The sequence below is a fragment of the Eublepharis macularius genome, chromosome 18 (assembly GCF_028583425.1).
Source record: "Eublepharis macularius isolate TG4126 chromosome 18, MPM_Emac_v1.0, whole genome shotgun sequence".
NCBI lineage: Eukaryota > Metazoa > Chordata > Lepidosauria > Squamata > Eublepharidae > Eublepharis > Eublepharis macularius.
The window spans coordinates 13667642-13810081 of NC_072807.1; the positions used below are offsets into that span (position 1 = coordinate 13667642).

Here is a 142440-nt window from a genome sequence, read left to right on the forward strand (position 1 = left end):
ATCCCTGGCAACGAATTCCACATTTTAATTACTCATTGTGTAAAGAAGTATATCCTTTTGTTTTGCCTGAATCTACTGCCCATCGGCTTTGTGGGATGCCCTCCAATTCTAGTATATAGGCAGAGGAAGAAAATTTTCTCTCTGGGCATTTCCGAACTCTCAATTTATTCCTGATTTTCTTAGCAGTCAGTCTCCAAGCACTGGAATTGATTTAGGCAGTTTTATGGTGGGGGAGAATGCCCTCAAGTCATCGCTGACTTATGGCAACCCCTGGTGGGGTTTTCATGGCAAGAGACTAACAGAGGCGGTTTGCCATTGTGTGCCTCTACAACTCTGGTCTTTGCTGGAGGTCTCCCATCCAATTACTAACCAAGGCCGGCAGACGTGCGCGGCACCTTGAGTGCTGCCGGGCCATGGAGAACGGCAATAAGCAGATTTAAGGTGAAAGCCTGTAAGTAAGCGAATCCCTTCTGATTCTTAAGCGTATGCGAAGGATTGGTGGGAGCTGAAGCTAAGAAGGCGCGGATTTCTTCCCCCTTTACCAAGTTTCGGAACTCAGTTGGCGTCCCCCCCCCCCAAGATGGCGACGAAAAAGCAGAGCCCAGCAATGAGTAAATCGGTGATGGCGACGTTACAGGGGAAGGGGGAAACTTTGGAAGAGTTGGTGAGATGAGCAGTTTTCGATGCTGTGCAGCCCTTTGTAGCGAAACTGAATGAAATGGGGCAAAAGCTTGATTCAGTGGAGAGCGAGGTGAAAGCCGTTAAAGAAACAGCGACCGGAGCAGAGCAGTCTGCGCACGAGAACGCAGTACTCATGAAAGCAACAAGTAAGGAAGTGAAGCTTTTGGAGAATCAATTAATAGGATTGCAAGTGGACCGTGCCCAAACGGTACTGCGTCTTCAGAATGTAAAAGAGAAGGAAAATGAAAATTTAAAAGATGTGGTGTCTGGACTTTTGGCGACATTCGCAGAGGCAACTAAAGAAGAGTTAAAAAGCGACATCTTGGTGGTCCGGCGGACATCTTCAAAGTATGTAATGAAGCGGCAGCTGCCTCGCGAGATTATTATTGACTTTTCATCTAGGAAGACTCGGGACACCATCTTATATAATTCGTAAAATGTGGACTTGGATTATTTGGGCAACAAGGTTAAAATTTTGAAGGATGTTCCATTTTTGGCTCGTAAAAGAAGATTCAAGTATAAAGGACTTGCGGCTTTCTTGAGGAAATGCGATGTGAAATATAAATGGTTGTTTCCAGAAGGCGTTTTGTTTAGTTATAAGGATCAAACTTATAAGATTACATCGGAAGCCCAGCTGACAGATTTTTTGTTCAACCATCAGGAGTTCCATCAAGATGAACGTTTAAAGTCTGAAGGGGAAAGTGGGGGGGAGGAGAGAGCGGGCACAGCTGCTCCAGCTGCACAGAGAGAATTGAGACCGAGATGCAAGGGGGGGGGGGCGGAAGAAGATCTGATCCTGAATATGGCTTGTACTGTATAAGATCTACTAATCTGATCGCATGTTAGAAAGTTAACTTTTAAGAAAATTTGCAGCATGAAGGGAATACAAGAGATGTAGTGTAGTGTTTATTGTTTGTATGCTGCTTTTCCCTTCTTCCCAGTCCCCCTCCCCTTTCCCCCCCCTTCTTTCCCCTGTAATTTTGTAGTTTTTTGTAGTTTTCTATGTTAGATATTAAAAATAAAAAAATTTCAAAAAAAAAATTACAAACCAAGGCCGACTCTGCTTAGCTTCTGAGATCTGACGGTATCGGGCTCACCTGGGTTATCCAGAGTAAGTTTATTTTCTTCTGCGCATGTCTTAAATAATCAGGATTTTCAAGTTGAGGGTGTTGTCATCCGAGGCATCATTGGTGACGTTGCAGGACACCCTCCCCCCTCTATTTTTTATGCATGCTTATATCCAGGGCTTTTTTTCTGGGAAAAGAGGTGGTGGAACTCAGGACTGCACAATAACGTCACTTTGGGTCAGCTGGAACAAGGGGGGAGTTTTTTAAAGTTTAAATCACCCTTGCCGAAAATGGTCACATGGCCGGTGGCCCCGCCCCCTGATCTCCAGACAGAGGGGAGTTTAGATTGCCCTCCGCACAGCTCGGCGGCGCAGAGGGCAATCTAAATTTCCCTCTATCTGGAGATCAGGGGGCGGGGCCACCGGCCATGTGACTATTTTCTAGAGGTGCCGGAACTCCGTTCCACTGCGTTCCAGCTGAAAAAAAGCTCTGCTTATATCAGTAGATAAATAGATGGATATAAAGGCTGAATTTTTTTTTAGAAGATTGAAAACAAACACATGGAGACGTTTTTGCATGGGAAAACCTAAAAAGAGAGTAGCTTTACCACTCATGCCTAAGTTTCCCCTGTCCAAACCAGACAGCCCTGCCTGGGCTGACCCAGAGCCAGGAGGCAGAGTCTGGCACCAGCGGGGCAAACCAACCTCTGTTGGGACGGAGCCCAGAGCAGCGACAGCTATGTGCTTTTCAAACCATGCTGCTTTTTCTGGCACGGTAAGTGGCCACTCCCCTCCCCTGGGCCACCAGGGCTTTCGCAATTTTTAAAAAACAAATGATCAGTTTTGTATCGATAGACAACCTAATATTGTAATAAAAGATGTCGTGGGTTCTCTTAATGTAGCACAGATCGGAGCCTAAGAGGGTGTTGCTTGGCTAGCACCCCCCTCGGAGATGAGATTGGAACCCAGAGCTCTACATTTTCTTAGTAGCGATAACAGTAACAGCTGACACCAATTATGTGCTTTAAAAAAATTAGCCTTTTTCTTTGCTGAGATATAAGGGAAAAAACTCAGAAGGGGCTAGAGTTTCTTGTATTCTTAAATGAAAGCCACAAATCCAGAGATCCTGCTGCATCTTTGATTACAAAATTAGGTCAATCTATAGATATGAAATTGATGGTTAAAAAAGATTAAAACAAATCCAGGAAGAGGAGGAAGGAAGGTGGGGGGAGGAGTTGCTGGACAATGAACATCCAGTCATCAAAAATTGGGTTAGAGGTGGGGAAGGGGAATGGGTAGGACGAACAAAAGTAAAAGAAATGATCTGCGTGACGAAAAAAATCAACTCAAAATTGGCTTCCAGAAAAAGATGAAATAAAAGAACCAGAAAAAAAAAACCCCAGGGGAAAACTAAAGAACTCAAAGTAAAAACTAAAGGGGGGAATATATAGAACTCAGGGGATAAATCAAAGCAGTATGGGGCCAGAACCAGTGGGGAAAAAACCATGCAGAAAACCTCCCTGTCCAGTCTTTCTACCCCACGCATAATTTTATAAACCTGTATCCTGCCCCCTTACTCTTTTCTAAACCGAAAAGACCAAGACTCTTCAGCCGTTCCTCGTAGGAATCATGTGCCAAACCCCAAATCATCTTGCTTGCCTTCTGTACTTTTTCCAGCTCCACAATGTCCTTTTTCTGAGACAGTGACCAGAACAGCACACAATATTGCAAATGAGGCCACGCTATAGATCTGCAGGGCTTTTTTTCTGGGAAAAGAGGTGGCGGAACTCAGTGGTGGAACTCAGGACTGCACAATGACGTCACTTCGGGTCAGCTGGAACAAGGGGGGAGTTTTTTAAAGTTTAAATCGCCCCGGGGGGGGGGAAGGTCACATGGCCAGTGGCCCCGCCCCCTGATCTCCAGACTGAGGGGAGTTGAGATTGCCCTCCACGCAGCAGCGTGGAGGGCAATCTAAACTCCCCTCTGTCTGGAGATCAGGGGGTGGGGCCACCGGCCATGTGGCCATTTTCAAGAGGTGCCGGAACTCCGTTCCACCGCATTCCCGTTGAAAAAAAGCCCTGGATCTATACAGGGACATTGTAATATTGGCTGTTTTGTTTTCAGTCCCTTTCCAAATAATTCCCAGCAGGGAGTTTGCCTTTTCCACTGGTGTGCTACACTGGGTTGACCCTTCCATTACACTATCTGTCTCACTTACATACAGTGCTGTCCTAAGAAGAGTTATTCCAGTCTAAGCCAACTGAAATCAATGGGCTTAGATTGGAGTAACTCTGTTTAGGATTGCACTGATAGTCTCCCAGAAGGGCACATTGAAACTTGGGGTCTGCAATCTCTACTTGTGGGCTGGGCTGGGGTCAGGCATTCAAACATGCATGAAAACGTCAAGGCAATGTGGGAGAGCTGTTCAGTTTTTTGCAGAGTCTCCAGAGCTTATCTGTACACTGCAGTCAGTTGTCAGCTACGCCCAGATGAGATCATGCGCCTTTCTCCACACCACTGTGAAATGTAACACAGGGCTCCACTGTTTACCAGGAACATTTATGTCACTGGTTTGACATGAGCCTCGCCAGATAGCCATCTGCAGGCCGCAAATGATGTGTTTGGCCTTGAGCATGCTTTGCATGGGAGCCTTCCGTGCGCCAGTGAGCTTCCCGCACATGATCGGTGTCAGCTGTTACGGTTATTGCTGCTAAGAAAATGTCCTGGGAGTGCTGGGTTCCAGTCTGGTCTCTGTGGGTGGGGCTAGCTAAGCCACACCCTCTTAGGCTCCCTGCATAGAAGGCATAATACAAGGGTTATAGGAAGGCTCCTTACCCACAGGGAGCACATGGGCAAAATGCTTGAGGCCTGGATGATGTGCGTGGTTGGCAGAACACAGGAAGCTGACTGTGGCCAGTGGAGGCTGCCAAATCTGGTTCGAGACACATGTGGGAAGATGCCTTTGAACTTTCTCCTCCACGTAGTTAAGCTACTTCTGCTGAGCATGGTGTTGGTTCCCTACAAGCTGAAACCAGTTTGTTATTTTTGTGGTTAACCCCAAATAAATGCTGGGAACTGTCATTGTGCAAGAAGGGCTAGTCATTTCTAACCAGGAGAGGTTGAAATGTGTGTTAAAGCAGTGTGTGTGTGTGGCGGGTTAGGGTGGCTGCCTTGTTTCAGACCGGTAGAGTTTAAATCATTTTGATGCGGCGCTAATAAAGACGTCAGAATTTTGTAAGACAAACGCACCTCAGGCAGAACTATATTTGAAACGTTTGCCTTGCATTAAAATATATATATATCAGCCCCCCAGACTAAGGTTGCCAGTCTCCAGGTGAGGGCTGGAGTTCTCCTGGAATTACAAATGATTTCCTGATGACAGAGATCAGTTTTCTTCTGGAGTTTCAGAGGACAGGATGTATGGTATACCATAGAGTCTAGGAGAAACAGAAGTCCCTCCCCGGATATTTCTCCCAAATTTCCAAGAATTTCCCAAGCCAGAGTTGGCAAGCTACCACCACTCCACCCTAGGACAAACTGCAGGTCCTGTGACATGGTGAAGAGTCCAGAAAATGATGACAGTTCTTCTGTGCCTTGTAGAAGGTTGAATTTTAGAGCTGCTGCTACAAGAAAGTCTGGGGACTGGAAATAATTTTTAAGAGGGTTGAATTATTGGAAAGAGGTTCACTTCCTATGGGTATACACACATTTCCTTATATATTACTAGTGCATCTATTTAAGCATGTTTCATAGGGGTTTGTCTGTGTGTGTGTATGATATGCGCGGTCATGTTGCCTCCAACCTATGGCGACCCTATGAAGGAAAGACCGAGAAGACAAGATTCTCTGGAAAAGTCAATAATACTAGGAAAAGTGGAAGGCAGTAGGAAAACAGGGAGACCTCAAATGAGATGGCTTGACTTAGTCAAAGAAGCCACATCCTCCAGTTTGCAGGATCTGAGCACATCTGTTAACGATAGGACAGGTTTTCGAAAGAGTACAAAAACCTGTGAAACCTGTTTGACCAAAGATGGAAGTGGAATGAGTGTAGAAAGCAAGAGCCACAATCTGTCACTACAACCATCTTCGGCTCCCTGAAAAAATTACTGTTTGACTCCTGCCTGCCTCCAGCCTCACCGTGTCCCTCCCAGGTCACCAACCACCTTTGAGCAATGTTAAAAAAAAGAAAAAAGAACTGGGTCAATTGATTTTGGGTCCTCACATTCCAATGAGCCACATATCAGCCTCCTTTTCAACACCTCATGTCTCCAGCTTGCCCTTCCATTTTCCTATTATGCAGGGCTTTTTTTCAGGGAAAAGAGGTGGTGGAACTCAGTGGGTTGCCAGCACAGGGGGCAACTCTTGGTGGGAGGTAGTGCCCCTGGTACCACATGTGTGCGCGCAAAGTGTGCGCATGCTCCCAGGACCGCACAATGACATCACTTTGGGTCAGCTGGAACAAGGGGGGAGTTTTTTTTAAAGTTTAAATCACCCTCGGCGAAAATGGTCACATGGCTGGTGGCCCCGCCCCCTGATCTCCAGACAGAGGGGAGTTTAGATTGCCCTCTGCCCGGCGTGGAGGGCAATCTAAACTCCCCTCTGTCTGGAGATCAGGGGGCGGGGCCACCAGCCATGTGACCATTTTCAAGAGGTGCCGGAACTCCGTTCCACTGCATTCCAGCTGGAAAAAAGCCCTGCTATTATGTGAGGAGGGGAAAGAAATGATCTAATCAATCAGGCACTCAGAGATTCAGGAGACGGAGGTGATTATACTCTTATGAGGAAGCAAATGGCTATGGATCCAGTTAGAGAGCAGCCCAGGAAAACCATCAGGCTTTCCCTTCAGAAATCATCTGGCTTTATATATATTTTCAGCTGCGCAAGAAACCAGTGAGCTGCTCCTCAGAGTGTCAAATTCGCTTTTTTTTTTTTTTGTTTGGGACGGGAAAGTGGATGAAATAGCTTGGCAAGGCCTCAGTATCGCTTTGCAGGGTCAGACCACAAATCCATCCATTGGGCTGGAACACTGTCCAGTGCCTCTGGGGAGTTCACAGCCATCAACTTAGAAAATGTCTGTGGTGCCTCTGCAGAGACAGGGTTGAACAGCACAATACTTTGGCATTATGGGTTTAAATTTAGAATACCTTATTATTATGGACTGGAGCAAGATGTGCTCTTCTGTACGAGTAATGAGGTCAAATGCTCCAGGAATGTCCTAGTCCATGTTTAAGGGCGTCTGAGCTTTCTTAAAACCTTGTGGCTGGGAGTTCCAGAATCTAAATGCATTGTATGCTTGCTCAGGACCTAGCGCTTGTGGCTTTCACCAGATGACCCTGAGAGAGAGCAAGAGACAGAAATTCCTTTCTTTTTGTCCATGCGCCATAGTCCACAACTTCCTAAACATCTTACAAATCTCCCTTAAGTCTTCCCCTAAGGAAAAAAGTATCCTACCTCCATTCACTTTAGTTGTCCTTTCCTTTAAGTGCATACCTGCCTACATTTTGCTTGGCCGATAGCCATTGGTTTTGCTTTCCCCACATTCCAAAAACTGTGATTGGTGACTTTTTGTGCCTGCTTAATGGTGCAGGAAACACACTCTGCATGTGCTTTGCCCGTTCCAAAACTGACTACTGTTTCAACGGCTGAATCCTTGTGGATCTTCATGTAATCTAATCAAGAGAAGTAGATTACAACAGCCCTGCCACCCCTCTTCTTCCCCTGGCAGGCTCTTATTTTTAAGAAACCCTTCCGTCAAAATATAGTGGTGTTTGTAACAGCCTTGCTCCAACCCTTTGGGAGCCTGTGGTTTTTGCCGTAAAGCCTCCATTTGATTGTGGGATTCTAATTAGTGACTTCCATCCCATAATTATATACTATTTAGATTTTGGCCTTTCATTTCCAGGAGCCAGAGCACTGGGTTTGTGCTCAGGATCACAAGGCGAGGGAGGGGCATTTTTTGGAGATTCCAACCTCCGCCTTGTAGAAGAAAAATAGTAAAGAGTCGAGTAGCACCTTTAAGACGGACCAAATTTATTGTAGCATAAGCTTTAGAGAGCCACAGCTCTCTTTGTCAGGTGCATCAATGCATCAGACGAAGAGAGCTGTGGTTCTCAAAAGCTTATGCTAAAATAAAGTTGGTTAGTCTTAAAGGTGCTACTCAACTCTTTACTATTTTGCAACTATAGACTAACATGGCTAACTCCTCTGGATCTTGTAGAAGAAACTTATCCTGTCTGTAAGAGTCCAGAACCTGCTTCTCCTATCCTGAAGGGCTAGGCTGGGAAAAATGGACCCCCTGGAAACGGCTTCCAAATTTTATCCTGGCGGACCCCCCTAGTAACTGGCTAGTATCCCCTGGGTTTTCCATATGGGACGTCCTGAAAGGGAAAGGTGAGGCGATGGGGCTCCTTCCAGAACTGAACGAAGTGGGTTTCAAATCTACACTGTTGACTTTTGGAGCCTGGTGCACAGGTTGATATAAAATTATACCAAAATAATGATATTCAATTGCCAATTAAAAACCAATACAAAAAGCCATTGCCCAGGGAAAGTGGCTGATATGTGGGCAGGAAAATCTAAATTTTCCCACCCACACGACAGCTATCCAAGTTTCACTGTGATCTTTGTCAAAACTTTGTAGCAAAGCAAGTTTGAGAAAGATCAGAGAAAAGCCAGGAAATCCTGGTAACATGCCTGCACCACAATCCTGTGCGGAACTGGGAAGAAAATATACTTCCCAATAGTGTAAAACCTGGGGCAGGTAACCCCTGTAGTGGTCTCTTCCCCTCTTTCCCCTCTCCACGCTGAGATCTGGATACACATTTTCTCATTGGTCCCTTTGGAAAGGATGGTTAATTACAGTCTTAACACCGTGTTGTGTTAAAGAATATACTGTGACCTTATCCATTCTCATCTTCAGCAGGAATTCAAGAGTGACTCCCAGCCTGGAAGCCCCTTTATTTCTTAGGTTCTCTCGTCTGCACACTAGGAATTGCGGAGGACCAAAACTCTATGACCACTCCATGGGATGGGGGCTGCTCACCCACTTCACCTCACCTCCAGGCTGTCTTTCACTATACCAGGAGCGAAGGGGTGCTCTCCCGGTCACCATTGACATCCCCCAGGCCTGTGCATTCTCATTAAATAAGCTGGTATTTGCCATAGCTCATTATTCTGCCCTAATGAAATGGTGAGTAATTGAGAAATTCTGCTGTGGGTCTCGCCAGCCCTAAAAGGTTGAGCTGACCCACAAGGAATGCACTTGCGTTTCTTTGTCTTGCTTGAGGTACGTTGCATTGATTTAATGAGACTCCCGGGAACAGAGCCGAGTTTTCTAATTATATCTTGTAGAGGAAAAGAATCAGATACGCATATAAATTGACATATTGTCTGCTCAAGATAACATGATAGTCGATTTTCATACTGTTTGGCCTAGAAAGAGCTGAGCACCAAGAAAGATCATATTTAGGCCAATCTTTGAGTGGTTCTTTTACAAGTTTTATTCATCAGGAAAGCTCCCATTCTCTTGGCTCCCACAAACTATGCAAAACTGAGTTATTCAGGAGGGCTTTGGGCTCTGGAAATTGGTCTATCCTGTAAGAAATGGATCGAACAGATCTCTTGGTTAAAGAGACAGGGCCTGCAGACTACTGCTAGGTATTATATGTTCTGCGTCATTTAATAAGTTCATGTAAAATTGCTTAAGTTTTGTTTCTGCAGTGTTTCATATCTGTGGCCATTTCCACACACTTTAAAAGGGACGGCACACAAATTGAACGCTAGTGACAGCTCCGTTTGCAAAATGGATGTGGGTCATTTGGCTTCTGTTTTTTTGGTGCCTTTTCTGGGACCACAGAAAGTGCATTCCCAAAAAAGGTGCCAAAAGAACGGAAGCCAAATGGCCCCCAACTATTTTGCAAATGGAGACATCTGGATTCATCAGGAAAAGCCGCTAGTGTTCGATGAGTGGGCTGTCCCTCTAAGGGCATGTGAAAACGGCCTGTATTTGTTTCTGTGCTTGTTTTTGAATATCTGCAATCTACGCCCCTTTGTATTGTTCATTGGCTGTCCTAGACGTTGATTGTATTGACTTGTACTGTGTAATCTGCCTTGTGTCACAGCCAGAAAGACAGTCTACAAATAAATAAATAATAAATATCACCACGCTGCCAAACCGAGGTTTTGAAATTCCACCATATGCCCCACTCCCTTCCTGGACTGGATTATTCAAGTCAAACAAACAAACACCACCTCCCAACATAGGGATTATATACCCAGCTCAGGGTATATAATCCCTACTAGGGTTGCCAGCTCCAAGTTGGGAAATTCCTGGAGATTTGGGGGGGGTGAAACCTGGAGAAAGTGGGATTTGGGGAGGGAAAGGACCTTGGCATGGCATAATTCCATAGAGTCCACCCCCCAAAATAGCCATTTTCTCCAGGTGAACTGAACTCTGTGGCCTGGAGACCAGTTGTAATTCCGGGAGATCTCCAGCCACTATCTGGAGGCTGGCAACCCTAATCCCTACATATATTCTCAAAACAAAATGCTGGCTTTCGGTTACACAGCTCAGGTCTAGCCAAGTTTACAGCCGCTTGCAAGACAGTTCTGGTTTTGCCAGAGTGCTCTAAGCCTAGCAAAACTTATCTGGGGGAGGGAAAGAGAGCTCCATGGAGTGGTAGGTGGAAGCATTAGGAGGGCTGGCCTAGTAAACATTGTTGGCCTAGCAAACATGGTTTCTGCTTTCATTCTATTCCCCCCCTCCCCTGCAGGGCCCACCGCGACTTGAACTCCACTAAAGACCATATTGATCAGGTTGGCTGTCTTCCTTGAAATGCTTGAAAATAACTAGGCACCCGAGAACAGCTCTGTTGAGGTGGGCCGCTCAATAAATATTATGAGAAAACGGAAAGATAATTATGACCTCAATTACAGGATGCGTATTTCATCAGGGGCCCTTTGCCTGGAGATGGAAGCACTTAAGCCTTAATGGTTAGGGATGATGTTGAAGATTCAGAGGCCCGGCACCTGTCTCCTGCAAGAGGGCCGGCTATCCATTTGATCACAAAGTGCATTTCTTAATGGCACCTTGATGGCCTCTTCTCTGGCAGGTGGGATGGAACTCTTGTGCGGATTCAGGGAGTGATTAATGTACAAGGGAATGTAGACCAGGAAGCTCGGGTTATTAGATGGGCAGGACGCACAGGTTGCCCAAGCGCAATTCCATCTGGCGCGCAGCCCTAATATCCATCCAGAGTCGGGGAGGAATGCTTGGCTGCTTCCCCACATATATTTCACTTGCTGCCTGGTGGGAGAACTTCTCCTTAAACAAAGGCGTCGTCTGCACTATGGGAAGAGCGTGTTTCACAAACACAGCAAGGCACTTGGGGCTCAAACCCCTTGAGTGCCGGACCTTGGACAGGTGCATCGTTTGGACTTTGGACGTGAGAAGTCCAGATTCAGTTCCTGGTGGTAGAACAAGCACATGCAGAAGGACAAAGAAACCGTGCCTAGCAGACCCTTCCAAAGGCAGAGAACAGGACTTGGCTCACTTCCGTGCAACCGTTGCCCCCAGTCTTCTTTTCTCTAAGCATGGACACTTCCTTCGATCTTTGTTTTCCCAGACCCCCAACCATCTTTGTTCACTTCCTCAGAACCTGTTCCAATTTGTCTACATCTTTCTTAAAGTACGGTGCCCAGAACTGGCCACAGATGAGGCCTGGCTAGCATGAAGTAGAAAGAACAACAACCTCTTGTGACTTACCATGCTTCTCTTAACATAGCCTAAAATCACATTAGCCCTTTTTGCAGCTGCATCACAATGCTGGCTCACATTCATCTCACCACTTGTGAGGTCCTTTGCACACGTACGGCTGTCAAGGTAGGTATCCCCCACCATCCACTTGTGCATTTGAATCCTTTTCCCGAAATGTGAACTTGGCAGTCTCTGATGAATTTCATTTTGCTATATGTCTTTATTTTACTTCATTTATATTCCACCTTTCTCCGCAGTGGGGACCCAAGGAGACTTACATCGTTCTCCTGTCCTCCATTTTCCCCTCACAACAACTTTGTGAGGTAGGTCCAGGGCTGGATCGAGCGGGGGACAGAGGGGTAGTCTGCCCCCGGCGCCACTAAGGAGGGGGTGCCAGGCGCAGCTGCCAGCCACCGGGAGTGCGTGGGCGGCCTCCCAGCGTGGGGGGCTGGGAGGCTGCCTGTGCCATTTGTCTGCCCCACAGGACAGAGGGCAGCGAATGGCGCAGGCAGCTTCTGAGCCCAGCCTCGCGCTGCCTCCACCAACTTGTGGTGTGCCGGGGCTCCCGGCTTGCTGCACAGGTGGCACACTCCTCCCTGCATGATGACATCACGGAAGTGACATCATCATGCAGCGCCGGGAGTACGTGCACGCTATGCGTGCGCATGAGGGGCCAGTCTTGGGTTGCCCTGGGCGTCGGCAACCCTAGATCTAGCCCCTGGGTAGGTCAGGCTGAGTGGGACAGGCTTAAGGTCACCTTGCAAGCTTCCATAGCAGAGCGGGGGTTCAAATCGAGTCTCCCAGATCCAGCACTCTAACCACTACACAAGACTGCCTGCTTCCCACACTGGCCGTTTCACCCCACTTTCTAAGCTGTTACATACCCTGGAAATCTAGTTGGTCTTTAAGATGCTACTGGACTTGCCTCTTGCTCTTGAACTGCAGACCAACATGGCTACCCGCCGGAAACTCCTCTAAGACATTTGCCATCCTTCCATTCCTGATACTTTTTATCAGACACTGATGAAGCCTCCAGCGCCCCACAAAAGACTTCGCTCCAGGCTGGTGAAGTGCCGTTCGTAAGCACTCTTCTCTCCAGTCAGTCCTGAATCCACCTAATTGTACCTAACCTTGTATTTTGTCAGCATGGAGATTTCCACATAGGGACTCACTTGTGTTTCCCTGTTGCTGCTGCAGCTGCCAACACAGCGCAATGGCAAAGATGCTTCAACATGGCAGAATAGCAAAGAGTCCAGTAGCCCCTTTAAGACTGTCCAATTTTATTGTAGTATAAGCTTTCGAGAGCCACAGCTCTTTGTCAGATGCAACTTTATTGTAGCATAAGCTTTCGAGAGCCACAGCTCTCTTTGTCAGATGCAACTTTATTGTAGCATAAGCTTTCGAGAGCCACAGCTCTCTTTGTCAGATGCAACTTTATTGTTGCATAAGCTTTCGAGAGCCACTGCTCTCTTTGTCAGATGCAACTTTATTGTAGCATAAGCTTTCGAGAGCCACAGCTCTCTTTGTCAGATGCAACTTTATTGTAGCATAAGCTTTCGAGAGCCACAGCTCTCTTTGTCAGATGCAACTTTATTGTTGCATAAGCTTTCGAGAGCCACTGCTCTCTTTGTCAGATGCAACTTTATTGTAGCATAAGCTTTCGAGAGCCACAGCTCTCTTTGTCAGATGCAACTTTATTGTAGCATAAGCTTTCGAGAGCCGCAACTCTCTTTGTCAGATGCAACTTTATTGTAGCATAAGCTTTCGAGAGCCACAGCTCTCTTTGTCAGATGCAACTTTATTGTAGCATAAATTTTCGAGAACCACAGCTCTCTTTGTCAGATGCAACTTTATTGTAGCATAAGCTTTCGAGAGCCACAGCTCTCTTTGTCAGATGCAACTTTATTGTAGCATAAGCTTTCGAGAGCCACAGCTCTCTTTGTCAGATGCAACTTTATTGTTGCATAAGCTTTCGAGAGCCACAGCTCTCTTTGTCAGATGCAACTTTATTGTAGCATAAGCTTTCGAGAGCCACAGCTCTCTTTGTCAGATGCAATTTTATTGTAGCATAAGCTTTCGAGAGCCACAGCTCTCTTTGTCAGATGCAACTTTATTGTAGCATAAGCTTTCGAGAGCCACAGCTCTCTTTGTCAGATGCAACTTTATTGTAGCATAAGCTTTCGAGAGCCACAGCTCTCTTTGTCAGATGCAACTTTATTGTAGCATAAGCTTTCGAGAGCCACAGCTCTCTTTGTCAGATGCAACTTTATTGTAGCATAAGCTTTCGAGAGCCACAGCTCTCTTTGTCAGATGCAACTTTATTGTAGCATAAGCTTTCGAGAGCCACTGCTCTCTTTGTCAGATGCAACTTTATTGTAGCATAAGCTTTCGAGAACCACAACTCTTTTCATCAGATGCATCTGACGAAAAGAGCTGTGGTTCTCGAAAGCTTTGTCTAGAACAGCGAATAGTTAGTTAATTGAGTGCGCCTGGTGTTTGTGCTCGATTAGGCGGCTCCTCCTCCTGGCTTGAATAAAAGGATGGGGTAGACTGTTGGAGGAGGAAGCTGAACCACAGGAGCGCCTAGGTTAAGGAATTATCTGTCTAGTGAGTTTTGTTTTCGCTAAGATTAGACTAAGCTTTTTTTTATTATTGCCATTGCTTCTGCCTCGAGAGTGGGCACTGTTATCTTCTAACCACTCTCTTGATTTAATAAATAATTACCTTGCCTGTGTCTCAAGTATCTGACTGCTGTGCGCAAAGTCCTCCAGACTAGGAACCCAGAGACCAGTGAGTCTCACATAAAACAAGCGGGGCACACTCCTCTTAGAAGGCTTCTGGGACACTCTGTGGCTGTTAGCAGCACCAGAACCAGGCCCAGAGGGTTTGCCTACTCTTTACAAGTTTATGCTACAATAAAGTTGCATCTGACAAAGAAAGCTGTGGTTCTCAAAAGCTTATGTTACAATAAAGTTGGTTAGCCTTAAAGGTGTTACAGGACTCTTTACTATTTTGCTGCTATAAACATGGCTAACTTCTCTGGATCTACATCCCTGAAGTCCTCTGCCCCAGTCCCCCAGTACCGGCCGCCTAAATTGGCAACTGTTATTTGGTTATAATGACATAACAGTCTCAGTCTCAGGCTCTCTCAATTCCCAGTTTTCATTTTTTTAAAAAAGTTTCTAGCCCCTTTTGTTGCAAAGGGAAAAAAGCAAGTCTCTCTAGCTCCTTTTGTCTCTAGCCTGTTTTCTAATCTCTTTCCCCTTATAGCTCCATAACAAAAGGGGAGACTTGCTTTTTTTAAAAAAATGAAAGCTAGGAATTCAGAGAATGTGGTACACAAATTGTGATATCATTATAACGATATTACCAGCCTATGTTGAGCTTTCCATTTGATCAAGAATCCCAGTGTTATGTGGTTATTTCCACCCCAAATTCTCAGTACATTAGTGAAGTTAAAGATACTCATCCGCCATCCCTTTCAGCACCTCCTGAAAGAAGAAGTCTTATGCAAGGCATGTTGGGTATTTTGCAGAGTTTGCCTCCCAACAGAAATCAGGGTAGCTGAAATATCCCATTATTACTAATTCTTACTTCTTTGAAACATCTGGAATTTGTTTCCAGAAAAGCGTCATCCAACGTTCACTCTGCAGTTGATTCCAGACGCAATGTTGCTTCCATTTCTTTCACAGGTTCAGTCTCCACTGTCTCCAGTTAAAAGGAGAACCTTGGAAGCAGATGCTGACGAAGACCGTTCTCTGCTTGAGGCCATGGAAGATGACTCTGAGCTAAAAGGACACGTATTCTGACATGGTATAAGGCAGCTTCCAATATGCAATGCTCCATCAGATTGCAAGTAAGAGATGATGGGCTCAAATGTATTCCTATACAAGCAAATAAAACCCACAGCCCCTGATACAGCACGCTTTAGAAAAGAGGCCTTGCCCCCTCCTTGACACAGAATCACCAAATCATAGAATCATTGGACTGGAAGGAACTCCAAGGGTCATCTAGTCCAACCCCTTGCACAAGGCCGGAAATTCACAGCCACTTTCCACCCCCCCCCAGTGACCCCTGCCCAAAACCTCCAGGAGCCCTGCTTAATCTGGCCTGGGGGCAAATTCCTTCCTGATCCCAAAGTGGCGACATGGCCCAGGGCACAAAAGAAAGGGCCACAATAGCTGAACACTGGCTCATCCCTCCCTGCCCTCCCTCTCGTGACATGGTAGCTGTCTATGCACAAAGAAATGAGGATTTCTTTTATTTTTGAAAGCATTAAAATATGTCATCCTTCCCCCTCGCTCTGGATTGCACCACGGTTATCTGGGGATTTTAAGTATGTTGTTGGGCACTTGAATTCTGCTGGTGTTATAACTGGTGTTTTCATCTGAAAAGGATCGATATGGATGAGCTGAGATGAAGAAAAAACATCACCCCCTCCCACCCCTGCAAATGGAAGTTATATTTTCCTCACTTCCTTCTTGGGTCCTGGTGATCAGACGTGTGCTGTACTCCGAACTCAGTTCCAGGACCATGGGGTCTAGGGTTGCCAGCTCCAGGTTGGGAAATTCCTGGAGATTTGGGAGCTGGAGCCTGGAGAGGATGGGGTATGAGGAGGAGAGGGACCTCGGAGAGGTATAATGCCATAGAGTCCACCCTCCAAACCAGCCATTTTTTCCAGGGGAACTGATCTCTGTCACCTGGCGATCAGTTGAAATTTCAGGAGATCTCCAGCCCCCACCTGGAGGCTGCAAATAATGAGGGAAAGGTCTGTAATATATGATCCAAAAAGAAGGGGACAACCAGTCCAAACAGACCACAACTGTGTTCACCAAAACCGATTTATATGATAGAATATTTCCACAGGCAAAGCTCAATATGTTCAATCAAAATCAATGTACACTCAAAGAATCCAAGCCAACTTTCTTATCTCTTTCAGGCTATAATTCAGGAAATTTCAAACCCGCAAAAATTATGTGCGGTAAAGCTGTCTTGCCCTGCCGTGCTACCCCGAGGGGAGCTCCCGGCAGGAGGTTGGCAATGGGTATGCTGGCCTTGGTATTTTCCTGTTTCGCTGTAACCCGCTTCTTCACAGCCTGTTACCATGTGCCATGGGTTGCTCTCAAAAAGCTTGGAAATCTTGTTGGTTAAAGCTCCCTTTGTCAGATAATGGGAGGGTGAATATTTTCATGTGGAAATATTCTATCATATAAATCGGTTTCGGTGAACACAGTTGTGGTCTGTTTGGACTGGTTCCCACCTGGAGGCTGGCAGCCCTAGTGGGGTCCAATTAGGATCAGGCCCATGGTGCAGATCAGGCCCATAGTGTGTGGCAGAGGGTCTTTAGCCTTCTGCCTGCACCCTTTCCCCAACCTGAAATGGTCCCAGGAGGGTGCTATTTGCCCCATGGGAGAAACGTACGTGCCACCCGCAAGTACTTGTGGGTTCCCTGACTGGGCAAATCGTGCCCCCCTTGGCTGTTTAGAGTAGGGAAAATGGTGGGGGAGAGGCTGAAGCCCCGTCTCCCTGCATGCCAAGGTTCTGATCCGCACGGGGCTCCCATTTCTAGGAAATGAGTTCTGAGCAGAGAACTCACAGCACACATCTGATTGGCAGGACCTGGGGAGGATGCAAGGGAAATGTAACATGCTGTGAGGCCCTCGGCAGATCCGCCGGAACAAGTTCGGCACTTCAGGATGAAGCCTGAGATCAGTCCAAGTCAGATGACAGTAAATGCTGTTCCCAGATCCTTCCACTTCCACTAGTCGGCATTCGGTTGCCCATATGTTCCCTTCAAGATGGCAAGACCCCCCCCTCGCTAAGCATACAAGCCCCTCCCACCCTGCTATAAATAGATGCTCCAGACCTGCTTTGCGCCTGCCAGCAATCTGTCTGCACTGTAATGCTCACATAATTACCACTGAGAGTCTAAAAGCACATTTGGGGGTTGCGGAAAAAGGGTGAGAGGGGAATGAATAATCCCCCTCCCCATCTGCTTCCCCTCTCCCTTCCAATGAACCCATTTGTAAGCAGCATAATCCTTGGAATTTGTAAACTTTGGAGGCATTTCTTAGAGGCTATAATTGCTTGAGTCCCCCCCCCCCCCGCCAACAATTGCAAAGGAAACAAGGGCGGTGCCTGAAACTCATCCCCGGAGCAGGCGCATTCTACAGACCGAAATGACAGCTGTCAGGCAAGCTGTGTGCAGATTCTTTCTCTCTTTCCTCTTTTTTTGTTTGCAGATGTTTGGGTAGGGTTGAGTTGCAACTGGGTGATGCCAGAAGCAAAACTCTCTGCAGGGTTCTCTGACATCTCAAGAGCACCTTCTCTGACAACTTTATCTGATAGATCCGAGTGTTAAGGGGATACTCTGATGTGCAGCACAGATTCCTTTTGTGATCCTTCCAGAGTTGTCAGGAGTAGAAGTGGGAAGGGATGGAAAACCAGCAATGGCAGTTATTCATTTGTCAGAACGCGGGAGGTGATTGACATTAAAAGACAATGATTCATATCCGAAGAAAACACACTTGACTCACTGCTCCATCTAACTTGCTCAATGAGGGCCAAGCTAGAAGTGACTAATGACACTTGAACGGCAAGTGAACAGGCTCACATGTAATCCTCCCTGTTCACTTGCGCTCCACTTGATCACGTAGTGGACCACTCGCGCTCGAGTGGAGCGCAAGTGAACAGGGAGGATTACATGTGAGCCTGTTCACTTGCCGTTCAAGTGTCATTAGTCACTTCTAGCTTGGCCCTGAGTTTCAACAGAAGATAAAGGGGACTACACTAAGGAACCCAAGACCCTGAGAAGACCTGAGGGGGAAACATCCAGCAGTTTCCAGATAGTAAATATTTTTCAGGACCTGGGAGAGCTCCAGAGGAAGTTTCATGTTGTCTCCAGACAGTGGTGGTTAACATCCAGTTTTATGTAACTTCACTTCAGCTTCTTTTAAAAACAAAATGCAATCCTACGAGGCCGCAGTCTGGTACAGAGCACGGGCCGATGCGGGAGAGGTGGCTGAACTCTTCCCCCTCAGGCTGTTTCTTTTCTCAGAGCCAAACTACAAGTGACGTCTTACACAGGTTGGACACTAGTCGGCTTCCCTCAAGTTTTGATGGGAAATGTAGGCATCCTGGTCTTGCAGCTGTAATGGAGAGCCAAGCTGTAAAACCAGGGCGCCTACATTTCCCATCAAAACTTGAGGGAAGCTGACAAGTGTCCAACCTGTGTAAGGCGTCACTTGTAGTTTGGCTCTCAGATCTGCCCTTCTTTTCTCAGATGCTTGGCCTCCCCATATTGTTCTTGGGGTGTTTGTTTAGAAAGTAACTAATCCACAAATAGGCCATTTTTTTTCTGGCAGTGCTGTGATATCTGATGCTACACCCTGCTTTCAGATTTCATTTCCCTGTGCTGTCTTGAAGTTTCTTTTACCTCCAGGGTGTCAAAGGCAGGAGAGAGTGATTTACTACAGCTTTCCCCAACCTGTAGGTCCACACCCCAAAGTGGGTTATGATATGAAACCTGTGAAAGGGGAGCCTAAGCTTTGGTGCATTACTGTTTTTTAAAATGGGCCACCACACCCAGTAAATTTGGACTAAAGGGTCACTGTACCAAAGAGGCTGGAAACCACTGACTTAGTAGATATGTGCCTGTCCAGCATGCCTTCCAAACAGAATGCTTAGTCTACATTTATACCTCACAATGTTCTCCTTGATTGCTTTTCTTTGCATAATATAGGGTACTTTGAGTCCTCATTGGGTAGAAAGACAGGTTAGAAATTGAACGAATGAACAAACGAACAAATGAATGAATGAACGAACAAACAAACAAACGAAGGAATGAACAAACAAACAAACGAATGGTGTTTCTTCCATTCACATTGCTGGATCACAGACTTTGGAGTTCTCCATCAATACAAGCAGAAGTGCTGCGTTTAGTGCCTTTTGCCTCTTTTGTTTTAAAATGTCCTCCTCGCCATCCTCTCTCCTGGTAGCAGGATGGTCAGAGGGGGAAAAAATCTTCAGCACAAATCCACAGGCCCACTCTTAAGGTCGTCAGGACCGGGAGCTTGATCTCATCAGATCTCAGAAGCTAAGCAGGGTCAGCCTTGGTTAGTAATTGGATGGGAGACCTTCAGCGAAGACCAAGGTTGTAGAGGCAGGCCGTGGCAAACCACCTCTGTTAGTCTCTTGCCATGAAAACTCCACCAGGGGTCCCCATAAGTCAGCTATGACTTGAGGGCACTCTCCACCACTCTTAAGGTCAAATGTTAACAACCTGTAAAACAGGGAAACATTTACCTTTTTGTCAGCAGCTTGGCAGGAAGGATCCATTGGGTGAGGACTGCAATCCCTGAGGAGTTCAGCAACTGGAGTGGAGGTTACAGATGGCAATTGCCTTCCCTCTGAAACAAATCTCAGTTCTGGCCAGACTCTGGTGCCACCCTTTCCCTCTCCACTCTGAAGACTTCCCTGGTGCTCTTCTCACCGCCAGGTTCTTTCCTGTGCCCAGCGCCTCATAAATGGGGCAGAACCCTCATGCTCCCTGCCTGAACCCAACCTGGAAACTGGAAAGCCCGCTCTGGCCTTTTGCCAGGATGCCAAGACTCTCCTCCGTCTGGCCTCACTTTCTTCCCTGTGTGATTCGGTTTGTGTCCTCATTTTCTATTCCACAGATGAACATCATAATTAAAATCTGATTTGTGGCACACGCAATAAAAACGCAGCGTGATGAGCCAGCTAATGAGCTCGAGCAGAGCTTACTTGAGTTGGGATCACAGCTCCTGCAGAGGCTTCGCTTCCTGCTAGGAAACCGGCCCTTATGATACTTGTGCACACACCCTGCAGCTGGAAAGACACAAGAGCCCTGCCAGGAAGGAAAGTAGCAGCTCCCAAAAAGAACTCCCGCTTGCCACTTGCAAAAGAAAACTTTGTTTCCGGTCCTAGCACGCCTGCTGAATGGAAAAAAAACGGAGGAGACAAACAGGGGACTCCACTGAAGGCAATAACAGGTCTTCCTGTTTCCCTACAGACCCTGCCTCTGGGGAGGCAGCATTTCAAGGTAGTTTCCATCTCCTCAGCACCAAGGTACGGCTCACAAACATGACAACATGCCCCAGTGGGATGTTGCAGCCAAACAAGATTCTTGCTACTCTCTGGGAAGCAGCTTTTGCTCAAACCAGCCCAAGCCTCTTTGGAGCTCCCTGCCTTTCCTGTGGGCAGCCTTTGCCGTTGGCCCATTTCAACGATAACAGTGATAACAGCTGACCGCACATCATTAGTGGAACAGTTGAGTCTTTCTGAAGGCTGTTATTAGGCAACCAATATATTTTGGCATGGAGAACCAGAACAACATTGTGGTAAGAGAGTCAGACTAGGATCTGGTAGACTGTCGATGCTTGCCCTAGGCCCACCTGCACACGGGTGAAGACTCCTCAGAATTCTCCTCAGAAAAGGGTAAAGAGTCCAGTAGCACCTTTAAGACTAACCAACTTTATTGTAGCGTAAGCTTTTGAGAACCACACCTCTCTTCGTCAGATGCATGAGATGAAAAGAGCTGTGGTTCTTGAAAGCTTATGCTACAATAAAATTGGGTAGTCTTAAAGGGCTCCTGGACTCTTTACTAGTTTGCAACTGCAGATGAACACGGCTAACTCCTCTGGATCTCAGAAAAGGGGCCTCTCAGGCTTTACGCCATGCGTGCACCCCAGAAGTGCCCGGGGGAGACCCCCTGCTTCCTCTCCAACAGCAGCCTCCTTTTCAAGTTCCCTTAGAACTAGCAGACCAGAAATCCCTAAGTAGACCTGGCCACCTCCTGTACCTCCATTCCTTCCCCCTTGGAACGGAGAAGGCAGAGGCCAGAGCTAAATCCTGCATCAGGTGGAGGAATACAGGCTTGGCAACTTGGGTCTCCCACACACTAGCTTCTCATAGGAGAAAGATGTAACTCTTTAGATTTTTGCAGGACCAGGGACCTAGCCCAGGCTACAGGAAAGGGCGGGGCTCTCAGTTCCCTACACTATCCTCCAGGTAAGCGCCAACCTCGGCTGGTTCAACGCCTCTTTTTAACCAGCTTGTGCTTTAGGCCAGAGAGTAACTAATTGCTGAGCTGTAGCTTTCTAGGGCCTGCATGCCTTTTGAGGAGTTCTCTAGTCTCCAACTTCCGCTGTTGCCTTGATCTGCAGAACCTGCCATGCTTGTTTCCTGCCTACGGTTCTTGAACCTCGCTGCCAACTGGCCAGAACAGTACAGAGAGCCAGGTTTGAATCCCGCCATAGATGGAGGCTTGCTGGGTGACTGTGACAGGCAGCTCCTAGTTCCGCCCTCCAGACCTCACAGCAAAGCCTAGCCTGTTGGGTGAGTATGCAAATACTCAGCAGCATCAGCCAATGAGAGGCTGTGGAACCTCCAGGTGCGAGTGAGAAGGAGGGAAAGTTGGCTTTCATCTCAGATAAGACTTAGGAACGGATAGCCCAGGTGAGCCTGATTTTGTCAGATCTCAGAAGCTAAGCAGGGTCGGCCTTGGTTAGTAATTGGATGGGAGATCTCCAGCAAAGACCAGGGTTGCAGAGGCAGGCAAGGGCAAACCTTCTGTGTTCATCTCTTGCCATGAAAACCCCACTAGGGGTCGCCATAAATCAGCTTTGACTTGAGGGCTCTGTCCACCACCAAGGCTTGGGAAAGCAAGGGAGAAAAAGGGGAAACTGCCAGAAGGTTAGTGAGGGAGTTAAGCTTTGCCCAGGGAAGGAAAAGCACTCAGACATCTATAATATAGGTGCATATAGGTACCGACTGTATAGGTACTAGGGCTCAGGGGCTGGAGAGGCAGGAACAGGCCTGGCGTGTACATGGAGGTGGTGCCGGCAGCTGCCTTGAGTGCTTAACTCTAGAGGAGGTGCTGTGCTGGCCCCCAATGACCCCCCCCAACCCGGAAGCTGGCTGTGTCCCAGCTCGCCTCTCTGTCCCTTTGCCCCTGCTGCCCGCCTCGGCTCCCAGCAAGCCGGGAGCCCAGGTGGCGCGGCAGCAAGCAGGGACGCAGGCCACCTCCCTGCCCCTTCACCGCTGCTGCCTGCCTCAGGTGAGGGGGCCACTCCTGCACGATGATGTCAGAAGTGATGTCATTGCGCAGGGCTGGAGCGAGTGCGCGCTTTGTGCGTGTGCATGGGACAAGAGGCACAAGTAGCTATCTCGCCACAGGCACCAGAAACCCTGGCGCCCGCCCTAGGCAGGAATAAGCATGTATCCCTTGTTAACATTAGGGACTTGTAAGGGAACTGAGTGAAATATCCCAAGAGACAGACTAACTCTATTTCAGTATGCTGAGATCCTTGAGTCTACTAAGCAGTTCTCAGTGAAATCATTCTCTCTGTCTCTCTCTGTCTCTCTCTCTCTCTCTGGCAGGAATGGCCTGTCAGTTCAGTGAAACTGTTGGTGTGGGAAATTGCAACTGTTCGAAAGCAGAGATTAGGCTATATATTGCCATAAATAACTAATAACGTGTTACATTCTTTGCCTTGCTTACCAAACCACTACGAAATAAACCCTTCTAAGCACTTACTCCTTTTGTTGTGAAACTAAAGTGTTGGTGTGAATCGCTCTGAGGGGAGGGACGAGGGGGAAATAGTGAAAACTATCCCAAACTCTTATTCTACCATCCCAGCTTCCTCTATGATAGCAGCACACAACCCCACACAGTTATTTTTAAAGATTACCTCACTGACCACTCACAACCCAGGCTGTTATACAATCAACTTGGTCACTGCTATTGGAAGGTGTAATGGTAGAGGGTAGTGCCGTGTGGAGTAAGTGCCCAGCTGTCACAGAAACCTTGGGCCATCGCTCTCTTTTTCTGCCTAACCTACCTTACAGGGTTGTTGTGAGTAAAAAAATGGAGGAGAGGAGAATTATGCAAGCCATTTTGGGCCCCCATTAGGGACAAAGGTGAAGTATAAATTTAAAAAAATAGGATGGATGGAGGGCATTATTTCACACACTTTTTGGGTCCTCAAATCTTGGGTGGAAATAATCTACCAAACGTATTGATCTGTTCATTTCTAGAGAAAGCAAATCCCTAATAGTAGCAGGGTGTGATTCTGGCGCAGCCAGGGCCCCATCTGCATTTCCTTTGAAAGGTTCTTCAGAGAGAATCCAATGACTTTCGGTGATACTTTCTCCTCTGTTAATGGCGGCTTTAGCCATTACGTTTAATTGTTAATTTAAACCTCCTGGAAGGAGGCAGGCAGGAAGGCTCCGCAAGCTACAATTGCTATTCAGTGGAACGAAACAGTTCTGTCTGGATCTTTGCCAGTTTTATTTTGCTGACTGGCTGGGATTCTGGCATTGACAAGGGAGTCCCCTCTGGAAGCTCTGTGCTTCACCGCCTGAGGCCAACCCTCTCGTAGACCTTCTTTCCTTCTGCTGAGGCTGGAGTGAACTGCACTGGCCCTGACCCACTTTTACTGAGTTGCAAGCAGTTCTCTCGCTCCTCTGAAATCTCTGTTAGGTGTATATCAAATGTAAGCAGGGCTTTTTTTCAGCAGGAACGCGGTGGAATGGAGTTCCGGCACCTCTTGAAAATGGTCACATGGCCGGTGGCCCCGCCCCCTGATCTCCAGACAGAGGGGAGTTGAGATTGCCCTCCGTGCTGCTGAGGCAACCCACTGAGTTCCACCACCTCTTTTCCCTGAAAAAAAACCCCTGAATGTAAGCGTCCTGTTTGTAGCGTCCTTCTGGGTTTGCCATGGAACAAAAACCTGAGCAATCCTCATGGTTGACAACTCCAAAGGTAGGAACTGTGAACAGCTCAAGCTCAAGACGCTATTGGTGTTTCACCAATTGGACTGGGAAAGATGGCCCTCTTTTTAGGAGGGCCTGCAGGATATACAAGTTCTAAGCGGGGAGTTTGAGCTATTGAGTGCAGTTTGACTCTAAAAACAGCGCCTGCTGGTTTTTGAAATGCTGTGTTTTCTTGATGCTGGTGAGTGTTTCTTGTATTTGGACGCTGGAAAAAAAACCCTAAAAAAACCCTAAAAACCCTGCTGCTTTTTAGATGGTTGTCATCTTTGTTATTCTGTTTTCAGGTATGCGGTTGAGAGTTTTTCCAGGAGTATAGAACTCTGGCTGAAAGCGATGTGAGGATATGAGCCTTTCCCACTGAGCTGCAAAAGGAAGCAAGACTACAGCTATTTATTATTTATTTTATTTATATCATTTATAGTCCACCTTTCCCCCTGAGACTCAAGGCGGATTACACAGTGTGAGATTAGTACAGTCAATATCAAGGACATTTCCATAAACAATGCCATAGGGTAAGTAAATACAAGTTTACAAAGACATAACATTAGCAAGAATCCAATGCAGAGTTGAAGAAATGCTGAAACAGAGCATAAGCAATTCTAGGACTGACATTAGTCAACATGAAGCACAGGTAGCTCACAGGAGCACATATATAAACCAACAGATAGTATGTAAGGTAACATAGTAATGAAATCTATGGTCCCTAAGTCCAGGGCTGGATCTAGGGTTGCCAGCACCCAGGGCAACCCAAGTTTGGCATTCCCCTGCGCATGTGTAGCGCGCGCGTGCTCCTGGCACAGCGTGATGATATCACTTCTATGATGTCATCACTCAGGGCCCCCGGAGGCGTGCTGCCCATGCGGCAAGCCAGCCACCCCGGCACATGGTGCATCGTGGAGCTGGCGGCTGCAGCGCAGGTGGCTGAGCGTAGGGCTGGGAGGCTGCCCACGTTGTTCGCCTGCCCCTCTGACAGGCGGCTGGCGTGCCATGCGCTCCCTGTCCTGCAAGCATGACAAGCCAGCTGCCCCGTCGCTGGGGCAGGCGAACTGCGCGGGCGCCCTCCCAGCCCTCCACTCAGCCGCCTGTGCTGCTGCCACCAGCTCCGGTGCGCTCCTGGCTGGCAGCCGCGCATTGCTCCCCCTCTTTGGCAGCGCCGAGGGCAGGGTACCCCCCTGCCCCCCATCAATCCAGCCCTGCCTAAGTCATTAGTGAAGCATCTGAGACCCCCCTCCCTAGAATACAGCCCTCCTTCAAAACGTGTACAGTCGCTGCATCTGAAGTCCTTGCCTCTATGGCTCAGAAGTACGAGCGTGTCATATATGAAGGCATGGAAGCATCTTCTCTCACAGGATAGTGGTTTTTAAAGTTTCCAAGCTCCCAGGGAAATTGTTGCAGATGGGTTTGATTTCAATATAAGGCTTGGTGTGTTTTAGGTTATTTTAAACTTTTTATGCTCTTACTGAGCTTTTAATAGTTTATCAATTGTTACAACTTTTTTAGTGTTTATGTTCTTATTATGTAAGCCACATAATAAGCATGCTGAATGATAGGTGGTATAGAAATAGTCTCATATGTATGTATGTATGTATATGTACATAAAAGGCAAACTGTATTGGCGACGACTCACTTTTTATCCTGGTGCAGGCGTATTGCTGACAACTCTGGCCTCAAGGCTGCTATGACACACCTGCTTTCTGCTGGGAGGAGTGCTCAGACCGTCCACTGGGCCCCCTCACAGCAGCAAGTGGGTGCTTTGCAGTGGCCCCCAAGCGAGGGAGGCAGGACACTGAGGGGAAGAAGATCAGAATACAAATTAATCTTCACGCGGGTGCATTGCAGGGAGGGGGTCTGCAGAACTGATGGCCTAAACACTCCTCCCCACGCCTCCCCTCAGCGCCCTCCTGTTCTGGCCTCCAGGCCGCTGCAAAGCACCCACTTGCTGCTGGGAGGGGGCCCACCAAATCAGTTTTCTTTTTCTTTTGTTTAAGAAAACACCCCAAAGGTGGGAGGTCGGCCTCCCACCTTTGGGGTGGGGAAGGTTCTCCCCACCACTGCACCTTGTTAATTTGTTTTATTATTTGTATATTGATTTTAGTTTTTGTTTTTATCAATTTTAACTGTTCACCGCCCAGAGCCCCTGGGATGGGCGGTATATAAATTGAATAAATAAAATAAAATAAAAAATAATAGCTTTTTATTAGTTTTCTCATATAGGAATAGGGGAGGACAAGGGAAAAAGTAGAGAGGGAATATCAAATATATATCATAGAGTCTGCTCGAGTTAGAATTCTACTTATCTATGTCCTTTCAACATAACATTTCATCAAACATTTAACTGTGATTATTGATAATACATTACAGTAGTGTCTTCATATAGTTACTACATTCAAGTCAGTATACTTATTTTTATCCATTCATAGAATGGTGTCCATGGGGCTGCAAAATCTTCTTCTATTTGTCCTTCCGTTAATGAAGTTAGTTTGTCCATTTCTGCATTTCCCATTATCTTCGCTATCAATTCTTCTTCTCGGGGTATTATTGCTCTTTTCCGGAAGGATGCCAATAGAGTTCTTGTTGCTGTTACTCCATGGATTATAAAATATTTCTGATCTTTTCCAATTTCTTCTGGTACACAATTTAACAACAACATCTCAGGTTTAAAAGGGATTGTACATTGTAAAAATTGTTGTAACAGGTTATGCACCATTATCCAGAATTTGAGGACTTCTTTACATGTCCACCACATATGATAAAATGTTCCTGTGTGTTTCACACATTTCCAACACTTGTTTGACATATTTTTATACATTTTAGCTAGCCTATCTGGTGCCAAATCAGTTTTCTAGAGCCGGTTGTATTTTTTCACGCAACGAGCGTTGTTGCTAGTTATATATAAAGCTCAGAGTAGGTCCCCACACCCTAATGTGTGGCTCTGGGGGGGGGGGAGCAGTTGCAGTGGAAGATATCCAGGCTCCTGCCTCTGGAATTATTAAGTAGGAAAAGGCATGTGCAGCTAGGTCAGTGCGCCCTCTCTGTTCTTTCCTCATCCCACTTATTAAGTGAACAAGATGATCTCACTAAGTTTCCAGTTTGCTGACTGAGACAATTAACTAGACGTGGGGGGAGTGCTTATGACGGGTAGATCCGCAGGAAAAGTCTAACCCACAAGAAACAGTTGAGAGAGTCAGCCGTCTGTCTGACCGCCAACGTTTGCAAGACTAGCAGCAGGATGGGTGCGATTAGACGGACTCAAATTGTATTCTTAATAGACACGCGAAGAGAGATGAGAAATACCTTTTCAAGCTATGCAACCAGCTCATTGCATACTGGCAGGTGTGTGAGCACCTTGGAGTCAACCGCCCATGCGATGATGTGCTTTAAACGTATTCCAATTACTGTCTAATATTTTCATAATACATTTTTCACGCCTTGTGAGAATAATGGAAGAGAACTAATCTTTCCTGCCTGACTCATGGAGAAAAACATGATGGGCCGCGCGGTGGCTTTGTTGGGTGAGAATGCCTGGGGAGCCAGCGGCCCCACGAATGCAAGAGAGCCACCTACCTTTGACGCTCTTTGTAAAGCAACTGTTCTTGCTGCAATATACTGTGGTGGGCCATGTGCCGAGGGGTAATTTGCCACAGTGTCAATGTAGCCCCTTGGGAGGAAAGCAGGCATTGGTAATGGTCCACCACAAAGTGGGAGAAGAATTCAGCCGCTCCCATTCTTCCATGGGTTTCTGGCTGGGAGCAGACGTAAGGTGCGCGCTGACAAGAGTTCTGTCCCACGGTTCCATTCCCGTCCTTTTCCAGCATGACTCAGACTGCTTAATAGAATGTATTTATTTATGTGCTTTATTTATAGCCCGCCTTTTTCCACTGAGGCTGAAGGCAGGGTTACCAATCAGAATGAAACAATGTACTTATACAGCAAAGACATCCAATGAATATTGCAATAGATCAGAACTCAAAGACAATGCAAACATCAAACTGCCTAAGGCAAAGAATGCTATAGGTGCCCCTACGTGCTACCTACAGTCATAGATCCAGAGGAGTTAGCCGTGTTAGTCTGCAGTGGCAAAATAGTAAAGAGTCCAGTAGCACCCTTAAGACTAACTAACTTTATTGTAGCAAAAGCTTTTGAGAACCTCGGCTCTCTTCACTGGATGCATCTAACAAAGAGAGCTGTGGTTCTCAAAAGCTTTTTGCTACAATAAAGTTGGTTAGTCTTAAAGGCGCTACTGGACTCTTTACTATGTGCGACCTGTGCTTCATGTTGTCTAATGTCAGTCCCAAAATTGTTTATGTTCTGTTTCAGTCTTTTTAAACTCTGTATCGGGTTCTTACTAATGCTATGTCTTATATTTATTTATCCAAAGGCATTGTGTATGGAAATGTCCTTGATATTAACTGAACTAATCTCCCAATGTGTAATCCACCTTGAGTCTCAGTGAGAAAGGTGGATTATAAATGACATAAATAAATAACAAATCATGTAGTAAGTGGAATTACAAAGGTGGAAGACAATGCAGAAAAAGCAAGGTGGTACGCCCACAAGTTAAACACGAAGGCAGCATTCTTTCCCCATTGCTTCTGTCCAGCCTCAAGCATTCCAAGGTGTTCTATCACTGATCATGGCTAATAGCTACACAGCTTGCTCCTGGGAGCACCCAACCTGGATGGAGACGCAGTATGCAGACAACCTCTGTGCAAGGTGAGCGAATCCACCCCAAGCAAGCTCAGCTATTTCCTCACTGATTGTTACGGAAGATTCCTTGTTCTTAATTATCTCATTAGCTTTCGGTGTGCTGAAGTAGGGAAGGATTTGCAATTAGGCCTCGCGGTTGTGACGCACATTTAGCTGCTTTGCTAGCATACAGCAGAGTTGGTGGCAGAATGGAATCTGTTGGTTTTTGGAGAAGAGGGATGATGCGGTGAGAGCTGTATATCCAGTGAATATGACAGATGGAACTGATAGTAATGTCAAAGAAGAACGGGTTGGGCTGGCCGCAGGCAAAGGACTGACGTGCATGTTCAGATGATAAGATACCCCAGAGCTTCTGAAGGCACAGGATACTCGACAACTTCTAAGAGACACCTGAAGAAGAGAGCCGTGATTCTCGAAAGCTTATGCTACAGTAAAGTTGGTTAGTGTTAAAGGTGCTACTGGACTCTTTCCTATTTTGCTACTACAGACTAACACGGCTAACTCCTCTGGATCTAAGAGGCAGTGATTCTCAACTGGAAGGCTTAAGAAAAAAGTGACAAACAATTTGAAGAAAGAGGGATTTTTCTTCTCTCATTCTATTAAAATGTGGGGCTTACTGGCAGCCTCTTCAGGACCGAGCAAAGAAATAACCCATCGTGCATATGGCATTTAGTGTCACACACGATACAGCAGCAGCCACAAGTCTGGGTGGAGTTTTTAAGAGGAGTGAAAGCAAAAAGGACCCTCTGTGGACAGCGGCACTAAACGTCCACAGGAGACTTGCCCCATTTCCTCTGTTATTGATTCCAAACCCCAGTTCTGCCAGACAGCTCTGCAGGGCTTGGCCATCCATTAGGCACACCTATGCGATGGCCTGCCAGATGCAGACAGCTGCCAAAAACAGCTCTGTCGCCAACCCGCCTATCTGCCCACTGTGTTGAGAAAGTGCCACCCAGCCCCAACGGGCAGCCTGGGGTAAACATACTTCTTCCCTCCTTCACTCAGTGGGGCGGGCCTCTGTCTTCTTCCCTCTCTTGCAAGGAGCAGGGCTGTGGGCAGACCGGGGTACTTTTCCAGGCTGTTTTTTATCTCCCAACCTGCCTCTGTTTGAGTCATGGTGCCACAGGCCTGGCCCTGGTGAAAGTGGCATAGGTTGGGGTGACCTTCCCACAGTACAGGGGGATGAAGCAGATGGCAGTAGCTTTCCTGATGGGCTTGCCAACTGCAGCTTTGGAAACTCCAGGAGATTTGGGGGTGGTGGTTCATGTTGGGATGGCAGAGCTCGGCAGAGATGCAACATCTTAGAGCCAACCTACAAGTGACGCCTGACACAGGTTGGACACTTGTCAGCTTCCCTCACGTTTTGATGGGAAATGTAGGCATCCTAGTCTTGCAGATTGGCTCTCCAACTGCTGTCCAATGGACTTTTCAACTGTCACTTGTCCTACATTCCGCCAAGCGGCCTACATTTCCCGCCAAAACTTGAGGGAAGCTGACAAGTGTCCAACCTGTGTCAGGCGTCACTTGTAGTTTGGCTCTTAGATTCTACCCTCAGAAGCTGCCTCATTTATCCATGGGGAACTCATCTCTGTAGTCTAGAGATCAGTTGTAATTTGGGGAGAACTCCAGGTTCCACCTGGTGTTTGGCTTCATCATTTCCCATGGTGTGGCAGGCAGGGTGGTGGGTGGCAGTTCCCCACAGCATGGGGGGATGGCGAGGTCATTTGCCTAGGACACCAAAAATCCTTAAATCAGCCCTGTACCTCTGCCAGTCTTCAACACACTTCTCTTTGTCAGAGTCCAATGGGTTATTTCGTAGAAAAAGAGCTGGAGGAACTCATTAGCATAACTCATTAGCATATGCCACACCCCTTGCCATCACCGGAAGTGTGTCATTAGCATAACTGGTTTGCATATGCCACACCCCCTGACATCACCTGTCCTGGCTGCTTTGAACCCAATCTTGGCCATTCAGACCCGAAATTGGGACCAAAATGGCAGAAAGGGGCTGAAAATGGCCGAAAAGGGGCCCAAAATGGTCAGGATCGGGACCCTGCCAAGTGGGAGAGTGATCCACCACCCGTCAGAGGCCCGATCTAGGCCATTTCGGCCCCAATCCAGGCTGAAACAGGCCCAAAATGGCCAAGAGTCAGGTGGGCGGGGCCACCTGACATGTGACCTCTTTGGGGAACTGCCGGAACTGTGTTCCGGCGCGTTCTTCCTCAAAATGAGCCCTGGTTATTTGGATTCCACCCAGTAATAATTCACAAGAGAAGACAGCTGCAAAACCCAATGGGTGACCCATGCATAATTTTCATTTTAGGTACCTGGCACTGATCTGCTCCTTTTTGCAAACACCAATTAGTTCTTTCATCTACACCCTCTTAGGCCAAGTGGATAAATATTCTCCTGCTGCGTGGGTGCTACTAACTGGATGATAGGTTCAGTTAATGGCTACAGGACAGCAGGGTCCTTTTTTGTTTATTTAGGATTGCACCATGCAACTGGGCCATAGAGGAGGAGTTGGCAGGAGGGAATAGAGGAAAGGGGGACAATGGTGGGTGGGAGAAACATGATGGGGGAGGGAAATTAGATGAGCCAGGAAAATGAGATGCCTCCAGAAATCCTTGTGTGTCCCCACTTGTCTGTACTAATATCGTCCCTGGTACTGAAGTCAGAACGACTGGTCTGTTGTTTTCTGGATTCTCCTTTTTGAAGATTGGGATGTTTGCCCTTCTCCAGCCTCTAAGATGGCACCACACCAGTCTGCCAGCATGGTTAAGAGTCCGGGTGACCTTGGGTCAGTCAGAGCTTCTAGGAGCTCTCTCAGCCCCACCCACCTCACAGGGTGTTTTGTTGTGGGGATAATAATAACACTTTGTAAACCGCTCTGAGTGGGCGTTAAGTTGTCCTGAAGGGCAGTATATAAATCAAATGTTCTTGTTGTTATTCAAATTTCACACAACACAATCAATAACAAATAAAGATCACATGTTATCATTGATTGGCCTTGCTGATACAAGTTTCCACCAGAGACCTAAGTATCAGCCAGGTATCAGTGTAAAATGTACGCTGATCCAAGTAACGCCGTCTTTTGCAGTTCTGTAGGTGTTATACCAGAAATCTGCAGTTTTCCCATATAAGTTGCAAAGCTTTTCGAAATAGTTTTGAATCGTTTTTCGAAATAGTCCCGGTGACAATGGGGACTACTGTTGCATTCTTCTTCCACAGTCGGGTGGTTTCTATTGCCACATATTTAATTGCCACATATTAAATATCATATTTAAATGATATTTAATCATTTTTTCTTGTTCTTTTTCTTCGACTCTGGCATCCTCTGGAATTGCAATGTCAATTATCCAAAGTTTTCGATTTTTTTCCACAACTGTTATGTCTGGTGTATTATGTTCAAGGTGCTATTGCTATTGCTATTGCTATTCCTTCAGTGCCAGAAGACTCAGGCTTAGTTAAGGGGATCACTTATCAGCACCTTCTAAACTTCCCATTTGCTCTACTTTTCTGGTGGTGGCATAATTCCCTTTTTGGGGAGGAGATGGAGATCTGACCATTCTAGCATTCTCTTTGCCACCTGCTCCTCACCGAGCAATGGGCATATTCGGTTCCCTGCCTCTTCCTTTGAACACACCTGGAAAAGCCCTCTTTGCTGTTCTCGGCGTCCCCTACCAGCCTCTGTCATTTCGAGCTTGACCTTTCCCAATCTAAAGCTACCTAGCATTTCTCTTATTTAAAGTTTTTGAAGTTAAAAGCATTATTCGTCTGGCTATGTTCACCTTTGGCTTTCCACAAGATCAAGAATTCCACAATTAGGCATGCTATTTTTATCTCTTCAGAGGCATCCACGCTTAGTGAAAATTATCTCCCGACAGACACTGGCAGTTCTAGCTGTGCTTGACAGTCTCAGCCATTCCCACGTGGATGTTCAGGGAGGGATAATGATCAGAGGTCTGGACGGGAATCAGCAGGCTATCGGTTACATTCTCGATTCATGCAGTGAAGATGGAGTGCGCTTCACAAGCACGTCGCTGTCTCTGTACTGCTGTCACTAGAAAGTCACCAACCACCACAGTCATGCACCTTCTTTTCCTGCAAGGTGCTGAGAGTCTTCTGTCTCGTGCACCACAGGCTCCCCCATCCCCCATGCCCTCAAGTCATAGCTGACTTATGGCGACCCCTGGTGGGGTTTTCACGACAGAAGACTAACAGAGGTGGTTTGCCACTGCCTGCCTCTGCAGCCCTGGTCTTCCTTGGAAGTCTCTCATCCAATTACTAACCAAGGCCGACCCAGCTTCTGAGATGTAACAAGCTCAGGCTCACCTGGATTACCCAGGTCAGGGTCCCTCCCTCCCTAACAGGCAGAGCCTTTTTCTTTAAATGGTTTTTCCCATATAGATCCATGAAAGTTCCTTATGTTTCTATTAATGACTGGTAGATTGTGTTCGTAGATTGTACGTTGCTTGTTGTAATACAGTCAAGAAATGGCTTCCACTTACTATAAAATTCTGTTGTCTTTTCTTTGCCTGATGATTGTTGAAGTCTTTCTGTAATTTTTTCCATAATCATTTGGTCCCACACGTTACTAAGCCATTGGTCTATATCTGGTGCTGCCTTAGCATTCCATTTTATTGTGATTATTGTTTTTGCTGCTACAAGTAAGACTACTGATGATGAGTTCTTTTCTAATTTGTGGTTGCCTTTTCTTCTTTGATTTCCGTCATGCGCACTCCCAGGCTCGCGCAATGACATCACTTCTAGTGACATCATTGTGCGGGTTGCGGCCACCACCTTCTGCAGCAGCTGCCTGCCCTGCAACAGCCAGCTGGGCCACTGCAGGAAGGCTGGCTTGGTGCCCAGCAAGCCAGCCGCCCCATCAGTGCGCAGGCAGTACAAGCGGTCTTCCCATGCATGTGGCGCAGTCTCTGCTGCAGCCAGTCAGCCTACTGCAGGAAGGCTGGCTCTGCACCCAGCAAGCCGGCTGCTCCGTCAGTGCGCAGGCGGTGGTGGGCGGCCTCCCCAAGAGCATGGCACAGCCGTCTATGCTGCTGCAGTCACCCACACCGCTGCAGCCAGCTCAGCCCACTGCAGGAAGGCCGACTTGATGCCCAGCGAGCTGGCCACCCTGTCAGCGGCAGTGTGGGCCGCTTCCCCAAGGGGTCAGTGCAGTCTCTTGCGCCCCTACGAATTTTGCGCCTGGGGCAACCGCCCCACTGGCCTTCCCACACTACGCCACTGGGAAAAGATGCTCTAAGACACTGCTCCTTAGAATGCGAAGGAAACAAGCAACACAGACTCCAGTCTCTAGACTGATGTTGCAAAACCGAAGTTCCCAGTTCTTTCCCGTGTGGGTGTGGATGAACTTGCCATGCCTGCCATGGTCTAATGCATATAATATCTAGAACAATGCTGGTCCTTAACAGAAACAAGGGCTTGGGTGGCATCTGCCTTTTGTTTCCCAATCTCCAGGTACAGTGACTGATCTCCCAACCACAAAAGGGAAATGTTTCTTGTGTTTGTCAGGCGGGCCAAAGACGTTTTGTCCTTCCCAGAAGCTGCCACGCATGACGCAAGGACCCAGGAAGAGTTCCCTGCGCCCTCCCGTTCGTGTTGTGGGAAATGGATTTAACGAGAAAGATTTTATATACCTTTCTGTGCCTTTCAGTGTTATGCACTTTTACTATTCTCAGGAGCTAAAGCAGAACTTGTAACGCAACTTGCAAGAAAATGAAACTTGAAACAAAAGACCAAAGAAGAATGTACGTAAATCACCGTGAAATGTAAGATCAAAGCACTGTGACGCTTGCTGTCAGTAGATTGTGCTCAATACATTTGATGAGCACCTGTTTGATTCCTGATACCTGTTACTTACGTGATACAGAAATCCCCTTTGTAGAACTATCTATGCAAAATGTTGCAATAAAAGTAAGCTAGGATTGCAATGCGGCAACAGTCATAGAATGCATAGACTGGCATTCAGGACGCAGGAGATTTTATTCTGTGTAGCATCCTTTCTGCGCATGGATTGCCCCAGAGGGATCTGGGCAATTGTGGGAAAGGTTGTTCCCTGAGTTCAGAAGAGAGAAACTTCCCTTAAATCATTACTAAAGTAATTAGTTTCTTAGTTCTAGATGTAAAGCTTTACAAAAGTCATCAATATCCCTGAAGCTATGAAAACCAAACTTCTGAACTCCAAAGCTCTGACATGGCAGTTCTGGGTCAAGCCTGCTTTTCATCACAGCAAAGTGGTTTTCATAAGTTTCAGCTTGTGACAGATGAGGTGCTAGAGGAACACACCAAAGTAGGGGTGTAATCTATTAGTCATTACACAAAGCAGCCTGTGGGTTTTGGTAACTACTGAAATGTACTGAAGTCTGTTTGAAAAGCACCATGTAAATCTCAAAGATTAATTTTGCTGTGGCGCAATGCCAAGCAAAAACTTATGTGTCGGGAGGGGCAGACGGACAGTTTGACATGGCATCGAGAGCGTGCAGTTTGAAAAGTAACAGAAAATAGTTCCAGGAAGTCTTTGTGTTGGACTTGATTAGCAGAGATTAATTAATGCGCAGTCCAGTATAAGAAGACAGACTCCAGTGTTTTAGCTCTAGAAAAATGCTTTGCTACATATATAGGACAAAGGGTGCGTTTGGAGAGAAAATAAAGAAAGCTAGCTGTCTCCTACATCTTGAAGGTCAGACTAGAACACAATACACTCCTTTCTGGAGGCTCTTAAGATTTTAACAGTGAAATCCTAAACATAGTTACTCCAGTCTAAGACCAATAGATAATCCTAGATCCTAGTTACCAATAAATAATCCTAGATCTCTTCATTAAGCATAAAGATCCCCCTTTTTATGGCAGGAACTTTTACTCCATAGCTAAGAGGTCCTATGCAAACCAGCTGACTAACTAAATGAACAGAACAACAGTGCAAGACTAAACGTAGGACCCTTGCTAAAATCCTAACACTTTGGCTAACTAAAAACAATTTTCCATGTCTGCGAAGGTTTTAGACACCCAGCTGCGAACAGAAGTGAGCTGATTATGGCTGAGGCTCTGGAACAGATTTCTAACCATCATTGACTTCTCATAAAACCTGCACTAATAAAAGTATATCTTACTAAAGAAAACTGCCCACATCAACGAAATCAATTTGTAATGTTCCTGATATTGACTGTACTCAGGGCTCATTTCGAGGGGGGATGCACAGGAACGCAGTTCCAGCAGTTCCCCAAAGAGGTCACATGTCAGGTGGCCCCGCCCACCTGACTCTCGGCCATTTTGGGCCTGTTTCGGCCTGGATTTTGGGCCCGTTTCCAGGAAGTGACATCATCATGCTACGCATGCCCCCCCCCCAGCATGCCCACACTCTGCCGGGGCTCGCATTGGGGGCTGCTATGGAGCGCAGGAATGCTCCTGCACTCCACAGCAACCCAAAACGCGCCTGCGGATCGGGCCCGTTTTGAGGTGCCGCAGAGTGCAGGAGCGCTCCTGTGCTCTGCAGCGGCTCAAAATGGCCCAATCCGTGGGAGCACGCAGTTCCGCAGGGGAGTGCGCACGGAGGGTGCGCCCCCCCGCTGGCCAGGTAATTGGGGTAGGGTGTGGGGGGGCGAGGGCAAGGGATCCCGCACCCCCACCGGAGGTCTGGTACCCCTATTTAAGGCCAGGGCCGTATTCTTCATAAGGCTGACTAGGCCGAAGCCTAGGGGCCCCACAGGGACTAGAGTGCTGTTACCTGTGCCCTAAGGCTCCAATGGTTAAAGGCACTTTACACTCTGCGCTGTAGCAGTATGTGTATATATATATTTAGCTGTGTATATATATATATATATATATATATATATATATATATATATATATATATATATATATATATACTCTCCTAAGTATATATGAATAGAATTCTTCAGGAGACCCTCAAAATGGATATAGGGCCATGTACTGTGGTCTAGTTCCCCCCATATGAGGGTCAAGCTGTCAGCTGTAGTGGGGTGAAAGACTGAAGTGCCAGAAGGGGCCAGAAATACTTGAAAGCTTAGGGGCCCGGCCATGGGTTAATACAGCCCTGTTCAAAGGATGAGGTATGTAGGGTTGCCAGCTGCAAGTTGGGAAATTCCTGGAGATCTGGGAGGATGAAACCTGGAGAAAGTGGGATTTGGGGAGGGAAAGGACTTTGGCATGGCATAATTCCATGGAGTCCACCCCCCAAAGTAGCCATTTTCTCCAGGTCAACGGTTCTCTGTGGCCTGGAGATCAGTTGTAATTCCGGGAGATCTCCAGCCACTACCTGGAGGCTGGCAACCCTAGAGGCATCCCATCCATTTCCTCTTCCTTCCCAGCTTTAATTTCTCATAGCAATGGTTAAACCTTCCCCCAGTATTTTCCCCAGTATTGACTAAGGCCAACTTAGCTGGCACACTTGTTTCCATTTCCCTATACAAACCAGCCCTTTTGAGGAAGCAGACTGTTTTCTTGAACACATCTGGAGCTGGTATGTTTTCCCTCTGGTATAAAACTTCTTTCTGCCGGCCTCAGCAGCCTCCGACGAGGCACTTCACAGCACTGGATGATTCTGCAGTTTGATCTCGTGTCTTTTTTCATCTTCTCCTGCTGCGCTTTCACTTCTTGGACGAACAGCTCTACTTCTTCTGAGGGGATTTCCACAGTGTGTAGGATGCACGATGCAGGATGAGTCACAAAGAAAGCCTAAAAAACATTCTGAGTAAGCCCTAAGCCAGTTCAGGAGCACGCTAGAGGTTTCCTTCCAAGTCATTAGGCAAGATTTGTATTCCTGGTCTAAGTGGGAAAGAGAGCTACCCACAGAGTGTTGCTCAAAAGCTGCACAGGAGGAAGTCAAGTGAGTTCTGGTGTATTTTGGTGGAATGGCTTGGGAACTGCATGTAATTTTTTTTCAAGGTTCTGGAGGCCGAATGTGCTGGGGAGGGGGACCCATTTGAGAGAAATTTTGAGCATTTGAATTCATGCCGCCCCCTAGGTACAGGATTCATATGAGCACAGTGCCCCCTTCAGAAATAATTAATTCCCCCTCCATAAATTCTGAGCTCTTTTTAAAACAGTACATATTTAATAGTTTCTGCTGTCCAGATATAAGGGGGAAAGTGCAGTCGTGTTTCCATAGAACTGCCTGTGAAGAAATAGAAAAATCAAAAAGAGTCCAGTAGCACCTTTAAGACTAACCAATTTTATTGTAGCATAAGCTTTCGAGAATCAAGTTCTCTTCGTCAGATGCCTGATCCAGACAACCAGTGGTGTTCTGTTGTTAGTTCCTTTAGGTTTGTCCTGGAGCAGACTGTTTCTGGGTACTAGTCTGGCCCTGTTGATTTGTATGTGGCCAGTTTGGATCAGGCATCTGACGAAGAGAACTGTGATTCTCGAAAGCTTATGCTACAATAAAATTGGTTAGTCTTAAAGGTGCTACTGGACTCTTTTTGATTTTGCTACTACAGACTAACACGGCTAGCTCCTCTGGATCTGTGAAGAAATAGGGGAGCTATAACTTGATTGGATCAGTTAACCCCTTTCTGACCAAATTTATTCTCATCTTCTTTGTCTCATCCTTTCCCCTACTTTGGGCCTTCTGATTTTTGCTCCTGTGTTACCCTCTTCTTCAAAGTCCATAATGACAAGCGAGAACTTTGGACAGAAAATTGGAGTGAGGTTTACTCTATTTGAGGGTTACTCCCTCTGTTTGCAATAGGTAATTAGCCTCAGGAGTCGGTGAGCTATGGACGGGGGGCGGGGGATAGAAAACTGAATCTGCATTTTCTTTCATCTTGATGCTATCTGGTTTTCAGCAAGAGGCAGTTGGCGCAGTGGGGAAATTAATTTTAATTCAACTCTGAGACCCCTACGCGTTTCACATATGCTTCATCAGGGTGATATGTAAAATATTTTACCGTTCAGATTGTGATATTTTATGGATCCCCCTGCTAAAAGCATATGCAAAATGCACTGGGGAAATTAATTTCCTCACTGCAACATTTCTTGTTTTTGTTCTGTGCTTGAAGCAGTTGTCCTTTTCTTGCTGCTGGTATCTGGTTGTAATAATCAATTCCACCCCCGTATATCCACCCCTGTAAACTTCCCTTTGCAAAAGACAGCATGGCTCTGAGCATGGACAGAATGCCTTTTACTCACTAATGAATAACCGTGCTGTCATGCTTGTATCCCCAGCCTGAAAAAGAGCTAAAGGCCCGAAGGAGTCCTACAGGGCAGAAGGCCAAAGGGCTGAGGAGGCAAAATATCCAGACGGGCTTAAACCTCATCACTTCTCATAGCAGGAAAACAAAGTACCAGGAGGCAATAAACAAATTTAAGTCAGGGATAATCCTTCCTCTGAATGCAGAGTCTACAAATACTCTCCACGTGTATAAAGTGTGTTTCTCTCCGTGTGCAATAACTGCACACATCTACCAACATAGTATTAGGGGATAATTTCTAGGTTGGAAGGAGCAATTTGCAAGTGGGTGTAACTCGAAAATCTCCCATTTTAGTAATTAAGGAACTGATTAATCTCCCTACCTCAGATTCTCCAGCAGATTTAAATCCTACCCTGGTTTTATGCCCCGAAACATCTCTTGAGAGACGACACAAAGGAATAATCTTCAGCAAGCCTACTCAGGTCTATTCAATTAGACCTACTTCCAGGAAAGTGTTTTTAGGATTATACGAATAGGAACACTAACTAAATCATCAAAAGACTCATAGCAGGATGCGCTCTGACATGGATAGCCCAGGTGAGCCTGATCTCATCAGATCTCAGAAGCTAAGCAGGGTCGGCCTTGGTTAGTAGTCGGATGGGAGACCTCCAATCAGGGTTGCAGAGGCAGGCAATGGCAAACCACCCCTGTTAGTCTCTTGCCATGAAAACTCCACCAGGGGTCACCATAAGTCAGTTATGACTTGAGGGCAGTCTCCACCACCATCACATGATTATAAGCAAATCACTTCTTCCTGGATAGTGGGTGGCGTGTCATATTGCATATATATATATATATATATTGTAATTCTTCTGTGAATGCTGACTTGTGGTAGCTACTCACATGCAAACTGAAGATGGGAAAGAATAATAAACAAAGGAGCCTGCTGCTCAGGATTAGAGATGGGCATGAACTGGGAAAAAAACTAACCATGCAGTTCGTGGTTCGTCAAATTTCACGAACCACGAACTTTAGCAAACCAGCTCATTTGGTTCATGAAAACATCACAGCCAGGGTCAGAAAACCACCACTTCCAGGTCAGCAGAAGGTCACTTCCGGGAGAGCAGAAGGTCTGTAGGAAGTCCATCCCCTGTTGCCTAGGAAACTGATTGATTGGCTGTCTGCAGTTATGAACCAAAAAACGAACCAAAGAACCAGCCTAAAGTTCATGGCGGTTCGTCAGAAATGGGATCTGATGAACCGCGGTTTGCAAACCACGAACAAGCCTGGTTCATGCTTCATTTTGATTCATATTTCAGTTCGTGCCCATCTCTACTCAGGATACTAAACTCCCCCCCCTCTCGAAATCAAGCAGTTGCTTGGAACGCCATCTATGGGGGATGCTCTAGCTTTGGATTTCCTGTAGTGGGCAAAGGGTTGGACTAGATGGTCTTGGGAGACCCATTCTGACTCGATGGTCTGGGATACATCAAGGATGGGGGTGTGGCAGGTGGCCTCCCTCCTCGGGACTTGGAGCAGCTTGGACACAGCCCAGAAGGTCCTCTGCTGCTGACAAAGGACGCATTTATACAGCAACAAGGAGGAGGAGGAGGATTGCGTCCAGCAGATTATTATTTCCAAGGCTTATGCAACTCGGCAAAGGACACCAAATTGCAGAGTTTGGAGCCTGGAGTCCTTTCTCTAGCTTGTATTTTCAGGAAGCTGGCCACGGAAAGGGTGGATTTGAAGGAGCCCGCTGGTGCCTTGTGCCGGGATCTGGTGCAATTTCACACCGCTATGCAGAGGAGCCCAGCTTTTCATTTCAGCATCTATGTGTTTTCAGACCTTTGAAAACCATACGATGCATACATTCAATGGGCCCCTTGTGCCCAAGGACACTAAGCCAATTCCTTCGTATCAGGTTTGATTCCTATTTACTACGTTACCTTTACATAAGGGCAAGTGGCAGGGGCTGAGATTTTATTCCGGGGTGGTGGCAAGCAGCAGAAAAGAACTCTCCATCACAAGCTGTCACAAGCCATTGCAAGTGGGGGAAAGGGTTGCTGAAAATCCCAACCCCCCTCCCCGAGTTCTGAGTGATGCCCCTCAAGTCTTGTAGGTTGCTCCCTGGAGGTCTGTTAGGGTTTCCAACTACAGACTGGAATATTCCTGGAGAATTGGGGGTGGAGCCAGGATTGGGGAAGGGGAGGGGCCTCTGAAGGGTATAATGCTGTAGCACCCACCCTTCAAAGCAGCTGTTTTCCCTGCCTGGGACTGAACTTTGTAGTCAGGAGATGAGTTGTAAGTACAGGAGATCTCCAGGCCCCACCTTGAGGATGGCAACCCTAGAGCCCATATGCTCCCCATTTAGTATCACTGTTCTAGGTCATTCATAAACCAGCTCTGTTTTGTGGCTGGGATGGATTTTTCTTCATAGAATCATAGATCATAGAATCATAGAGTTGGAAGGTACCTCCAGGGTCATCTAGTCTAACCCCCTACATAATGCAGGAAATTCACAATTACATTTCCACCCCCAGTGACCCCTGCTCCATGGCCAGAAGATGGTAAAAAAACCCTCCAGGATCTCTGGCCAAACTGGCCTAGAGAAAATTGCTTCCTGTCCCTAAAGCAGCGAATGGCATTACCCTGGGCCGTGTAAGAAGGGGCCATGAGAACTAAGCACTGATGTAACCCTTCCTGCCCTCCCTCTCGTGATCTGCCCAGGTTCACAGAATCAGCATTGCTGTCAGATGGCCGTCAAGCCTCTGCTTAAAAACCTCCAAAGAAGGTGAGCCCACCACCTCCCGAGGAAGCCTGTCCCACTGAGGGACCGCTTTAACTGTCAGGAAGTTCTTCCTAATGTTTAGCCAAAAACTCCTTTGATTTAATTTCAGCCTTTTGGTTCTGGTCCAACCTTCTGGGGCAGTGGAAACCAACTCTGCACCGTCCTCTATATGACAGCCCTTTGAGTACTTGAAGATGGTTCTCATATATCACCTCTCAGTCGTCTCCTCTCCAGGCTAAACATTCCAAGCTCCTTCAACCTTTCCTCGTAGGACTTGGTCTCCAGACCCCTCACCCATCATAGGTTTGCAAAGTCCTCTATGCAAAAAAAAAAAAAAAATTGCATACCCTGACCGATATTTTAAAAATTACCCTATAAAACCACTCTAGTGGCTGGTTTGCAGTCCTTTTTGCTTGAGAAATGAAGTGATAATGGTGGTCTTGCCCTTCCACAAGAGTGTGGCATTCCAAGTGCAGATCCGCACTCAAACACAGAACTTCTTCACTGATAATTTGTCCAAACAACAAGGAAGAGCTGCTGGTGAAAGAGCAAGGACTTGGATCCAGTGGGGAGTAAGTACAGACCGGCTTCTCCCTCCCTTCTGGAGGTTTACTCACATCCGTCACTATTTCCACAAGCTCTAAGTAAACTTATATTTGGGGCTTTCCTTCAGAAAGGGAGAATGCCTTGTTTATCGAGAGAAGGCTCAGTTCCTCTGGTACAACACTTTGGGGCTGGGCCTGCCTCTTTTCCCCAGGGGTCTTGGCACACTTTATGGGGAATGTGAGAGCAGAGCTTGGTCTCTCTCAGCGAAGACATGGGCCGTTTCCACACTACTCACCTTCATCTGGAATGCTGCAGAACGTCGTGGAAGACAGTGTCTTCTCGCTCGAGTTTTGCACGACATCGCACAAGAAGGCACTATCTTCTGTGTTTTTTCTGCGACCTTCCGCAGCGTTCCCGATGAAGGTGAGTAGTGTGGAAACGGCCCTGCTCTCTGCAAACATGCAGCCACACAACCAATTAACTCGGCAATGTGTAACGCGGCCTTACATACTCAAACTCCAACTACTTTGAACCTGATAGTTTGCCCAATGTGGGGGAAGTTCAGCAAAGACCTAATATAGACTCATCCAGGGGGGAAAAATTGAGAGAAGCTTGTAAATTGTTTAACAGAGTGATCCGGGGAGGCACATACTCTTAGATGTCAAAAATCCAATCCAATACATTGTTGGCTTGACAACTAATTTCCCCTGGCCGAATGACTTTTTGGGGAGGAGGTGAGACAGAGCTAAATGGCATCTCGTGTTGTGTCCTTAAGCCTGCGGTGACCATACAAGTCCTTATGGCCCGGGAATCCTTGGATCTCCTGCCTGCCTGCCCCTCTATTAGAATCCCACTGGGCTAATGAGACCTCTGCCCTGGGACCACCTCCTATGCTTTGGCCTACGGTGTTTGCCCCTTGACGTCCCACAGCAACTCTGAGCCTCTGAGGATTCGGAGGAGCCATTTCAGGGGGGGGCACACCTGAACTTAGCAGCAGCTTCACTGGAGGGGGGAGAGGCAATTGGGAGAGGGGAAGGGTGGGCCCTGAACACTGTTTCTTTTACACTCCACGTTTCATATTAATGAATTGGTGCAAGCCACCCCACTTTGTGTGTGTATGTGTCTCTCCCCTCTGTTCTAGGTGATGTTAGCAGCCACTCAAAGAAATCCAACACAGGGTGATAATAGTCCTATTCATTCTGAGGGCAGCAGTGCCCTCCAAAAATTGTGTAGGCTTGCATGTGGGGTCCTGTTCACCCCCAAGTGAGGAAGAATTAGCATGAAGCAACAGAAGGGAGAAGGGAAGCCACCTCGTAGGCCTTTCAGGTATCCTTTGCATGGACACCTGACTTAGGAGTCTGCAGGCTTCCTGATAATATCAGCATCAACATCATCGTCATCAACAATGACAACAACGACAATAATAATAGATTTATACACCGCCCTTCAGGACAACACCCACTTAGAGTGGTTTACAAAGTGTGTTATTATCAGGGACCGTTTCGTAGAAAAACAGCTGCAAGAACTCATTAGCACATGCCACGCCCCTTGAAATCACCAGAAGTGTGTCATTAGCATAGTTGATTTGATTGGGCCCAAAATGGCCGGGATTCAGCCACTGCAAGTGTTCCCTCACCTCGCAGTGGCCCAATCAGGGCCGTTTTGGCCCTAATCCAGGCCAAAAAGGGCCCAAAATGGCCATTTTGGGCACGTTTGGGCCTGGATTGGGGCCGAAATGGCTGGGACTCGGTCTGTGCCGGGTGGGGGAGACTTCCCCCACATGGCACCAACCCCATCCAGGTTGTTTCGGACCCAATCCCAACAGAAATGGGCCCAAAATGGCCAAAAGTGGCCATTTTGGGACCTTTTGGGCCAGGATCGGGGCTGAAGTGGCCCAGATCAGATTGGTGCCAAGCGGGGGAGGGTTCCCCCACCCAGCACTGACACGATTCTGGCCGTTTCGGCTCCAATTGAGGCTGAAAGGGACCACAATGGCTGAAAGTCAGGTGGGCGGGACCTGTTGGGGGACTTGCCGGAACAGTGTTCCGGCGTCTTCCCCCTCAAAATGAGCCCTGGTTATTATTCTCCTCACAACAATCACCCTGTGAGGTAGGCGGGGCTGAGAGAGCTCTGAGAGAGCTGTGACTGACCCAAGGTCACCCAGCTGGATTCAAGGGGAGGAGCAGGGAATCAAACCTAATTCCTAACCACAACATCCAACGGAGAAGAATTCTGCTTTTCCTTGAAGCTTTCAGAAGCAGACTAAATGTTTGTGGAAATTCGCTTTATCTCTACAATTTATTCTGGGCGCAGATCTCTTCCCTTGGAGCCGTGCAGGGATTCAGCCAGAGCACCGCCGGACACCCATCAGCCACTAGAAGCCAAGCCAGTCTGGCAGGTTCCACGCCTACAATGATTCGATTGGAACAGGTCATGTGACACACCCTGACTTTTGTCAGAACCTCCCAGGAAAGGTCTGGTCCTTTTGATCTAAGAAGCTCCGATCACTTCTGTTCCAAAGTGCCTTCGTTTATTAATCAGGGAAATATGACGGGAAGCGTTCCTTGATCTTATCTGCATTCTCAGATCCAGCCGCCCAGACTGAGGACGTGTAAATCTGCACAAGGGTTGTGTTGTGTATGGGAATAATGGCTCCTGCTTTCCTAGTTGCTTCTTCCTGCCCTGCCCTTTGATTAGGACATTTGATTAGGCCTCCATGACTCTGGGAGAAATTACTTCTGGGTATGATGTGACCAAAGCCACAGAGCAGGCATGAAGAGACAGCGGCCTCAAGGCAGAACAGGAATGCTAGCCCATCCTGAACAACCAAGGGACGTCAGTAGTAGTAGTAGTAGTAGTAGTAGTAGTAGTAGTAGTAGTAGTAGTAGTAGTAGTAGTAATAATAATATTCAATTTATATACCACCCTTCAGGACAACTTAACACCCACTCAGAGTGGTTTACAAAGTATGTCATTCTCCTCACAACAATCACCCTATGAGGTCGGTGGGGCTGAGAGAGCTCTGAGAGAGCTGTGACTGACCCAAGGTCACCTAGCTGGCTTCAAGCAGAGGAGTGGGGAAGCAAACCCGGTTCTCCAGATTACATTCCTGCCACTTGTAACCACTCCACCAAACTGGCACCCACCCCTCACGGAGGAAACTTTTTATGGTCAGAGTCCCCTCCGGGGCCAGTCGCAGGGCTCAGCCCCCAAAGGGATCAGAATATTTATTTACGACCTTTATGTCCTGCCTTTCTGCCCAGTCAGGGCCACCAACGTATAAACAATGTATCTGAACATGCACAGAGTACCTTTGGGACATTCATCTGTGATGCTGGCCATATTCACTACCCTAATGCCAGGAGGCAGTGGTGTTGGTGATACCAGGCACCCCTTTTCTTTGATGCCTCATGGTGCCAAATCTAGTGCCCTACAGGCCCAAGGAGGGCTAAGGACATGCTCTTCAAAAAGCCACAGGCCAGCCAGCTGCTCAGCTACAGCTGGCCCTTCAACAGGTAGCCCTTGGCCATCAGCTGTGTGGTGGCTCCCCTCTTGGGGAGGGGAAAGAAGCGGGGCAAGTGAGAGATTATGCCAAAGCTGCCATTTGTCTCTCCTGGGCTTGGCCACTCCCCACGGGGCTCTTGGGTAGAGGGAGGCTACTGTATTGTTACTGTATGTTATGATTTTAATGCTGTTTTTATTGTAATTTATTTATGCTGTAATCTGCTCTGAGCTTGTTTACAGGGGGAGTAGATAATAAATGTTGTTGTTGTTGTTGTTGTTATTATTATTATTATTGCAAAAGCCCCGGTGCGCAGAGTGGTAAGCTGCAGTACTGCAGCCCAAGCTCTGCTCATGACCTGAGTTCGATCCTGGAGGAAGCCGGGTTCAGTTAGCAGGCTCAAGGTTGACTCAGCCTTTCCATCCTTCCAAAGTCGGTAAAATGAGTACCCAGTTTCCTGGGGGTAAAGTGTAGATGACTGGGGAAGGCAAAGGCAAGCCACCCCGTAACAAAATGTCTGCCAGGAAAACGTTGTGATGAGACATCCCCCCATGGGTCAGTAATGACTCGGTGCTTGCGCAGGGGACTACCTTTACCTATTATTATTGATAATGATAATAATAGACACACCCCAGCGCTTCCAGAGTCCTGAGGGAGGAGGCACCACTAGCTCTGGTGTAAAGCATGGGGGAATGGGATGCTGCTTGAGCCCTGCCCCTTCTCCACCTGAGGCCAAGGAAGGGCTTTTGACGGTGTACGATGACCCGACAAAAGGTGAGCACACAAACCAGTCATTGCAAACTTTTAGCCCCATTTTCAGGACACAGGGAGAGCTGCGAGTGTCATGGTGGCTGTCGGCATTTGACTTGCCTCAATAGCTTTCTGCAGGGCTAGGAGGGCCATTTGGTCCGGGCCTTACATTTACACAAATACACTGAGACGATGTCTTACTGTTCTGCTGGTCCCTTCCAAGAGGGAGTGCTCAGATCTAACCCCTCTTTTCGGTGTCTTTCTTCTTTTCAAATCCAGGGGGCGAGGGGGAGAAAAACAAAAGGTCTTAAGCTAATCTGGAAGGCCAGAACTATCCCTTTCAAGAGGACACTTAAAAACCGGCTCTTAAGGTAGCTGACTAAGCTCTGGAAAGGCCGTGGCTGCATTCACGCTGAAAGGAAGGTGGGTTTTGCTCTGGATAGGCTGTGCAAGCTATCCCCGCAGGGCCTTGGAAAGTCCTGCCAGCTTTCCCAGCAAAGGATGTGGGTCACCGAGGGAAACGGGGGCCGCCAACGAGGCCAAGTACGGGGAGGGAGTCCTTTGGCTCAGAAGACCGCTCCACTTTCAAAAACCGGGTTCTCAAAAACAAAATGAAAGCAACGCAAGTTGTGAACAAATTGGCTAACCAGACTGCTCAATCCATTTGTTTTTGAAGGTTGCTGTTTTTTAAAAAGAGGGTTACTTGAGCTTACTGAGCAAATAGATGGTATTGCTACTGCACAGTAATAATTCAAGAGGGCTGCAAACAGCACCTCCGTTACCTCCCACTGGGTAATGTTTACAGAGGCGGCAACAAAGTCCAGAACATTCAACCAGTTCTTTCGGGCTCATCTTAACATAGTCCACCCATTTCGCCTGCCCCTTTACAGCAGCGGTTACCGAAGCCCAGAATATCTAAGCCTCATCTTCCTTGGAAGGAGGTCCCACTTAAGCTAGGGGGTCAAACTGGACCGAAGAGATCCCAGAGATGTGAAGGGGAGGATGCAATGAAGCTCTATTTCCCCCTCTTCTAACACAGAGACAGCGTGATGTAGTGGTTAGAGTGTTGGATTGGGACCTGGGAGATGCATGTATGAATGCCTGCGTGGCCATGGAAGCCTGTTGGGTGCCCTTGAGTCCATCACATGCTCCGCCTAACTTATCTCACAGGGTCGTTTTAGTTGGAGATGCTCCAGGGCCAGCTACACACCCAGGCTCTTGGGTTGCCAACCTCCAGGTGGTGGCTGGAGATCTCTCGGAGTTACAACTGATCTCCAGGCGACAGCGATCAGTTCCCTTAAGGAAAATAGCTGCTCTGGAGGGTGGTCGCTATGGAATTATACCCTGCAGCGGTCCCTCCTGGCGACACCCCCGTAAGCTCCAGGAATTTCCCAACCTGGAGCTAGCAACCCTGTGCCCAGCAGGTGCTCTACCGCGGAGCCACGGCTCCTCTCCCTCGTTCAACGGGACTTATTCGAGAGTAAGCTGGCAGAGGCCCGTCGCCTGCCAAGACCAGGCTCTGCTGCAGCACGCTGACCCGTCCGCAGCCAGATGCTCAGCCCCCCGTCCGGAAACGGCTGAAATGCCAATATTGCGGGCGGCGTTGAGAGAGAGATGCCCTGGAGATGCCACTGAGTTAGAGCTCCGTGTGACCTCTGGGCAGGGCTAGCCGCTGCCCTTTCGGGATCCCGCCGCTTCTCCGCTTCGCCCGCAGGTTCTGCTGCTCCCACGTGGGCAGGTTCCCCGGCGCTCAGCTTAGCGTCCAATCGCCGGGCACTCTGCAGCAGCCAATACCTTCCCGTCTTCGCTGGAACGTCACCAGCCCCAACGTATCCAGTTAGAAGGGGAGCAGGGCGGGGGCGTGGCCTGCCCCCGACTTGGAGGGGCTCGGAATTCGCCGGCGGCGGCGAACAAAGGGCGGCGGCGCACTTCCAGACCCCCCATTCGTGTTGGCCGCGCCTTATTTGCAAGGAGCAAAAAAGACCCCAATGCAAAGTGAGAGGGGGAGGGGCGCTCCCCCCTCCCCACGAGTATCTCAACGTGGTTCGATGCGAATCCCTTTGATGAGTATCTTCAAAGAGCCGGTTTAGGGGGCAGGGGAAGCGGCTGGCGCACAAACAAACACCATGTGACTCTACCTTTGCTTGCGTTAAATGGATACGTTTCATTACTTCCAGGGAAACAAGTCTTTTTTTTTTAAGTTTCCCTTTGAAACATGAAATCTCTGCCCCGATTTCTTTTTTTTTTTTAATTGCACGGCTTCTTCTTACCACATGGTAGTGACAGATTGTTTGAGCTGGAAGGAGAAGCCATTCAGAGCTAATTAAGCGGCCCTTCCAAGCAGGATTTGCCAGCGCCAGCCTGAGAAAAGCAACCGATTTGTCAGCGCTAGGCTCCGACGGTGCCGCGTGGCTTTGACGGACAGACTCCCGAGCTGGAGTGGCAGCTGGGACCCGTTCTGGCCAATGGGAACAAACAAAACGCTCGGCTCTTCCCCGATTGGCCAAGCTTGCGTCTTTTCCCGACGCTGTTCGCGCGCGCGGCCTCGCCCCCCTGCTTTGCACAGCCGGACCCCACGTGGGGTAAGGGGAAGAGGGCGGGCTCTTTCCGTGACGTAGACCCAGGGAAGCCATTTTGTGCTTAATAGGCGCTTGCCCGGGAGGGTGCCTGTGGTGCCTCTGTCTGAGCCGTGCTCGGGCTACGCTTCCTCTTGCAAGTGCTATCTTCCAACGCACTGGCTTCTCCCGGGGAAAAATGAGAAGGGGCACAGCGGACTAATAAAGGGGACCCCCCCTTGCCAGGGCAGCGTGGGAAAGGCTGTTTTTTCCCTCCCCGACTTGTGCTCTCTGCTACCCTATTTACAAGTCAGCCCGGGCAGCTGCGTGCAGAAACTCGGCACCGCTGTACGAGGCGGGTTCACGTGCGCAAACGGCTTCAGGCTAGGTCCAAGCTGGGGTGACGGAACAGGCCCCGAGAGGCAGGAGGGCGCAAGCATCTCCTCCGCGGCCAGACGCGGAGAGGAAGGCGCAGGGGAGCCGCCGGGCTCCCTGGCTGTCTCCCCCTTGGTCTGCGGGCGCTCCCTCCTCCCGCACCTTTGATCGGCGCTCAATTGTGCGCTGTGAAAAACATTAAACTGACACCAGCGACTCGGCTTGTTACACAGCTTTTAATTGCCGGGCGGAAGCGCTTGCGAGGGAAAAACTCCCCGTTCACACGACCTGCCGGCCGGGGACGACGACAGCCTGCGGCCAGGGCGAGCCAGCGGTCCGATCCCCGGCCCCGTGAGCCGAGAAGTACTGAAGCCGGGAGAGCCCCGACTGCCCGGCGGCCGTCGAGTGGCCAACTAAGCGGGCTGACCCGTACGGGCCTCCCTGGCCAGGCTGCGTCCACAGAGCGTCGGAAGCCCCGGGCTGCCCGGTCCTTCACGCCCCGCCTGGGCGCTCTGCTGCTTGCCCGTCCCGCGGCCCGGAGCGAGGCGGGGGGCGGGGGCTGCTCGGAAGGAAGCGCGGAGGAAGGAAGCGGCCGCCCCGGCGCTCCTCGGGCTCCCGACGGCAGGGGGCGCCGCGCGGCTCCGCCCGCCCGCCAATCGCCTGCCCCGCCGCCCGTCCCCCACGTGGGCTCCCTTCGCCCGGATTGGCCGCGCGGCGCCTGCCTGCCTCCCGCCCGGCCCTTCCTGCCTTTCTCTCTCCGGCCTGCCCGCCCGACGCCCCTCCCCTGCGCGGAGCTCCGGCTGCTGCTCGTCGCGACTTCTCCGGGCGCCGCTTCGCCCGCGCGGCCTCGCTGGGGGGGCTCCGCCGCTCCGCTCCGAAGGCGCCCCCGTGCTCCCCGTCCGCCGGCCGCTCTCGGGAGGGATCCTCGGAGCCGCTCCGGGGAATCGGCTGCCCTCGGCGGCCTCCCTCCGCCTCGCCTCGCCGGCCGCCCGCGGGCGGGGGCTGTAGGATGCCCGGGCGGGGCCGCTCGCCACCGCCTGCCGCCGCCCACCGGGGGGAAGCCCGGCCGCCGCGCCCGGAGCAGCAGCAGCAGCAGGAGGCGGCGCTGCCTCGGGCCCCCGGCGGCTGCTGGTGAAGGTGCTGCGCGGCTGGCCGCCGCCTTTGTCCCGCTCGAGGAGGAGCCCGGCCATGTATCCCCAAGGGCGGCACCCGGTGAGTGAGTGAGTGTGAGCGGCGCCCCGTCGGGGCTCGCGTGGGGAGGGGGATCGCTCTGCTCTGCTCCGGGGGCTTTGGGGTCGCGGGGGCTTGGCGGTGCTTCAAGGGGCTTTTCTCCCCCCCCTCCAGGCACCCCACCAGCCTGGCCAGCCCGGCTTCAAATTCACCGTTGCCGAGTCCTGCGATCGGATCAAAGACGAGTTCCAGTTCTTGCAGGCGCAGTACCACAGGTAAGGCCAGCCTCTTTCCCTCGGTGTGTGTGTGTGTGTGTGTTTGTTTCCCGGGGGGGGGGGCACTTCGGAACAATGCTCTCCGGCCGGGACTGCTGCAGCTGCCCCGGCCCAGAACAGGGACTCCTTTCCCCTGCCTGGATCAGCCAAGGAGAAGCTTTAACCTCTCCCCATACCTTTCAGTTTGCTCGCTCAGTTGTTTAGTTTGCTAACAACATCTGATCAAGCCTCTTGCCAGGCGTTTAAAGGCGCTCCCTCCAAATCCTCCTTTCTTTGGGAATCAATCCCATTGGTTGCGCATGGTTTTTCCTTCTAGCCCCAATGTTCTTATGCTGTGCTGAAGGAACATGACATGTGCAGAAAGTGTTCAGGGCTCGCGCATTCTAGGCCTCCTTCGCCGTGTCATGGCAGTCTGTGTATGCTCAGAAGATTCAAAATGGTGGGTGATTGTTTCCCCCAAAGCAGTGATCTTACTGACTTTTTTTAAAAAGCATCTGCCCTGGTTTCGTTTGGAGGCATTTAAAGAAATCCCCCCATAAAATTACAAATTGCAATTGTTATACAATTCATGAAATGAAACGCTGTTTTGTTTTTTTCATGAAGGATCACTCTCATTTTGAAATAATTCAAGTTCTCTGTCTTTAGGTGAATGAATGGATTGTAATATTTTGCCTGAATGGATTGTAATATTTTGCCTGAAACAAATTGTAGGGTGTAACTTGGAATCTGGAGATATTTGACAGCCTGGCGAGTGAAATCTCCTTTCTCGTAGCTAGGACTTAATTTGAGCAACTTCCATACCGGTCTTAATCCCTGAAACTGTTTGTAATGTCATCACCTGTGAACAACGTGGAAGGAAAAGTCAGTGCCTTTTGAGTGTGTACAGAAATTGTTACCTTTTCGCCTGAGCAAGGAGAATAAAGCATGTTAAGCTAAAACTAACCGGAAGGGCTTAATCCCCCCCCCATAGCCATGTGTGTGCTTGAGGGATATCTGTAATGTGGCACGCTGTCTGATTTGCACCTCTCCATCTCTTTTCTTCCTAGTCTTAAAGTAGAATACGATAAGCTTGCAAACGAAAAGACAGAAATGCAGCGCCATTACGTTATGGTAAGAGAGTTCAACGTCCCGCTTGGCTGTGGAACCTGCTGGTAGCCCTAGGGCATCATGGAGTTTTGGGGGGGGGGGCGGAGAGTGGTTTTGGGAGGGGGGATTTAAGTGTTGAAATGGGCCTGAACTATCTGAAATCTCCAAATTTGCTCAGCTGCTTTGGAAATACACCACGAAACCCAACTTTCCATGTCTTATGCATGGAACGCAAGCAGCAGGAACCTGGCAGTGGCTGACAGGTGCGCTGCGATTTGTCTTTGATATCCCTGGTTCTGTTGTTGGAGTGCTCTTGCCAGCTTTGATTTCGATGCCCCGAGGGTGACCCAAGAGGCTTGGTTCTTGCTGCCCCCAAGACCCCAAGGGGATTTGAAACGCTCCTTTGGCATTGCTAAAGTTAATGCTTTCCTTTGGGCGAGGGGTGAGGTGGGCTGTGATGCTCACACTCTTGTGCAGTCTCTTTTGCCTGGTCCTTGGATGTTGTGTGGCTCTTGAGTTCTTTGGTCTCCTAGACAATTTGATGTGTGTTGAATTTTGAGCGTCCAGAGAACACCCAGAGTTTCCATGTTGACATTAAGTGCAAGGACTCTTTTTTTTAATTTTTAAACCATCGTTTCTCAGATCCAAACTTTTCTTCCTGTGGAACCTCCCAGAAAGCTGGGAGTCTGACTGCTCTGTAGGATCGGCAGTGCGAGGGTTAATTTGGTCCTGCCGCAAACATCACCGGTGGGAATTAAGGCCTGGTGGTTGTGTAAAGGCTTAATCACCGAGGTGGTGGCGTGTGGTCTTGGCCCACCTCGCCCCAGCGGCTCTTGGCAAGGATCCCTGCGTGCGGCTGTCGCTGCTCCGGGCACTCTGTGGCTCATCGTTTGGGTGGGGCCGGCAGTGTGAGAAGCAGGGCCAGGTACGCCAAATTAAAAGGGCTTTCAGCACCCTTTTTTGTGGGGCGCTCCTCTTCCTCCTCCTGCTTTTGGCTGCCCTAAATGTTTGGGTTGTGGCTGAGGGCGCCCAAGATGGGAAACTCCTTATGTGGGGCTGGCCTCACGCGTATTTGGTGCTGTGTATTGCGACACCCGAACCCTGTGAAACACTCTGGGCATACCCTCTTCCTCCAGAACCTCCACTGGATTAGTGCTGCTCAGGATGGCTGGTTCTCCTGCGCAAGAAACGGATCTTTTTGGCTGTGTAGCGCATGCAGCGTGAGCATCCTGGTTTGACTTCAGGGGTATCTGTTTTTCAGGCTCTGCTACAGAACTGTGTAATCTGCAAGGCGGCGGGGGGGGGGGGTGACTTGGAAGTTCCTTCCCCCCCCATATTTGGGGCTTACTTACAAGTAAGGGTGTTTGGGATTGAGATGAAAGGGCGATTCACACAGATGTAGCTTGGCACTTGGCTCCATCCCCTGCTTGGGAGCATGCCCGACCTGTGCTGTGTCTTTGGGAATCAGCCCTACAAATGCTCTCCTTGTTATGCAGTGAAGTCCTGTGGACTTCCTGGCTTGCACAGCTGTGTCCTGGCCACCACAGAGCACTAGCTCTTCGAATTCACACGTAACTGTGTGAAGTGCACCGGCCCATTTAATCTGCAGCTGGCGGTAGGTCTTGAACTCGCATCTTGAGTGCAGAGCGTTCACAGACCTGCTGCTTGAAGCTCATTCTGTGTGTGCGGCTCAGTAGGCCCCTGAGCTATTGGGTGGGGAGGGGAATGACGTTGCCAAAACCTGCCATCCTCTTCCTGGGCCCTATGTAGGCAGTTTACGTCCAAGGTCTTATCTTGCTCGCCTGAGAAGCTTTCAGCCAGGGGCAGGTGTCAAAGCACCTTCATCTTGTTAAAGAAGTACAAGTCAAGCATGGCAGGCACTTTCTAGCTACAGTTCCGGAGTTGTTGTTAATAGGAAGCTATTATGAACCAAGATTTGGTCTGCTTTACCATTGAATTCAGGCTCCAGGATGTGAGCTTCCAAACGTTTCTTTTAACAAAGAACTTTCCTTTTATTTTTCAGTACTATGAAATGTCTTACGGTTTGAACATAGAAATGCACAAACAGGTGAGTGTCTTCGTGTTAAAGGACGCATACAGATGTGCGCGTTGTCTTCTTCTCACTTGGTATTCTAGGACATTTTTAAAAAATCTGTTACTAGGAAAGGAAATGTGTCCTGTTTTTCACACTCCGGTGGGACGCTTCCTCCCACGCTGAATTCAGAGGTGTATTTTAAGCTTTGGAGATTTTATGTGGGTTAAATATATATGTATCGTATTCATTATTATTTACTGTGTTGGGATTGTATCATGTGCTGTGTTTTTGGAGCGGATGCAATAAAATATTTGGTGAATTCCCAAGCGGCGAAATGATAAAACTTGGAAGTGGTTATATGTTAAATGGGCGCTGACGGGTACGCAGAGTCTTGCGGTAGTTTTGAGGCTTTAATTTTGGTTCCGTTCTGGCAGCACACCAGTAAACGTAAGCACTGCGTTTTCTAGCCTTTAAGAGTTGTATGTAGGGACATTTCACGCTTGTGTTTGGGATCCTGGTAATGTGTAGTTCCCACTTGCTCCGTCAGTTACCCCTGGTCCCCCTGCAATGTGATCGAGTCTGCCATACCAGTTTTGTTGTGACTTGTGATGTTGTACACCCAGGGGCTGGAAGAACCCCAGGCTTGAGGAAATTTTGTGCTGGCAGTTGGGTGCCGTGAGTTGTCACAAGGGAGCTGCCCCTAAGTAAGGAGCTTTAACATTTTTATTTTTTAAAATAAGTTGGACTTCAGTCTCAGAACAGTGCCCGGCCAAAGATAGGAAGAGGGATGCTGCAAAGTAATGGTTACTCCTCTGGATCTAGGCCCAAGAAGAGAGGTCACGTGTAAGCTTACCCTGCTTAGGGCCAAGGACAAGGTGACATTTTTAAAAAGGCACACTTGCAGTGCAATCCTAAACAGTCACTCTTGTCTAAGCCCATTGAAATCAATTGGATTAGACTGGAGTAACTCTGCTCAGGATTGCACTATTGGACAACCTACAGATTGGTGTCTTGGTGGTCCAGCCCTTTAAGCACAAAAATTTGTTGTGTTTGTTCAGTGCCATAGTGAGAGGGTAAAAGGTGCCTCCTCCTTATGTGTCGGGGCTGTGGGTTTAAGATGCCCCTTCCCTGAGGAGGCAAGCCAAGAGTTAACTTTCCCCTCCCCAAGGAGGGCGACCGCGTGAAACGACTGGAGCAGCCCCCCTATTTTTTCTGTCTAGCAACTCCAGCGCTTCTCTAATGGCCCCTTCAGCCCAAAGCAAAACTGGAGCAGAGCTTTTTGCAAAGATGGCCTCCTTTGATAAGCTGAAACCAATCGAGCCTCCGGCTGGGGCACATGATGGTAAAACTTCAAGGAATGAAGCTGCCGTTGAGGTCAGGCCTGCTGAGTTGCGTTCTGCCGCTTGCTGGTATTTTGTCGACGTGGTCCCCCCCCCCCTCCCCGGCCCTTTTGCTAGATCCTGCTTGCTTGCTGTGTGGCAGCCAGACTCTCGCATGCACCCCTGCCCCCCTCTCCGCCCTCAGGGGGCAATCACATAAATGAATCTTGCCAGCCAGAAAAGAGAAGGGTTGCCGAAGCGATTCCCGTGTAGGGAGCCTTCGTTGTTTGATTTGTTTCTGGGCCTGCTCTGCCGAATGGCTCCCTGGTTGGATTGAATGATCTGTCTCCATTTGCCGAGGTCTGTCTTAGCTTCCCTAAAAGACTTACGGGTTAACCGTTAAAGCACTTTCCTTGCTACGAGAGTGGGAGGATCCTGGGGAGGAGGCAGCATAAGAGAGACGTGTGCGGCCACGATTCCCTTTTTCCCCACATTGGATGCAAAGTGAGCTTCTCTTTCCATCTCTGGCTTCCTGTGTCGGACGGGTTCCCTTGCTTGTCTGTGCTGCAGTTTAAGGCTTTGGTGGAGGGGCAACTATCGGTTGTTCGTTTTAATTGTTTGTTTGTCTTTTATGGTGGAGATGGAATTCTGGAGGCTTGTTCAGTGAACTCAGAGGAGCTGCTTGGGTGGTAAGAGAGACTCTCTAATCTGTCCTGGCTCGGCTTGGCTTTTGCTGGAAGGTTTTGTTAGGATTGAGTGAATTAGCTGTGTGGTACGTGAACATTTGGGGACTTTGCTTCTTTGGTGAAGGGTGTAGATTGATGGGGAACATTTGGGGTGACCGTAGAGAGGTCGGTGAGGCTGGCAGTCTTAAGCCAGCTCTTCCTTGTGCCTCATGGAGTTAGGGCCCTGAGTGCGAAGGTTACCCATATCTGAGAGTGAATGTGAAAGGGACACAGAAATTGTTGAGATTCATAGGTTTAAGTTTATCCATAGGTTTAAGTATCTGCAGATCAGGGCCATTTGGCTGTTAGTATGTATGGAGTTGCGCCATCTGGCAGTATTTAACTGTTCTGAAATTGTCTAGATGTTTCTGCTGCCGGGAGGAAAACTCAAATGAAGATATCAAAGTGGAATAGTGCCAGTTTATTTATTTGCTTCATTTATATGCCTTGTTTCTTCATGATTTGAACCCAAAGCAGCGTACTTATTCTTTCCTGCTCTGTTTTACCCTCACAGTAACCCTACGAGGTAGGTTAGGCTGAGGATGTTCGACTGGACGAGGATCTCACAGATCCTTGTCCAGCACTGTAACCACTACACCGTGCTGTCAAGCGGCTGCTGTGTTTCCTCCCCTGCCCTTTTTGCTTCTGCATCTTGAATAGATTCCAGACAGTGAGAGGCAGGAGCCCCTGACTCAACACTGAGTTCCACTGCCTTTTGTTGAGTTGTGAGTTCAGGATCTACCTGATAACACTGCTTCTGTCCTGGACTGAACATTTTTGTGCAGGTGGTGGCAGAAGTTTTGACCTTAGAAGACCGAGCTGGTTTGGGGCCAGAGCTGCCTCCCCAGCTCAGTGATATTGACAGCTGCTTGGAGCAGGGCCCTTTCAGTGGTGGCGCCTTGCACTTCCCTTCGACTCATTGCAGGTGTGTTGAAGATCAAGGCTTCTCTGTTACAACTGAACTGCAGGGAATAACTTTAATTGTACTTTGCTGTGCTTTGGGGGGGTAGGCTTTTATATGTTTTGATGGATGTGGACAGCTTTTACGTTTGTTTTTAGTCTCCTGGTTGTTGTAAAAGTGGGGCAGACATGATTAACAGGGTGGCTGTGAAGGCTTTCATTCATTCCGTTAAACCTGGGGCTGTATTCCCATTTTGGGGTTCCTAACCGTCACGCTACAGTAAAGTTGGTTAGTCTTAAAGGTACTACTGGGCTCTTTTCTATTTTGCCACTACAGACTAACACGGCTGACTCCTCTGGACCTAACCTTCATGTTACTGCTTGTAACGGTTACTCAAGATGGTCTCTTAATCCAATGCTGATACAAATGCTAGTTTATTAACTGCCGTTGTGTGAATTCTGAATAACATCCCAAGATCACAGAAGAATTGGGGTGGGGGAGTAGGAGCAGCAAGATAGTTTGACAGATTTGGCTCTGGCTGGTGTGCCAGGCACATGGCCATCTGTTTATTTCTATGCTTGACCACAGGAGAGGGGCAAGCTTGCTGTGAATTGAGCACACGTGTGTCAGAGACCTGCAGATAGTGCACGCAGAAGGAAGGAGTGGGTGTTGACTTGTGCAGTACCTGATAGCGCTCTTGGAGAGCGGTTTGCCTTGAGCCCAGCTGGAAGAGTGTAGTCGCAACTGGTGGCTTGCTTTATTCTCCAGCCTGTTTACAGAAGCGTCCAGTGTCTGAGGAAGCATTTGTGTGCGCATCTCTCTTGTGGACATACAAATAAGGGTTCGATGTATTGTCGAAGGCTTTCACGGCCGGAGAACGATGGTTGTTGTGGGTTTTCCGGGCTGTATTGCCATGGTCTTGGCATACAATGCCAAGGCCACGGCAATACAGCCCGGAAAACCCACAACAACCAAATAAGGGTTCATTCACATCTTTACGTTTTAGCATGCACCCCAAACTGTGAAGCTCGCGTGCAGGTGGGAACTGCGTGAATCCTACAGAATCGCTTGTGGGGGATCAGGCTGTGTGTGGTTAGTGCTTCTCGATGAGTAGCCTGGACTGCCAGGGTGTGCGACTTTATTGTAACTTAAAAGATTGCTCACGGGAGTGTTTATCAGGTTCCAGCCAGGGAGACAGTTGCGAGATTTATGTATTTATGTTGTATTAAAATACAGGAGGATGTATGGTATATGCAGCCATTAGTCTTTTTCCAGATTCACAGGAAATAAAAAAGGGATGTTGTATTTGGGAGTGGGATGATCATAACCGTTTGCACAAATTGCCTTTTTTAAACGTAAGAGCTGGTTGAAGAAACTCCGCACAGGCAGCCTTGAGGCAAGACACTTCCCCACCCTCCGTCCTTGTCTCCCCGCTTGCTGAGATTTTCCCCAAATAAATCCTAGGCACTCATCGTGATACGGACGTTCTGTATGCCTGGCCCCTCTGCAGCACACAGTTCCACTGAGCGGAAGACTTGGATGGTGCCTGCTGGTTTCGTTCCCCCCAGATCAATTTGCCGAGCCAGACTCAGTGGTGGTGCTTTGCTTTTAAGTGTGTGGATCACGTGGCAGGATCTTGGGGGCTGCCGTGGCAGGTCAGCATTTCTCTGCAGTCAAGCCATGCACGGTGCCCATAAAGAAGTACTTGCCAGTCCACGCTGCAGAAGAATTGGGGCAGGCTGTCTTTTGCACAGTTCCCCAAAGGGATTGATGCTACTGCTGAGTAGTCCTCCGGGTGGCTCAGTCTTCTCCTGGACCCTTCCGGCCCTGGATGCTGCTTGTCTTCGAGAATGCAGGTTCCAAGGCTTCCTAGCCCTGGGGATTTGGCTGGTTCTCCCTTGTCTGCTTCAGCGTGGCCATTGGAGTGGCCTGCTTTTCTGGAATGCAGCAGGAAGATAAACAGTGACGCGTTTGGCAGGACGGAGAGTCTCCCGAGTGGATCCATACACGCGGAGTAACCAGAATCAACAACGTGCCTTGGATTTTGGGATGTGGTGAGCTGCATCCGCAAGGCTGAGAGCATACATCCTCAAGGCTGAAAAGGAAGGGCTTCCTTCTTGATGTGAACTGGGTTGCAGGAGTCGTAGCAGCAGATGAAGATGCAGAGAAAGCGCGGTGGATGAGGTCAGGACTTTGACAGCTGCTCTGGAAGCACTGCTTGTCAAGGGAGATGCGAGGATCTCTGTGGGGGGCAGCATTCATGAGAGAGACGCTCTCTGCCTCCCGGAACCTGGTATGCTTCCAGGCTAGCAGGCCTCTTCAGAAACACACCAGGGAGTCCTTGGTTAATACATGAGGAGGCGGCTCAGACCCTTCAGAGACAGCCAGAACGCCTGCCTTTCCATGCCTCCGCACCCCCATATCTCTGGAATCTCCTGGCTTGGCATTCTTAATTTTTTAATCTCAGGAACTGGCCTCATTTGCCTTGTGTTGTTGGTAAATCCATAATAACGGGTTGTGCCCACACGCATACCCCGCCCTGCGTCTCATTCTCATTGGCAGCGCACTCCAGCCTTGCTAATAACGATTTGCAGCCGCAAATAGCTTTCAACATGCCATTGAGAGTCTGGCTGAAGAGAGCCCTTGACGAAGTGCTAGACAGCTGGAAGTGCCCCTAATCGTCTCCCCGAGTGAGAACTGCCGAGGCTCAAGGGCCTTATTTTCATCTGCACGCCGAGACAATATTCTGCTTTCAACAAATGCTAGGAGCACTTGGGTAGCTGGCCTGATTTCTCTCCTCCAGCCCTTTAAGGCTTGCGGGGAAGGGGGAACATGCAGCAGCCAGAAGTATTTTCTCTTGATTGTGAAAAGGAGTCGGGTGCAGAATTGCTCAGGTCTTAAAGAAATACACAAACTTGCAGAGAAGGAGCAGACGCAGGTTGGTCCCTTCATACCACTTAGGGCACGCCGAAGCAGATGCGTCCCCTCCTGGCCTTGTGGGGCAGCTCAATAAAGAGTCTCTCTACACGAAAGTTTGAAGCAGCGAATAAACCTGGAAGATGCTTGCTGTATTGTTTGAGAAAAGAGACAGAAAAACGACGGATGCCAAGAATCGGGAAAGGTAATCAAATACTCTATAAAGAACAAGAAATGAAAGCGCAAATAGATTCCGTTTTTACAAAGCTTTATACACTTGAGCGTCCCTTCTTGCTCGATAAAGAGTGAGACACCTTACACAAGGACGCTTAAGCGTGGGGAGATGCAATGTTAGCCGGGAAGCGTAGTTTAAAAAGGCAGAGGCAAAGGCTCTGTCAATTTCACCCCTCTACACAAGAGTGGTTTAAAAAGGCAGAGCCTGCAGAGATTGCTCCTCAGAGGGTTTGTTAATTTCATCTCCTCTCCAAAGGTTCTGTCAATTTCACCTCCCCTTCCAAGTGGCAACTATGAAATTAACAAACCCTCTGAGAAACTATCTCCACTGGTGAAATTGACGTCTCTATCTTCTAAAACTACTCTTCCCAGCTAACATTGCGTCTCCCTACACTGGAGCGTCCTCGTGTAAGATGTCTCGTGTAGAGAGACTGAAAGGCTCTTGGGTTTCTGCTTACCTGGGCCAGCAAGGAAGAGAGAAAAGTGTCTGAGACAGAACAAATAAATATAAACTGGCAGAGCAGGATAGGTGGTCAGTCACTGGGTGTAGTGGGTCATGGCTCTGCAGTTCTGTCCTGTGAGATTTGGGCATGGAGCGGTGGCATTTTATTTGCACGTGTGTAGGCTTAAGATTCTGGGGCTGGAGTGGGACGCAACAGCTAGCAGATGCATGCTCAGCTTGGGGAGGCTGTGGGGTCTGTTCTTGAAGCTTCGCAGGGTTAAGCGAGCCCTCCCCGAGACACTCGAGGCCACAGGTGGGGGCTCGGACTCCCTTGCCTTCAATTGCTGTGGTTCTGTCTCCAGAGTGAAAGTCATGTTTTGTGTCTGGTAGATCCCCACTGTGTTTCGTTTTATCCTGGGGCCACAGCAGACACGTGCGGGGAGTTTTGTGCCTGGATCTCCCAACACTTCTTTCTTAAGACGGCAGTTCTTAGTTGTACAGTGTACAATAATAACACTGACTTGTTAACCAGTCTGAGCGAGGCACTAATCTGTCCAGAAGAGCGGTATATAAGCACAAGGTGGTGGTGGTTGTTTGTTGTTGTTAAGCATGGGGCTCTGACTTAGATGGAGCCTGGGGGCTTGGGGGGAAGCTAATCCTTTCCCAACCCAGTTTTTCCAATTGGAAATGACTCTGGGGAGCAGTTATTTTAGCCACGGGACAAATAGGGTCTCCCAAGGGCCGTTTCAGTTCGGGAAAATGGTGTGAGTCAGGAGCTTAACTCCCCTTGTGCTGCAGTCCCAGTCTGAATTGTGCCTGAGAGCCGGTAGCTTTGGGCATGAATGCTCCAATCCAGTATGGCTCTGACCTCTTGGGAGCTGCTTAAAGCGGCCGTTGTGCCAGACCCCTTCTTCAGTATTGCATCCTCCACGCAACACAAAACTTTCTGCCTCTGCATGTTGCTGAGCTCCACTGAGCCTTTCGCTGCTGCATGTCAGGCAGGATTCCAGTCCTGGCCCTTGAGGCAGGTGCTGCCGTGTAGGGCTGGGATGCTTTTTAAGCAGCAGCCGTTTGTGTCTCTTGGGCCTTGGTTTTGCTCCTGTGTGTCCCTGCACAGAATTGGTGTGTGTGTGTGCATGTGTGTGGTGTGGGTGTGTGTCTTTGAGAGCAGCCAACTGCTGAGTTACTTCTCCCCACTGATCCTCATTGCTTGATGCCAATGTGGCCAAACAACTTGCCGGTATGGGCGTGCCAGAATCTTGCTACATCTGTGCAGGCTTAGTGTGTCGGAGAGGTGGGTGTTGTGCTGTGTAACTCGAGGCCGCAGGTGGGAGCTCGGTCTCCCTTGCCTTCTAGTGCTGCGGTTCTGTCTCCAGAGTGAAAATTGTCCTTTGTGTCTGGGAGATCCCTGCCCCGTTTTGCTATATCTTGGGGCCACAGCAGACGTGTACTGGGAGTTTTGTGCCTGGACCTCCCAGCAATTCTTTTTTAAGAACTCAAGTTCTTCGTTGTACCGTGAATAATAACAACACTCACAGCTGAGGACCTTGGCCACAAGCAGAGTCATATGGGCAGGGTTTTTTTTTATTGTGTTTCCACCAGCCTTTTAAGGACTGTTGAGGGACAGGCCAAGGTGAAGGCAGTCTGGGGTGCGGTCATATTGCTTGACGGGCTTCAGGGCTGGCTCTGCACCTTCCTCCTTGACGGCAGAGCCAGGTGGGGGTGCACCGGCAGACTCCTAGCCCGACACACTCCAGGGGCTGGGGGTCCAGACCTGAAGCAGCCCAGCAAACTACGTCAGAAGCCCACGGTGGTGGAAGGGCATGTCCAGCAACAGTGTGGGCCTGGAGCTGCTCGGCAGCACTGCTTTTGGGCTCGCCTCTGCAAGGAAGCTGGCCCAAAGGGAGGCCTGCCTGCCTGCCTGATGCTGGAGTGGCCTGGATCCTCGACCTGCTCTCTCCCCTTGCTTCCCCCTTGCTCGCTCGCTCGCTGCCTGCGCCTCTTTCCCAGCCCGGAAATTCATCTGCCTGTGGGTTTTTATCCGGTGTTAATTTGCAGAGCCAATCTGATTGGTGGCCCCAAAGGGCGGCCAGCATGGGTAATATGATTGATTTTACAGCCAGTTGCGGTCTGGCTAAGGAGCAATTTGCATATTGTTCTAATGGAGATTAGGTTGGGTTGCCGTGGAAACCAGAGGGCGATGAATTGAGGTGGGGGGGGGGCTCTTGCTGTGATGAATGGGGCGATGTTCCTTTAAGGAGCCCAAGGCGCCCGTCTCCGTTCCCAGCAAGACAGCCAGACCTTTGTTAAAGCTTAAACAGGAGGGGGGGGGGAGATTTTTGATTTTTTTTTTTGATTCCCCAAATTTGTTAACACGAACAAATGATTTTTAAGTGGGTTATTGAATTGACTGTTAAACCGCCAATGTAAGGTTGGGGGTGTGTGTGCTAAATCTTTCTTGCCACACTGGAAAAAAAATTGCCTTGCCTTGCACAGTGTGTGTGTTTGAACTTTTGTGTTGCTTTCATTTTAAGATTGCTGGCCTCGCCTTTCGGTATAGTTTCATATGGAAGCTCGCTTCCCAAATCCTTGGTCAAAAACAAAAGACTCCTTTAAGTGCAAGCTGCTGCAGGAGGGGCACCAGCCTGGGGTGTTGGTCTGTCAGTTTGGGCTTCCACGTGTTGCTTCCGATAAAATTCTTAATTACGATCTTTGATCTTGTATGTTACCGGGTCAGGGACGCCTGTGTCATCAAGGGAACTCCCGTGCTTTTCCCCAGTGCTTCGAGTGCTTTCTTGGGCCAGCTGGGCTCAACTACACTTGCTGGCTGTTAGTTGCTGCCATCTTCCCTGGCCCACCTGGGACAGCCATCTCCGTGTCCTCAGCTGCAGAGGGCCCTTCCCCTGGCCCTCCCCCATCTTTTCAGGCATGCCCCATGGAAGGGACTCTACTGCTGGAGCCAAGAGCCTTGGTGTCTGGGTGCCTCAGAACTGGGTTTTCTGTGGCCTGTGTGCACAGTCTTGAGTGCATTCTAATGTGCTTGGCACATCCTGGTCTGGGAGCCAGTTTGGTGAAGTGGTTAAGAGAGGCAGGACTCTAATCCGGAGAGCCAGGTTTGATTCCCCACTCCTCCGCTTGAAACCAGCTGGGTGACCTTGGGTCAGTCACAGCTCTCTCAGTGCTCTCTCAGCCCTACCCTCTTTCAGAGCTCTCTCAGTCCCATCCACTTAACAGGGTGATTGTCGTGAGGATAATAACATACTTTGAAAACCTCTGTGAGTGGGCATTGAGTTGTCTTGAAGGGTGGTATATAAACTGAGTGTTGTTGTTGTTATTAAAAAGGACCACAGTTGTATTTTTTGAGATTTCAAATACAACAATGCTAGGCATTAAAAAAAAAAGGCAAAGCTTTTGAGAATGGTTCAGGTGCAGAATTGCTTCCTCCCAGAATCCGTTAGGGTGATGATGGTGGCGAGAATTGCCTGTCCTGTAGGGCCAGGTTCTGATGCGCTGTCCAGCTTGCTCCACCTTTGGTCAGGCCAGTAGAAGAGGCCAGCTAAGAGGGCGGCCACGATTCCTGGCTCTGCGTTGGGGTTGGCAGTTCCAGCCCCGTAGCCGAAAGCATCGTGTTGAACAGGGCAGCGTGGCGTCGGGTTTTCTGCAACCGATACTATTGTTCCGTGGGAGGGAACGATGTGGTTTTTTGCAGTGTCGATGGTGTTCCTGGGTTCTTTTCCCATCCCAAACTGGCAAGACAGGAGTATTGCCTTGGATTTTATCACTGGAAATGCAAGCTCTGGCTGAAGTGGCCAAACACAAGTGTGTGGAGAGAGCTGCTTCTTGACCCATTGAATCACACATTGGCGGGTGGGGTGGGGGTGGCGCTCAGCTTTCTTGAGAACAAGCTTCTCTGCGTTACCGAAGTGCAGCCTCGTAGCCTTTGATCCTGTTCCAGTACGTGGTTTCGAGCTTCTTCCATTGTCGCTCTCGTTTCTGGACCTCTTCACTGATGATCGGATCTTGTTTAAGTTGGAACACCCCACTGTTTTAACAGCTGACCTGACCAGGGACAGGTGGTCTGTTGACCCCTCAAGTAGAAAAACTCTCTGTGGCTCTCTGTTCTGCAAGACGACAGACAGGGCAGGTTGTGTCCCGAGTAAACTGTGCCTCATTGTGTATGTGGCATCAATAGCTGTGTGCATAGCCCCAGGTCCTCATCGCCCCAAGTTGTTGAAATTGCAGCCGTGGGGACTTCAACGGGCATTGCCCGTCAGCTTCAGGCTTTGTTGAAGAAACGAAATCCTACCCTCAAGTCATAGTTGACTTACGGCAACCCCTAGCGGGAGCAGGGACTCCAATTTCCATACTTGTTCATTAAGTCTTATATTTTCATTTTTCTTCACCTTAAAAAAATGGCATTCCTTTTCATGTGGTGGTGGTGAGTGCCCTCTAGTCATAGCTGGCTTATGGCGACCCCTGGTGGGGTTTTCATGGCAAGAGACTAACAGTTAGTTTGCCATTGCCTGCCTCTGCAACCCTGGTCTTCATTGGAGGTCTCCCATCCAATTACTAGCCTAGGTCAACCCTGCTTAGCTTCTGAGATCTGACAAGAACAGGCTCTCCTGGGCTATCCAGTTCAGGGTCAAACTTCATTAGGGGGAGAACTAAAGGTTGGAAACTCAAGTTTTCTTTGTAAAACAAAGCGGGGACTTTTGCAGTTGCATGAAGGCCCAGAACAGCCAACCGCGGAGTGTTGTTTGTTGATGTGAGCATCTCAGGATGCCCTGCACTCTGAAATGCAGCAGCCCTCCCGGGCCTTGAGTGTGAAAAGGTTTCCCAAACGCCTGCACCCTGCAATTTTTTTTAAAACCAGGAGATGCCATGCATTGTGTTCTGCCACTGAGCCACCTTGTGGGTCCTCCGTGAGATCCCCATGTCCTGGCCTCTCTGGTAAAGGTCAAGGTAGTCCCCTGTGCAAACACCGAGTCATTACTGACCCACGGAGGGACGTCGCATCACGACGTTTTCTTGGCAGACTTTTTTTTACGGGGTGGTTTGCCATTGCCTTCCCCAGTCATCTGCACTTTACCCCCAGGAAACTGGGTGCTCATTTTACCGACCTTGGAAGGATGGAAAGGCTGAGTCAACCTTGAGCTGGCCACCTGAACCCAGCTTCCTCCGGGATCAAACTCAGGTTGTGAGCAGAGCATGGACTGCAGTACTGCCGCTTACCGCTCTGTGCCACGGGGCTTCCTCCTGGCTTCTCTGATTGCAGGGAATTCTCTGGGATAGACACTGCCACGCTTGGCTGCTGCGTGTAGAGAGTAGCAGTGCCCAGCTATTTACTGACCCTTCCAGTTTGGATATAAAAGGCTTCCCCCTGGTGCGCAGAGTGGTAAGCCGCAGTGCTGCAGCCCAAGCTCTGCTCTCAACCTGAGTTCGATCCTGGCGGAAGCCGGGTTCAGGTAGCCGGCTCAAGGGTGACTCAGCCTTTCCATCCTTCCAAAGTTGGTAAAATGAGTCCCCAGTTTCCTGGGGGTAAAGTGTAGATAACTGGGGAAGGCAATGGCAAACCACCCTGTAACAAAAAGTCTGCCAAGAAAACATCATGATGCAGCGTCCCCCCCATGGGTCAGTAATGACTCGGTGCTTGCACAGGGGACTACCTTTACCTTATATCCTAACACTATAATCAGATATGCCTGTGGAAGTGTTGGAGATGTGCTGTATTTCTTAGTCACATTTTAACCTCAGTTTTTGTTGTCTTTTTTAGGCACCTCTAGACTGTGGGATCAAGGGGGGGGCTGTCCCAGGGAAGGGCGAAGCTTGTCCTTTGGCCCCGGGTGGCAGTCTTTGCCAGCGCTTTCAATAAGAAGGCCGTCTGTCCTGTGTTCCGGGTTGCTGCCGAGTTGTCTGTGCTTCTTCTGCATTATGGTAACTGAGTGATACTAAACGGGTTCTCTCCTCTCTCCCTTCTAGACAGAGATCGCTAAAAGGCTGAACACGATACTTGCCCAGATCATGCCATTTCTCTCGCAAGAGGTAAGAGGCTGCTGGATGGTTGTTGGAAGTGGGCAAAATGGAAGCTGGGTGTGGCACAGTGCCGGGGCTTGGGCTGATTCCGCACACGTTGGATAATGCACTTCCGATCCTCTTTAGAGAGCATTTGGAACGGAATTTTTCGTGTGCGAAACAAAAAATCCACTTCCAAACGATTGCTAAAGTGCATTGAAAGTGCATTATCCAACGTGTGCGGAAGGCGTCTGCACAGAGAGGAATGCCGCTCGGAAGCGCTTCCCGTCTCCTCAAAAGCCTGCTTCCGTTGGCTCTTGAGGCATGTTGACTTTAAAGCGATCGCATCTCCCCACCTCACCTAAGGCCAGCAGGGCGCTTACCTGGAAGGGGCAGCTTTCCCCTCTGAGGGTGCAGGCCGCTTCTCCTGCTCTGCCATCACGAGGCCTTGCTTGGGTTCATTTTTCTGCTTCTTCCCTTGGGTCAGTTTGAGGGCTGTGCACAAGTTACAGAGCGGAATCTTAAAGGGACAGACAAGTGAAGAATGTGGAAGCGCAGGAGAGCGTTTGGTCGCTCTTTGGGATTTCAGGGGAGTTGCAAGACTCTCTGTTCTTCTAGACGTTCCTCAGCTATCTTGCTTCGGTGTCAGCCCAAGCATGCTTTTGTGAGATCCAATCAATGGTTCCCACAAATTCTCCAGGAACTGGACAAGCGCTTCTGGAGTTTTTCGTTTTTGCAGCGGGAAGCCTGGGACAGCAGAGACTTGGCCATGAGATTTCAAAATGGCTCCCCAGCATGTTCGTGTGCAGGAAATTTTGGGAGGGGGGCGCTTTTTCCTATCCGATTGGATTGCATTATGCTGCCTTCGGAGTGGCTGCTAGGTGGATAGCTCTGGCTGCTCCCTGGCAGTGTTGCTGCCCTGGCGCCCCCCCCCCCCAGTTTTCCCCAAAAGCACCCACTGGGTCACTAGTGGCAAGGAAGCTTTTTCTCCTGGCAATTGCCTTTCAAGGCAGAAAGCATCCCCCTTTTGCCCCTTCTTTTGAGATACCTAGTTGCGTAAGTTTTTAAAAAAATTGACATGAGATTTGCTACTGACCTGTAAGGGAGCTTTTCCAAATCCAACAGCTAGAGAATTTGTCTGGGCATGTGCGGAGTTACTCAGAAGTAAGTCCCTCTGGGGTTAATAAGGCTTATTTCCCAGTATCTGTGCCCTGGATTGCAGCCTTATGCTGAGTCCAGCCAGCCCAGCATGTCTCAGAGTCTTACCCAAAGTGCATTCTCTGGTGTGCTGCCAGAGATCCTTTCTCCTGGAGATGCCAGCGTATGAAGATGGGCAGGGCTGGTGCCAGCATTTCTGGTGTCTGAGGTGAGATACCTGCTCATTGCTGTGCCACTGGGGCAGCTGACTTGCCGGGAGCCGAGCCAAGGCGGGCAGCAGTGGCGAAGGGGCGGAGAGGCAAGCGGGGCAGCCTGCTTCCCCACTCGCCTCCCCGCTCGCTGCTGTGCTGCCGGGGTGCCCGGCTCGCCAGGTGCTGAGCCGAGGCGGGCAGCAGTGGCAAAGGGGCGGAGAGGCGAGTGGGGCATCCAGCTTCCCCGCTCGCCTCCCTGCTTGCTGCTGCACTGCTGGGGCGCCCAGCTTGCTGGGACCCGAGCCGAAGTGAGCAGCAGCAGGGAAGGGGTGGAGAGGTGAGCGGGGACGGCACCTCCTTCTAAGTCCAGCGTTCGCAGCGGCTGCCCCCACCGCCTCAATGGACATGCCGGCCCTGAAGATGGGGCCCTTCTGCTTGCCAAGCATATACTCCATAGCTCAGCTATTTGTGCCGCGCACCCCACAAATCTGGAAAAAAGTCCCGCCAAAAAAGCGTTAGTCTTTAAGGCGCTATGTTGTACAGTATTTGAGCTTCTATAAAAACTATAGATCTGCTGACAAAAATAAATATTAGGAATTTGGAAGGCTGGTCAAAGATGCATAATTTATCATAGCTTAAAAGTAAAGTCTGTGTTTTGTGTGTGTGTTAATATAGATAAGACTGAAGTACTGAAGATAACGAGTGCGAATGACTAAGTTTAAAGTTTGTGGTTAACACAGTGTAAGGTCCAACTAATCCAGAAATTCTTACTTCTATAGGTAGTATTGTAGTTAGGGTTGGCCAGTGCAGCTGGCTAATAGGAATAAAAATTGACTACCATGCGTGGCTACTATTTTGGACACCCAGTTTTCCCAATAAAAAAAATAAGTTGTCCATCCACAGAAGAGATGTTGTAAAGGGCAAGCAAGTTCTAAAGCTGCACTTGCTGAGCTATTGAGTGTGTCAATTTCCCTTTTCCTTTTATGTGCCTCTAAGGATATATCTCTGCCGCAAAAGGGCTTAATCGTCTTAGCTTCCCTGCAAGGGGCTCTGGGAATTGTGGTTTGGGGCGTGAGCTGAGAATTGACTGTGCAAAGATTCTCTGGTGTGCCTTACAGGGTTACGGTGCCTCCAGTTCCATTGGGGGCAGAAACCTTGACATCTGGACTGTTACGTCCTTGCAAACAGGGGGGCTTAATCCGTTTTATCCTTCATGTGCTTTTCTGCAGCACCAACAGCAAGTGGCTCAGGCTGTTGAGCGTGCCAAACAAGTCACCATGACCGAGCTGAACGCCATCATCGGGGTACGTGGAGTTCCCAATCTGCCTCTCACCGTGTGTATATCCCTTTATTCCTATCATAAACTGTAAACTGAGACAGTCTTGCCCTCTGCAATGGTTTCTAAGAAGGGCAGCAGTTGCAAAAACACCACAAGCTAAAACTGGAATTTTCCCTGGCCAAAAGTTTGCCGGGTCTCCAGAGGGCTGTTGACCAAAATGCCTGGTTTCGATTACTCCGAGCAGATGTGAAAGGCTTTTTCGGTGCAGGCTTCTGGTTATCTCAGGGTGCCAAGTTTTCCGCGAGCTCTTTGATCTTAGCCACACAAATAAGGGTTCCTCCGCCCTCGTATTTTACCTTCCAGACTTCTCTTTGTGATGGCACAGGATGGCCTTACAGGATTGGCAAAGTCACACTCCAGGGAGATTCTGTTTCTAAAGAATAGACTGGGTTCAATATATTGTCAAAGGCTTTCTCGGCCGGAGAACAATGGTTGTTGTGGATTTTCCGGGCTGTATAGCCGGGCGAAACGTCAGGAACTACAATGCCAAGACCACGGCTATACAGCCCGGAAAATCCACAACAACCATTAGACTGGGTTCAGTCCACTGTGTAACGGGACAGTTGCCCATGTCTAAAACCAAGTTTCAACTTGCCAGGAGAAAGATGGATCTCTCTCCGGGGAAGCTGAAAGCAGTTAGTCTTTAGACCTGTCAAACAGATAAGTTCTTTGAACCAGCTGTTTGTCAGTACATTTATTTATATAGGGTTCAATATTGCTTTGCAACTCCCCATCAAACACACAGACACCAATCTAGAGTTTATTTCACTTTATTGAAAATACACCCTAGTTTTTTAATGAAGCAAGTAATCAAAATATAAATGGCTATTAATATGAATCCTATAACAACATAACATAGAAAGGCAATAAGAAATAAGTTCACTAACATTTCTCAATAAATCCTAGGTTTAACATTGCTCAAAGTTTCTATGAAATACATAGGTAGAAATAATTTCTCACCTAGATTCTCCCAAGAGATCTCTTCCATCAGTACCCTGTTTATTCTTTCTGTGTTTGCAATTATATACCTAATCATATGCAAATATTTAGGGTCTATTCACATGATAGCACAAACAAATATTGATTGGTTTGACACTTTGCTGAATATTCATAATTTCATAGTACAGCCTTCCAATTAGTTAAAAAATTATGTCATAGTCAGAACTGCAAAAAAAAACTATAAATCTCTAACAAGTGTCAAGAAAAGTTAAGTTGGGCGATCACCATTGGTTGAATCTCTGATAGAGGAACATCAATCTCGGTAGAGTCCACTATTTTAATTAATTGTCAAAGGATGAAAGCACACCTGCTGAATTACCTTACACATAGAAAAAATACACTGAAAGTTCATGCAAAGTTTAAAAGTTCATCTAGAAAGTATAGAAGCTAGGCCTAGTATTGTTCAGTATTGATCACTGGCATATGATTTTAATCTATATTGGCATAACAACTGGATGGATCCCTTCCTTAGAGGCATGGGAAGCAGATGGTCCGGTGGCCTTCCTAGTCTTTCCCCTTGACCAGCTCTGGCTTCTCCAAGGTCTCAGAAGAGGCCCCAAATCTGGGGCGCTTTTATGGGCGAGATAAAACCCCGGTCCTTCTGTTTATCGCTGAGTTTCTTCGTACTTGGCAGGTATCGTCAGCACTGTGACCCAGAATTAGAGATGGGGTGGAGTCCTAATTCATCACTATTGGTGAGCTGAATCGGAAGGACATGGGGGTCAAGAGCAAACGTCCCTCCCACACTCAAACTTCTCCCAGCTGGGGGTGTAGATGCTGCCCCTAAATTGGGGAGGAAAGAAAGTCGCCACGATCCACCTTGGCCACAGAGACCTGCTCATGAGAGCTTGCTGTGTGGCACTGCATAGGTTACATTCTATGCCACCATTCCATGCCCGTCATTGGGACTAGAAGAGAATTAACAGGGTAAAGCGCTTTTTCGCAGGACAGTTTGAATCTTGCAAAAATCATTTTCTTGAGTGGCCCCCGGCGCCTGCTGCTCAGCAGATCAGCAGAGCAACGGGTAGGGGAGTTTCTTTTAAAATTCTCCGTAGGCTGGAATGTTTTGGGGTTCCATCTCTCCTCTTTCATCTTAAAAAATTGGTCTTAAATTGCAAGCCCTTCTTTGGCCAGGACGAGGGCAGGTCTGTCTCTGTTTTATTGTTGAAGTGAAATGTGCTGTTAGATTTGGGGATGTTGCAGGTCTTACAGGCCCTCAGTGGATTTTACTGCTTGGTAGAACTTAGCGGTTCTGCGCTTGCGCTGTTCTGCTTCGGAGTTGCTCAAGATGTTTTCCCAGTTGCTTCAAACCAAATAGCTCATTGTTTGAGAGATGCAAACCCACATTTGGTTGTGTAGACGGGTGGGGGACAGCGAGTGCTCTCCTAATTCAAGGTGGGGGTCGTTGAGCTATTAGCCTGAATACTATATATTGCTCTATGTATTGCAACTGTAGTTCTTTATGATGCTGCAAAAATGCCATTGGTTACTTGGTGCTTCTGTTGCAGAAGTTGGGGGGGGGCATTAGCGTAAGAGCTAGTGTGGTGTAATGATTCGAGTGTTGGACTAGGATCTGGGATGACCAGGATTGAATCCCCGCTCTGCCATAGAAGGTTGCTGGGTGACCTTGGGCCAGTCACACACAATTCTCAGCCTAACCTACCTCACAGGGTTGCAGTGAGGATAAATGGAGTCGAGGAGAATAAGAGCCAAGCTACAAGTGACGCCTGACACAGGTTGGACGCTTGTCAGCTTCCCTCAAGTTTTGATGGGAAACGTAGGCATCCTGGTCTTGCAGCTTGCAGAAGTTTACAGAGCGGCAGTCTATGGGAAGGAGAACATGCGGTCGGGAGGGGAGTGCTGGCATCGAGCTCTTGCCAGGTGCCCCCCTTCCCCTCCACTGTATGTGTGGGTGTGTGGGGGGGCGTTCTGTAAACTTTAATTAAATGGAGAGCCAACCTGTATGACCAGGACGCCTACGTTTCCCATCAAAACTTCCAACCTGTGTCAGGCGTCACTTGTAGCTTGGCTCTCAGTCACTTTGGGTCTCCACTGGGGGAAAAAGATGGGGCATAAAGTAAATTAAAAACAAGGCTTTAACACTGCATTCTGGTTTTGATGGTGTTCCGTAATGGTCCATGCTCTCTCTAACATGGCACCTTTGAATCATGGAGACGCTTGACTCCAAAAGCAACTTGGCTAGTTTCCTTTCGCCATCCCTGCCCCCCTCTTTGCTTTATATTGAACAGACTCCTCCTGCCTTCTCCCCCATGAATTGTTATCGGCCCCTCACATGTGGTTTGGGTTTGCCACCGCAACACTAGAGTTTGCTTTTTTCGAATGGCTCTGTTGCGACCGCCTTTTGGCGCTGGAGAACTTCAGTGTGCAGATCAAAGGGTTGGTGGGAAAATGTGCTGTTGTGTCGTGCCCTTCCTGCAGGCAACGGAATGTGTGGACATGTGGAAATACTTTGAAGGATGCAGGAATGCGCTGAGTGTGTGTGTGTGTGTGTGTGTGTGTGTGTGAGAGAGAGAGAGAGAGAAAGAGGTGCGTGCGTGTCCCATTCCCTAGCCTTTGAAATGCAATTAAGACGATTGCAATCAAGACAATTGCCTTGTTGCACCTTCAGTTTCACAAAATTGCACCACCTTGCACCTTCAGTTTCACAAATGCGTAGTGCGGTGTCCTTCTAGCAAGGTGAGAGCAGGGATTCCCATGTGGGCTTCGGAAGGGTGGCGCACCCACCACCACCCTTGCGCCTGCACGACTTGTTCATATGAATTTTACTTGTGGAGAGCTCATCCCCACATCTTTTCAAGACACACACTCCCTCCCCAAGAGCAGCAGGACTCTAATTTGGAGAGCCAGGTTTGATTCCTCACTCCTTCGTTTGAAGCCAACCGGGTGACCTTAGGTCAGTCTCAGCTCTTTCGGAGCCCTCTCAGCCTCACCCACCTCACAGGCTTACTGTTGCGGGGATAATAATAACATACTTTGTAAACCGCTCTGAGTAGGCCTTAAGTTGTCCTGAAGGGCAGTATCTAAATTTGTTGCTGTTGTTGCTATTCAGAAACTGTACCGAAGCTGTCGGCTCACAACCCATTTGAAAGCCTCAATTTGGCTGGTAGGGCATGGATGGAAGAAAATGGTGTTCTTCTGTGCTCATGGGAGGGGGTTCCCGATTTGCCTTTTACGGGTCACCAATGAGGGGTGGAGTGCAAATCAGACAGCTTTGGGACTAGCAGCCCTTGAAGGGAACTTCTTCCTTGTTTGGTGTGAGAGGGAGCATGACAGGAGCATGTCAGGGGAAAGCCACGCTCTCTCTTCCCAACACTCACAGTGTGATGTGGCTCATTGCAAGTTTCCTGTGGGCATTGTACAGCCACGGTACTTTTAAATGGCACCCAACTGCCTACCTTACAGCGGGAGAAACTGCCAGATAAGCAACCCAGCCGGGCTTTGCTTTGTAGACATTTCTGAGGCTTTGGGGCTTGCTGGCAGGATTTCTGTTGCGGGTGCAAAATAGAAAAGAGTCCAGTAGATCCTCTGGATCTGTTGCAGGTGGTGTGTGCGAAAGGCCTTGGGAAGGTATCGGGCCGCTTCTGGGGCTCTTTGGCAGCTTAAGAAAGTGGCAGGACTTGGTTGAAATAAGTGAGGGCTGCCACCCTCCTTGCCAAGATGGAGCGCCACCCTCTCTGGGCAAGAAGCCAGCAGTTTAGTGGCCCCACTGGCCAAAGCGGCACAGAAGAGGAACTCTGGGACTCCTCTTCACACAGCGGCCTGCGAAATGGAAGGAAATCCACGGTGGAGTTTTTGTTTTGTTAAGCGGTCAAGGGAAGCGGCCAAGAAATGTGTGTCTTCGGGTTAGCAAGAGGCCTCGGGGAAGAGAAGGGCGGAATCCCCTTTTGCTCAACTCTCTTGCTACCCTGGGCAATAAGTAGTATTGGAGATCTCTGTGAAGAGCTGCCATGTTTTTATAGCTTAAATAAATGATGTAACTTGACACACTGGCTCGCTTTGCCTCGTTTACAAAGATCCAGGGGTCATTTCGTGGAAAAAGAGCTGGAGGAACTCATTAGCATAGTTCATTAGCATATGCCACAACCCTTGACATCACTGGAAATGTGTCATTGGCATAACTGATTTGCATATGCCACACCCCCTGACCACCTGTCCTGGCTGTTTTGGACCCAATCCTGGCCATTCAGTGCCGAAATTGGGCCCAAAATGGCAAAAGGGGGCTGAAAATGGCCGAAAAGTGGCCCAAAATAGTCAGGATTGGGCCGCTGCTGAACGGGAGAGTGATCCACCACCCGTCAGAGGCCCGATCCAGGCCATTTCGGCCCCAATCCAGGATGAAACGGGCCCAAAATGGCCGAGTCAGGTGGGCGGGGCCACCTGACATGTGACCTCTTTGGAGAACAGCTGGAACTGTGTTCCGGCGCGTTCCCCCTCGAAATGAGCCCTGCAAAGATCCCATGCGGAGCGTTTGGCAATCCTGTTCTTTCCCAGCATTTGACCTGTGTGGGTTTTGCCGAGCGTAGCTGGCACGTTTTCACAGTGCTCTCTGCAGCCACGAGGACTAGAAACTTGCTTTGCAATGAGAAGTTGAATGTTTCAGGGTTAGATCCCACCCACCCCCCGAACGCTTTGCAAAACACAGGCAGCCCGCTTGAAGGCAATGGAGGTGGTCTCTGAAGGATTGGTGCCTCCCAGTGGATTCCTAAATGAGATTTGCCCCCGTTTGCTTCAGTGCCCAGTTGACAAAAAGTGAAGAGCTGCACTGGCGGAAGGGGGAATGAAAGCAAGGGGCAAAAAGCATAACGCTGCTGGTGCCCTGAAGAGAAAGAGAACACTGCACATGTTAATAATAAAAATATTATATATGAGACCTGACCCCTTTCGCTATGGCTACCTCAGGGGATCTGCTAGTGAATTGTTTACTGAACCTGTCTGCTAAAACCCTGTAAGAACGCTGGTTTTACCCGACAGGTTCAGGAGACAAACTAATAACTAGCAGATTGCCTGCAGAACTCTTGGAACCGCAAGTGTTTCTTTGTAGGGTCACAATAATTTTATTACTAAAATACTTCTTATCATCGCTTCCCTTCGTTGCACAAGTAGAGTCTCCCACTCAGGGCTTTTTTTCTGGGAAAAGAGGTGGTGGAACTCACTTTGGGTCAGCTGAAACAAGGGGGGAGTTTTTTAAAGTTTAAATCACCCTTGGTGAAAATGGACACATGGTTGGTGGCCCTGCCCCCTGATCTCCAGACAGAGGGGAGTTGAGATTGCCCTCCGCGCCGCTTGGCGGCGCGGAGGGCAATCTGAACTCCCCTCTGTCTGGAGATCAGGGGGCGGGGCCACCAACCATGTGACCATTTTCAAGAGGTGCCGGAACTCCGTTCCACCGCGTTCCTGCTGGAAAAAAACCCTGCTCCCACTCCAGTTTTCAGGTCCCAGCTGGCCCACCTGGAAGCCCGAAGAACCTCTTCTCGGATCACCTCCCTGGTTCCTCGGATGCTGGCTGTCCCCTCTCACTGCTGCTCCTCTTTTCTGCTCTTGCGCCTCCACCTCTGTTTAGTTCTCTGCTGCAGAATCACCCCCCCCCCTTTTGTGGTTCTGAGCATTTATTTGGTTTTTAATTGACAACATATCCCCCGCCTTTCCGTCCTCATCAGGGCCACCAAGCCAGAGGATAGATTCAAAACATACCCAATAGCACCACATCTTAAAAAACGTTAATAGAACCAAACAAAACCGCAGCATTAAAACAATTAGAACCAAGGCTAGAGCATAAAAACGGCAATGAGAGCATGTCAGGTTCCTTCCCTTATCCCTAGGCTGGTGGTCTGGATCCAGCTCATACTCCCCAAGCGCTTCGTGGCCTTGTCCTCGGCTCCTCCAGCCCTCTCATAGGGGCTCAGTTCTCCCCACTTCGCCCTGTCCCCGAGATCTGGCATTCCCTTCTGGAACCTGCGGCCAGCTCGGGGCGCAGTTCCTCCTGCAAGCCCTCCTCCTTTCCCGAGGACGTGTAGAGGTGGAGATGCTGCTTCTCCTCCTGTACAGCACCCCCTTCCCCACGCAGCCCCCCACTTTTGTTCTCCAGACCTTCAGGATGAGCCCTAAGCTTGATGGGGAAGGGACAGGTCTGCTGGTGTCCTTTTTTGGCACTCTCCTCTGCAGCAATAATCAGGGTAGAGAAGAAATTGCGCCATGCACCAGTGAAGGGTACCTTTGTCCCCAGCCTGCTGCCTTCCTGCCGTCCTTATCCCCCTGCGCCCGTCACGCTCCTGGGCTTGCTGAGTCCCACTCACCTGATGCCACACATTAGGATGTGGTGGCTGTGCAGCACCTTATAGCCTTCCACCTTCGGGAAAGATTCTGGCTCGCCGTCATTTTGCTAGGGCTTCTGCCCAAAGGGTAGGTGCTTGTCAGAGCAGTCCCGAGAGAGCCCCTCTTTGGAGCAGCCGGCACCCCTTTCGATTGGAGCTCACGGGCCAAGCTTCCAGCCCTCTTCTCAGGCAGGACTAGCAGCTTGAGCAGCAGTGGGTACAGTTTCTGCAGTGGGTCGAGTTTATTCAGCCTCCCTGCTTTGCTGATTCCCTCGCAGACGCAGACGGATTCTTTCTTGGATTAAGGCTCCTAAAAGTGGAAATACACATTGTGAATTGCCTGGGGAGGCTCAAGTGCAGAATTTTATGTGTGGTCCTCAATTCACGTGCAGGCTGTTCTTGCTTGACGCGTGTGCATGCCGCTTTCACGGGAGCTCCCGTTGTGTGATTGCATGTGCAAGTGAGTCCGGAGGGCAAAGCTCCAATTCAGCTCTGTTTTCATCCCTGAGAACAAGTACAGCAAAGGTGCGCATAGGGCACAGATCCGAGCATCGGCTGACCCGCCTGCCAAGCCGATGAACCACACGCCCCCTCAGACTCCTGCTGAGGGGGGGAACCATGGGATGACAGTCAGTGGGATGCCAGGTGGGTGTACACCCCTGTGTGGATCATCCCCTGTCACCTGGGAGTGAGGCGGACTGACAGCCCCCATCTGGGCATGCACCGGCCATTCCTCACTCCCCAGACCCCTTATGGGGATCCCCATAATAGGGAAACTGAGCCTGAGGGTAGGCTCCTTTGGCTTGCTGATTTGTATTTCTTTAAGATGTGAGGAAGTGTCAAGATCTGCATTTCAATGAATGGATGTGTGAGGTGGGGGGAAACGGATCCTTTTAGCAGTTGAGGAGGAACTGATATCGCATGTGTGAATGTATTCATGCAAAGCAAATTGGAGCGTGACTGTGAGCGAGTGCATGGAAAGTTGGAGGCGGGACATGTGAAATTAGGTTCACTTGAGCAAACCTAGGTACTTAGTAATGTGTATTTTCACTCTAATGTCCTAAAGGGGCAGTCCCCACTGGGTGGTCACCCTGCCAGTCTTCTGAGGTGGTTCTTCTTCTGAACTTTGGCCACATTGTTCACACTTAGTTTTGAGAGCCATCCAAGGAGCTGTCGGTCGCTCCCCGCTCCGGTCACCCCCAGAGTTTGCAAAGTGTTCAGCCTGCTTCCCTGCTTGGATGATAAAATGGGTAGTTTGCTTTCTGGCTTTGATGATGGGGTGTTATGCCAGTTGTGCCACGGTGGCGGGCCGGAAAGCAGAGCGGCAAAGAAAAAATAAGCAAACTCCCTGTTAAAAGAGGAAGAGCAACCACTGTTTAAGAGTAAAATGCAAATCCTCGTGCATCGTTGGGCATATTTCTCTGAGGAGCACGGGGAAGTGGTGCAGCTCTCTCGTTTCTGGTGCACCCAGCATATTTAAGTATAAATATCGAAATAAATGTCCCTCTGCAGTACCCCCCTCCCCCATGCAGTGGGAAAAGATCAGTCTCCTTTGCAGTCACTGTGGCACATGGGTACTGGAGTCACAAGTGTAAGGGAACCTGCCTAGCACTCCTAAGGGCAGAACCCAAATGACGGGGGCTGTTGTCTTCTCCCCTCCCCAACCCTGTTGCCTATCCCCAAGCTTGAGCATAGTTAATGCTGTGCTGTGGGGCCACTGATTCACCAGGCTCCCATGAAAACAGCCCTGGATTCATTTCGGACCTCTGGAAATGATTAACAGGCTTGACTCCACACAATGCAAGTGGAGAACTTCAAGCGACGAACAATTAAATCGGGTCAAAAAGCCAGGAAGCAGGATGAATGTAATCCAATTAAACTCGCTCCGTGTTCCCATATATTCCTCCGCCAGATTTTCTTGCCTAGCGTTGTGACCCCCCCCCCTCCTGCCTTCATGGAACACAGCGTGCCCTTGGTTTTTCGCTGTGTGTTGAGTAATGGACAGCTGAACGTGTGGTTGAAACCCCGCCTTTATCCTGAGACTGGTCCCTGATTGCAACTGTGCAGTGAATGTGTGTTGACTCTTTCTTACAAACAGTTAAACGCATGTACATGCAGGACGCATGTGCATTCGCTGCAGCGTGTGAACAGGGCTTAGTTCTGTGGCGCATAATAGAAGAGTCTGCTCTTGCCTGCTGTGCGGCCTTTGTCTGGGTGAGGGGTTGGTCGTTCCCTCCCGCCTGCTTTCCAAACGGCTCACTTGAACTCCGCGAGGGTGGGGCGTGACTCAGCAGTCAGGCGGAATGCCTCTGATCTTTGCACCCTTACTCAGCACAAATGCGGCATAATTATTTGTCGTATTTTTCTTGAGCTTGCTGGGTGCTTAGTGGGAACAGCCCTGTAAATTGAGGCTGCTGTATTACCCCGTGGTGGGGTGTGTGTGTGTGAGAGGCTGGTACTGAAAAGTGTCTCTCACCTAATTGCCTCCCCTCTCCCAGTTCATGACTAAGTTGAAAGTTGAGCCAGGGCTGGTTTGCAGCCGCTAGATCAAATCAAGCCTGAATTCTCCCTAGAAGCTTAAATGACAAAACCGAGGCTGTCGTACTTCGGTCACATCATGGGAAGACAAGACTCTCTGGAAACGTTAGTATTGCTAGGAAAAGAGGAAGACCTCAAACGAGATGGCTTGACTCAGTCAAAGAAGCCACGTCCTCCAGTTTGCAGGATCCGAACAAGTCTGTTAATGATAGGACGTTTTGGAGGTCTTTCATTCATAGGGTCACCATAGGTCAGAGGTGACTTGATAGCACATAACACACACACACATTCTGCGCCACCGTGCCCCCCTCCCCCCCCCGGCAGGTGTGCCCATTCATCTCAGTGCCAATGTAAAGCATTGCTCTTTATGCTCTTTAACCCCTTGCCTCGTCCTTGGCCCACCTCGGCCTGCAGAGTGCTGTGTGAACTAATTGATCCTTGTGAAGTGATCTTGTTCAATCTGTTGACAGTGGCTCGGGGGGAGGCAGGCTTGTCTGCGGTCTCTGTCCCAGGCCACCATCGTAGCAATAGTGCGTTTTATTCCTTGTTGGAAAAGCAGTGGGTGTGCGCACATGTCCACTGGGGCGTTGCTTTAGCTGGAACCTTCCACTTGCCGGCAAAGCTAGCCAGCGCATGACTTGGTGCGTTCAGACTTGGTGTGTGTGTCAGACTTGAAGATCTCTTTGCAGATGGCAAGACACTCTGCACGTGTTCAGAGCTCTCTTGCTGTGTGTTCTTCACGGCAAGGCCTCTTTCATTACTGTGGGCCGGAATTAAGTTCTTGGGTCAGAGTAAGCGTTGGTGAATTTTGGCTTGGGGAGGCTTGCCGGTAGAATATACGCGGAAGGGGAATGCATGAATCGATGAATGTTTTGCAAAGGCATGAGGGATGAATTGCCAGAGTCTATTCTCCATGGGTCAAGTTGGGCTCAGAAACTACCCAGGAGTCATTTTGAGGGGGAATGCGCTGGAACACAGTTCCGGCAGTTCCCCAAAGAGGTCACATGACAGGTGGTCCCACCCACCTGAGTCTCAGCCATTTTGGGCCCTTTTTGGCCTGGATTGGGGCTGAAATGGCCTGGATTGGGCCTCTGACAGGTGGTGGATCACTCTCCCACACAGCAGCGGCCCGACCCTGACCATTTTGGGCCCCTTTGCGGCCATTTTCAGCCCCTTTTTGCCATTTTGGGCCCAATTTTTTTTGCCGTTTTGGGCCCAATTTATACACCCCAATTTTGGGGGTGTATAAAACCCTCCCTGTGAAGGCTGTCCGCCGTCCTATTTTCAATGTGTTGTTTTTAATGAACATGAATTTTTAATTGTATTTTAATTGTATTTTTAATATGTTGTTATCCGCCCTGAGCCCACTCGCGGGGAGGGCGGAATACAAATTTGAAATAAATAAATAAATAAAAATAAATAAATTTCGGCCCTGAATGGCCAGGATTGGGTCCAAAACAGCCAGGATAGGTGATGTCAGGGGGTGTGGCATATGCAAATCAGTTATACTAATAACACTTCTGGCGATGGCAAGAGGCGTGGCCTATGCTAATGAGTTATGCTAATGAGTTCCTCCAGCTCTTTTTCTACTAAATGACTCCTGCAACTACCTCTCTGCATGCTGACCCAGGACTGGGGGGGGGGGGAATCATAGCCTAGAGGTGCTCTTCCCCTTGGAGCTGTGGCGCTGCAGGGAATCTGTGCAGGCCCCTTGCCCTAATGGCAACCTGCCTACCCTTTTTTGCTGATGACTAGCTTCGGGTTTGTGCCCATTTTCCCCGCCAACATGAATTTCTTGACTAGGATCTGAAAGAGGCTAAATAGTTGGATTGTTTGAGCCGCCACGTGTTTGAAGAACAGAAACCCTAGCGCCTCTTCTGACGATTTCTCCCTCCTTCTGCCCCGTATTGAAAGTTTCTCCACCTACCCAAGGCTCTCATTACCCCACTGATGTTTCTTTCAGTAGAAGATCCGAGACCGTCTCATGTGGGGAAAAAAGAGTTCCACTAAAGCTGCCATGAAATCTTGCACAAATGTAAAATTGCGATGCATTTTGAAACGTTGAGACTTGAACGTTTTTAATTTTGCAAGGTCTTTAAATCCTTAAGTAGCGTCGGTGCAGCTTAAAGCTGTACGGTTAATTCACAGCTGTATCAAGGCCAGTAATGTCGCAACGCTCTCCTTAAAACCTCTGTGTCCGTATCAACGGTGATTTGTAACAGCCAGGTTAAGGAACATAAGCTTTCATGTTTGTAAATCCGTTGCGGTTATTGCACTTTCCGTCCCCAGAACCTTTTGGCTCCAGCTTTCTCTCCCTCTTCCCTTCCTGATGGAACTGGGCCGGGTGGGGTGCTGCGTGCTGGGCTGGGACTCCCTGCCACTTCTGACCCCTGCCTCTCTTGCAGCAGCAGCAGCTCCAGGCTCAGCACCTCTCCCACGCTGCCCACGGGCCCCCGGTGCAGCTGCCGCCTCACCCGTCAGGTCTGCAGCCGCCAGGGATTCCTCCCGTCACGGGAAGCAGCTCGGGGCTGCTGGCGCTGGGGGCCCTTGGCAGCCAGGCGCACCTGACCGTGAAAGATGAGAAGAACCACCATGACCTGGACCACCGAGGTGAGGATGCGGCGAGCCACAGGAGCCCGGTTTTCATACCTGTTGTGACCCCTTTGGGCAGAAAGGGCCCTCCAAAGCGCGGTGCAGGGACGTAGGAGTGGCTTCCTCCGAAGGGCTCGCCGTGGTCTCTTCTGGGGATTTCATCTTGGTCTCGTCTCTTTTAAGATTCCAGTCTTCTTCTGCCTTATCCAGGAACGTGACTCACAAAGTCCTCTGGAGGCCCTGATGGAAGAACGAGGGGAGGCGGGTTGCTCCTTTCTCGATTGGAACAGAAACGTAGAAGCAGTTTGCATTTTGCCCTTTTCCATCTTTGCGTCTTGGGCACTTTTCCTTGAGGCACTTTGTTTGGGCGTGTAATTGTGCCCTCCCCTCCCAAGCTGCTGTCTCTGGGCCAAGATTCCTCCTTGAGAACAAAGAATGGAAAGGGCAGCAGTTTTTTTATCAAGTCAAGCCAGAGATCTCAACCTGCAAAGGAACTATTTGAATTGTTCTATTTTAAAGGGTTTTTTTCCCTTCTCTCCCCCCCCCCCCGTCCTTTTTGTGTTCCCTTGAACTTGGCTGCCATCTTCTCTGGGCTTTATCCTGGAAAGATCGTGACTCCAGCGCAGTAAGTTCTGTTTTCATTCCCTTTGCTTCTGCTGTTTGCAATGTTTTAATTGTGTTATGTTTTTTCAGTCTTTTGAAGCCGGCTTCCTGGTTCTTGCCCTTCTGCGTTAGGCACTTAGAAATGGAGAAAAAAAACGGCTTGTGGGTTTTGGATTCTCTTTGTGTTTTGCTTGGATTGCGCCAGGTTACGGGTGACCATCTTTCTTGGCTGAGCCTGAGGCCCTTTGGTGTAGGGAGGTGTGACATCCAAGCAGAGGAGGGGGGTGGAGAGAGAAATTCCGTAGCTCTTTGAGAAGTGATTTCATTCCTGGCAGCTGCTCGATTGTCTTGGGTCATCTAATCTTTAGGGATGACCTGGTTTATAGTCAGGCAGTTAACCAGCCGACTAAAGGCTTTGACATCTGTCTGCACATGTGAGGGTGCCACTGGTTTTCAATTGGTCCCGTCTGAATTTTCCGAGTTTCTACCCTTTTCAGTCTGAAACGGCTTCTCGCAAACTCACCTGCATTGTCAATTTACAATGAGAGATTATGGGATTTAAAATATATACGTATCGTCTCTGCCTCAGCAATATTTTCTGCTTTCCAAATGCGGGGATGGGGCTGATCTCCCCCCCCCCCCCGGCCAGATTCTCCCTTTTGTATTTCCTTGCTGCGTCTCTGCAGCGGTATCGAAGAAATGGAGGGGTTTGTTGGAAGCATGCCTGAATCGGTGCCTCCAAAGGAGAGGCTTCGAGTGCGTCTCTTGGGATCTGCAAACCGTTTTGGCGTGACTGGAAGGGGAAGAAAGGAGAAGAAAAGAGCTGGCGATAGCCAAAGCAGCTTAATGGGAATGCAGGCGAAACATGACCTGCTCGACTTGCTCCTATTCAGACAAGAAAGAGAGGCCGAGGGGCTGAGAATAGCAGAGGGACTGGAGGGCGGGGGAGGCGGAGAAGAACAGCCTGAATGTTGAGCAGAGCTTGTAAGCGCTGATAGACTGACAACGGCAGGAGAGCTGCTTTGTGATGTCGAAGCGCCTTTCTGGGCCCTCTTGCTGGTTCCCCTTTGCTGCTTTGGACTAGCAAGGGAGGGCCTGATGGGCGTCTTAAACTCAAGCAGCCTCAGTCTTGACTTAAGGTCAGGCTGTGAGCCCTGGCCTGTGTGTAAAGGTATCAAGGCAGGCGTCGGTTCCTTAGGTGGCTTTGGGGCATATCCTTCTTTCTTGTCCACATTCCCCCTGCAAGAACAGTACTTGTGTGTGAAAGAGGGCTGTGCCTTCAGTTTGGTGCAGTGGTTAAGAGCAGCAAGACTCTAATCTAGGGAACCAGGTTTGATTCCCCACTCCTCCGCTTGAAGCCAGTTGGGTGACCTTGGGTCAGTCACAGCTCTCTCAGAGCTCTCTCAGCCCCACCCGCCTCACAGGGTGATGGTTGTGGGGATAATAATGACATACTTTGTAAACTGCTCTGAGTGAGCGTTAAGTTGTCCTGAAGGGCGGTATATAAATCAAATGTTGTTGTGTTGTTGTTGTTGTTGTTGTTGTTGTTAATAATAATAATAATATCGGCCTACTTGGTTAAGGCCGTTGTGAGGGTTGCAAAAAGAAATGCCTTTGCTTATTTCCCAGAGCTGTCCATAAGGAGCGGGGGGACGTTGTAGTCCCTTCCTCTTGGGAAGGTTGGTGTCATCTAGGGAAGGGTGAGAGAGAGGCAGGGCTGACCTGCACTGTGGAGGACCTTTATCTCTACAGCCAGAGTATCTTCTCCTTGTCTGCAGAAGGGTTAACAGGGGCAATACAGTTACTTTTCTCTGTACAGGCAGCCCCATGTGCCTGAGATAGTTCGAGCCCCATTTGATGACGAGGCATGCACCCACAGCCGCTCAAGCAGAATAGAATCAGAACCCATCTCTTGCAGGGACAGAAGCACCCCTTGTTTCCCCCACCGACCTCTTAATTTTATATCCTGCCAGCCTCTTACAAACGGAGCACTTACAACCTTCCGCACCTTTTCTGTTGCAGAATAACTCCATCTCCCCGTCGGAGAGTTTGAGAGCGAGTGAGAAGCACAGAAGCTCTGCAGACTACGGTCTCGACTCCAAGAAGCGGAAAGCAGAGGAGAAAGACAGCCTGAGCCGATATGTAAGCCTGCCGGGCACGGGGTGGTCCCTTTCCAGCTAGGGGTCTGGCATGAGGGTCCGAAGGCAGGGCGGGCAGTAGCTGGCCCAATGACAGGTCAGTGCTTGGCTTTTCGTTTCAGGACAGCGATGGAGACAAGAGTGATGACCTTGTGGTAGATGTCTCCAATGAGGTAGGCTCAGAAAGAGCAACAAAGGAAGAGACCCCCGTTACAGAATCAGAAGCAGTCGTGTCTCTTTCTTTAACTTGCCCGACCTGCAAAAATCTGAGGTTTTTGCTCCTTTTGATGCAGAAGTTGGGTTTTTTGTAGAGCAATCAAGCGGGTGGAATGCTGGTATCTCCCCTGACATTGGGTGGTGTTTGGAACTCCCTGCTGAGTGTGGCCAACCGTCACTTCCTTCTGTTCCTCAGGATCCCGCCACCCCACGAGTAAGCCCTGCTCATTCGCCTCCAGAAAATGGAATAGACAAAGCCCGGGGGTTGAAAAAGGACGCCCCCAACAGCCCCGCCTCGGTTGCCTCCTCCAGCAGCACGCCTTCATCCAAGACAAAAGATCTAGGCCACGTAAGTGCCGGAGTCACTGCAGATGGAGCACGGAACTCCGTTGGGGATGCATGAAGGGTGGGCATCGTGAGCAACACAGGCTAGGTGCATGAACAGAGGTGGGCGATAGAATCTGGGTGGTGATCTGTTGGACCCAGTTGTTCTGGAAGGGTCTGGTGGCAGTAGAGGGGTTCTTGTTTCCATTCATTTGAAGTCCAGAAAGACATTTGGATGCCTGATCCTTTTTTACCCATTTATCCTGTGTCTTGGTTCCCCATCTGTATAATGGAGGGGAGCTTTTCTGCTACCAGGAAATTATTGTTGTATATAGAGGGGTATTGGCAGGGCTCATTTTGAGGGGGAATGCACAGAAACGCAGTTCCGGCAGTTCCCCAAAGAGGTCACATGTCAGGTGGCCCCGCCCACCTGACTCTCAGCCATTTTGGGCCCGTTTTGGCCTGGATTGGGGCCAAAATGGCCCAGATTGGGCCTCTGACGGGTGGTGGATCACTCTCTCACTCAGCAGCAGCCCGATCCTGACCATTTTGGGCCCTTTTCGGCCATTTTCGGCTCCTTTTTGCCATTTTGAGCCCAATTTCAGCCCTGAATGGCCAGGATTGGGTCCCAAAAAGCCAAGATAGGTGATGTCAGGGGGTGTGGCATATGCAAATCAGTTATGCTAATGACACATTTCTGGTTATGTCAAGGGGTGTGGCATGTGCTATTGAGTTATGCTAATGAGTTCCTCTAGCTCTTTTTCTACGAAATGACCCCTGGGTATTGGACATAGAATCCATGTCAAAAGTTTCCCAGGGAGACACTTCACTGGACAGAATTAGCTCTGATACAACTTCATGGGGAACCTGGTGCAAAACCGAACGTTGAATATTTTTGCTGCATTCTCTATCGATTGTGCCCATTTGGCTACTGCAGAATGTGAAGCTTCCGAAATAGCGTGGATGCCATTTAGACCATTTCTTTAACTATCTTGGCTTGCTCTTCCAGTCCTTTCTCTGTCATGGAAATCACACTCAAAGGATGAAAAGGAATGGATTTTCCTCAGTCCCCATTTTAAGTACGGGGTATGTGTGATTTGAAGGTGGAAGTCATGCGATGCAATTTTTTAAAAAACTTCTAAGGATTCTTAATGAAGTCCATATTCCTTACCTACCAGTATGCCTTGTGTGATGATTTACGAATAATTTAAAATCAGATTCATTTTGGAATGGAAGTGAGTCTCAGAATTGGATTCCCAGGATGGAAAAGCCGCAGCTGTGGTTTCGCCGCTTGCAAAAAGTGACCCCCTAACTTGAGATTGTTCTAATGCTGATGCCGAATTCCCTTTTCACCAGAACGATAAGTCCTCCACCCCTGGGCTGAAATCAACCACTCCCACCCCAAGGAACGATGCGCCTACGCCGGGGACAAGTACGACTCCGGGGCTGCGGCCGATGCCAGGCAAGCCAACTGGAATGGATCCTTTGGGTACGTAGCACCCATGTCGGAGATGGCTCTGGATACTTGTGAGTTGCGATTGCGCCCAAGACTGAAGGGCGTTGTATCCGCTCATCCCAAAGCCCAGTCTGGAGAGACGATCATTCTTGTAGGTGGCAAGTAGGGGCAGCTGTACGAATGTGAAAGGTTGGTTGTGTTGGTTGCTCGGTTGCGCAAAACGAATATCCCCCTCCCTCTCTTTCCAGCATCTGCCCTGAGGACGCCCATCTCAATAGCGGGTTCTTACGCCACCCCATTTGCCATGATGGGGCATCATGAAATGAATGGCTCCCTCGCCAGCCCTGGGGCTTACACGGGTCTTCACAGCATCCCACCCCAGATGGCTGCTGCTGCCGCCGCCGCCTATGGCCGCTCTCCTATGGTGAGCTTTGGAGCTGTACGTAGACCTTTTAGCTCCTCTTTCATATGGGGGGGGAGAGGGGGCAGGGAGTGGGGGAGCAGCACGAGTTCCCTATAGTGGCCCACTTGCCTCCAGCCTCTAAAGCAGAATTGAAATGGTGGAAAGCATTTGGGGGAAGGATCTGGGAGGGGGAGTTTATTTTGCAGAGGAAGGAGAATCAGCGGGAGGCAGCTGTTTTGAAAAGGAAACGTTGGTTCTCTTGACAACTGTGGAAATACCATATTCCACCAGATTCCAAGTGCGCCGCGTGCCTTCCAGTTCAGAAAAGGCTGAGTCACCATAAAAATTCTAGGGCAGGGTGAGCGAGACCTTTTGCTGTCCACCTGCCACCACCGGGAATGGTGCATGCATGCTCAGTAAAGAACAAGGGAACGGGGGTCCACCCATTCATAAATAAGCACCTGGGGGTGTATAGTGAGGTGGTGGTGGTGGTGAGAGACCCTTGCCAAGGCTTGTTGCCTCTTCACAGTAGGGCAATGTGTGTATTGTTTACACTGATGGAAAAATCCCAAAGTAGCTGTAAGGCCGGGAGGGGGGAATGCTTGGATGTGATTCAAAGCCCCAATCAGCAGAGTTCTGCAGCCCCACGATGGAGCAGGCTTCGATTAGGTGAAGTCCTCTCTGGCTGCAAATAAAAGTTTTCAAAGGCTCAGGGGAAAGATCCAAGAGCTGCTCTGTCTCTCAGGCAGTAGGGAAGCTGGCAGTGACATGGGCTTGCTCCTTGGAGGGGTTTCAGTGTACCCATTGCTACTTTGAAGTTATTTTTTACAAACAGGTACGGCTCCCTGCAGTTCCTATGGGGCAGGGTTGTCTTCTTGGTGTGTATGTTACGCGAGCTAAAGTCTTTGGAATGTTTTGGTTTGCACTTAACATTGTTCCTTTCGTCTGGTTCCAGGTTGGCTTTGACCCGCATCCGCCCATGAGAGCCCCGGTCCTGCCCACCAGCCTGGCCTCCATTCCCGGTGGCAAGCCGTAAGCTATCCTTTGACCTTCCCCCTTGAAGCTTCACGTATTCCTGCTTTAGGAAAACCCTCTTTGTGGTGTCAAACTCTTTGGGGTGTTATGGTTGCAAATGGCAAAGACAGCAGAGATGGTGTTGTTGGGGGGGGGGCGTCCCAAACCAGACAGTGTTCCTTCCAAGCAAGCAGGGGTGGGTTGGCCATTAAAGCCTCTGGGACTTCTCCCGGGCCAGCCCACATAGGGGAGAGCTTGGGAAGAGGTGGCTTGCTAGGCAAGCAGACTGCCCCTCCCTCCTTTGGGGGGTGGGGACAGGGCAGGCCGAAGGCGTGGGCTGTTTTCCCTGCCCAGACGTGCCCGCAAGCAAGCGAGAAGGACATTCAGTGGTGGGAAAAAGAGGAATAGATGTTACACAGGGTGGGAGCTGTGTGTCTACGGCAGAAAGGAAGGAGGTATATGGTGGCCCTTCCTGTGAGTGATGCTCCACGGCACTGTGCGTGTTGAGCGCATGACACCCTGGTTTAATCCCAAGGTCTTTGCCCAGGCAGCTATTGCCAAGGCAGACTGGCAGGAGCTGAGACCTCGGTCCCGGCTTGGGATAAAGTGGTCCCTCGCCTGCTTCCTCCATGGTCATGCTTTTCTTGTCGTCATTCTCCCCCCTCTTGCAGGGCCTACTCATTTCACGTGAGTGCTGATGGGCAGATGCAGCCGGTCCCTTTCCCGCACGACGCCCTCGCCGGCCCCGGCATCCCCCGGCATGCCCGTCAGATCAATACGCTGAGCCACGGCGAGGTGGTGTGCGCCGTGACCATCAGCAACCCAACCCGGCACGTCTACACGGGCGGGAAGGGGTGTGTGAAGATCTGGGACATCAGCCAGCCTGGCAGCAAGAGCCCCGTCTCGCAGCTGGATTGCTTGGTGAGTGGAAGAGCCAGGCACGCTGGCCCCCCCTCCCCACTTCCATAATGAGCGTCCTACCCTTTGGGGGGGATGTGGGAGGCGGGTCCTCCCCAAGCATCAACTGGAGACCCAAGTTCACAACTGTCTTTCGGGCCTCTCTTTGGCCGTGGCAACCTGGCCGCAAGAGCAGTTAATTTCGTCTAATGAACAGCTTGTTGGATGTTCCGCTCACGTTTGATATTCGCACCGCATGTTACCTGAGCCCCCCCTTGCAGTGACCCCGCAAGATTGGTCAGGCAGGGAAAGTAGCAACCCTTTCGGTGAAGGATTTCAACCTGGTTGCCCGTGCCCCAAGCCTTTTAATGCCGGCAAGCCCTGCTGTTGCACGTTAGATCAGTCTCTGAACTCCTGCCCCACAATCTGTGTTTGTATCCAGCAGGGGTCATTTTGTAGAGCTGGAGGAACTCATTAGCATAACTCATTAGCATAACTTATTAGCATATGCCACACCTTTTGCCATCACCAGAAGTGTGTCATTAGTATAACTGATTTGCGTATGCCACACCCCCTGACATCACCTATTCTGGCTGTTTTGGACCAATCCTGGCCATTCAGGGCTGAAATTGAGCCCAAAATGGCAAAAGGGGCTGAAAATGCCCGAAAAAGGCCCCAAATGGTCAGGATCAGGCCGCTGCTGAGTGGGAGAGTGATCCACCACCCGTCAGAGACCCGATCCGGGCTGCTTCGGCCCCAATCCAGGCCAAAACGGGCCCAAAATGGCCGAGAGTCAGGTGGGTGGGGCCACCTGACACGTGACCTCTTTGGGGAACTGCCGGAACTGTGTTCCGGCGCGTTCCCCCTCGAACTGAGCCCTGCTACCCAGAGCCCTTTTTGTGACCGGGAAGTTCTGCTTCCCTTCTGAGGCGTGCCAAAGTTACAAGGGAGAGTTGTGAATCGGAGGGCCCTGTGGTAGGGCTCATGGTTTCTCTTTCCCCACCTGCAGAACAGAGACAACTACATCCGCTCCTGCAAGCTCCTCCCAGACGGGCGCACGCTCATTGTGGGCGGGGAGGCCAGCACGCTCACCATCTGGGACCTGGCCTCCCCGACCCCTAGGATCAAGGCCGAGTTGACCTCTTCTGCCCCTGCCTGCTATGCATTGGCCATCAGCCCGGATGCCAAAGTCTGTTTTTCTTGCTGCAGTGATGGGAACATCGCAGTGTGGGATCTCCACAACCAAACCCTGGTCAGGTGAGCTTCCCCAGGGGGGATGCAGAAGGGACGGTTGGTTTGCCGACAGTGGGATCAAAGGGGGTTCTGTTGGCGCTGCTAGGACTGTCCTTGGTGGAATGAAATGATGAGCCGTGAGACAAAAAGTTCTGAACTGCACTGGACACTGGCCCATACTATGGCGTGGTGGTGGAGAGTGCCGTCAAGTCGTAGCTGACTTACGGCGACCCCGGCAGGGTTTCCACGGCAAGAGACTAACAGAGGTGGTCTGCCATTGCCTGCCCCTGCAACCCTGGTCTTCGTTGGTGGTCTCCCATCCAATTACTAACCAAGGCTGACCCTACTTAGTTTCTGAGATCTGACTAGATGAGGGTCACCAGGACTATCCAGATCAGGGTCTGTACTGTGGTACGGAGAGAGAAAGAGGCAGTTCTGCCCCTTCTCTCTGGTTCATCCTTTGTCTGAGCTGGACTGCAAGACAGAGTTGAAGCCCCCCGACCCCAAACTTGCCTTCATTGTTTTCACTTGCAGTCTTGAGTTCGGGTCGTCTGAAATGTGATTACTCCCACGTTTCCTACAACTTAGCCCAATCAAAAGAAAAGGGTCTTTCAAATCAAGACAAAAGATGCAATGAAAAATAACGCTTGGTTTTGCTTCCTTCCAGGCAATTCCAAGGTCACACTGATGGAGCCAGCTGCATCGACATTTCACACGACGGCACCAAACTGTGGACGGGAGGCTTAGACAACACAGTGCGCTCCTGGGACCTCCGGGAAGGGAGGCAGCTTCAGCAGCACGACTTCACCTCGCAGGTAAGCCTCGGAAGTGCCTCATGTGGCTGCTAAAGTCGCATAGAGGCCATCCTGAACAAGCACGTTGTAGTGGGATGGCTTTGGTGGAAAGCTTCTGACGTCCTCTGGCACAGTTGGTGACATTTTTCGATTTTCTGGGGAAATCTCACAGGCAGGGCTCATGTCGAGGGGGAACCGCACAGGAACGCAGTTCTGGCAATTCCCCAAAGAGGTCACATCTCAGGTGGCCCCACCCACCTTACTTTCGGCCATTTTGGGCCCGTTTCGGCCTGGATTGGGGCCGAAACGGCCTGGATCAGGTCTCTGATGGGTGGTGGATCACTCTCCCGCTCATCAGCGGCCCGATCCTGACCATTTTGGGCCCATTTTCTCAGCCCCTTTTTGCCATTTTGGGCCCAATTTCGGCCCTGAATGGCCAGGATTGGGTCCAAAACAGCCAGGACAGGTGATATCAGGGGGTGTGGCATATTTATTTATTTACTTACTTAGATTTATAGTCCGCCCTCCCCAACCAAGTGGGCTCAGGGCGGATTACAACAAATGAGTTATGCTAATGACACACTTCCAGCAATGGCAAGAGGCGTGGCATATGCTAATGAGTTATGCTAATGAGTTCCTCCAGCTCTTTTTCTTTGAAATGGCCCCTGCTCACAGGGAAACACAACACAATGAAGGCTTCGTCTTGGAGATTATCCTTGGATGCTCATTCTGTGGCGCCTCGCCTGAAGGCACTGAGGCTATGGATGGGCTTGTGGGTGATCAGGCACATGTGGATGTTCCATGAGCCGCTCTGGAGGAAGAAATTGTGGGATCTTTTTGTGGCAGTGGCAGAAGACCAGGAAGGTGCTTTTCTACCCATCAAGACCCCGGCTGGAAACATGCCCCTGGAAAACGCCATGCTCTGGGTTTTATGCCCCTAGCTTCGGGCTGCAACAGACCCACCAGGCAACGAGGTTTTGAGCTGGCACTTCTGTAGCCAGCACTGCAAGGGCCGTGATCTGGCAAAGAGTGCTTGGAAGGCAGGGGATTAAATAGATGTGAAACTGTCTCTGGTATAAGGAATAGCTGCTAAGCCTGAGAAAAGGGCGAGCCACAGGCTCTTTCTCCCAGTGTAGTTTGGTGTAGTGGTTAAGAGCGGCAGGACTCTAATCTGGAGAGGCAGGTTTGGTTCCTCACTCCTCCACTTGAAGCCAGCTGGGTGACCTTGAGTCAGTCACAGCTTCTCGGAGCTCTCTCAGCCCCACCCACCTCACAGGGTGTTTTGTTGTGGGGATAGTAATCGCATAATTTGTAAACCACTCTGAGTGAGTGTTAAGTCATCCCGAAGGGCGGTCTATAAATCGAATGTTGTTGTTGTTATTTTCTGACTGTGTTGGAAACATCAGGTTCAGCACTCCGCCCATAGCTGAGTATCACGCATAAAACCAAACAAGGGAGTTCTTGCTGGAGCAGGTCCATGGCTCAGTGGTACAGCACCTCCTTTGCATTCAGAAGGGGCTGAGCGCAGCCCCTGGCATCTCTTGAAAGGTGCCTGGGGCGAGGAAAGCTCCCTCCCCTTCCCCTCTACTGGAGACCCTGGAGATTTATCCTGGTTCAGTCCCAGGGGCCAGGGGAAAGACTCTTCCTCAGCCCTAGGAAAAGTGTGCCCTTCGGCACAGGACCAAAGCGAAGGGTCTAAGCTTTGACTTGGCACGCGATGGTTTGGTTGGCTTCGGTAATGTGTTCGGGTCTCTCGGTGTGGATCTCCGCTTAAGCCAGACTCATCCTGTTTCTTGCGTTTATTGTGCTCTTGAATGCTTTTCAGGTTCTTCTGTTCTTGCTCCCAGACATGACATTGGGTGGGCTTCTCTGCCCGTGCTCTGGAGACGCTCCACTTCACCACCCGGCTTCTTCTTTCTCACAGATCTTCTCTCTGGGGTACTGCCCGACAGGGGAGTGGCTCGCCGTGGGCATGGAGAGCAGCAATGTGGAGGTTCTACACCACACCAAGCCCGACAAATACCAGCTCCACCTTCACGAGAGCTGCGTCCTCTCCCTGAAGTTCGCCTATTGTGGTGAGTAGTCCTGAGTCCCACACAGACTGTGCAAGATGTCCCAGGGAGCTCCGTCCTTCTTGGGGGAGCGTCCAGGGCTGATGCTGTCCTTGCTGAAGGACCAGGAAGGCCAGTCTCCAGTTCAGTGGGGATTGGGGGGGCAGAGCCATGAGCGAGGTCTGCCGCTTGAGAGCGGGTGATTGGTGTCGTGGTTAAGAGCGGCAGGACTCTAATCTGGAGAGCCAGGTTTGATTCCCCACTCCTCCACTTGAAGCCAGTTGGGTGACCTTGGGTCAGTCACAGCTCTCTCAGAGCTCTCTCAGCCCCACCCACCTCACAGGGTGATTGTCGTGGGGATAATAATAACATACTTTGTAAACTGCTTGAGTGAGCATTAAGTTGTCCTGAAGGGTGGTATATAAATCGAAAGTGGTTGTTATTGGCCAGCCGATCGGCAGCGAGGGGCTTCTGGCTACTGAAGTGGCTAGTGCCACTTGCAATGTGCACTGATCGGCCTCAGTGCATCGTAAGGTGTCATTGCTGTGGAGGCGGGGGGGGGAGCCTTAGTTCACCCAGATATTTCTCTGGGGGGGCAGCCTTGGGTGGGGAAGGTGCATGGAGTTTTTATTATTTCTTTATGTCATTTATAGTCTACCTTTCTCACTGAGACTCAAGGGGGATAACAGTGCGAGAAGAGTACAGTCAATATCAAGGACATTTCAGTAAATAATTCCATAGGGTCAATAAATGCACGTTTACAACATAGCATTAGCAAGTATCCGATAGAGAGTTAGCGGCAGCTGCGGAGACTGTGTCAAAAGGGGAACATAGACCCACAATTCCGATTTCTTACATTGGCTGAGGTTAAGTGATACACAAGATTGGGTTTTTCCAGATGCAATTGTGAAAAAACCCCAATGGGATCAGCATCTGCTTCTGTCCCAGCTCAGCCGGCAGCTGCAGTGTTGGTTGTTGCCTCCTTGGGGAAACTGACTCTGATTTGTACTTACAGGGAAGTGGTTTGTGAGTACTGGCAAAGACAACCTCCTCAATGCCTGGAGGACTCCTTACGGAGCAAGCATATTCCAGGTAAGAGTCAAGGCCAGATAGGGGAGGCCTGGGGCGGGGGGAGACTGAACTCCCAAGGCTGTGGAGCAGCACATATAGGCTCAGAAGAAGGCCCCGCCAGCAAGCTGCTTTGAGCAGTGCTTCATCTGAGGGCAAGGTGAGGCGATAGCCCTGGAAAGCATGTTTCCAAGCATGTGCAAAGTGCCTCGCTCTGACTGGCTCTGCCTGCACACCTCTGGAATAAGCAGGTTGGATTACCTGTCTTGAGCAAAAGAAATGTGGATGGAGGAAATCTGTCCCGGGGCAGCAGATACAGAAGGTTCCCCCGTCCCTACTGGCTTGGTGGTGGGGAGTAACCGGGGGGGGGTTGGCACACCTGGCTACCTCCTCCTGGCCCTAGCTCTCCAGGTGATCCCTGCAGCTGGTAGGGAGGAGTTGAGAGAACAGAGGCCCCCCCGGGACCATTGCCGCGTCAACATAACTGCTGTTGTGGATGTATTATTTATCGGCTCCATCTGCGTATCTGGCACTTTGCAGAGTAATGTGGCACCCGATACGCCCGCCTGCGTCTCTATTCTCTTCTATCGCTAATAAATGGCATAGAAAAAAAAATGCAATTGAATGTTGCTGAAATGGAAAGACGTAAAATGGAATGTCCCTCTTTTGTTCCCTCCCCTTCTAGTCGAAAGAATCTTCCTCAGTCTTAAGTTGTGACATTTCGGCAGATGACAAATATATCGTGACAGGCTCGGGGGACAAGAAGGCCACTGTGTACGAGGTGATCTATTGAACTGGGCGCTTCTGCCAGGCCGTTGCACTCAGAGAAGGCTGCTGGCAAGAAGGTGGACCTCTGGCGGGTACAAAGGACGCGAAAGGGGGATGCCCAGGCGTTCCTGGCCTGCGCTCTGCGGAATTGCATAACCCTCCTGTGGTTTTTCCCATCGTGATCTTGGAGAGTCACTCTGGATTTGGATCCCTTTGGAGCTGGATGGCCAAGTCTGTCTGCTGCAGGGATTTTCCTAAGGCTTCCTGATGGTCCCCCGCGCCCCTGGATTTTCACTTTTTGATTCACATGCTTGTGATTAGAGGAATTGCCTTCAGCAGAAACGTGCTCTTTTGTTCTCTCCGTAAGACTTGTGGGAATTGTAAATAGCTGATACGTTTAATAGGGTGAGGGACACTTTCTGGTACCCCGGCTGTGTATTTTCTTTTTCTTTGGTCTGCTGTAATTATATTCATTGGTGTTTTTTGGGAGGGGGGGTGGCCATCCTTTTTCCTCCCCTGCCCACCCTCCAAGCTTCTGTTCGGGGATAGTCCCTGTGGATCTACCGCTTATTATCCGATGAACTCTTTTAACTGCTGTTCCTGTGAATTGTCTGCTCTGTCGTCTTGAGACTCAAATGCTGTGATGGGCTGGAGATTGGAGTACGGTTGGATCTTTCACCTGATGGCAGCTCGGACAGAATAGTCAAATTCTTCTGTGGTTTTTTTGGGTTGGTTTTTTTTTTTTTGGAACACTTTTGGTTTTGGAGCAAGCAAGAAGTCCACGTCCCGTTGGATTTCTGACAACGTCCATCATCACCTTTGGGCCGAAATGCTGAACGCAACGTTTCAACAATTGCTCAGGGAGCCGAGAGAAAAAAAAAATAATAGCAACTTGTGTGGGATTTTTTTTTTACTTCAGTGAAAGTAAAATAATAGATATAATAACATTTAAATTCAGGTTTTGGGTTTTCTTTTTAAAACAAAGTTTACTAACATCTGGTTTCTGTACGGTGGGGACCGGGGGTGCAGTTGAGTCGGGTTTTCTGTGGCTTTGGCAATCTATCTTTCAGCCTTCGGGCACAAAAAGAAGTTGGGGTGGGGGGAAGAGACCCGTCTTTTGGCATTTTTGTATTAAAGGAGTAAATAAAATTTAAACACGGGAAATCTACATATTTGTGTAGCAGAAGATCCTGCCCTGTAATGTAGCATACGAAAGAGATTTTTTATACCACATTTTTATGGATTATTTTTTAATTTTTGATTTTGATCTGGTTTAAAAAAAAAAAAGAACAATCTAACTACGGCTTAGAGGTGGAAAAAACTGCCTGTTTTTATTAAAGGCTATGCCGGTGCGTAAAGGAAGACGGCGTGCAGAACTTATTTACGTTTCCTTTCTCACGTTTGGGGGAGGCCTGCTTGCGTTGGGGGTGAGGATTGGCGAAAGATGAGGGGGATCTTTACAAACCGATGGGTGTGTTTGTCTGTGTGTTTGTGTGTGTGTGTGTGGTGGAGTGAATCTCTGGTCGGATCGGAGTGCCAAAGAAGCCAGGAGACTTTCACACTGAAAAGAATGCTGCTTGCTCTGTATTGTACATGATGAAAGCATTGCTTTTCCTGCCCTGGTGGTTTCCCCATCGAGCTCCTGGTCCCTGAAACTGGATAGAGGGAAACCTGTAAGGGGTGGAATTTCCTCCTCTCCCCAGACTCTTAAGGGGACGGTGCTGTGTTTCTTGCTTGGCCTAAGAGTCCTTCAGATTCCTCATCTCAGGCAGCTCTCTTGGCTACCTGTTGGACCGGACCAACCCTTGCTTTGCAGCCAGGCAGTGTGGCTGTTGTGTCCCTCGCAAGGGAGCCCATCCCTAGACATGTGGCTTGTGCAAGAAATGTCCGGAGGAGCCTTGATGCGCGTGAGAATTCCTCCCCTCCGGTGAGTCTAATGGGAGCGGGGGGAGAACCCATCCTCGTGTCTCTCATGCAGGGAATGTGCCCGGACTCCTTTGAGGAAGTAATGCACGAGTGGGGGGCATTGGGGTTATTGCAAGGTTTTGGAAACGGCGGGTGCTTCAGGCAAACACCAGTTCTTGCATATGCGCCGTGGTGGGGGCGGGAAGGGGTGCACAAAGTTTTTTCTACATGATCCAGCTGTGCAATTTTTTATTCATCCCAGCTATCAAAAAGCAGAATCGCTGAAGTAGGTTCTGCTTCAGTCGCAGAATCTTTGTTAAGCTTTACCTATAATTCAGAAGGGCTGCCCAGGCTGTCGGCTTTTCACAGGCTGCATTTTCTTTCACATGCGCGCTCGTGTGTGTTTCTCTCCCTCCTCCTCCTCTCCATGGTTGCTGTCTGGAGGCTTCTCAGGCAACAGGCTGCGGTCTTATTGGGACTGCAGTTGGCTAGCTCAGAGGTGTGTGTTTTGCTTGGAAATGCAGCACCTTCACAGAGGAGACATTGTTGAGTCTTGTCCATGACTCCTTCATCGTCTTGGGCTAGGCAACGGTTGGACGTCTGATTCCTGCCCTGGCTGAGAAAGGATGCTGGACTTGACTGAGCCTGGGGCTGGTCCAGCAAGCCACGTTATGGCTGCACCTTGCACGGAAAGGATTGTGCTTCAACACTCCCCTCCCTAGGTATTTCCACCACTCCCAGTTATCCCGTCCTTTTGGGGTTTTCTGCTACGGTATACCCAACTACTTGGGTATAACCACACACGTGGGTCTTACGCAACTGGCTAGAAGATACCAAAGCAGCTCAACCCATATGGGACCATCTCAACTGGAGTGGGATTTGGGCTTGGAGGCCCTGGAATGATGGGACCTGGAAGAGGTTGTATGAGGCAGTGAACTTGCTGTCATCAAAGGGTGCATAATGGTTCCTTACTCATAGCAAACTTGGATGCTGGGGAGGAAGCTCAACTAGAACCCTCCTCCTCCCTAGCAACACAGAGGGGGAGCATGCTCAGTCTGGCTGCCTGAAATAGTACAGGCTAGAATTGAGTTGACCGTCCTCGTATGTACAAGGGCTTGGCCAATGGCAAGCAGCGGTCTCCAGTGCATCGCTTTATCTGGCCTAGTTCCTCCGTGCCTTAAGATGCCTCCCTTCTAATGCTGTGTGTTCACTGTTGACACCTCTGTGGTTTGTTTTTTTGAGGGCTTCTGTCCCAAACCTTACAGAAAACTTGGTAGCAGAATTACATTTGGCTGTCAAATGACAGCTTTCCTGTGAAAAGGAGAAGAAAAAAAAATTAAATCGAATGAAGTGACTGGGAAAATGGCTTTATCGTTCCGTGAGCTTACTTATGGGATGTACTGATGATCTCGCAGTGGGAGACCTCTGGCAGCCACAGAGCACTTTTCAAGAGCAGGGGACATGCGCTCTGTCACCTGAGGTTTTGCTGTGAGAGAGAGGGAGGAAAAGGGCAAAAGTGACGGACGTAACAGGCTGAGTTTCCAATAAATGTACCGCAATAAATGGTTTAAGTGCCTATTGAAATCTGGTTTTAAGCCAAATGCAGTGAGATGTACCCCCCCCCCAAGGACCTTAGTTGTAACCCCCCCCCCCCGAATCTGACACATACAAAAAAAAATGGGTTTGCATTAGAGCTTGTAGGCTGGGAATGGGCTGTCCTTATGGGCATGTGTTGGGATGATCGTCTTCTTCCAGTTCCTGTAAGCTTTTTGCCCTGAATTCCTTTCAGCCCTAACCTTTCCAAAAGGTGCTGAACATGAAGAATGCTACATCTACGGATAATCAAAATCCATCTTCCATCTAGTGCTGTTTCAAGGGCCGGCCTGCCTGCGCCTGGCTCCCTCGGTCTGTTTTCTGCACTTTTGGAAAGCTTCAGCCGCTGCTGCCTTTTCTGGCATTCACTGGATAGCTGCTTGTGCCATTTTTTCAACGGAAAAAATGACAGAAGGGTGGAGTAAAATGTGTATTGGGGCTTCCGAGTTTTAGAAGATGGTTTGGGATTCCTCAGAAAGGAATGCAGGCAGGCCGCTGGCTCTCTTCCTCCGCTTTTCACTTGCCTTCTTGTGCCAGAGACTCATTATACGTTTTGCTGCCTGCCTGGGATGGTAGAAGTTGGAGGGGTAACGCTTGTCAAGCACCTGAGAAACTACAATGCTTGGAGGGGGGGGGTCTCCATCTTGAGGCAAAGTTCTGCCGTTCAAACCTAATTCCCTTTATGCTTTTTTATATTAGTTAACAACCAAGCACCAGTGCCAGGCAGTTGTAGCATGGACCCCCGCGCCCCGCCGCACCGTCACTGATTTTATAGACGGCACCTGGACTCTTCTGCGCTGAGCCAGAAGGAATTGTGTTCGTGGGACTTCCAGCGCCTCCGCATTCTACCAGTCGACCCACTTCCACTTGGCTGCATCTGCTGAGTCACGGGGGCAGGAAATAACGACACGGGCTCCTCACGCTCCAGCTGCTGAGATCTAGAAGCGCCGCTCGGCCGGCTGTTTTCTCAGACGACTTCTCCAAGCTTCCGTCCTCCCGGGCTCTCAAAAAGCAAACGAAAGTGGGCCTTCTGGGATGCTTCCCGTCCAACCTGCCGAACACGGACGAATCCCTCCTTTAACTGCAGCTGCAGCGTGGTGGCCCTCTTGGGATCCTGGCCTCCTGCTGGGCAGCTGCCATGCCGGGAATGTCTGCGCAGCCTCGAATGCCCTGCTTGAGCACCGCCCTCCACTCGGCTGCGGTGGCACCTCAACTCTGCCCTGGCTCCCCAAACAGATGGCGGGAGGCGGCTCGGCGAATGCTGTCAGCTGCTGCGTCTCTAGTCGCTGACAGGGAGTGTGAAATGTTCCTGGACTCCCCCGCCCTTCGCCTGTTCGGCTGCTCTCTCCCACCCGTTTTTAATTACTGTAATTGAGTTATAATGAGCGATTGCACGTTCCCATTGTCTGCAATGGCGGGGAAAACGTCTCTTTGTCACTGACTCCATCCAGCACCCTCCCTATTTGTTTTCTGTGGCGGAAGGCTGCTGACACTTTGGGATGGCAGAATGAAGAGGGTCTGTGCTGCCTCCTTCCCTTCCACGAAGGGCAGCGGCAGTGCCCCCCTAACCTCGATGCTGAATGTCTTACCCAGTTTTCAACGCTTGGGTGGAGTGCGAGGTTTTGCTGATCACAAGGGGACTGCATCAGACAACCCATCTCTAGGAGCACTTCCAGATGTTTGGTGCTTCGTATTTATTCTTGGAAATATAAAGGACTGACTTGTACAGCACTGGAGCAGAACCTACGTCTTTTTAGCATGCACAGATTCTGAATCATCCTAGCCATTTCTCTGTAGAAAAGAATCCTGCGCCAACAGATCAAGAAGCCCGTGATTTTCTGGGACCGCTTCGGAATGCGGGGTGGGGGAGTTGCATTCCATTTTTTCTAAAAAAAAATTTAAAATTCCCCCGCACATAAAATCAGCATGTCAGAGAAAACTGCAGCTGTGTATTGTTTTTCTACGTGGAATGAATTTTCATTTTCAGACATTTTCAAGCAGGCTTATCCCTTTCTCAAGGGAGAGAATCGTATAAACGGTGCTTTTCATAGGGCAAGCGAGATGGTTTCAGCACTGTGAGGTGCATAATCAGAGAGATGCAGAGGAGTTAGCCCTATTAGTCTGTAGATGCAAAATAGCAGAGTCCAGTAGCACCTTTAAGACTAACCAACTTTATTGTAGCATAAGCTTTTGAGAGCCACAGCTCTCTTTGTCAGATGCAACTTTATTGTAGCATAAGCTTTTGAGAACCACAGCTCTCTTTGTCAGATGCAACTTTATTGTAGCATAAGCTTTCGAGAACCACAGCACCCTTCGTCACATGCTTCTGACGATGCAACCAATAAAGTTGGTTAGTCTTAAAGGTGCTACTGGACTCTTTACTATCATCAGAGAGAGAAACTGCAGGTTGCAGACCCCACACTGAACATCTCTGCAGTGCCTGTGAAGAAATGCATCCCAATTCTACCAGCAGACGGGTCAGCCTGAGAAGGTTTTTGGGGTGGTGGTAGGGAGAAATAGTTTAGGACAACTATGTCTGTTTTGGCTTTTTAAAAAAGCTCCTGAGTTAGCAATATTAAAAACTGCATTTTTCCTACACACATATCGCCGTATGTTTCACGCTTCCTTGTTAAGGCAAACCCTTCAACTATTTCAAAACAAAAGCGTCCAGCTTTTCATTGGCTTCCAAAAGACTCCTAAACCCTTTCGCCAAGAGCTGTTAGAACAGGCAGGCACGATCCTTTGCTATTTCTCAAGAAGAAAAACAAGGTGGGGAGAGCATGCCGGAGCGCTTGCATGGGTAGCTGGCTTGTTTCCAAAGAAGCAGCGAGAGGTTTGAGAAACATTTTCCCTGACTTTGTAAGATGAAAAGCAGAAGCCGGACCAGGTTTCCTTTCTCAGCTTCTCATGCTGCTTCTGAAGAAAAGGCCTGAGGTCTTGTTGGCTGGGTTTGCAGAGAGAGAGAGTGTCTTTGGGAAGGGGGGCGGGTTAAGGGTCTGTGTTGTAGTACAGGGGCGGATTGTCCCTTTAATTTGGGGGACTGGCAGTGTTGGCAGTGCCATAGCCCTGGTCTCCTTGGAGCCCTTCAGCGATGAAGGTCATGAACTGGCTTCTTCCGCAGTGCCGATATGAAGATCCTCTCTGAGTCCTGCTGGACTTGGCCTACGCCTTGTCTGTTTTAATGGCCCGATCTGTCCCTCGGGTGAGAAACACAATTATGTAAAACATTCTCCCGCTGCCGTCACAATTTTAATCCTAGCGTCTCACAAATTGTGTTTTTTTTCCCTCCCAGACTAAGAATGAGTTCTTGTTTGGGGTCCAAGGGCAGTGGCCGGCACAAAGTCTCTTGCACCTGTGATGACGTTCTGAGCACACCCACGTTTTTAAAATCCAGATCTAAACTCCCAAGCGTCCCAAGTTCTCCATTTTTAACACCTCATTTTGAGATTTTGGGGCACCTGCTGCTGATCTGCTAAGCGTCAACGCTGTCAAGCTCTGCATTTGCGCCCTGTTGTCCTAAAATGACACGCGCCTGCGTTCTTCATGGCGAAGGCTGTAAGAAAGTCTGAATTTGGGGGCTGTAGGCTGAGGATGCTCGAATGCTTCCTGAACAGCTAGACAGAGCGTGCTTGGATTATTTATAACCACCTGATTATGAGGAAGGCTTTGACTTGCTTTCAACTTGGTCTCTGGCAGGGCGAGGAATTTTTAAAGTCTGTGCATTTCTAAAAACGCTGGGTTTCAAAGGCAGATAAAGATCAAAGCTAGGAAGGTCGCCACAGCAAATGTAATATCGCAAATGAGATGAAAGGAGGAACAGAGCTGTGGGTATCCTCCTCAGCTCTTCTGCAGCTGGCCGGGGGGGGGGTGGCTCTCCCTCCCCATGTTACAGGATGGGGGGGGAGTGGTCAAACTGGGAAATTGACTCACTTCACAGGCTGTTCTCAGCAGGGCTCCTTGTCCCTGCAAATCAGGGGCTGCTCTTCTGTATGTACCAAAGTTTCCACTCTAGGAAGGTGCTAGTTTGAGGAAGGGTAAAGAGAATGGGAGCTGAGAAAGGACTTGGCACTCTCTGTTTCTCTGCCCAGGCTAGGGGAAGAACTTCTCTCCTGGCTTGGTGATTCATCCCCCGCTCTGATAGATAGCTGGAGAGGAGATCAACTACGTGTTTCCCAGATTCTTGAAGTCTTGACTAGCTGTTGCAAACTTACCAGGAGTCTCCGTGCAACCACAGCTGGGTTCTCTTCTCATGCCAGGCACCCAAGATTAAATGCTCTGTTTCTGAGGGGTGGGAGGGAATCTTCATTGTGGAGACCAGCTTGTTCCTGGTCAAGGTAGGTTTTGGCATCTAGGCTAGCCCATGGCTACTTCCCTCTCCCTTCTGCTTCAATCACCAGCTTTTGGCAAACCACTTGCCCTGGTGGGCTGCCTCCATCGCAGATCAGCCTTTGCTGATTACAGACCTAGTTTCTCCTGCAATTGTCCCAGTGGTCCATTTCAAATGGCCTTCTGGGCAGATAGGGGAAAACCTCCGCATGCCAGGGCTGAGCTGGGAGAAGAAGCTGTGCGGAAGGTAATGAAGGCAAGTCAGCCCAAAGCAACCGCCTGTCAAAACATCTGAGACATAGAGCTCAAATGGATCCGAATTCTCTTACCTGCCCACCTGCTTTAGGAGAGTTAGCACCAACTGCTTTCTGGACTGTGCCCTTTCAGATGGCAAGGGGAGCTCATGTGATTGAATGCCCCTTCATACCCTCCCCCAAATTCTCTACAATTGGAAAACTGGCTTGAAGGGAAGACCAAGCTATAGCCCTTCTCCCCCATGTCGTATTTCTACATACAGGGAATTGCATTGCCAAGAGGATCCAGAGGAGTTAGCCGTGTTAGTCTATAGTAGCAAAATAGTAAAGAGTCCAGTAGCACCTTTAAGACTAACCAACTTTATAGTAGCATAAGCTTTTGAGAGCCACAGCTGTCTTCGTCAGATGCATCGTCGGCTTTCGAGAACCACAGCTTCCTTTGTCAGATGCAGCTTTCGAGAACCACAGCTCTCTTCGTCAGATGCATCGTCAGCTTTTGAGAACCACAGCTTTCTTTGTCAGATGCATCTGACGAAGAGAGCTGTCGTTCTCGAAAGCTGACAATGCATCTGACGAAGAGAGCTGTGGTTCTCAAAAGCTTATGTTATTATAAAGTTGGTTAGTCTTAAAGGTGTTACTGGACTCTCTACTATATTGTCAAGAGGAGCATTCAATCCCATGAGTTCCCCAGATGTAAGTTGGATCCTGCTGCAGTTCCTCACTGCACCTGCTGTGCATGGAGACTCGGCCTTGGCTATGATCTGCCAAATCTGTGCTTGTGCATCTTACATTGCCACACTTTCGTGGTGTTCCCTTCTCAAACATTCCAGGCTGCTTCATCTACACAGGGGAAGCCATAAGCAACTGTGACTTGATGTCCCAAACTCTTCTTGACAAGCGTGCCCAATAATTCTCTGAGCTCACCCATGTTTGCGGCTTGTGTGGGCAAAGCGTACTTCTCGGTCATGCTCCATTCCTCCTCTGCAGGAGGCAAGCCCAGGTTTTGCTGGATGCCCTTGTTCCCAAAGTCTTGAGAGGCTCCAGGGCAGCCTTAAGAATATTTGATTGAAAGGTAAATTGCAGATGTTCTCTACTCATGGTGTCCATTCCCTTGGGTGAGGGGAGCGCGGCGCTCTTCTAAGGTTCTGGCTGTTCTCCAGTAGTTGCTCAGCTGCAAATAACCAGTTGAGCAGAATTCTCGAGGTGCAAAAGCAAGACCACAGCCGGCTGAGCAAATCACTGAACGCAGCTGCTGGTCAGAAACTGCCCGCTCTTCTTTTCCCGTTGGCTTTCGAGGCTTGCTTTTCTTTCTGTGGCCAAAACAGAACACCAAAACCCACTCCTTTATGCTCCGCTTGAGCCCTTGCTCTGGCCAGAGGGTGTAATGGACTCTGGAGGCCTGATGGAGACCCATTCTAGCAAGTGGGCTCCTCCTGCCAGTGCTTCCCCTTTGTCTTTTTCGATTGGATCACATTAGAAGTTCCGAGCGTAGATCTCTCTCTTGGAGTCTGGTGAAATTTTCAGGGGGCTGGTTTAGACTGAGGCCAGCAGGCACGTTTGGGCTGAAAAGTTTCATCCGTTAGATGAATTGGTTAAAAACTTTTTGTTCAGTTGAAAAGTTGCTTCTAAAGGTGGGCAGTGAGTTAATTCTTAATCCACGCACTTGCAAAAATCATGGCTGGTGTTGCGCGGCATTCTCCCTTCTCTGCACAGGAGGACAAGCTGTTTCTGAGATAATGCCTGTTGTAAACCGACTTCTAGAATTTTTTTTTTTCCTCTTTAGAATTACTTTATTCCTGAGCAAACAGAATCAGTGCGTTGACCTTGATTACATAACAACTGTAATATTTAACAGAGGGTAGATAATGTATGAAGCTGCCTTATGCTGATCCAATCTGTTGGTCCTTTCAGTCCCGGACTGTTGGAGTCGTAGTCAGTGAGGGCTCGATCACCCTGGAAGTGCTATGGAATGAATAGCGGGCCATGTGTATTTTGAGTTTATGGTGTACTGGTTTTATCCTTCGTCTACATCTTGTTTTTACATTTGGTTTTATGTGGCTAACTTTTAAAAAACGTGCTTTGGGGCTGATTACTTATCTATCATAGCTGCAGTGTTAATGTTTGTTTTAAGTGTCTTACGTTACGGATATTTTATTGTGGCTTATGGGCTCTGTTGGTTAATTATTAGGAATCAGGTTGCTGAGAGTGTAGGATACAAATGCTCTGGATGGAAGAATGGTACCTCTGAGTTATAGGCCCTTTCCCTTTAGGACAATGCTCCCTCTTTCCCCTAGACCCATGGTCTTTTCTTGGAAATGAACCTCTCACATTCAAGGCAAAAATTGTTTGGATTCCTGAAATACTGGAACACGGCCAGTGGCATTTATAAGGCAAGGTATTATTATTATGTATTATTACTTATATACTTATAGGGATAGTGGTTGCTGTAGAGGACTACTCCATTAAGGTGGCGGCTGTGGGCTTTAGGTTAATTGGGGGAAGCAGCTGTATGGGCATGTCTGCATCACCCTGTGCAGAGATTCCTCCCTACCACTAGAGGTGCTGTGGGCCCATCCCTGGCAGCCTCAGAGCAGCAGCAGAACCTAGGCATGATGGGCTGTTTCAGGCACCTCTGGAGAATATTTATTTTTTAAAAAATTATGCCCCCTTTCCAGCCAAATAGGGTCCCCGAAGTATCAAACATTAGAAGATTTAAAACATTCAAACAATATTTAAAATGTATATATAACATTTAAAAGAACAAGAGTTCAGTAGCACCTGTAAGACTAACAAAATTTGTGGAAAGGTATGAGCTTTCGTGAGTCACAGCTCACTTCTTCAGATACCGTGACTCACGAAAGGTCATACCTTACCACAAATTTTGTTAGTCTTAAAGGAGCTACTGGACTCTTGCTTTTTTCTTCTACTACAGACTGACTAACACGGCTACCCATATTGATCTATATAACATTTAACTATGCAATAAAATATACAGCCATACAAACACACAACTAGGGAAGAGGGCCAATTAAGAGTTTGCTGGGAGTACATGGCCCTGGGCCGTTTCCACATTGTTTACCTTAATCCGGAACGCCAAGACAAAAATGCAGAAGATAGCGTCATCTCGCACGAGTTTTGTGCGATGTCGCACAGACTTGCACAAGAAAACGTTATCTTCTGCGTTTTTTTCACAACATTCCGGATAAAGGTAAGTAGTGTGGAAACGGCCCAGATAAAACGAAAAAGTCTTCACCTACTGGCAGAAGGCAATGACAGAGGTCAGCCAATGGTCAGTTTAGGAACTTCATGTAGCCCCAGGTCAGACTGCCATGAGCCAGCCTGGTTGCAGGATGGACTGGGCTGCCTGCCTAAAGGGAAAGGATTGTTGTGCCATTTTGCTTACAGCATACAATGTATTATTATTGTTGTTGTTGTTAACATTCGATTTATATACCACCTTTCAGGACAACTTAATGCCCACTCAGAGCAGTCTACAAAGTGTGTTGTTATCATCCTTACAACAATCACCCTGTGAGGTGGGTGGGGCTGAGAGAGCTCTGAGAGAGCTGTGACTAACCCAAGGTCACCCAGCTGGCTTCAAGCGGAGGAACAGGGAATCAAACCTGGCTCTCCAGATTAGAGTCCTGCCGCACTTAACCACCTCACCAAACTGGTTCTCATTATGAATTATGTATTGTGAAAGCATTTCTTTACGCAAGTATATTTTGTAAAATTTCATTCTTCGTGCCATATGATCTAGTGAACGCAGTGAAAAAAGAAGCTCTGGGCAGCTCTTGGGATTTCTTTTTTTATTATTATTATATTTTTAAATCATTTTTCCCAATAAGGGATTTCTTTTTATTGTATACAGGATGACAGTGCTTTGCATTCGTCCATTGCTTGATCATTCTTCACATGTATTCCTTACAACAGACCTGTGAACTCCAGCCTCCATTATTGCAGGGTGTGGCTGAAGGTGTGGCTTGCCTTAAGGCCAGCTGGTGAGATTTGAACTCAGGTCTTCCCAGGGCTTTTTTTCCAGGGGCAACATGGGGGACCGGAGTTCCGGCACCTCTTGAAAATACTCGGCAACAGTGCTTGAAAATAATACGATTTCAAAGAATCCCGTGTGTTTCTTCCTCATTTCCCTCTTGAGAGTTCCGCCACCTCTTTTCCCAGAAAAAAACCCCTAGGTCTTCCTAAGATCACTGCTTGTACTTTTTTAGCCAGTGTGCTACATCTTCAAGAATAGAAAGTGGAGAGAAGGGGAAATTGGGTATGCAGTGAAATAAGGACACCACTTTGACAGAATGTATTTGCTTTAGATGCACACCGGGTGTGTGGGGACCTATTCACGCGCCTTGCCCCAGGCTCCAGAACCCAGCTGCTTCCCTGAATGGAACAGGAGAAGTGATTTGTTCACAGGACAAGCAAGCGGTTGGTTTTGAATGGAGATTCTGCTGGTGTATTAAGGAAAACAAACAATTGCAGCGGAGCGAAATTTCTTCTGGCAATGTAATTGCGGCTTCTTTTTTTCTTGGGACTAAGCCTGGAAGCCAAGCCACTGAGCGGCTGGGCACAAAAAGCCTCAGTTTTAGACGTTTTGTTTTTCTTGGCCTTTTGTTTCATCCTCTTTTTTGGTTTATTTTATTTATCGCTTATTTGGTGTGAGCCATGTGGGGTAGCCTAGTTGGTACGAGACATTTGGTGTTTTTTTAGCAGACTCAAGTGGCACTAAGGGAAATGGCAGCAACAATTGAATTTCTGCCTGGGAGAAGCAGGGCTCATTTCAAGGGGGAACACGCAGGATCACAGTTCTGGTAGTTTCCCAAAGAGGTCACATGTCAGGTGGCCACGCCCACCTGTCATTTTGGGCCTGTTTCAGCCTGGATTGGGGCCAAAATGGCCCAGATCAGGCCACTGACGGGTGGTGGATCACTCTCCCACTCAGCAGCGGCCCGATCCTGACCATTTTGGGCCCCTTTTTGGCCATTTTCAGCCCCTTTTGCCATTTTGGGCCCAATTTTGGCCCTGAATGGCCAGGATTGGGGCTAAAACAGCCAGGATAGGTGATGTCAGGGGGTGTGGCATATGCAAATCAGTTATGCTAATGACACACTTCCGGTAATGGCAAGGGGTGTGGCATATGCTAATGAGCTATGCTAATGAGTTCCTGCAGCTCTTTTTCTACGAAATGGCCATGACAAGCCCAGAGGCCATCTCAGTACACCAGCCTGCAGCACCACCACAAACTTTTAAAGCAAACACATGGTTCAAAGGCTGTACAGAAATGCTCTCCATTAGTAACGCTTCAGAAAAATCCAAAATGAATTTTGTGAAAATATAGCAGTTCTCATGAGGTCAGACACCACTCCAAGATGTCATTTGGCCACAGCAGAGTTGAGCAGAAATGCCAAGTGTAGAATCGTGCCCTGGGGTCTGACCTCTACCTCCCACTCCCCAAATGCAGAGTCTGGACTTAGCCTAATGGAAATGTTCTGCTGCTACCACCCCAGGATTCTTGAAAGCAAAAAGCATATGCTTCTATGGCATCCATCTCCAGGTAGAAGTTAAGGATGCCAACTTCAGGTTTGGAAATTCCTGGAGATTTGGGGGAGGAGCCTGGAGAGGATGGGATTTGGTGAAGGGAGGGACCTCAGTGTGATATATGTCATAGAGGTCACCTTCCAAAGCAGCCGTTTTCTCCAGGGGAACTCATCTCTGTAGTCGGGAGATCAGTTGTAATTCTGGGCGCTCTCCAGGCAGTTGGCAACCTTGGTAGAAGCACACAGCAGCCCTTATTGAGCAGGCCAGGGCACCATTCCAATGGGGTGGGAGAGTTACAGCAAAGTTGCAAGGTCTGTTTTGGAAAATATTTCCATATTAAAAACGTAAGGAAAATTCAGAGCGTGTAATAACCAGAAGGTGATGTGCTGTTGTGTGGAATTTTAGAAGTATACATATTTGGGCTTTGGATGAGGAAACAGGAAACAGCACGTCATCTTGGAGGGCAGGGTCCCTCGAACGTGGCGATGGCATGTGGCAGTCCAAACTTTATTTTGGGTGCAGGGAGCAGAAGGCTGTTATAGTTACTTATTCAAATCCCTTCCGAATGCAAGGTCCTTGGAAACCACCTAATAGAAGCTCCTTGCACCAAAACCAGTGTTTAGACTGGGCATCAGTGCTTGCTTATTGCAGAGGACCGCCTGTAGAATGCGAGGTTGTATGATTTGGGATGGTCCAAATATTGTTTGGGAGGCAGCTTCCCCCATTTCTGCATGTCCTTTTTCCCTGGGGCTGCCTCACTTTGGAGCTGCTAGCGTAAGAACTGGGCTTTGGATCAGAGAATAGCACCTGTCTTAGGGGACAGGGTTCCTTTAATGCTGGAGTGTATGGCATGTACTGGTCCAACCTTTACTTAAGGTTACAGAGCCTTTCAATTATCCTCAATATTTGTGGTTTGCTTCGTGAACAGGAAATGAGAATAAGGAACTGGGAGCCAACTTGAGTCTCGTTGGACGGAGAGAATTTCCTCCTGTCTTGAAAAAAGAGAATTCAAAGCATATGTAAATAATTGCTACAGATTCGGAGAGGGCTACAATATTACAGTCCCTTTTTGAAAAGTTTTGGATGGATGCATGGAATACAGGGCTTATCGGGGGCAAGGCAAAGTTGCTTAAGAGTCCTGATCCAATGATCACTGGCCAGAAACAGGTAGAATAGCTGATACCCCCTCTAGCATTGGACAAGTGGTCCCTCCAAGTGCCTCTTGTTGGGCTTTAGGGCATTGCTCTGTCTAACCCAGTGCCCTTGGGCCCAAATTGTGAGGGGTAGAGGGAAGGAATGACGCCCGCCTTGCCTGTAGCAAAGTCCTTGGCCTGGCATCTATGCAGAGGAAGCAGGGGGCTGATTTTGTGCCCCAAAACTTTAGAACGGAGTCCAGAAGTCCTTTGCAGCACATCTGCAGACGATGGGAGCGAGTTAGCAAATTGATTCAAACCCTGATGAAATTTTCTTGGGTCTCCTCGAGTCAGATAATGCAGCAGTGGAAGATGGGCAGGGGCTCTAATTTCAGGCAGGTTGGAAATGGCTCCCTGTTTTGGTTTCCTCTCGAAGAAGGGAAGTCCGTCCTTCATTCTCCCAGCCTGGGTTCATCTTCAGCTGCAAAGCGGGCACTCACTTGTTGCCTGGCATGGCGACTTGTTTACTGGCAAGATGCATGCGTTTAATAAGCTGCTTGGCATGCTTGAACGGGGCCTGAGAAAACTGACGCTAGCCATTGTAGCCGGGTCCCTCTGGAGTGTTCTTGAAGAGGGTCACCTGTTCTGCTAGCAATCCCCCCCTCCCTCGCCACCATCACCAATGGACAGAGGGTGGCTGCCAGGGACCAAAGCTCTTAGCCAGGCCTTCATTGTCAACTCTGAAATGTTTAGGAATCAGCCGTTTAATGAGAACAAAAGAAATTAATTGGTGGTTTAGGCCTAATGAGACTGCTGTGCAAATTAACAATCCTCATCAGCAGAAACAAACAGACTGCTTACATGAAATGCTATGGCGCATTGAACTGCCGAAAGCTTTTGCAGAGATGATAAATAGGAGGTCAGGAGAGACCATCTGTGCTTTTTCTCCCCCCAGGGAGAGGCAGTGAGGAATGAGGCTTAACGCGGAACGGAAAAATAGACGGCAATAACAGCAGACATTCTCTGTTTTATTCATTGTGGCTCTGCTTGACACTGCCGATAAAGGAGGGGGGGCCCCACTCGCATTTGCATCTGAAAAGAGCCAGGCCACGGTCTGTACACTTGAGAAGCCAAAGCGCGGTCTGATTTCAAGGGATGTTTAGCCCCTATTCAGGGGCTCACAAAGCCCAGGCCCCTGAAAATCAGGGTTTGGCCTGCCAGCTTACGGCAGGAGGCACAGGAGCGGCTGGGCTGCCACTGGGTTCATTTGTTCCCTCTGTTTACTTAAGGCCTACTCCAGTTCCCACCGTGGATTCCTCTTTCAAGGCCTGGCTTACTTATGCTCTCACGCTGCGGGGAGGGATGAGGAGAAGAAAGGCCCCGTCTGATCTTTTAATAATCAAAGCAATTAGAATAATCCTTTCAGGGCTGACTGTGGGATTATTTCTTCCTGTCTTTGGAGTTTCGTCCTCATTTTGGTCTCATAAAATGTGGAAAAAGCACTTCAAAAGATACCACTGCACTCCCCCCCCCCAACCTTGTAATGTTCTCAGATGTTTTCTACTCGCATGGCAACCGCAGGGAAGGGCACCCAAGGAACCTTGCGGGTCCTCTCTGCCTTTTGCTCCCCGGGTCTGTTGAAGGCAAGCGGGGAGGCCTCGGAGAGGTGGCTTGCTGGGCTTGTTCCACGGCTGGGCCGGTTGTTGCCAAAGGAAGTGGAGGCCGTGGAGCTAATGAGAGGCCACCGGCGATGGCAAAATGCACCCCTCTCTGTAGGAAGCAGAAATCTCAGTGGAGGAACCTCAGGTTCTTGCTGCTTTGTAAACAGTGGATGAAACAGGACTGTTAAGCCCTGCTGAGAGGAGAGGGCAAACTGACACCATTTGTAGACAGTCGAGGGTGAAGAAGTAATGCTTGTTTTACTGAGGTCTTGGCACTTCTCATCCGACATTTGGCAAAAGCACAGAGCGTAGCCTTTTCTTTCTGATATGGGACCTTGAGCCCAGAGTTCAGGCACCAAACAGAAGTAATAAATAATAATAACATTTGGTTTATATACTGCCCTTCAGGACAACTTAACACCCACTCAGAGCACTTTACAAAGTGTGTTATTCTCCTCACGACAATCACCTTGTGAGGTGGGTAAGGCTGAGAGAGCTCTGAGAGAGCTGTGACTAGGGTTGTTAGCTTAGGGTTGCCAGGTCCAGCCTGGGAAATTCCTGGAGATTTTGGGGGTGGAGTCTGGAGGAGGCGGGGTTTGGAGAGGGGAGGGGTCTCAGAATGGCATAATGTCATAGAGTCTACCCTCCAAAGCAGCTATTTTCTCCAGGTGAACTGATCTCTGTCACCAGGAGATCAGTTGTAATTCCAGGAGATCTCCAACCACCACCTGGAGACTGGCAACACTATGTTAGCTCCAGGTTGGGAAATTCCTGGAGATTTGAGGGCTGACGCTTGGAGAAGGCAGGCTTTGGGAAAGGAAAACACCTCAACATGATATAATTCTGTAGAGTCCTCCCTCCAAAGCAACCATTTTCTCCAGGTCTCTATGGCCTGGAGATCAGTTGTAATTCCAGGAGATCTTCAGCCACCACCTGGAGGCTGGCAACCCTAGCTGTGACTGACCCAAGGCCACCCAGCTGGCTTCAAATGGAGGAGTGGGAAATCAAACCCGGCTCTTCAGATTAGAGTCCCGCACTCTTAACCACTACACCAAAGTAGCTTGAGGGTGCAAAATTTCAAAGGGTGCGATGTGACAGGCAGAAAATTTCCTCCAATGGGGCAATTTCTTGGTGTTTCATCTGAAGTTCATGATTCTTCAAGAATAGTTCAGGGAAAAAGAATAATAAAGGGATAATGCTGGGAACCCGTGGCCTGGTTTCCTCCAGCATAACTGAGGTGTTTGTTCTTTTAACCTGCCTTGGATCATTATTATACCTCCTCCTTATGGTACCCTAAACTTTTACCTCAGGAGGGCCCTGATCACAACAACCAACACTCCTCTTCCCACCCGTTGAGCTTCAGGTGTTCTCTACCTAGGTTTTACCTTGAGAACTCCTTCCCTTTGGGGGTTTAAATCTCACCACTAACCCCACCTGTGGCATTTTATTCCCTTGGTGTGACCTAGATATTGCTGCATCCATGTCTTGCGCAGTGTTCCCAAAAGATGTTCATTGCCATCAAAGGTTTTCACCACAGATCTCTTTGGTTTAGCTGGTATTGTAAGAAGGTTTAAGTTATACATGACAGTATGACAGAATGGCCAGTATGTGAGAGTGGCTGTGAAATAAAAAAGGGATTCTATATTCCATTTTGTTTAAGCAGAAGTGGAATTTATTTATAAGTACATGGGTGTGACTGTATTGATACGCGCATTGGTTTCAGAATAGTTCTTCAGCTTGGTGGTTTCAAAATAGTTTTATATTCTTAAAGGTATATTCTCAGGCCCAGTCACGAAGAAGAATTTCCCGCACAGTTTTTCACTCACAGAATAATTCTCTCATCTATACAGACTCTTTCAGACTTCCACACAGATTGCCTGACCTAGACAGAATATCTAAACTAGACAGTTCCCCAACTGAGTATTCTCTTTTCCTCAGTTTTCTGAACTATAAAAACTGCAGTTTACTCCACCCCTCCCCAGGGTACAGCTACTGTCCACGTCATCCTGGCACATGCGCGATGATGTCACTTCTGGGAGTGACATCATTGCGCCAGCCGCACAAACACTCCTGTGCTCTACGCAGGGCCAATTCAACCCATTTGGAGCCAAAGTTGGCCCCAAATGAAGCACAGGGGAGGTGATGTCGTCGTGTGCCCCAGGAATGTGCACACTGTGCATGTTCCTGAGGTGCCCGCTGGTGGTGGGTGACCTCTGGGGGGCTTAGCCTCCCCATGCCAATCGCTGGTAGATTGGCGGGCAAGGTGGCAAACCCCTGGGAGTTTGCCCGCCACTGGCAGGCACCTGAGAACCCTAAGCACATGTCATTCACCGTCTAGTCCCCTCCTTACATCAGAAACCTGCACTTCTAACCACAGTAGCACTCCTTCAAAAGCCCACATTAATACACAGCAATAAAACACACACATTTATTTACATGGCAAAATATTACAACGGTGTGGCTGGTGTGTTTGTAGGCTGCAGTATGTCTTTTATGAGCAGCTTTCATGAAGAACACCAGAGAAAACAACCAAAGTGAGATTATGCCAAGTACCCAAAGGGGAACGGAGTCCTTTCCGCCAGCCAGTTGGTGGTTTATTTGCTGGCAGGGCCCGGGGTCTCCAGTCTTCATTAGCCAAAGCCTTGGCCTTGACCCCTCCTGGCCTGTTCTCTGGCAGATAGAATCCCATCACCGCTCATTTGGCCAGCAGGTTGGCCCACTAATCCGTACATATTGATTTGCTGCTCGCTGAGTAATCTAAATGTCAGTGCAATGCCCCAGGCAGATGCATATCGACCCTGAGGCTGCAGAGAAGCGAAAACTCCCAAAGGGGTGTGTGGGGAGGAGTTAAGTGAGAAAAGGGGAATTAGGGGAGTGCATTCATGTCTCTTTAAATCTAAAACTGAGCAATCTGAAATGTCCTGCCCTGGCACAAGGAAGGAGTGGTGCTCCCCAAATCCACTAGCTATTCCTGGTTGTGAGTGTGATTTTCTCTCCCAGGGCAACAGAGAGGGGTGTGTGTGTGTGTGTTTAGGTGCAGAAGTGATCTAGCTGCTTCTGTTGGATCTTGTTGGAGAGCAGAGTGCGGGAGGAAGGTTCTGTATTTACAGAGGTCTTGAGTGTTGCTTCTCTTTCACAATTGGGGGGTGTCATATATGGCCCCTGCATATCTGCCATGAATGTATATGGGCTCTGCCTCTGGTCTCTGAGAGTATGGGAAGTTCTTTATTGCTGCAATGCCAGTAGGTTATCTCGCAAATGTTTACTTTCTCTTTCTCGCTCTGCAGAGTCAGTGTCCTTGACTGGCAGCTGAAACTGGCTCGAAATGTATCCTTCTTGAGAACCAAAGATAAGTTCATCTTTCTCACTGTCTGCTCTAAAACAATGTCTCACTCCAAACCCCCTCTATTAATGGTTCTCTTTCCCAAAGCGGGAATATTCCCTATAACTAACAATGCTAGCCCCACATACTTCACTTCTGCCAATTTCACTGTCTAAGCACTTTGTACTTACTGGATCTCTAATAAAGTCACTTCAACTGGAACACCTGTGTGTTAACTTTGGAGAACTTGGGGATTTAACTGCCAGGGACTGACAGGGGTGTTGTCTTCAGCATTTTTAAGAGTGCAAAGCACTTCACATTACTGTGAAATGTATCCTTACAATAGCCCTGTAAGGTTGGTTCTATTGCAGATAATGAGGTGAGACCAAGGCTGAGCGATAACAGCTTGCCCTTGTGAGAGTGGCTGAGGAGAATTTTGAAGTCGCTGTTCTCTTAGTCACAAATCCTGCTCCACCACTACCAGTTTCCTGTTGAGTCACATATGAATTAGACTGGGTGTATGAAGTGCCAACTTACGGTGACCCCATAGGGCAGGTGTCCCCGACCTTTTTAAACATGCAGCCTCCTTTGCAATTCTGACACAATGTGATGGGTGCAGCCACAAAATGGCTGCTGCAAAGCCAGCCGCAATCTGGCTCCTGCAGCATGTCTTCAGTCACACAGTGAAGGTCCCCGTGTTGCAGGAGCAGCTGCTGCCAAGCAACATTTTAAAAAATCTGCACAGCCAATTATCTGCGGCCAGTCAGAAGCCTTACCGGGCCAAAGAGCCACCTGGCCCTGTCTACTAGGTGCTGGGAAAGGTGGTGGCAGGTGCCATGGTGCCCAGGGGCACCATGTTGGGGACACCGTCATAGAGTTTTCAAGGCAAGAGACAAATAGAAGTGGCTTGCCATTGCCTGCCCCTACGTGGCAGCTTGTATATTAAAAAGTTCAGTCAACTTGCGTGCCCAGGACAGTCTGATCATGTTGCATGTTGTATTCTACTCCTGCCTGTCCTGGATGTGCTGTTTGCAGGGTTCTCACTATAGCTGAGTCCACATGAAAATTGCCTTACCCTGAATCAGTCCATCAAGGTCTGTATTGCCTATTTAGACTGGCGATAGCTCTCTAGGGTTGCCAGATTGCCCCCCCCCCCCAATACTGGACCGGGGTCCTGGCGGCCATGCGGCACGGAGGGCAATCTAAACTCCCCTCTGTCTGGAGATCAGGAAGCGGGGCCACCAGCCATGTGACCATTTTTGCTGAGGGTGATTTAAACTTAAACCCCCCCCCCCCCGTTCCAGATGACCCAAAGTAACATCATTGTGTGGTCCTGAGTTCCACCACCTCTTTTCCCAGAAAAAAAGCCCTGCTCATATCAAAGTTATGAATAGAGCTTGCATCACTCCTAAAAAGGGGGGTGGAACGCCAAACCTCCCAAAGCCTGTTAGCAGCCAGCCCTTCTCCTGGCCTGTGGCTTTGTAGTGAGTTCAACACAAGGTCAGCTCTTGCACTTTGATCAACTGCAGCAGCAGCAGCTCTGATGTAACAGGAACCCAAAGAAGCATAGTGTGGAATACAACAAACCACACACAAAGGGCAAGCAGGAAGCCTCACCCCCAAAGGGGTGACCCTTGCAAACTTTCAGGAGTGTGAGCAAAAGACCCTCAGTCCTTTGTGGCAAGAATGCCCAGACTGTAGTGGGCAAAAACCTTTGTAACAACCAGTTTGATTTGCCTAATTGGAAAGACCTCTTTCTGTTTCCCAAAGGATTGGGGTCCTACAAAGAAAGTCAAAAGGGATGAGCTAGGCATGGACCCAGGGAAGGAGTAACGGGATGTACTTTATCTCCACCCCTGCCCCTTTCCCTTTTGGGGAAATAGGGTCTCCAAGCTATATTAAAAGATAGGACGAGCTTTCCACAAGATGCATTCCCAAACTTTTATGGCAACCAAAAAAAGAGTAGAAACTTTGATTGTAAAGCAAGGGATGTTATAGTCGGAATGCATGGTGCTAGAAGGTAAACTTGTAAGATCCACTGCAATCGACCATTGCGGTATAAAATCTTGGCCATGAAGAACTTGTGCTAGAAGAATGTGTGCATGTGCGCCGGTTTATACTGCCTCTAGAACTCTTTCCTCGGTCATTTGCCAGTGGGGTTCCTGCGTAGAACTTGGCAGACCAAATCCCTTGTGAGTTGATGGGGCGGAATCTTATGATTCTTAACATGTCGCAGTCAAAGGACTTAGTCCATGAACGACAGATCATTTGTAACTTTCTACATCTATCTCTATAAAGACAAGTGTCCTGACTGACTCATCAATGCCCAACCCAAGCTCCTGGACCTAGAAACGTTAAATTTGGGGAGAACATTCCTTTTGTGATGTAGAGGCTTACTAAGAATGGATTTTAAGAAATTTGCCCCCTAAGGGGGGAAAAAGGGGTAAAATGTGTTTTCCCAAAGGGATATAGCTTCCCTGTGTGGCTGGCAGGCTGCTGCCTTCTTGTGCCCCCACCCACTGCCAGCTCGGCCACTTTTCCCTGATTGGACCAACCTTCCAAGGTCACTTGCATATGTGGCCTGATTGGTCCACACTCACCCCCCACCCCGCCTTCATTCTAAACAGTCTGCAGTTGCTATTGGGAGTCATTGAATGTGTCTTGAGGTAAAATGCACCTCCCAGTCGTCCCCTCAAAGTTCCCTAAGGTTGCCAATCTCCCTGTGGGGCCCAGCTTTCCTGTGTGGCTGGCAGGCTCCTGCCTGCTTGCACCCCCCCCCCCTCTGATTGGTCAGCTGTGGAACTCTTGTGTTCTGAGGTAAAAATCAGGTAAAGGAAACTGCAGGCAGTTGAAGAAAGGCGGTAACTGGGTTTAAAGTAGTTAAATTCCATAGCGAAGGACAGGTATCAAGGTAGTATTTTGATATATCCAGTATAGATTCATGAGAGGGCAAAGCAGGACAAAACAGCCTCTTAAAATTAGTCATCACCAAAATCTTTGGATGCCTTGCAAAGTCATCCCCTTGGGTCCTCAAAAGAGTTTGGGGTCTCAGCAATACTTATGACATTGAAGACTGACTCATCAGCATCTGTTCTGGAGAGGTTTTAATGGTAACAATTCTGATTTACAGTGCAAAGGTTGTTCCCAAAGAAGATGGCTGAGAAGAGCATGAAGAAGGACCCTGACCTGAATAGCCCAGGTGAGCCTGGTTTTGACCCATCTCAGAAGCTCAGCAGGGTCAGCCTTGGTTAGGGGTTGGATAGGAGACTTCTAACGAAGACCAGGGATGCAGAGGAAGGCAATGGCAAACCACCTCTGTTAGTGTCTTGCCTTGAAAACCCCGCCAGGAGTCGCTGGAAGTCAGCTATGACTTGACAGCACTCAGCTAGTGCTGTTGAAGCACCTCAGAAAGAAAGAAAAATCCAATTGGGGGAACCATTTAGCTAAACCTGACCCACAAGGTGCTGGCTGACAGATCATGCTCAGTCTTAACTGTTTCTTTTTAAACTGATATATCTTGATCAAGCCAGCTAACCTCTTGCCATGTAAGCCCCACCAGGGGTCACCATCAGTCAGCTATGACTTGAGGGCACTCTCCACCACCACATGAAAAAGAGTTCCAATTTTTTTAAAAGGTGAAAAAAGAAAAGAAAATATAAGACTTATTAATGAACAAGTATGGAAACTGGAGTCCTTGCCTGGTTTGCTGAAGAGGAAGCCACATCAGACATCAAAAGATGATAGGGGAATACTTCCAGAAATGTGGCTCATGAGCAGAGCACCAAGAGAGAGGCAAAGGGAAGGGCCTTTATCTGGGCACAGACGGCATGAAACTGCCTTGGTGCGAAGTCCAAGCTGTGCTTGAGCTGTGCTTGGAGGATCACAATTGCAGGTGTTCACCCTAACTGGCTTCTCCAGAGGGCAGCCACTTCACAGGATCCAATCCAGGTGACACAAAGACAGGGGCTGCTGCCTTGCTCCTTTTAAAAAGCTGTCCAACAGGCTTAAGCTACAAGTGACAAAAGGCAATCTACTGGACAAAGATCTTGCCAGTGACTCCTGAGTAAATCTAGGAGGTCCTCTTATGGATTTAAACTTGGTGAAACAGGAAGCAGAGAGTTGTAATAAAGAGATGTCAACAGTGGTGGGGGTGTCTGTAGGGATCCATATTCATACAAGTGTAATTTATAGGGTTGCCAGCTCCGGGTTGGGAAATTCCTGGAGATTTGTGGGGGGTGGAGCCTGGAGAGGATGGGGTTTGGGGAGGGGAGGGGAGAGACCTCAGCTGGCCATAGAGTCTTCTTCCAAGGCAGCCATTTTCTGCGGGAGAACTGACCTCTGTTGCCTGGAGATAAATAGAATTCTGGGAGATCTTCAGCCACCGCCTGGAGGTTGGCAACTCTAGCTATTGAATTTGTTCATAAATGATCCGGAATTATGGGGTGAGGAATGTAGGTTGTGCTGAAGTTTGGAGATGACACGAGATTATTCAGAATGGTGAAAACCAAAGCCGTGAAGAGCTCCAGGAAGAGCTCGATAAAGCGGGAACATGAGCAACTATCTGGCAAATAGATGCAGAGGAGTTAGCTGTGTTAGTCTGTAGCAGCAAAAACAAAAAGAGTCCAGTAGCACCTTTAAGACTAACCAACTTTATTGTAGCATAAGCTTTTGAGAATCACAGTTCTCTTCGTCAGATGCATCTGACGAAGAGAACGGTGATTCTCGAAAGCTTATGCTACAATAAATGCACTGGGGCAAATTTTTCTAATTTTATCTAGGCTGATGGGTTCTGAACTGGCCAAGAGTGAATGGGAAAGAGTTCTTGGTCTTACAGTAGATAGCTTGATGGAAGTAGTAAAGAGTCCAGTAGCACCTTTAAGACTAACCAACTTTATTGTAGCATAGGCTTTCGAGAACCACAGCTCTCTTGGTCAGCTGCATCGTCAGCTTTTGAGAACCACAGCTCTCTTCATCAGATGCTACAATACAGTTGGTTAGTCTTAAAGGTGCTACTGGACTCTTTACTATTTTGCAACTACAGACTAACATGGCTAACTCCTCTGGGTTGATGAAAATACCGACTCAGTGTATAGTAAAAGGGCAAAGTTCATTCTAGGGATTATTAGGAAATGAATTGAAAATAAAATAGCATACATTGTAGTTGCCTAGTATAGCGCTGTGATGCAGCCTGCTTTGGAATCCTGCGTGATCTGCTTGCTATAGCTGAAAAACGACATTGCAGAGTTGGGGGAAGTACAAAAAAGGGCTACCAGAATGACTAAGGGGTTCGGGAGCACCTTTCCGATAACTTTTCAATTTGGAAAAGGAAGTGACTAAGGGGGTCCTGAGAGAATTTTATAAAATGCTGCATGGGGTAGAGAGAATGAACATAGAGACCTTTTTGTCCTTCTCCTGAAATACTAGAACTTGGGGGCAGCAAAAAGAATGAATGAGCACTAGATTTAGGATAGACACAAGGAAATACTGCTACATTTGAAGAGTAATCAGCTCAAGGAGTTCTCCGTCGGTGGTTGTAGTAACGGTCAAGAGCACAACATGCTGGACTAGACGAACCACTGGTCTAATCCATCTTGACACCTCCTCTTAAGTTCTTACAGCCTAATCAGTAAAGGAGCCCAATTTGACTGCTAAAACTTCTCAGTAATAACTCCCCCTTCTGTTTTGTTTACTTTGTGCATAGATTGGCCCCAGTTGCAAGCACCTATTGCCTTCAAACCCAGTAAAGGGTTTATGTGGATGGTCACATAATTACTGAGATCAGAGCGAGTATTTTGTGTCAAAATCAAAAAGAGTCCAGTAGCACCTTTAAGACTAACCAATTTTATTGTAGCATAAGCTTTCGAGAATCCAGTTCTCTTCGTCAGATGCCTGATACAGAGACTGTGTCACAGTCTGTTGTCATCTGAGAAATGCAGAACGATTGAACATGAAGTCAGTTTTTGGTGGCTTAGAATACTTGTAGAAAAGAGCAAGAGTCCAGTAGCACCTTTAAGACTGACAAAATTTGTGGAGGGTATGAGCTTTCATGAGTCACACAGCTCACTTCTTCAGATATCTGGTGTTTTCAAATATCTGGTATCTGAAGAAGTGAGCTGTGACTCATGAAAGCTCATACCCTCAACAAATTTTGTTAGTCTTACAGGTGCTACTAGACCTGCTCTTGTTAGTCTTACAGGTGCTACTAGACCTGCTCTTGTTAGTCTTACAGGTGCTACTAGATCTTGCTCTTTTCTACTGCAGCAGACAGAATAACACAGATACCCAGCTTGATATATCTACTTAGAATACTTGGTGAGTCAGAGGTTTATGATTTCCTCCATTGCTCATGGTGGAAAACAAAACTCCTGGAATCTTGGCTGCCAAAGGACAGGACACGTGATTAATGAGATCCGGCAGATTTATTTGGTGCTACTCTCCAACATCATATTTGTGAAGCAGACAGTTGTCAAACGCACTAAGCTGCTAAAAGCAGGGCCTTTTGTGTTGATCAAGAGCCCAGATGTAATTAACATGTTGGCTCGGTGGCTTGCATAACGCTGAGCGTGAGTAGAAATCCGCTGACTTCTCGCGGCTGGTTACAATTTTTGGTTCAGCTGTAGGCAAGCCGAACAAGTGCATATGTTAAAGAGGAGGTGGAGAACTCTGTGAGTGTTGAAAGATATGATTGTGGGAGCTCTTTCTCTGTCTGTAATTGGAAAGCCTTCCCTTCCAAACAAGTTGAGGTCACAAAGTTTGTTCTTCCCAGCTCTCCAACTCCCCCCCCCCCCCCCGCTGCAGCACTCTTCTAATCTCTGCTGGAAAATCTGATTTGGGATGTAATTTGCATAGCCTGTCTCATGATTTCATTTAATCTGCGCAATCCTCTTAGAGGGCAGAACAGCATAAGTTATCCCAGGGAGCATGGCGTGTTCGGAGGTACAAATCCATCCATTAGTCCAGTAACTCATTAACTCTTTATAAACGTTCACAGTAATTCTGAATACCCACTGAAATATGGAGAAGCTCCGAGGGTTTTGTTGAATTCTGGGGGAAAGCAGATTTTGCAGGGTTATTTTGAAACCCGCAGAAATCGAAAATACGGGTGGTTAGTTTTTTGCTAGACACAAGGAGGGAATTACAAGGAAGTGCGTTGCAGTTTAGGTGATACCTTACGGGGAGAAGAGTTGCTTTAGTGAATATGGTCTTCGTTAAGGGATTTTGGGGGGGATTTTTTTGTTCAGGGATTTTAATAATTTTCTATTTCAGATTTCAAATGTGGCACGCTTACATTGGTGATGCTGGATTTCTGACATCGGTCCGATTGAGCTGGCTATGAATGGTCAGATCTGCTTGCCAAGGACAGCTGAGGGGACAAGTGGGAGATCCCAGCCAGGGTTTTTTTTCTGGGAAAAGAGGTGGTGGAACTCAGTGGGTTGCCCTCGGAGAAAATGGTCACATGGCTGGTGGCCCTGCCCCCTGATCTCCAGACAGAGGGGAGTTGAGATTGCCCTCCGCGCCACCATCTAAACTCCCTTCTGTCTGGATATCAGGGGGTGGATCCACCGGCCATGTGACCATTTTCAAGAAGTTCCAGAACTCCATTCCACCGCATTCCAGCTGAAAAAAAGCCCTGATCCCAGCACTACACATGGATTATTTTGTATGGGTTTGATATGTCTCATAGGAAGTATAGTATATAATTTATAATTTAGACACTCTATTACATTTAGCAGTGTCAGGGAATTGGTAGTTTGAAGATTTTCTCTAAGATCACATGATCTTAGTTCTGGTTTGGCCTGCTGCACAAGATGTTTTAGTAGCTATTCATAGTAAAGTTGCATTAAGCTGTTCCTCGCCCTTGTAGTCTTTGTCAGAATGAAATACCACAGAAAGGATAACTGGATTTAGGCTGCCAGCTTTGGCTTGGGGAATTCGTGGAGATTTTGGGATGGATCCTGGAGAAGGGAAGGAGCTTGGTAGGGGTGCAATACCATAGCATAGAGTCTAACCTCCATAGCTGCCATTTTCTGTTGGGCTAAGTTGCAACAGTGTCCCTTGCTTCAGTTTGGTGCGGGTGGGATGGATGTGATTCTCTGATGTGATGTTGGTCCCCTTCCTTCACTTTGGTCCTGGAGGGATTCCATTCCTGTGATTCAGTTTGGTTCTATTGGGCTTTCTCTGGGATGAGGTCGGCTTTCATTTGGGAGAGAGCCTTGCCATGGCAGCCTTGCCCCAGTGTGTTTCGGCAATGGGAGTCAGCTTTGACTCCCCCCCCCCAAAGAAACAATAGAGTGACTGGTGGCACCCAGTCTAGGGGCTCATAGAATTGTTTCCCAGGGTCCAATCTTCCTGAAACTTTAGGGGTCCTTAGAGGACAGCCAGGAGGAGGTCCCCTGAAAAGTTGTGGTGTTTTCAGGAAAAATGCCCCCCAGCCCCCCAGATAGCTCCTAGATATCCCCCCCCCCCAGTCTGAAGATCAGTTGTAACTTGGGAAGAAGTTACTCTGCCCGGAGGTGCTTCCGTTTCCTTTGTAACTTTAAGCAGTCCAAAAGGCAGGCCTTTTAGAAAAAAGCAAATGAACTCATCGAGTAAGATCTAATACAGACAGGATTGTTATTATCCCACGTTAAATGGATTGGCACTGTTGAGATTCCAGCTCCAGCCTGAGAAAGCGTCACATGGCCACTTTTGAGTTGTCCCCTCCTGCCTCCATAGTTCTTAATTGCCCTGGTTTTTCTGCCTCCCAAAGAAGCACAGAAAAGCCGGCAAGCCGAATGCTTTCCCAGGGACTTGTTATGATCAAGGAACTCCTCTAAATTCCACAAAGTATTACAACCCCAATTTCAATATCCTTGAAGGTTCTTTATAATTCAATAAATGGGATTTCTTAACCCAGAGCCAGTCCGGGTGTCTCTTCTAATGCATGCTTGGATTAAGCCGTTCAAGCTCACGGCCCTTTAATCTTTTGGAACACATGTTGAGAAGACGGAAAAGCAATTTTGCTTAGGAAAATGAGGGCAGTTTGTTCTGTACATGCTCCCCCCCCCCTCTGTTTCTTGCTGGCTGCATGGTGGGGTGGCGGAGATGCAGCTTCAGGCCCAGCCACTCTTCTGAAATGGGCTGTGCAGAAAGGAGTCCACTTGTGCCTTCTCTGCACCAAAACTGCCGCAATGTCTGAACTGACTTCCAGTCTGGGATGCTCAGAATCAAGGCTAGTTGGGATGCACCACCTCCCCTTCTGCCCCCCTCCAGGCAGCTTGAAAGGTTACATAAAGGTAAAAATCAGTCATTTTTTGATTGAGCACTTTTGGTGGCAGCCCAGGCAATGCTACCCTGTGCTTGGAAGGTAATGCTGCATGTTACTGAATTGGGCCCCTGACTACCAAGGGAGCCTGGAAGGGAGGGGAAAGCTTGCAGGCCACCACTGGAGACTGGGGTTGCCCGGTGGCTATGGTGCAATGTGCTGGTTGGATCCAGGCTTGCCTGCCAGCCCCTTCCTGTCTATGGCTGCTCTTGTGGCTGCCTTCGGCTACCTGGCACAATTCAGCTTGACTGGTGGAAAAAAGGAAGCCTAGAGAAGCCCACCCCTCCTGCACACACAATAAGACCTTGTGTTGTGGGGTGTGGTGGGGGCCTCCCTACTTTCGATCCTAACTGGTCAAGATTACCAACCTCTACATGAGAACTGGAGTTCTCCCAGGATCTTATATTCTAATAGCCAAGCGTGACCCCATTTGCAGATATTTAAATCTGTGGATCGGGACCACTTGCTCAGAAGGGAGATTTTTCTCCAAACTCGGAGAACCCTCAGGTTTGCAGAAAAATATGAATCCTTAAAAAGAAGGAGGAGGACCATAAGATTTCAACAAAGAGAAAATACCAAAAAAATCTAGAAAATACCCCTCAGCCTACCTGAGCCCAGCTTTGCTGTCTCAACAGAAGTGGCAGTGGCTCCCCCATCCCATGTGCCCCCAGCACTGTGGCAAAGCTGGGGGCTGCTGGGCTGGGGGGCGGCTGCAGAGAATCTGGAGTCAAATGGGCTAGTGGGGGAGGATGGCACCCTCCCCCCTATGATTCTTGCAGGTCCTTGCTGGTTCTATTTCCAGGCTTCAGAGGTTAGGTCCACCTGAGAAAATGGCAGCTCTCTTTGGGGGATAGATTATTACGGCACCCCGTCCTCACTGAGCTATTGTCCCTTCCTTGGCTCTGCCCGCAAATCTCCAGGAATTTCCCAAACTGTTGTTGGAAAGCCTGGGCTGGTAAGGGTGAGAAGACACTTAATGTCAGGCTTGGATCTGTTGGGGAAAGGGGTTGAAAATAGTTTATATTCAGAGTTGCAATGGGTCTTGAATCAATAGAGTGTTGGATGCTTTGTTTGCTTTTAAGAAAGTTTACTTCTAAAGGAAAAAGTTCACGGGGTTGCTACAAAACAAAGAAATCCATCCCCTATATCTTTACACTATGGAGTACAAACTTAGACCACCCCAGTAATGAAGTATCTCCTTCTTCTTGACCTTAGAGAGAGGACATCACCTGACCAATTGACCAATAGTAGTTTACAAACACATCTCAGTTTTCTTAGGTTTTGAGTTAGATTAAGCTATTGGCTTTGTGCCGTGTTTCCCTTCCAGGTCGATACATGCAATAGCACACTGAGTAAACACATTAACCCAGGGGTCATTTCGTAGAAAAAGAGCGGGAGGAACTCATTAGCATAACTCATTAGCATATGCCACACCCACTGACATCACCTATCCTGGCTGTTTTGGACCCAATCCTGGCCATTCAGGGCCGAAATTGGGCCCAAAATGGCAAAAAGGGGCTGGAAATGGCTGAAAAGGGGCCCCAAATGGTCAGGATTGGGCCGCTGCTGAGTGGGAGAGTGATCTACCACCCGTCAGAGGCCCGATCCGGGCTGTTTCAGCCCCAATCCAGGCTGAAATGGGCCCAAAATGGTCGAGAGTCAGGTGGGTGGGGCCACCTGACATGTGACCTCTTTGGGGAACTGCCAGAACTGTGTTCCTGTGCGTTCCCCCTCGAAATGAGCCCTGCGTTAACCTCATGATGACGGAATGTCAGAACTTGCAGCCTATATCCCAACAGGATCTTGGCTGGGGGGCTGAAAGGCAGGCTGGTATTCTTTGCATCCATTGCAATCCCATTCCTAAATCTGCTCAGAGAGGAGTCCCTTGTATCTGAGAAAGCATGCTCTAGGCAACAAACTCTTATGCTGGAATAAAATGTTAGCACTTTTATTTATTAGTATACTTCATTTATACCTGGCCTTTCTCCCACACATAGACCCAGCGATCTAGATCATTCTTCCCTTCTCCATTTGGTCCACAGAACTCTGTGAGGTAGGTTCGTCTTGAGATTGTGTGATGCCCTAAGGTCATTCTGTACAGGGTAGGCATTTGAACCTGGGTTTGTGACACGTTAAACACTGCACTGCACCTGCTCTTTATGGAGCCACCAAGCTCTTGTTTATTCCCCCCCCCCATTTCTAAAAGTCTGGATTGAAAGCAGAGCTGCTGCTATCTCATACTGCTGTTTCTAAATCCAGGAACAAAAGCCATGTAAATGCCTTTGATTAAGACCAAGCCAATAATAATTTTTAAAAAAACCACAGCAGGGGTGTACTTCTGATCTTGGATTTTGCTGTGGACCAACGCGGTTACTCCCCAGCTTTTTGATGTTCCTAAAGCATCCATTTATTTTAGTCTTTTATTGGTATAAAAAGGAAAAGATCAGTACGCATCGAAGCAATGCAGCTGGTAATTCTGTGCTCAGTCAGGACGAGTCCCATTTTGGAGGGGGGCGTGTTTCCTAAAGACCACCGTGCTCAGCTCTTGCTTGGCTTGTTGTCTCTTGAAAAGTTAAAAGTCTAGAGTGAGATTCACCAGGTGGCCTTTTTTTCCTTTCAGGTGCCTTCTAATTGTGCTAATTAACTCCAAGGTAGATTTTTCCTCACTCCAGCCTCCCTGTTCTGCCTTCAGATGCCAAAACAAATCTTGCCATAATTATCAGCAATCCTTTTCATTACTAGCTGCCTAATTATCCTATTAATAGCTCATCCTAAGAGACTGTATTCCTTGGCAGACAAATATTTGTTTTTAAATTAGCAAACACAAAAGACAAACCGCTCTGTTTGCCGAAGGATTTTTGAAATGCAAAATGGTTCACATTGACTGGGGGTGAAGCATATAATCCGAGAAAAGACAAATACTTTAATCTGTGGGAAGCCTTTTGTCTCCTCTGAGTAGGTTGGACAACAAGCAGGGGTGGAGATGGGGGGTGTCTTTAAATATGGTAGCACATCAGCATATATTAGCCAGCGTTTGACTCGTATTTTACTCTAAAGCAACTGGGAAAAATTAAATTGGGGGAGGGATTAGACTTCTCCAGTGAACCATGTGGACAGAAATGTGAAGAGGGTGCTCTGCTAGCCAGTTAAATTTAAATGCTGATCCCTGAAACGCTTTGGAGTAATCGCACAGGCCTCTTTGATGAAAGAAAGATAGAGACGCTCATTTACTGGAGCAAGTCTCTTGTTATCTTCGGACTGTGTAGACAGGCAAATTTTAAATTCTGAATGGTGCCAGTACACAATAGCTGTTTGCAGGGCTCATTTCGAGGGGGAACGCGCAGGAACACAGTTCTGGCAGTTCCCCAAAGAGGTCACATGTCAGGTGGCCCCACCCACCTGACTCTCGGCCATTTTGGGTCTGTTTCGGCCTGGATTGGGGCCAAAACAGCCCGGATTGGGCCTCTGATGGGTGGTGGATCACTCTCCCACTCAGCAGCGGCCTGATCCTGACCATTTGGGGCCCCTTTTCAGCCATTTTCAGCCCCCTTTTGCCATTTTGGGCCCAATTTCGGCCCTGAATGGCCAGGATTGGGTCCAAATCAGCCAGGATAGGCGATCCCAGGGGGTGTGGCATATGCAAATCAGTTATACTAATGACACACTTCTGGTGATGGCAAGAGGCGTGGCATATGCTAATGAGTTATGCTAATGAGTTCCTCCAGCTCTTTTTCTACAAAATGACCCCTGGCTGTTTGTAAGTGTCAGAAAAGAAGTCCTAACGGAAAGGGTGGAGAATTGTTCTAGATGTGATTCCGTTAACCTGAGGAACTCAATGCCATGTGATGGTATGGTGCAGGCTGGAAAGGTCAGGCAGCTCGGAGGAAATCACTTGTGCCAAGAAACAATTTTGCATTCAGACTCAAATATGCAAGTGACTACATGTACGCAAGTCTCCTTTTCTGGGGAAATGCGTGCTTCAGGACAGATCATCCAAAATGCTGGGATGTTTTTGACAAAGGAGGCTGTGGTAAGAGAAGCAGCAGGAGAATTCTGCGCATGAAGTCCCAGCTTTGTTTTTTTTTAAATTAATAATTTTTTTTATTGGATGGGTCAATATATAATCAGATTAAAACACAAATACAATCCATTTCAACTCCCACAAGTATATTTGCCCACCCCCTCCCCTCCCCCTTTTCAATGTTGACTTCCAACAGCACTCGAACCCCCCGCTATTAATATCACATTATTTCTATATTATAGTTGTTCTTATCTTGTTATTGGTAAAGATCTTAACTATATCATTAAAACCCTTCAAAAGACCATAATTGTCCCTTAACATCCCATTTCTTTTCCATATATTTTTCCAGCTTTTTCCAATCTCCCAAAAATGTTTTTGGTTCTTGATCCTTCGAGTTTCTTGTTAGTTTGTCCATTTCAGCCATATACAACAATTTGTTTGTCCATTCTTCAGTTTCAGGTATTTCTTCTTTCTTCGAGTATTGAGCATATAATATTCTTGCTGCTGTTATCATATAATATAGCAATGTCTTGTCCTTTCTATTAACATCTTCTAAGTGCAAAGATAATAACAGCATTTCTGGATTTTTAACAACATTATACTGGAATATCAAAGACATCTCAGCACATATTTTAGCCCCAAAGTCTCTAGCCTTACGGCAAGTCCACCACATATGAAACAGAGAACCTTCATGCTCCTTACATTTCCAACACTTATTAGATAGCTGCTTATTAGCTATGGCTAATTTTTTCGGTGTTAAATACCATCTATATAACATTTTATAGCCATTCTCTCTAATACTGGTACATGTTGATATTTTTAACGTATTTTTCCACAATTGTTCCCATGCTTCCATCATTATTTCATTGTTACAGTTTATTGCCCACTTTACCATTTGTACCTTGACTGTTTCATCTTCTGTGAACCATTTCAATAACAATTTATACATTTGAAGTCCCAGCTTTGGGCAAAAAGTGGGGGAAGCAAACAGATTCTCAGGATATCCTGATATCTCCAGTTGCTGAAGTGAAGATGGGTAACGACTCAAGCATCTCTATGCGGAACCAACCCTTAAATAGACAGAAGGGGGTCATTAGAAGAATTGAGTGGGGGGGCGTGTTTTGAGATTACTCAAGGAAGGCCCTGATCCTGCCGATGAGGCCTGAAGCGCTGTGCCTCTGACTGCATCTGAAGTTGGGTTGGGTCTCAAGTGTTTGTTCTGAGGTCAGAATTTAAGCTTGTGGTCTCCTTTATATGCAAATGGATACAAATCACTTTCCAACAGCCTCCTTGAAACACAAACTCTAAGCCTCTCCAAGTCGCAGAACCTGTTCTTCACCACCTTCCACTTCGGTTCGGTAACTCAGAGAAACGGGATGAATCCTTTGCCTCTGTTTTCACCGTGGAAAAATGCAGCGGAAGGGTGTCTGAAGAACTGAGTCAAATTGCTAATGCTATGTCTTTTAAACTTGCATCTGTTTAAACTTGTATTGAAATGTACTTGATGCTGATTGTATTAACCTCATACTGGCTGATCCCGCACACGTTGGATAATGCACTTTCAATGCACTTTATCAATTGTTTGAGGTGGATTTTTTGTTCCGCACATGAAAAAATCCGTTCCAAATGATCTATAAAGAAGATTGGAAGTGCATTATCCAACGTGTGCGGAATCAGCCTATGTGTAATCCGCCTTGAGTCTCAGGAGGACTATAAATGCCGTAAATAAAAAATAAAAATAAATTGAAGTGATGAAAGAGAAATTTTAGAACTACTAGGCAAACTGAAAAGTAAGTCTGCTGGTCTGGGTTAGGGATCCCAGCTGCCCACTGGTAGACAATCTCCTGGCAGTTTACTTGCTTGTGACTGGTGGAAGGTTTTGGGCCATCCAGATGTCACCCATCACCCCAGGAACACACACAGAGAGCCAAGCTACAAGTGACGCCTGACACAGGTTGGACACTTGTCAGCTTCCCTCAAGTTTTGACGGGAAATGTAGGCATCCTGGTCTTGCAGCTGTAATGGAGAGCCAAGCTGTAAAACCAGGATGCCTACATTTCCCATCAAAACTTGAGGGAAGCTGACAAGTGTCCAACCTGTGTCAGGCGTCACTTGTACCTTGGCTCAGAGTGTGCCAAGAGGACACTCCACCATCACTTCCAGATGAAAGAAGTGGAGGAATGTTAGGAAAGGGAATCAACAGGGCTTTTTTTCAGGGGGAACGCAGGGGAACAGAGTTCCGGAACCTCTTGAAAATGGTCACATGGCCGGTGGCCCCGCCCCCTGATCTCCGGACAGAGTTTAGATTGCCCTCTGCGCCACGCTGAAGTGGCGCGGAGGGCAATCTCAACTCCCCTCTGTCTGGAGATCAGGGGGCGGGGCCACCAGCCATGTGACCATTTTCTCTGAGGGCCTCCCACTGAGTTCCACCACCACTTTTCCCAGAAAAAAAGCCCTGGGAATCAATATAACATGGCCAGTATTGTAATGCCCTTGCATGAAGCTATGGCACGGCTTCGTTTGAAATATGTGCAGTGCTCGTCACTGCATCGCAAAAAGGTTGTTGCAGAGTTGGAAAAAGCACAGAAGAGGACAAGCAGGTGGGTGGGAACACTTTTCCTATGAGAAAAGGCTGAAGAGTCTGGGAGTTTTCAATTTAGAAAAATAATGGCCGAGGAAGGGCATGATAGAGGTGTTATGTATGGAGTGGATAGTGGGGACGTTTTCTTCAGTTTCCCATAATACTAGAAGTTGGTGGCACCCAATGAAGTTGTTGGGGAAACAGATCCAGGACAAACAAAAGGAATACTTATTTACTCAACAAGTAATTAAACTATGGAATTCACTGCCATGGGGGTAGTGATGGCTATAAGCAGTGATAGAGTTAAAAGGAGATAATAACAACAACATTTGATTGTAACATTTGAAGGAGATAATAACAACATGACTTAACACCCACTCAGAGCGGTTTACAAAGTATGTTGTTATTATTCCCACAACAAAATGAGACAGATTTATGGAGGATCGATATACCAGTGGCTACTAGCCACATTCGGAGGCAGTAAATCACAGAATACCGGTACTGGGAGGCCACATCAAGGGAAGGCCACAGCCTCTATGCATTGTTGTTGGCCCTTCAGAGTAACTGGTTGGACAGTGAGCAAGATCCCAGGAGCACCTATAAGACTAACAAAATTTGTGGTAGGGTATGAGCTTTCGTGAGTCACCACTCACTTCTTCAGATACCTCGCGTTCTCTGAGCATGCTTCTCTTCACATGCGCTTTCCCGCACTTGATGATGACGTCACTTCCAGGAAGTGTTGTCATCATGCCGGCCATGTTATTTCCCCCCTCCCTCTAGGCAAGCTGCAGCCCTGCGTGCCACATCACATGGCATCCAACATTAGAAGAGCTTGTCCAAGTCAATGTGATGGGATGAGGATAGAAAAGCACCATTGTATGGTCCTTTGGATTTATGCCTGCCTCCTATTTGGGTAAATCTGATTTTCCCCATCTATCTATGTTCATGCGCAGGGCTAATTCTGGTCCATTTGGGACCAAAATTGGTTGGACACTGGGAAACAGGAAGCTGGAGTAGATGGACCACAGGCCTGATCCAGCAGTTCTTATGTTCTTCTCTATTCTTTTTGCAAAAGAACATTAGAGGAGGGAGGAACTGTGAATGCTACCCCTAAATTAATAGCCAGCCCCAGAAGAATTTAGCTGGTTCAGTGGCCTGGCTCAACTTTATGGGGGAAGCTATCACCACCCCATTTGAGGGCTCTTTTGAGTCTCATCCCAAGTTCAATTGCTTCTCTGCCTCGCTCATCCCCTGGAGAAAAACGGGGCCAGCCATATCTACAGCTTTCAAGTGCTCTGTTACGCTGTGGGTGATGTGTGCAAACTCTGGAGTGATTAGCCGGAAAAGTTAATTATTTACTGTGTAAGTTTAGGCTTTGGTGTCTGCGTGACCCTTATCAGCTGTATCTCAGTACAGAGCCCTGTTCAAGTATAATTTTCCATCTGACAAACCAGGAAAAGGTGGGGGCAAAGGGAGAGCAAAAAGAAACAACAGGAAGAGCTCTTATGCTCACAGATCTCTCATTACTAGCAGGCGCCTGGAGGCACATCTCAGCTGAAAAACCAGAAGGTGGCTTATGATTAGGATGTAGGGTTGCCACCCCCTCCCAGCAGGGGGTGGAACTGACACGCACCTCATGTCCTGCGCATGCTTCTCTTCACGTGCACGCTCCTGCACTTGCGTGATGATGTCACTTCTGGGAAGTGTTATCATCACCAGCCGTGGTTGTGCTCCCACGCTTTGCACAGGGCTAATTCTGGTCCATTCGGGGCCAAAACTGGCCTCAACAAAATGTGGGAGCATGCCTGTGGCCAGCGTGATGACGCCAGTGACCGGCAGGCAAGAAGGTAAACCACTGGGAGATTGCTCACCACCGGCAGGCATCTCAGATCTTTATTAGGATGGCCCTGAATGCATTCCATTTTCACTTTTAAATTTAAAATCAACTATTTTGGGTGGGGTAGCAATTCCACCCCTCACCCTCATGCAACTTGCATATTTACTGTTTTCCAGGGCTTTGATGCCCTACTTGGACACCATTTTTTAAAATCCCTTTACTTCCTGTTTCCTGGATTAACTTTGTGGGTGATGCCACCTGAACAAGATGAATGCTGGTCCGGCGCCAGGGTTTCTGGTGCCTGAGGCTGGGGACGGGGGCAGCTTCAGGACAGCTCCTGGCCCTATGCACATGTGCATGTCCTCCCAGCCCTCCTGTTCCATTGCTCCATGTGCCGTCCTGGATGCCTGCCACGCCTGGCCCATGGCTGCTGCTCCCGGCTGGGGCCATGTGCTGGCAGCGGTGGCAGCAGCGTGGGAGAGCTGGGAGGCTGCAGAAGCTGCAGGCCAGGCATGGCAGGTGGCCAGGGAAGCACGTGGGCAGCTTCCCATCCCTCCTGGTCAGCCACCCATGCGCTGCTGCTGCCAGCTTTGTGGCACTCACCACTGGCCCTGGCCCCGGCGCCCCCCTCTGGCACCTCAGCACTGAAGACAGTTGCTGGGCTTGCCTCAATGGAGTCACCAGCCCTGGATGAATGGAGATGGTATCATACTGCTGTGTAGCCAACCAGGTTGGGTTATGCACTGAGAGCAAATGAAGCTAACTGAAAGTGAGAGGAAAAGTTGGCAAAGCAAGCAACCTGACAAGATCTTCATACACTTTTCTTTCCAATGGTGGTCCAAAGTAGCTTATGTCAGCATTCTTGCCTCCTCTTTTTTTAATTCTCTTTTTAATGTTTAAATTTTTATTTTATTGTGGAAAAATTAAAAAAGAGAATAGAAAGAAAAATACATATAACTAATAAAGGCCTGGAGTGGCCTATACAAAGTGACCTACAAAAGAAAATCCTTACGGTTTTCCCCCTATGACACTTCACTTTTCACATCAATCAGCTTGTGGTCTAATTAATTTCCTTTTTCCTTTAAAAAAATATGTGTGTGTGTGTGTTATATAGGAGCCCCGTGGCACAGAGTGGTAAGCTGTAGTACTGCAGTCAAAGCTCTGCTCATGACCTGAGTTCGATCCTAGCAGAAGCCAGGTTCAGGTCGCCGGCTCAAGGTTTTCCTGGGGGTAAAGTGTAGATGACTGGGGAAGGCAATGGCAAACCACTCCATAAAAAGTCTGCCAAGAAAACATCGTGATGTGATGTCCCCCTATGGGTCAGCAATGACTCGGTGCTTGCACAGGGGACTACCTTTACTAACTTACATATATATATATATATTAGCTCATCTCTTTAACATCCCAGCTCCACATTTTAACATAACCTAGTCATTAATTCATTTTTCTTCTCCAGTCACAGAGAGAGTCATCAAGGGCTGCCAATTTGCTATGTATACAAACAATATTTTTATATCTCTTTATAACTGTAAATCTGGCAATCTCAATTAGAGCCCATATCATTCAAATCCATTATCAGTGGATATTATCAGTGGACAAGCCACTTTAACATTTCCCCATGACATTAAAAAGAAAAAAATACTCTATTCCCCTTTCCCCCTGTCATATTTTCCAACGTATACAATTCTGGTCTAAACTAAAAATTGATCTTTCAAATACATGTTTGTTTTTTTAATTCTCACAACAATGCTATGAGGTAGGTTAGCCTGAGGGCCAAGCTACACATGACGAATGACACTTGAACGGCAAGTGTATTTCTCCCTGTTCACTTGCCCTCCACTCAATCCACTTGCCGTTCAAGTGTCATTCGTCATGTGTAGCTTGGCCGAGTGTGTGTGTGACCTGCTCAAGGTTCCCCAGTGACCTTCTGTGGTAGAGTGCGGATTTGAATTTAGGGCTCCTAGTTTCTTGTCAGGCTGTGGTGGCTCTACTCAAAAAGAGTATAGGAAAACTGTCAGGAAAGACTGGTGGGGTTTTTTGGGAGCCTGCCAAAATGTTTGCCAAGCCATGTGAAAAGCTTCAGTTCATCCATATTTGTAACTGTTACATACAGCTGTGAAGAAATGTCCTCCTCATTAGAAATCACCTCAGTAATTCAACCAAAAAGAGAAAACCCACTGTAACTTTCTAACTAACATGGTTCTACTAAATGTAATGAATCAAAATTCCAATGTACATCCAAAGATTCTGGAGCAAGCAACACATATAACAGTCACATCATTTATAGAGCAGTTGTGTAAACCACAGAAATGTCTACTGTCATGCAAATAAAAGTTAATTCTACTATATAAAAGGCAAGCCGTATTGGCGACAACTCATTTTTTATCCCCGCACAGGCACACTCGCAGACTCCTCTGTGGGGATAAAAATTGAGTCATTGGAAACACGGCTTGCCTTCCTGCTGCCACGGCAGCCTCCTTGGGGCCTCCAGAGGCCAAGGAGGGCCCAGCATGGTGGTGGGAAGGCCTGGTGTGGCAACCTGGCCCTCTGGAGGTCCAGGATCCAACGTGGTGGCAGGAAGGTCAGGCATGGCAACCTGGTCCTCCGAAGACCCAGGAGGGCCTGCCACGGTGGCATGGCCCTCCAGGTGCAGTTTTCTAGAGCCCATTGTTTACACATGTATAAGTTTACACAATTGGTTTGGTTACTACTAGTGTACAAATAATGAATCACTAAGTTAAGGGTCAGTTTCATACTACTAAAAATTCAAAATATTGCTAAAGTATATAAAGTAAGTCCAATCAAGTATCTAGTGCAATCATTATCTTCAGTGCTGTTGATTCTCGTTCTCTTTTTCTCTGGTTTCTTTTTCTTGTAGCGGAGAAAATGTCCTCACGGTCCCACCTAACGAGGAGCCAGCTTGTCCCCTTGTTTCAAAGATTCCTTATCAAGAATATGGGTATGCTGATAACAACCCAATCTGAAACTTCGCACCAGCTGGGCAAGGGAAAGCATGTAGATGTTAAATAACATCTGGGAGAGTATCACCCCCCTGGGGGATGCCACACACCAATGGGTGACACGATGACTTCTCTTCCCAGAGCCCCACCCTCTGTTTCCGACCGTGGAGAAAAGAGACTAGCCACTGTAAAGTGGTCCCACATATCCCCACATGGGCGATTCAGTTGGCCAACAGATCACAGTCGACCATGTTGAATGCTGCTATAAGATCCAATATCACCAGCACCAACCCACCTCGATCCAGGTGTCTGTGATGATCGTCTGTGAGGGCAACCAATGCTGTCTTCATTCCAAGGCCAGGGTGGAAGCCAGGATGGAATGGATCCAGGACAGAGGAATCCTTCAGGAATACCTGCAGCTGTTCCATCACTACCTACTCAATCACCTTATGTAGAAATAGGAGGTTTGAGACCTACCAGTAACTGGCTGGGTCAGTGGGGTCCAAAGATGGTTTCTTCAGGAGCGATCATACCATCACTTCCTTCAACGCTCGAGGAAAGACCCCGGAGCTCTGGGAAAGGGTAAGAATGGCCTCCAAGGAAGCCTGAAGCCCATCAGCGCTGGCCTTCACCAGCCATGACAGGCAGGGATTCAGAGGGCAGGAGGTAGGCTTCAACCTCTGCAGGTTGCGCAAAACAATCAGATGTCGTGGCACTCCAAAATTTTTGGAAATTTTAAAAATATGGAGCCAGTATTGTATAGTGGTTAGAGAGTTGGAGACACCCAGGTTTAATCCCTTCTCTGCTATGGAAACTAGCCATGGTTTCCTGGTAAGTGTTGGGCCAGTCACACATTCTCAGCCTAACATATCTCACAGGGTTGTTGTGTATGAAGATTAAACGGAGAAGGGGAGAATGTTGTAAGCCGGTTTGTGTCCGTTGAGGAGAAAAGTGGGGTATAAATTAAGTAGTCTTTTCCTGGAAACATTTAGAGCTATATGCAATACTTACTGTATCTTTTATCAAACATAAATTTATTTTATTGCTTTAACAACATAACATGCGTCATTTACAACATGATATATAATATTTGTACTATTTGGCATGTTTACAAAAGTTAAAACTATAAAGGCCTGATCAAAGCAAAATTGTGAGTACAGTTAGAAGAGAGAGGCCGTTTCCACACGTCTCACCTGTCTGCGAAACATCGCGCAAAAGACCCAAAAGACAGCGTCTTCTCGTGTGAAATCGCACCAGGAAGACGCGGTTTTGCGTAAAACTCCCGGATAACAGCATCTTCCTGGCGTGATTTCGCGTGAGAAGACGCTGTCTTCCGGGTCTTTTGTGTGATGTTCCACAGGCAGGTAAGACATGGAAACGGCCAGAGTTGCCAACTGCAGTGCCTTCTGCTACCTTAGCGCATGTATGTTAGTTTTTGCCATCAGAGCATTAAGAAAACAAATTTCATAGGAGTTCTTTTAGAGTTCTCCCAGAAACGGAAAACAAATCCCAGACTAAAAGCTCAGATTTTCACTCTTTCTGGGACTTCAATTTCTGCTTCTTCTTCATCGTTTCTTCAATTGGGTGAGGAACAGCATGGGGCTTTGTGGGCCGTCTAGGCTGCAGTTAGGTTTCCTTTTTATTTCAGAGGGGAAGCAGTGTTAGTCTGTAGCAGGCAGGGCTTTTTTTCAGCAGGAACGTGGGGAAACGGAGTTCCGGAACCTCTTGAAAATGGTCACATGGCTGGTGGCCCCGCCCCCTGATCTCCAGACAGAGGGGAGTTGAGATTGCCCTCCACGCTGCTCGGTGGCGCATAGGGCAATCTCAACTCCCCTCTGTCTGGAGATCAGGGGGCGGGGCCACCAGCCATGTGACCATTTTCTCCGAGGGCGACCCACTGAGTTCCACCACCTCTTTTCCCAGAAAAAAAGCCCTGGTAGCAGGACAATAAATAGGAGTCCAGTGGCACTTAAAAGACTAACCAAACATATTCCTGCATCACAGAATAAATTTCGTTAGTTTGTACGGTGCCATTGGACTCCCATTTTATAGTTGTTTTGTTAAGAAGATCAATAAAATTTACAAGTAGGGTACCCACAACGACTTGTGGGGGCTTCTCATTTCCTCCCTCTCACATTTTATCTTGCCCTTCCCTGGCAGCCCCCATAGCCTCTCTCCTTTTCCCGCTTCCATTTCTCCTTTCCACCCACCAGCCATCCAATCTTCATCTGCCCCTGTTTTCAGCTTTCCCTCCCCATGAAAGCTCAAAACATCTCTGGAAATGACCCTCTCACCTACTTTTTACTGACAGAAAACAAGGCTTGAAGGCTGACAATACTGTTGAGGCTATGGGTGCTTTTCTCATTTGGAAGGGTGGGTTAATCCCCTGTTTTATTTTATTTTACTTTTATTTTATTTTAGATTTCAGATGTTTCTGCAAACCTGAGCCTTATCTGCCTTGTCTGTTCATGACCTCAATCTTTAGATTTAAGTATCCACAGATTTGGCCATGCTGAGAATTAGATAGGTCAATAATTGAAACAAAAAGAGTACTTGGCCAAAGGCTACTGAATAAGGCTCATGTCTGGCTGAGTGGGTAATCTGAATTGAGTCCAGCATGCCAAACATTCCACCACTCTGGACTGCAGCTGTGTTTGTGTTCCCATTACAACCCCCCCCCCAGGTCCCTTCTCGTAACCCTGTCTCCCCGCAGTAGTAAAGAGTATTATGCATCATAGAAGGTCTAGGATGACGAGTCACCTTTCAGGTGAGTTTTCAAAGGGGCAGTAACTGAAGCCCATCATGAAATATTGATCAGGGAACCAAATATCCCTCCCCTCAACAGGGAAAAGGTAGGGTGCTCTTGGCATCTACAACACCCAAGAAACTTTGTCAGAGGCAGAAACTCCAAGCAAAGGATGTTCTGCAGATTTCTCAGCAGTGGGACGTTGTCTGCAGGCAGAGCTGGCCTCTTTTTGAAAGTACACTAACAGCAGGGATTTTTTTTAGCTGGAACACGGTGGAACGGAGTTCCAGAACCTCTTGAAAATGGTCACATGGCTGGTGGCCCCGCCCCCTGATCTCCAGACAGAGGGGAGTTTAGATTGCTCTGTGCACTGCTGGCGTGGAAGGCAATCTAAACTCCCCTCTGTCTGGAGATCGGGGGGGGGGACCAGCCATGTGACCATTTTCACCGAGGGTGATTTAAACTTTTAAAAACTCCCCCCCCCCCCGTTCCAGCTGACCCAAAGTGATGTCATTGGCCCTGGGAGCATGCGTGCACTTTGTGCGCGCACATGTGGTACCATAGGCACCACCTCCTACCAAGAGTTGCCCCCTGTGCTGGCAACCCACTGAGTTCCACCATCTCTTTTCCCAGAAAAAAAGCCCTGACTAACAGTGCAATCCTAAGAAGAGTTACTCCAGTCTAAGCTTGTTGAAATGAATGGGCTTAGACTGGAGTAACTCTTCTTAGGATTTCTCTGGAAGTATGTATGAACCTACACTTCCCCTCACTCAGATACAACAACAACAACAACATCTGATTTACATACTGCCCTTTAGGACAACTTAATGCCACACTCAGAGTGGTTTACAAAGTATGTTATTATTATCCTCATGACAATCACCCTGTGAGGTGGATGGGGCTGAGAGAGCTCTGAAAGAGCTGTAACTGACCCAAGGTCACCCAGCTGGCTTCAAGCAGAGAAGTGGGGAATCAAACCTGGCTCTTCAGATTAGAGTCCTGCCGCTCTTAACCACAACACCAAACTTGCTCTCCAAATTCTGGCTGTATATGTTTCCTTCTAAAGTTCCTGCCAGAAAACCAGTTGTATTTTCCGTATACAACCCCAAACTCCCTAGGTCCTTGGACAAGGCCAAATAATTGCACTAGCCGCAGAGATTAATGCAAGCAACTGGCAAACTAAACGTGTTCTTAAAATGCCGCAAGAGCCCTATCCTGCTCAGGTGGGTGACGTGGTACCCTGCACCTTTTAAAGTGCTGAAACAGTTGTGGGTGGCCCCAAGTGGGGCCCTTGCAGCATTTTAAAAACACTTTAAAATGGCAATGTCGACCGTGTGTTTCCCACACATTTGCCTCATGTTTAGTTCAGCTCCAATTGAGCAGGTCGAGGCAATCTGGTGCTAAAATACCAGCAAAGGGAAACTGCAGTGGAAAACGAAAGCTGTCACACAGGGCTGCAGCCTGATAGGTTTCCTTGCCCAGGATGGATTCTGAAGCACATAGCATAAGGTTTCGAGAACCACAGCTCTCTTTGTCAGATGCATCTGATGATGCATCTGACGAAGAGAGCTGTGGTTCTCGAAAGCTTATGCTACAATAAAGTTGGTTGGTCTTAAAGGTGCTACTGGACTGTTTATTATTTTGCAACCAGGGCCGGCGCGCCCATGGAGGCCAGGTAGGCGGTGGCCTCGGGCGCGCGGGCACTGGAGGGGCGCTGGAGGGGGTGTTGGGGGCAGGGCCGCCTGTAGCTACTGCTGCAGCCAGCCAGCCAGCCAGCCCCTTGCTGCTGCCACCGCCGCCACACACCTCAGCCGGGCGCAGCCTCTGTGTGCCGTTCGAGCAGCAGCTCGCGGCTTCTGCGCCCAGCTGGGGCGCGCGGCGGCGGCAGCACGGAGCTGGCTGGTGGGCTGCAGCAGCAGCTGTAGCCAGCCACACCAGTTCAGCTGCGCACTCCTCCGCCCCAGCCGGGCGCAGAAGCCGCGAGCTGCTGCTGGGGCGGCGCACGGAGCAGCCTCCGCGCGCCGCTACAGCAGCAGCCCGCAGCTTCTGCACTCGGCTGGGGCATGTGGCGGCGGCGGCACGGGGCTGCCTGGCTGGCTACAGCTACTGCTGCAGCCAGCCACGCCAGCTCAGCTGCGCGCTCCTCCGCCCCAGCCGAGCGCAGAAGCTGTGAGCTGCTGCTGGGGCAGCGCACGGAGCAGCCTCCACGCGCTGCTCCAGCAGCAGCCCGCAGCTTCTGCGCTCGGCGGTCCGCACGCAGCCCAGCCCCCCTGTGGTGCGTGATGACGTCTGTGATGACGTCATCACGCCTCCCGTGGGGCGCGTGCGCGCCCGCCGCCGCAGGCGCTGAAACCTCTGGCGCCGGCCCTGTTTGCAACTACAGACGTAACACGGCTAACTCCTCTAGATCTAAAGCCCACAAGGGGCTGTCACCTCCTTTGGATCCTGGACAGCTGGATCTCATCCTGTCTACGTATGTATTTCAAGTTCTCTCCTGCCCCTTCTTTCTGGCTGGAGGTACATGCCAGGAGTTCAGGACAATATTACGGAACCAGCAAATCTATAATACTGTCCCATTTTAAGAGTCGGTCTGTCTACCTTATCCTCCTGAGGTTGAGAAGTGAAAACTCTGGAAATCTTGAAGCCACATTGTGGGGGAAATTGTCTTGGAGCTTTCTCTTCTTTAAATTTTCTGAGGAAAATTGAAATAGCCTGTATTTGGAGTTATGGCTATATATCCTTTTAGTAGGTGTGGGCTCTTATTTCCTCCATCTTACGTGCCTCTTCTGGCAGGTGTCTCTGGCTTCAAGGTCAATGTAGATGTTTGCACCTCCCCCTGTTCGGTCAGTTTTTGGCTTTTCCCCAAAAACCCACAACCCTCACACCTCCAGCACAAAGGTTTACACCTTTGACCCCTTCCTTGGGCCCCTTTCTCAAGCTCTGACATCAGATGCTTTGACCAGCCAGCCCTATGCTGGGGTGTGTGTGTTATCCCATGGGCTTGGAGGCATCACAGGGGCTTCCAGGAGGAATGAGGAAGGTGGAGGCTGGGGGAAGAGCTGTGGCTCAGGAACCAGGCAGTAGGTGGTGTGAAAGACCTTGGCCCAAGACTTTGGAGAACAGCTGCCCATCTGAGTAGCAGGACTGAACCTGAGGGACTGATGGTCCGATTGGGGATAAGGCTGCTACACAGGTAGCAGCTGGTTGGGAATTATGCCTTAAAGGCAATCCCAGGAAACCGCTAGAGGAGGGAGGGAAAGGGGCAGAGAATCCAGGTGGAAGACTAAGAGCGGAACTACAAGTGACAAAAGGCACAGGTTGGACACTTGTCATCTTCCCTCAAGTTTTGATGGGAAATGTAGGCATCCTAGTCTTGCAGCTTGGCTCTCTGACTGCTGTCCAATGGACTTTTCAACTGTCACTTGTCCAACATTCTGCCAAGCTGCCTACATTTCCCATCAAAACTTGAGGGTAGCTGACAAGTGTCCAATCTGTGCCTTTTGTCACTTGTAGTTCTGCTCTCAGTGGCCTTCTCTGGATATGGAGCAAGCCCAGGGCTCATTTCGAGGGGGAACGAGCAGGAACGCAGTTCCGGCAGTTCCCCAAAGAGGTCACATGTCAAGTGGCCCTGCCCACCTGACTCTCGGCCATTTTGGGCCCGTTTCATCCTGGATTGGGGCCAAAATGGCCTGGATCGGGCCTCTGACAGGTGGTGGATCACTCTCCCGCTCAGCAGGGGCCCGATCCTGACCATTTTGGGCCCCTTTTCGGCCATTTCCAGCCCCTTTTTGCCATTTTGGGCCCAATTTCGGCCCTGAATGGCCAGGATTGGGTTCAAAACAGCTAGGACAGGTGATGTCAAGGGGTGTGGCATATGCAAATCAGTTATGCCAATGACACATTTCCGGTGATGTCAAGGGGCGTGGCATATGCTAATGAGCTATGCTAAGGAGTTCCTCCAGCTCTTTTTCTACGAAATGACCCCTGAGCAAGCCTACATGGTTTGAGGGAAAGGAATGGATCACTTTGGGGTTTTTTAATGTTCCTGGGCTTGTTTTAATGGCTTATTTTATTTTTTAAACTTATTTTTACTGTAAACTGCCTCCAGCACGACTCTGAGGAGGTGGCATCAAAACCTCTTAAATTAAATTTACAGCGGTGCGAACTGGCTGCAATAATAGTCCCATGATCTATTGTTTTTTAAAGCATTCTACTTGTCATTTTGAAAGAGGAAATCATTAGAGATTTTCCCTCCCTCCCAATTTTTTACCCTTTTAGGCCTCAGGGGGAAATGGAAAACGGACTTCCGGTTTGGGATTCATGGAGGT

At 48.7% G+C, this 142440-nt stretch overlaps 1 protein-coding gene across 8 annotated transcripts; it reads left to right on the top strand.

The window, feature by feature from the left end:
- The first annotated feature begins 50622 nt into the window (after positions 1-50622).
- Positions 50623-96284, top strand: TLE3 (TLE family member 3, transcriptional corepressor). 8 transcript variants are annotated; one of them, XM_055002352.1, is made up of 20 exons: positions 50623-50905; positions 51038-51138; positions 52185-52248; positions 54248-54292; positions 66776-66838; positions 69387-69491; positions 81774-81975; positions 82566-82582; positions 84583-84702; positions 84821-84871; positions 85111-85263; positions 86595-86727; positions 86943-87133; positions 88053-88129; positions 88783-89032; positions 90018-90265; positions 90909-91056; positions 92960-93110; positions 94102-94178; positions 94840-96284. In XM_055002352.1, the coding sequence occupies exons 1-20, from the start codon at positions 50882-50884 to the stop codon at positions 94945-94947; spliced, it is 2328 nt and encodes a 775-aa protein (XP_054858327.1). In that variant the 5' UTR covers positions 50623-50881; the 3' UTR covers positions 94948-96284. The 8 variants fall into 8 exon arrangements, with proteins under 8 accessions (XP_054858327.1, XP_054858330.1, XP_054858326.1 ...); XM_055002355.1 differs by having other exon boundaries at positions 50624-50905; positions 69387-69461; XM_055002351.1 differs by having other exon boundaries at positions 50625-50905; positions 81771-81975.
- Positions 96285-142440: the final 46156 nt, after the last annotated feature.

Excerpts from the sequence above, each read along its gene's own strand:
- TLE3 (XM_055002351.1), top strand. The coding sequence starts at position 50,882 with ATGTATCCCCAAGGGCGGCACCCG. Across the intron at positions 84,703-84,820 it reads AAGACAGCCTGAGCCGATAT|GACAGCGATGGAGACAAGAG; the intron begins GTAAGCCTGCCG and ends TTTTCGTTTCAG. Across the intron at positions 94,179-94,839 it reads ACGGAGCAAGCATATTCCAG|TCGAAAGAATCTTCCTCAGT; the intron begins GTAAGAGTCAAG and ends CTCCCCTTCTAG.